This window comes from Benincasa hispida, chromosome 1 (genome assembly GCF_009727055.1).
Source record: "Benincasa hispida cultivar B227 chromosome 1, ASM972705v1, whole genome shotgun sequence".
NCBI lineage: Eukaryota > Viridiplantae > Streptophyta > Magnoliopsida > Cucurbitales > Cucurbitaceae > Benincasa > Benincasa hispida.
Genome location: NC_052349.1, coordinates 82,967,383 through 83,111,561, shown reverse-complemented (window position 1 = coordinate 83,111,561; position 144,179 = coordinate 82,967,383). Strand labels below are relative to the sequence as shown.

Below are 144,179 nucleotides of genomic sequence, written 5' to 3'. Positions count from 1 at the left end.
AAGTGTTGGAAGTAGAAGGTGCAAACTTAGTTCCTAAGATCGAACCCCGGTGGAACTTCTTAGATGATGAAGCAACATTTGCCTCATCAACCTTCTTCTCCTTGCTTTTCAGCAAGGTTTGGATTGTCTGCAACTCATGAGGAGAGTTGTAAGGGTGTAATAAACTTTTTTCAGAACAACGTTGTTGACAAAGTATAGGAAGCTTTCTGAAAATAAAGCTAACCTGGCTGCCCTCATCGATGCGAGCCTCATTCATCTTCACCACATTAAAGTGGACCATCATGTTCAAAACATGTTCTCAAACAGATGTACCCTCCTCCATTTTGGAGTTGAAGATGCACTTTAGAGCTTCATGCTTGAGTGCCAGGACGGTTGTCCAAACATTCCCCTCAGGGACTCAATGATCTCACAAGTAGAGACCATAGGCTCATGCTTCTTGGCCAAGACATCATTCAGGTTGGCCAAGATGTAAGCTTGGACCTTCTTGTTCGTCTGTGTCCATTTCTCGTATGCCTCTCGAACATTTCAAGCGGTGGTTTGAGTTGGAATAGGAGGACACTCCTTCGTAAGGACGAACCAGTGGTCATCAATGATTAGTATGGTATTAATCATGTTTTTCCAACTAGCATAGTTTTCACTAGCCAGTTTGTCGGCAGATAATAGAGCTAAAGTGACAGTTGCCATTTTTAAAGTTGCTGAAAAACATGAACAAACTTAATAAGTCTATTTACATTACCACTTTTAACACTAATTTTAAGTTTTAGCAAAATAGTTTTAATGTACCCTAAGTGAAATGACATCTATTTTGCAATGATACCCAGCGAGGCAGGACAAAAGTCACAGTTGGGGTGATCAAGTGCCCTTTCACTGAGATGAGAAATTCTCAACCATTAAAAGAAACAACTCTTGTAACCAACTCTAACAGTCACCATTTTTCGGTCCATAATTTGTTAACCTTTAACAATTCCGCGTAAGTGTATCCCCTCATTTTAGGCCCTAGAGTTCCGCCCTAATGCACCCACCGTAGGGAAAAAGCAGATTAGGATCAGAGACTAAAGCAAACCTATCCTTTTCAGGAGATCAGATAAAGAGTTTGTGCAAAACTGCCATCCTTTAGAGGGACACTCCTAGAGTGCCTCGAGGCGATGCATGAAAACGTAATCCAACCTAATGAGAGAGACCATGGGATATGTTGTCACACATCCCACTCCCACTTACTATGAACATTCTCTCCATTCACCTTAGTATTGACCTACTCAAACATCATCCTTTAGGGGGACACTCCCAGGGTGCCTCGAGGCCGAGGATAGATCTCATGGTGTGAACTTTAGGGAGAAATGTGTAGAGGTTTAAGTGAAGTATCATATACCCCAATTACCTCCCACTGAAAGTTCTACCTAGGGATTCATTAACTTAGACAATTCGGCTACTGATTTTATCTAAGTGAGAGTTTAATTTGTTAAAAAGAAACTCTTGCTTTTGATAATTAAACAAGTTCGAATCAAGTCCCATTAAACACTTTAACAGAATATCATCAAATTTGCATGCATGCAACAAATCTATCTAATTCACCTTTCCAGGTAGGTTCCAAGTAGGAGTGTTCCGTTTTCGTCAGCTTAAATACCCCAGCCTAGACAGAACCCACCTTAGACAAAAGGTCTCTTATAGATAGATTTGGTACATATTTAATCTTTTATTAGTCAATTTAATCCTATTAAACTGATTAAAAGATTAAACTTAGGTTTCTAATCTCATTAGAACCATGATCTTAGATCTATCTCAATCAAATTTTAAAACTCTTTTAAAACATGATTAAACCTAAGTTTGTATGCATATCTTTCTCATTGATTTTAGTTATCATTTCAATTATAACTCTTATAAAAAGGAAACAACTAAAACCATTCACATAGACTAGGTATTTATAACTCTTATAAATTAACCTATGTGTCATGCCTCATGCAATGTTCATTCATTACTATATATAACTCTTATATAAATTGTAATGAACCAAGTATACATGCTTTCATACATCCTTATACTATAACATTTATAATATAAAAATGATGGATGAATATGCATAATGCATGAATAAATATAACTCTTACATTATATGATGCATGAACATGCTTTAATGTAATTTAATCCTGCAATTTACTATATTTAACACTTATAATATAAAGATGATGCATAATCTATAGTGGGATTTAAAAATATATGGCATACTATATGACATATAATTTAAACATACATCACATATATATTCATAAAAAATTAATGGATCAGAATGATTAGCCTCAAAAATCGGAAATTAATCTATCTATTACACAAACCATCGAATCAACCGGTTTAAACAGGCGAACCAGGTCTTGAACGGCCCAGGCGAAGCCTCGCTCCCTAATACAGCTTTTCCTTGTGATCGTCGAGTAACCTTGGTCGAGTAACCACGATCGTGTAGCATGGATCGAGTACCTTTGACTATGCGATGAAGCATGAAGGCCACTCGATCGTGTAGTGCACCGAGTATGACACATGCCTAAATGATCGTGTAGACAACAACTATATGATGCAGCATGATCGTCTAAACGATCGAAGAGTGAGCATCAAGTATTACATACCGAGTGATCGAGTAACCAGTGACTATGCAATGAGCATGATGGCCTACTCGATCGTTTAGTGCGCACGCCTAACATGCAACGAGTATTCTATACTCAGCGATCGTTTACCCCTACCGTTTACACGATCGAGTAAACTCTTTATTCGATAGCATAGCATCAGCCATACGATCGTTTAGCAAATGTTACACGATCGAATAAAACTTTTCTACACGATCGTCTAGCCAACTCTAAATGATCGTTTAACCTGGGGTACACGATCCGACCAACCCTTGGTATCTTCTTCCTCGATATGAACTACATCTCCATGCCTTGAAGCTTCATCACGAACGACTCTTACAAACTCAAATACTTGGAATACATACTCGATAGCAAGTTAATAATGCCCAAAAACATAGGGGCCCTTACAAATTAACTTTAAAATGTAAAAGAAAGCAATAAACAGAGGAAATCATCCCGGAAACAACCATTAATTCACATCCACAACTACATCTAGCACTTAAACGCAATGTAGATATGCTTAAAACCCACCAAGAATGTAAATGCAATTCAATACATCAGTGGATTTGGAATATCAGAACAACCTGACTCTGCTATCAATTGAAGGAACTTTTAAACAAGAGAACCATTAAGCGAAAGCAAGATCGTTCCAAACCCATTGCGAAAGAACTAAAAATTTACAAACATACAAGAATACTTATGCATCATCGAGTAAATTACAGCATGCTATCAAGTTAAAACTAACTAGGATCAAGTGACATACCTTTGGAGAACTATTCTCCGCGCAATCCCTCGATCAACACCAGTCACTCATTAACACAAACTCGATCAAACGCATGAACACAACGAACAACCAGTGTAACTCACGAACTATCAGATCCTCGAACCCAATCGAGAAACATTTAATCCTCAACCTTCAAACAGCAAACTCAACCCCACCACTCAGTTACCTTGGCATTCTCGGTATGAGAATCGAGGAGGTGTGGGCTCTGTATGAATTTGGTAGAAGGAAGGAGGAATTGAACGATCGAGTAAGTAAGAGAATGGCTAAGTCTATCATATAGACTGGGTACTTGATCGTCTAGCAAACTCATTGTTTGATGCTTGATCATTCACTCTCTCAATGGCTATTGTATAGCTCTTTTTTTTCACACGATTGGAAATGCCTTCGATAATGAAAAATGAAAACATTTTTCATTTTTATCCATCAATTATCAAAAATGATAAAAACTTCCCACTTGCAACGGTTAAAAGAGAGAATAATAACTAACCAAATGATTATCTTTAACTGTTTTAATTATAAATAAATATAATAACTAATTTATCATATTATATTTATAACCTATCGTTTTAATATCACGTCATATGTAATATTTAAACCATAGTCCTTTTTCTTCTTTATTGTATTTAATATAAATCATATTTGTATTAATTCCTCCAATTAATGTATCTAATACATCAAATCAATTATATCATATATAATTGAAATAATTTAATTATATCATATATAATCAAATTCCCTCTTATTAATTTGAACATTTCAAACTAACCCAAAAAATGATTCTCAACTTGAATCTAAACTCTTTAATCACGATATCCACCATCCGTTAACTGTCAGACACCCTACTAAAGATTGACAGTTGTATTCTTCGTACTACAGATATATTTTTGTGTCCATTGGATATAACCAATCAACACTACGGATGACCCTTCACAAATCGCTTGTTAGTACAATTGGGCCACTTTACCTTTTTTCTCCTATAGATACGTCTAACTCCTTAAGTACCACCGATTACTCTAATGAATAATACATCATAGTCCTACTATGAGTGAACTCTTCTCGTGCCATGAGAAGTTGTGGCGCCACATTGTTCAAGCCTTGGAATCAGCCCCGAGGGAGCAATTTATAGACTTACCCCTGCTTCGAGGAAGGAATGAATTCCATCTTGTGTAGCTGAGTTCCCAGCTCCCCAATCAGACGAATCCTCAGAGTGGTAGGTTTGAGTCGGCGATCTAGCCACTCGCACCCATGCAAATCAAATGACCGCCTTCATAAGCAGGATTTCCCAACTCACTCAGGATTAAGGTCATGTTACCTATGGTCATCCTAATGAGATGAAAGTCTCTGTCATGAACGACATTATATAACGAGACTAAACATTTCGTGGTCCGATCTTATACAAACTCCTTTGTATAGGATACCCCTGCTCGCATGTCTCCACATGAATGACCAAGATCAGATCATTTGTAGCACTTTACAATGCTTGTAACATCTTCAAAGCGGGTCGTATCCGTAGTGTCACCAGGATAAGGTTTCCCTCATTTATCCATATACTACAAACCATTTAGGTTATCACTTAAAGCACGATCCACTTGTATGTCTCAACATACATGCTTAAGTTACAACAATAACCAGGAATCTTAGTTTATTGGTTTGTGGTTAATGAAACTAAAATATCTCATATTTCATAGAGTGTAGTGAATAAAATATCTCATATTATTACATCACAAATGTTTGTTCATACATGTGTTTACAAACTACAGGATTCTACGAGATTTAGGGCATCAACCCCAATAATTACAACATAATCAAAGAAGAATCTAATGTCAAAACTGGATGAACAACCATATCAGTCACCATAACATGCATCTCATGAAATCGACCCACCATACTCAAATTAACGTTAATTGAGCTCTTAAATCATGCTCTAATACCAATTGTTAGAGTAAACATGCAATAAACGGAAGCTAACATAATCATTAAGCACTCTAATTACATTAATTTAAGTAATAAGCATGCAAACTCGTAGTTACAAAGCAATAGGGTTTCAATTTACTACCTTTGTAGAATTCCTCTAAATCCTTGCAAGTTCCATGAAATTGGACTTCAATTTCTTCAATAGACCACCAAGAGTATCTTCTCTACTAATCTCAGCCTTGGATTGAGTGGTAGCTAAATTGAGAGGGAATTTTAGTGGTTTAGGGAGGGTTTTGAAAGAAGCTTAAAATTTCTGCAAATTTTGAGTGCCTCCCTTTCAATATGAATAAATTCATGTATTTATTCAACTTCAACATGCAAGCACTTCATCATTCAGCATTTTGACACTTCAAAATGCATTAGCAAAGTGGACTAGGTGTTTGAAGATGGATAAATCCACTCACAATTGCAAATTTGAGATAATTCCACTTTTAAAACCAATTTTCAATTTATTAAATTAATTTAATTTAATTTTAAACAAAATTAAATAGAATGTAAATTAAATTTCTGAAATTGAATTTAAAAATTGAAACTTGATTTTATTTTAAGTAATTAATTAAACAAATTTAATTAATATAATAATAATAATTTAATATAAAATATTAAATCAATAAAACACCTAATTCAAACATGAATCCTATTCATGTAATCAATATTTAAATCATTATTTAAATATATTAAACTATCCAAATATGTTTAATTTCAATAAACTTAAACGTTTAATTATATCAAATATAATTATCTAAACCCTAAATTGAATTTGAACATTTCAAATTCACTCAATATTCTACCCAAGGTTTAATTTTTTACGAGCTACTAGAAGAACCTTATGGACCTACAGATCATGAGTTCCAATGATTTGAGATGAATTAATTGGTTAAACACTTTAAATAGAATTAATCAATATTCATTAACTACCGAGACATATAACTATAGCTCAGGAGTTGCACTCTTCTCACTGTAGATATATTTCTGTCCACTTGATTTAACCATAATCAGTAAGTCGATCTTTCACAGGTCCTTTGTATTTACAACTAGGTCAAAATTACTATTTTACCCCTGGAAATACATCTTGCTCTTTAAGTCTCCACTGATCCTCTATTGAACAATTGGTTTATAGTCCAACTAATAAATCATATCCCTCTTTGTCATGAGAGGGTCGGGCCCCTTTGTTCAAGATCAGGAATCAATACTTTAGGGAACAACTTATCTGCTAACCCTAAGATAGGTATGAGTGAATTTCATCTTGCAGGACTATGTCCTCGTCTATCTATCTGGTTTTATCCTAAAGAGAGATGTTTATTGAGTGGTGATGTTGAACCACTCTCACCTATGCAGATCAAAGAATAATCCCGAATAAACAAGAGTTCATAGTTAGCTTAGGATTAAGATCAAGTTACCCTATGCCATTGATTTGAATTAGTTAATTTTAATGGTAAACGGTTGTTATAAAGAAAAGTGACTATTTTGTGGTCAAGTCTTATGCAAACGTCTTAACATAGAATGCTCTCCACTCGCATGTCTCCACATGAACGATTTATGGATCACATCATTTGTATCAATATATAAAGTGGTCGCATTCATAGTTTCCCCAGGATGAGGTATCCAATCTCATCCATGGAGAAGAATAATGAGGTTTCGCTTACGGTAGTGTCCATTATTTGTTGGAGAATCATTCCAGAGAATACGACGAAGAAATCGCTAAGAGTTAGGGAATCAACAAAGGTGTGTGATATTCTTCTTTCTCTTTTTACTCTTCAATTAGCATGTTGGTTTATTACATGTTTATCCCTTGTTTGGTTTTGTTTTCTATGCTGATTTTGTTTCATTTAAACCAAAAAATCGAAATGTGTTCACACACTTCCACTCAAGATTCGATTTCTTCATTTTTTTTTGTGGACAATAATTGATATTATTTAACTTACCCATTTTAATCGTGTCTTTTAATTAAAATAGAGAACATAGTTAATTTTGTAATGGATCATAAATTTATCAATGTATATTTTATCACACAATTTGAGAATAGCCTCGATTTATTATTGAAAGACCGAAGGTAGTTAAGGCCTTCAATCAACCAAATACATTTATAATACTGATCTATAAAACTACTAAAACTAGGTAGTGATAGCAGTAAGGCCGGATCGATTTGTAGGAAAGCACAGAATTAGTTTTGCACTAGCTAATTTCCTAATGAAAGTGATAAGTGAGGGAGAGGGACGGGGAGGAGAGAGAAAATAAAGTGCATAGAGCAAATGTATAAAAGTAAATTATACATGTGTAATCAAATCTAACGTTCTAGCTTAGAGGAACAAAGTCCAATTTGGATCACATTATTTATGTTTCAAACAATTGCAAGCATGCGATCTACATCATGTGAAAATGTAGAATTAAGCTTTTTAATTCATTAATCGAGTTTTGCATCCTAGTTAAACTAAGTTCCAATTAATTTGATAATGTTATGCATTATAAATTAATTAAACAATATTAAGGTTTAAGGAAGTATCGTGACAATTAACTAATGGGTAACTCATAATTAATTAATCGACTTTCTCTTCAATCCTAAATTGATTGAGCAAACTATGCGCCCTCAGTAATGTCGTGTAAGACACATACCAGTGACACTTTTTATTGCTACTTGGTAGCCAATCACACAACAATTACGGATTATGTAGAGACTTTTAGGGATTAGACATGCAATCTGATAGAATAAAAGTGCATAAAACGGAAGTAAACAAAATCATTAAGCACTCTAATTACATTTAATTTGAATCAAAAGCATGCTTAAAACAAATTTTAACAGAAAAAGGATTTCAATGTATATACCTTTATTGATTTCTTCTTGATCCTTTCTGAACTCTATGAATTTGACCTTAAAATTCTTAGTAGACCACCAAGAGTATCTTCTCTACTATCCTCAGTCTTGGATTGAGTGATGGAAACTTAAAAATAAAAGAAATTGGATAAGGGATTGGAGAGAGTTTCAGAATTTTCAATAAATTAGCATGCATCTCCCCTAAAGTTTATGAAATTGAAGTATTTAACAAGTTGCATGTAAGCACTTAGTCTTTGAGCACTTCAATTAGTACTAACTGAGTGGGCAAGGTGTTGATTTGTGAAAAAAATCCACTAAAAACCCCAAATTTAGGATAAATCCACTTAGATTTTCATTTTTTTTCAACTAAAATTAATTCATTTTAAGAATAGTTTAAATATTAATTCAATTTCTATAATTTGAATTTAAAAAATGAAAATTTGATTTAATTTTAATTAATTAATTCAACCAATTTAATTAATTAATTAATAATTTAATATTAAATATTAAATTAATAAAACACCTAATTTAAACATGAATCCCTATTCATGTAAACAATATTTAAATATTTTAAACTCTCCAATTTACATTTAATTTCGATAAATTTAAACATTAATTATATCGAATATAATTATCCAAATCCTAAAAATTGAAATTGAAAATTTCAAATTCAAACCCTAATTTCGAATTTGAACACTCCAAATTCACTCAATATTATTGTCCAAGATGTAATATTTTACGAGCTAGTAGAAGAATCTTATGGACCTACATATCATGAGCTCCAATGATTTGAGATTAATTGGCTAAACTCTTTAAACTAAATTAATTAATATTCGTTAACCACCGAGACACATAAACTCGATGGTTGCACTCTCCTCATTGTAGATATATTTCCGTCTACTTGAATTAATCATGATCAGTGAGTCGATCCTTCACAGGTTCTTCGTATTTACAACTAGGTCAAAATTATCGTTTTACCCCTGTAAATACATCCTACCACTATCCTTTATTGAACAATTGGTTTATAGGCCAATTAATAAACTATGTCCCTCTTGGCCATGAGAGGGTGGGGCCCCTTTATTCAAGACTACTTGGAACAACCTATCTACTAACCTTAATTTGGGTAGTAGTGAATTCCATCTTGCAAGATTATGTCCCCTGCTATCTATCTGATTTTATCTCAAAATGGGAGGCTGATCTCAAAATGGGAGGCTTGTTGAGCAGTGTCGTGGAACTACTCTCACTATGCAAACCAAAAGATAATCTCAAATAAAGAGGAGTTCATAATTAGCTTAGGATTAAGATTGAGTTACCCTAGGTCATCGAATTGAAATAGTCAGTTTTAACATGGTTGTTATTAAAAAAAAAAAAGAAAGTGACTATTTCATGGTCCGATCTTATGCAAAACTCTTTGCATAAGATGCCTCCACTCACATGTCTCCACATGAACGATTTCGGGATCACATCGTTTGTAACAGTATACAAAGTAAGTCGTATTCATAATCCCCGAGATGAGGTGCCCAATCTCATCCATATACTTATAGATCTTTTTGGCTATATACCATAACTTGATCCTTTTTTATGTCTCTACATTATGTTACAATATGCATACTATAGTCATGGATTAGTTTATTGGATTTTATAACATAATGCAATTTCAATTTCAATAACCCTTTTATTGAATAAATTCTTCAATAATACTTTTATTGATAAATAGAGTATGTTTCCATGAATACGAACGGTGAGTTTTAGGATAATTTTAATGTAATCACAATTAGGTTGTCAATGTAATCAATAAACACATGGTAAAGAATTCAAACATGGACTAAAGATACTTATAGTAAAAAAAGTGGAGCTAAGCACAAATTCTGCACAAATTTTTAGAAAACATGCTTATCTCCCGATGGTGACGAGGAAGCTAAAATCTGCTATCGTCCAACTCAATTGCAAGTAAAAATTGAAGACAAAACTTGAATACTAAGAAAATGGAAGAGGGAATCAAGGAGAAAGGTTGAAGGCCTAAGATAAATGACCCAGAAATGAAAAGGAACTATTGAAACTAGCTCGAGAGCGTCACGGCTCTATTCACAATGGCCCAACGACTTGCAGTTTTGAACCACGTTGTGGTGTCAAAATTACTGTTTTGTAGCATTTGCGACGTTGTTCTTCAACGGTATATTGGTTTTTTACACCTTTTTGAGCCCAATTGCTCCATTTGACTCCTAAATGTTCTGTGTTTGACCCGAATTGCATTTGGAACATCCATCAACCTCTTATGATCAATTTACTGTCTCAAAGCACGTTTAAACATTAAATTCACAAGAACTTGCTCAATTTAGATCAATGAAGATATCATTATCAATTATTCAACAAGATATTTGAACTTTGATTTTTGGTCTAATAGGTATCTAAATTTGAAAGATGTCTAATACATTTTTGTACTTCAAATTTTGTTTAAAGTTTAATAGATTAGTTATTGGAGATGAATTGAAACATAAGTGTATTAACATATAGTCGAGTTATATTCGTTTTGACATATAAAACGATTAAAAAAAGAGTTGGAAGAGAGTTTTATTAAAAAAAAAGGGGGTGTAGTAGACAAAGTATAATTTTAATATGTATTTTTTTATAGTATAATTGGTGGTTGGAGATCCGAACAACGGATTTGGTGATAATAAGTCTCTAATATGTGTTGTAATTTTATATGTAATTTAAATTAAAGGAAAAAAAAGTGAAAAATGGTAAAAAGAAAAGTTGGTAGTGGGTGATGAATGATATTTCCATTTATAATGGGGAAAAATAAAAAGGGATAAAGAGAGAGATATACATAATGAAATTAATGAGAGGGTCATATAGAGAAAAGATGAAAGAAGGAAATGCATGATGCATGGTGATTGTTCATTCATGCATGGGGTAATGGGAAGGAGATGGGTAATTTAGGAATTATGAAAAGTTTGGTTTGGATGACTGGGTTTGGTGTCCCTGAAATATGTTGAGAGGAAGGGGGAAGGGGTCGTACGAAAAGATTCATCTCATCGGTCATTTCTTCTGGGATGCTGTGAAAGGCAAAGCCAAACCCACTCCACCGCAATCCGACGATCTCAACGGCGGCCTAACCAACGTACACACTCCTAATCCTTCTCTCTCTATCTACACTAATTACCAATCCATCATCGCCCTTCACATATATATATTTTTTTCTTTTTTTGATAATAGAGGAAAGTGAGACTTTGCCTCGCTCTCTCTCTCTCTCTCTCTCTAACTTTTGTTAATTCGCACAGAGGGTTTCTCGTTTTCATTTCGATCCTCTTCAATTTCGTTTCTGCTCTCTTACTTCTGCCACTCCACGATCTCCTGCTGGGTTTCCTCGTTTACCAATGGAAATGTATTGATAAGCCCCCCCTCCCCCCTCAGGTAACGGGCAACCACTTCTTTGACCGCTTTTTCTTTTCTTTATTTCTTTCGACCCCGACGGATATCTCGATCATACGATTCATTTGATTTTTCAGAATAAGATTGCAAAAACAACGATCTTGTTGCATAAACCTATCTCTCATCATGGCGGTTGCTGAGAATGTTGGACCCAAAATCGGCTCTCCAAGTCAAAGTTTGGAAAACACTATGGTTTCCTCCGATTCTAATGACCCCAAGGATGTTGAAAATCAGAAGCCTAAGAACGATTCTACGCTTCCGATGAATGCAGAACCCGACTTTCATCCCAACGCCAATGATCAGAATATGCAAAAGAAGGTACATCTTCAGGAGAGAGCTGCTGCTGCGACTTCTTTTTCACTTCCTTCGCCCAATTTCAAGGCCCAAATGGGTCAGATGCAGAACGGGTTTGAAACTAATGGCCAGTCGTTGATGGTGAAGTCTGCTTCTGGTTATGGGATGAATCAGAGGCCTAATGGAGTCATAAATGGAGCCGATGGAGGGGACACCTTTAAGAGAGATATGAGGGATCTGGAGGAGTTACTGTCCAAATTGAATCCCATGGCTGAGGAATTTGTCCCTCCTTCACTAGCCAAGAACTTTTCTGGTTACTTCGGGGGTGCTGGCCTTGGGTATACTAGCGACTTTCTATTGCAAGCTAATTCTGTCAACAACGAAGGGAATAATAGTCGAAGGGTATGTGGGGATGTTTTTTCTGTTGAAAGATGTGGAAACCTTATTTACATTTGTTATTAATCTTTGAATGATGTGCACTTTGTTTGATTTCTGGAGAACCAATTCCCTCAGACTTAACATGCCTGATGGTTTTGTAGGGTGGAAGTATTGGAATTTATATATTTTTAGGTCTTCTTTTTTAAGTGCTGTGAACCTGCTATAAGAGTATTACTTGATTGCACATTTTAGTGCTAGTGGACATTTGAGAAATCTGTTCTATTTCTTTTGTTCACATTGCATAATTATCATATTGATTTGTATTCCTTTTCTCTCTTTATTCGTTTTGCTTAGAAGAAGAATGGTTTTAGTCAAGGGAGACGGAGGATGAATAATAAGATGAATGCAGTGAAGCGGGATGAGATGACCCGTAGGACAGTGTATGTATCAGACATCGATCAGCAGGTAAGAGGCCTCCACCCCAAACGCACCTGCTTATGTGCCTTGCCTTGTCCTTTTTTTACATATTCATTTTTGTATCATGGAAATGGATTGTAGGTGACTGAAGAGCTACTTGCTACTGTCTTTGCTAGCTGTGGAGAGGTGACTGATTATTCTCTCTTTGTTTTTTTGTTCTTTTTTTTCCCCATTTGATATGATTTTTGGCATCTTACTGCTAGCTTAATGCTGTCTTCTTCAATAGGTTGTTGACTGTCGTATCTGTGGTGATCCCAACTCCATTCTTCATTTTGCCTTCATCGAGTTCACTGATGAAGGTACAATCCCAAGTTCAGTATATTCATAGATGCATTTCTTACTTGCTATCATATTTAATTTACTTCATGCTAGCAGAGGGTGCAAGGGCTTCCTTGAATCTTTCAGGGACCGTGCTTGGTTTCTATCCAGTCAGAGTGCTGCCCTCAAAAACTGCAATAGCTCCGGTCAATCCTGACTTCTTACCCAGGGTAATTGACTGCCCTCAATGGCATTCATGTATTTTTACTACATTCTAATTTGTTGTTAGCTAAGAAGTACAGACACTTTAGTTTGGTTAGCGTGTCCGTATCCGACATGTATCGGACACTTGGACACTCCAACACTTATTAGATACGTATCATACACTTGTTAATAGAACAAATTCGTTAGACATGCATGGAACACTTGTTGAATAGACTAAAAAGACACATATATGGCAATATTAATAAATTTTGAGTGTGAAATACATAAAACTAAGTTTTTTAAACATATGAATGCATCAACCCATTTACTTTGGAATTTTCTTTTGGTATAAAAATGGTATATATTTTTTAAAATATATATTTAAATTTGAGTAAACGTGTCCTTGCCGTGTCGTATCCTAGATTCTTAAAAAATGACGTATCGTCGTGTCCATGTCATGTCGTATTTGTGTCTTGTATCTATATTTGTGCTTCTTAGGTTGTTAGCGATGCTATCAACTCATTTTAATTTATTCTACTTCTCTTGAAATTGACTTTCTTGTGTTTTGTTGTTTCTAGTCGGACGATGAACGTGAGATGTGCTCAAGAACTATCTATTGTACAAATATTGACAAGAAGGTAGGTTTGGAAGTGAGAAATCTCTGAATGTATTTGCGAACTGTGTTTTTGGAAGAGGAAAGATGAAAGAATTTCAATATTGTAGATTGCTATATTGATTGTTTCATGTCCTGCAGGTTACTCAAGCAGAGGTCAAGCTGTTCTTTGAATCACTATGTGGAGAGGTTTGCACTTTCTCCTATAACAGATATCGTATTTCTTCAGACTTTTATTAGATTCTCCTTACAGTGCTTTTATTTATATTCTCTAGTTGACTTAATCCATGTTATCTGTTAGGTTCAGCGCCTTAGGTTACTTGGAGATTATCATCATTCCACTCGTATAGCATTTGTTGAGTTTACAATGGTAATCTTATGTTCTCTTCCGTTGATTTTGTTGCTTTCTTTGTAACTTTTCTCGTGCCATGGGTATACCCCTCTCTCTCTCTCTCTCTTTTGTGTGTGTGTGTGTGTGGTTCTTCTACTCTTACCATTCTCCCTCACCAGTCCATCTTTGCGTTGGTGGGGTATGGAATGCATCTACAGTACCTACTGTACTTATCATATCTATTGGTAGACCTAATAATGGATGTGGTTTTCCTTATGAACCAGTCTGTTGTGGTTCTTCTATTTACCACTCACCAATACATCTTTGTTTTTGTCGTGTAAAGAATATGTTTAGAGTACCTGCTTCTCTTATTTTTTCTATCGGTAAACTTAAATGATGGACAACACTTGATTGATGTCTTTAAGGTTCACTTCACTGCTGTCGAGCAATGTAAAATATTGTTGCAACTTGCAATGCATGTTTCATCTGTTAAAATCATCTAAGATATGATCCTTTTCATTTGAGTGACTTCAGTGTTTCATGTTTGTGTGAATAACAAAGCATTAGCTATGCCCTAAAAGTCTATTTGGAGAACAGTGGTGTTTTACCCATGTAGGTGCACGAATCTTTATGGTTTACTCGTGCAGTCACGTGAACGTTATTGTATTTTTGGCTGTAAACCTCTCCACAGCTTGCATGAAAGTGTGCATTTGTTTTTAATTTGCAGGCTGAGAGTGCAATTGCTGCACTTAATTGCAGTGGAGTGGTGTTGGGTTCCCTGCCAATAAGGTTATTGTAGCTCATTCTCGTTTCCCTTTCTGGAATTGGATATTTTGAAACACGTGTTGTGTTTTTTGTTCTGAAAGGTATAACAATTCTGATTCTTATGGGTTCATTTTCAGGGTGAGCCCATCAAAGACCCCAGTTCGTCCTCGCTCTCCTCGTGCCCAGCTGAACTGAATGCGGCCCTGCATCCGTCCCATGTTGGTCTGGTGCTCGATAGATATATTTATATATATTGCATATATATATATTATGGTTATAGAGATATGTTCAGAAGGGGTTGTGGGCTTTGGTGATGCATGGATCCTCTGCAGTGGAGTCGGTACCTTTTTGTACCTTGAACTAGGTGTTGGTGAATGAGATATTTGTTTAGTTTTTTATAGAGTGGATGGCATTTTGAGGCTCTTAGTCGTTTATCTCTGATGATGTTATGGTGGATGCACCGGTGGATTCTGTAGGGTTGGTCCCTGGGTACACTTGGATCTTTCTTTCAATGTTTCTAACTGGAAACTCTTAATCAACTCTCCGCTCTTTAGTCTTTTTCTCGAGTCTATTGTCACCTGCAATCTGGATGCTCTGTTTATTTTGTTCATTCTTCTGCTGCTGCATAGATAGTATATAGAATGTGACCTTTACTCGAACTAGATTTCTGTACAACTGTCTTTGAGTTCCAAATAGCTAGAGGTAAAATAACCCACTCATGCGAATAGATTTTGATAGTCAGCCTGCCCGTTTTGAAAGTTTCCATTATTTTTTTCCCTTTCAAACGGCTGAAATCATTTGGTGTTTTGGAGTATGTGGAGATGTGTGTTGATATTAAAAACTTGATCTTTGTTTTTAGTTGAATGCTTGGTCAAAGGAATATATAGTTGAAATCGTTTTTATCTTCGTTGAAGTTAAGAAAATGAAGAGTTTGGTCAATGTCGGCAGGTTATGCATTATTTCAGGCAAGTCTCTTTGGCTCTACGGAACTCTACGTTACTACCACAAGACTAATCCTTTCATAATTTATTGAGGCTCTTTGGTTGGTTTCTTCTTATCCATTACTAATTATGCCTTAAATCCATCTTTTGTTTGTGAGACTATAGTTGTAATTATCAATGTTTTTGTTTTATTCTCAACTCAACCAAAACAATCCATTTAATAAGTTTGGGAAATCACAAAATAGAAGAAACTAAACTCTGATTCTCGAATATGTTTGGAAGACGAATAAACAGAGTCAGAATTTGAGTTTGATGAAGGTTTTTTGAGGGAGAAAAACAGGAACAATGAGTCTCTAGGAATAAAGAATAAAGAAGGAATAAAGAGAACCCATCAGAGAGGGGAGAAGACAAAAGCAAAAAAGACAAAAAGGGATGTGGGGCAAGTTTAGAAGCTCCTAGTGAGCAGGGAGGGTAACGAGGAAAAAGGTTGGGTTATATTATTAGAAGTCCTTATTTTCTGTTGTTGAGCGATTTGGCAATTTTCTCAAATTCTTTGTATTATTCACTTTTTTGAGGTCTTGGCTAGAAAGAAATACCACATTTCCCAATTCACACTCTTTCAGGATAAGAATGAAATATAATGTGTTCTATTCGTTTTACAATTTTTTCGCGTAATGAGTGATTGTCTTTTTATCGAAGTGAACTTCGCTCAATTGACATAAAATATGTTTTAACAACAAAGATGTTTGTGTTCTCTCATCTTTATATTGTACTTCAAAAAAACGTATTTGTCCTTTCCTTCCTTTCTCTTTTAATATGGCACATATCTATTTAATCTCAAATGTGACTTAGCCACCTTCTGTGAGGAACTTTTGGATAAGGAATAGTGGAGGCAAAATCATCCATCTTGTGATGTGGAAGTCAATTACTCAATCTCAAGTTGATGGTGGATAAAAAAACAAAGACAACTAAAAAACCAAATTCCAATATTAGGAACATTAAGGGAGTATTTGATAAATGGATATAAATTGTTAGGTTGGGTGGGTATTTAATATCCATGTTTGTTAAACTAATAAAGAAAAATTGTGAGTTATTAAAACCACATTTTTTACCCACTTAAAACTAACCCTAAAAACGAGTGATATTTTTCATTTTTTTTTCTCTCTTCTCTCATCTTTGTCGTTTGGATTCTCTCCCAGATCTGTTTTTTTTTTTTTTTTATCATCCCCAGGAATCTTCTGGTGTTTTTTTACGTCATTTTTCCTTCTCTCTTCTTCTGATGCCCCGCTGTTCGGTTTCTTCCATCATCTTCTCTCTTCTCTCACGGTTTGGTTTCTTCCCTCGTCTTATCTCTTCGCGTCCCTTTTCTTCTTCCATTTTCTTTCCACGGCTGTTTTTTCGGATTTTTGTTCTATTTTTTGATTTCTTTCCTCATGTTTTTATATTTATCTTGTACTTTGTTTACATCTATTTTTTCTTTATACATCCTAATATGATTTTCATTTCAAATTTGGTAGCTAATTTAATAGATTTTTTGTGTTATATTACATAAATATTTTTTTCCGATTCATTTAAATTTGTTTTCAGCTTACTTTTTAGTTTTACAAAAATTTGATATGATGATTTGGTTCATGAGGATGATCGGGTCACCCTTATTGACCTCCTTGTCACATATATTTAAAAGACAGATTGCTTCCTTACAGACCAAATATATATTGAACACGCACGGAAGAGGTACTGCCTCTGTCTACTAGGAAGAAACATGTAGACTGACCTCTGATATTTGAACCAGTACCCCTATATTTTGTTTATAGTTCTCTTGGATAACAGCAAATGGACAATGGACTATCATGTCGAAAAGAATGATAACTTGTGCATACGTCATGACATGTAATTTTTGTGTTTGTATTATGACACAGATATTATAAGTATCGAAAAGAATATATATTTTGTGAATTTTTTTTGGAAACGGCCACATGTTCGGTCGGTTCATATTATTTTTGTGATCTTATGAAAAATGTTACTGTACTACATCACATTCTCACCATCATAATCAAATGAAAGGTAATTATCCTATGTACAATTTCAATTCCAAATATACTATCCATATTATATAAAAATAAACTATATGATATGTGAAATAATAATGTTAGCAAGATTCAATATATATATATATACAATATACAATATACCAATTAATTGAGCAACAATATTAAATGTATTTTATTGGCATGTTTGAATTAGAATTATTACAGTTTTTTAAAATAATATATGAAAAATAATCTATTATGTTCTACAAATTGAGAAAAAAAATTTGAGATTGTCCCGTCTATGTCATAAATGATTTAAGAAAATACGTATATATTTGAAAATTGATCAACAATAGCAAAACATAAAACTAAAAAAAAAATGAAATAAAAAACAAACAGAAAAAAAAAAAAAAAAAAAAAAAAAAACTAATCTCATTCACAAAAAACTGCATCAGAACCCCCAACTCAACTCAACTCAATTCTGCACAACAAACACAGATAATAATTATTAACTCAACTCAACTCTGCAACAAACACAGACAATAATTACTAACTCAACTCAACTCTACAACAAACATAGATAATTTAACTCTCTAGATAATAATTACCAACTCAACTCAGCTCTTTACTTTTATCACACACCAAACACATCCTAAAAGCATTCCAACCACTATATATCCTAAATTGAGAACCCTCGAGATCAAAATGAGCATAAGGAGTTTGCACATAATTTTGAAAGACATTAGTTTCTTTCCAACCAAAGCTCCGAAAGAATGACCTTCACAATATTAACCCAAATTAAATATGGTTGTGAATTCCACTGAATGCTACAAAGAAGCTTAAATACATTTTCCTTAACTTTGCAAGTACACACGCTAAAATATATGTGGCTTCCTTGAAACATAAAGAGCACATTGATGGTAAAAGACACTCTAATGACGTCTTTTTCTTCAACATTTCAGCCAAATTGAGACTGCCATTGAGCATGATCCAAATAAGTATATTGGTTTTCCTTTAACTTTCCAAATTGATCCAAATTGAGACTTTTTGACTTCCAGATTGCTTTAAACGAGGCATTATCCATCATTGTTGAAGAAGAAATGTGGCAAGGTAATGATTTTACCTAAAACAATCCTAAAGGTTAAAGAGCCCAAAAACAAGCATCGTGACATAATCTTGGGAAGTTTAACCTTAAGAATAGAATCACAAAGCTAATGATCCCTCCAAAATAAAAGACTGAGTACCATTTCATTTCTAACTTTTAAAAGCGCAAGACTTTCTACCATTTTCCAAGCTTTGGAAATGCTAATCTATGGCCACCGGAGGCTACAAGCCCATTATTTTTTGTATGCCAAACAAATCCATTATAACCATGAATACCAATAATACCCTGTCTCCAAAGAGCATTAGGTTCTTTTATGAATCTCCAATCCCATTTGGCGAGAAGAGCTTGGCTCCTGAAATGAAAAGACCCAATACCGAGCCCACCATTAAATCTTTGCTTTCAACACCAAATCCCATCTAACCAAGTGATTTATCTTGCTGTCATCGTTTTCTTCCTAGAAAAAATTGTGCACCAACTATTCAATCTCCATACTAACGGAACAACGCATAAGAAGGAGTGGCATGTAATGGGTATAGATATTTGACTGAACCGAGCTGCACAAACCCAAACGACCTCCCCATGAAAGGGTAAATCTTTTCCACCGTTCAATTTTCTTATGAAATTTGTCACTTTATCTAGTGGGCCAGCGGTAAGCCACAATAAAGAAAAAGGCTTTAAGTTACCATGTAAAAAGTACGCAAGTAATGTTATATTTGATAGTTTTATGAGTGATTGTATGCAAAAATAAGTCAGGTATGTCTTACCCATGATTAGTGAAATAGTGTATGCTATCTATAAACAGAGTCCATTTTTTAGTTATTCTTGTGTTCATATTATTTGAAAATTTTGCAAAATGACCCAAATCTCAAAAGCTATCCTATGAATGACCTCTTCCTAAAAACTTATTTGTCCATGTGAAATATCAATTTTACCTCCAATTAAAAAAATTCTTCAGACCGCTTTACGAATGCATGTCGAAGGATCCATCACCCCACTTTTTCACTTACATCTCTCACAGTGCGATTTTGGCTCTCAAGTTTCTCTCGTTTTCTCTTGTCGTTTCTCATCTTCATCTAAGCGTTTGACCACCTTCTCGCCAGTCGTTTGTACATATTTTCCATCGTCATCGATCTCTGAAAGATATATGACTCTTCTCCTTGAATACATGTTGATATTCGTTTAGGGTTCTCACTGGTCATTTAGGGTTCACGTCTATCTTTTGTTAAACAATCTCTCAACTTTTGCTAAATGATTATGTATTCGTTCTTAATCGATCGTTTAGATAATCTTAGATGAGCATTTAGTATTCTTTAAACGATCGTTTAGATAAAGATGTGTGATCGTTTAGTTTTGTTTATGCAATCATTTAGTTCTTTATAATGTGACCATTTAGTTGTTTATAACGTGATCTTTTAGGTATTTGTAATGCGATCGTTTTGTTATTTGCCACACAATCGTCTAGTTGTTTGTTATTTGATTGTTTAGTTTTCTGTTACGCGATCGTTTAATTATTTGTTATGCGATCGTTTAGTTTTTATTATGTGGTTGTTTTGTTTTTTTATTCGATATTTAGTTTTTTTATGTGATTGTTTAGTTTTTGTACTAATGTATACGTTTGTTGTTACAAGTTGTTGAGATGGTCGTCCCTGTTGAGAAATATTTCGCTACTACAGTTTCTTGCCAAGTCCACAAAACTATGCCAATTATTAAGAATAAGTTGACTGAAGAACAAATGACAAATGGCAATGTTTAGGACAATGGCCTTTGATCCATTGTTGGACGTAGATCTTGTATTTTAATGGGTAACTTTTTTACCATTTTTTATTGAGGGATGTAACTGATGCGAACCCAGGCGTTATATCATTAACATACTGGGGAAGAAGGCAACAATCACCCAAGATGATTTTAATTTAATAACTGGATTTTGGTCGAAATAGTAGAAAAAGAAACAAGCAATGAGAGGCTGTTACAACTCATTCTTGGACCAAAGGACCCAAATGACAAGGATGTGAAGAATGTGTTCGAGAAATTTACATTTTCAGTCATAGATAAGTCTTGAGTAAGAGGTCATTCATTAAAAAAAAAAAAAAATATTGTGGATCATTTCGTGAAATTTTCCATGTTATTTGTAGAAAGCTGTTTGAAATGTGTCCGAGATGTGATAGCAAGCCTTTAGATAACAGAGTCCAAAGTAGCTGGGAAGAGTCAAAATTGCTTGCATTTGAGATGCAACCGCAACCTGTAAAAATAGAAAGTTCCAAATCTTTTGGGATTTGCAGATTCTTCACAAATTCAAAACAGCCTCTGGTGATTGCTTTTCCTTTTTCCTCTCCCCCACAATCAAAACAACCTTTCGATTTTTGTTTTTTGTTTTTTGTTTTTTTTTTTTTTGGTTTTTTGTCTAATAGAAGTTTGGTGAAGTAACCAGTGCAAACAAACAGATGGGGGGAAGAAAATCTATTTTTGGTTTTTGATTTGGGGTCAAACTCTCCCACTTTTAGTTGGAATTCTGAATGTTTTTTTGGCTTTGTACTTCCTCTGGCGATTGCCGTTCTCTTTTTTTTTCCCCCGTTTAAACTTGCAGAAAACTGAAATTGGAGGCTTTTTTTCCCCTTTTTTTTAACAATTGCATAAAATTGAAAATGAAGGTGGTTGTTTTTTTTTTTCTAATTTGATTGAGAGTTAGAACTTCGAAACTTATGGGTTTCTTCTGTTAGGCCTAGATTTAGGGCTCATAATGTTTTATGATTGCTTTGTGATTGTTTTTCGTAATATTTATTCATCTGATTCTGGCAATGGTCATCACATAAAACAGGTACAAGAAGTTTTTTATATGGAAGCGGCTGAATGATTTTAGTTATCTAGTTTCATTAATAGTTTCTTTGGAAGTGATTTTTTTTTTAACTTCATCAAGCAGGCTGGAATTGTTGAACCAAAGATTCAGATGAATTGATTTCTTTGACATATAGTTTTTATTTGCTTCATTTGTCTTATTTAAACGTTTGCATATTCTTATATACAAAATGGTAGATTGATTTCTTGTTTTCAAGAGAAAAATGGAGATTGTGGGGTTGGGAAAGAGGGGTTGATGGATAGTGGATTTCCTTTATTTCTTTGGATCAAAAGTGCACTCTTGAAGGCAAAAGAGAGGATGAATATCTCGATTTGTTAATGTTGGGTTGTATGTCCTAAAACTCGTGATTTGTAAATATTAAACATATTATGTTTTACAATAAAGTTGTTATTAAAGTTATTCAGTAAAGATGTTATTGAATATGTGAATTGCCCCTTTTTAACCTTAAATCTAATAAATTAAGAACCTCTGGCTATAGCATGAATATTTTAACTATATTTGGAGACATAAAAGTGGATCAAATTCGAATCGAATATATAGCTAAAACGATCTGGTCTATAGTATAGGGATAAGGTTGAGTACCTTAACTTGGGAGCACTATAGATGTAGTCCATTTTGTATTTGATACAAACGATGTGATCCTAAATCGTTCATGTGGAGACATGTGAGTGGGATATCATATGCAATGAATTTGCATAATACAAGACCATACTGGAACACGAAATAGTCACTTTTACTTTATAACGCCATTAATTGTCAAGACTAACTATTTCAATTCGGTGACCTAGACAACTTAACTTAATCCTAAGCTAACTATGAACTCTTTTTATTCGGGATTATCCCTTAATTTGCATGCGTGAGACATAGTCCTACAAGATAGAATTCGCTCCTACTAAATTCTAGGGATAGTAGATATGTTATTCTCTTACATGCTAATTCCAAGTCTTGAACAAGGGGCCCGTCCTCTCATTGACTCGAGAGGAACTTGGTTTGGTGGTTGGACCACAAACCAATTATTCAATAGAGGATCAGTGAGATTTAAGGAGCAAGATGTAATTACAAGAGTAAAACAGTAATTTTGACAACCTGTGAAAGATTGACTTACTAATAATGATTAAATCAAGTGGACAGAAATATATCAACAGCGAGGAGAGTACATCTACTGGGCTTTAGTAGAGTGTCCCGATAGTTAACAAATATTGGTTAATTAGGTTAAAGGGTTTGGCAGGTTAATCTCAAATCATTGGAGCTCATGATCTGTAAGTCCATTAGGTTCCCTGCTAACTCATATCGGACTAAAACTTAGAACGGTATAATGAGAATTTAAAACGTTCAAATTCGGTTTAGGGAATAAACTTTAAATTATATGCGATATAATTGATGTAATCGTTTATAGTTTAATTATCGAATCAAACAAATTGGAGAGTTAGAAATATTTAAATATGATTTAAATATTATATACATGAATAGGGATTTATGATTAGATTGGTGTTTTAATAATTTAATATTTGATATTAAATTATTTTTAATTAATTAAGTTGTTTAATTATTTATTTAATATTAATTATTAAAATTGATTTTATTTAAAAATTGATTTTAATAAATTTTATTTAAAATTAATTGTTTGAATTACTTTTATTTAAAATCAAAATTCATTTTGAATTGAATTTTTGAAATTCAAATTAAAAACAAAAATCAAGTTAGTGGAAAAATCCAAATTTTCCCACTAACTCTAAACACCTCAAAATCTCGCTTTGCATGCTTGATTTAGGTATCACTTGGTAATGTAATTTTGATTGCATGAAATCTTCTTTAAATAGAAAAAAGAGAGTATTGTTTTCTCAAAAGTTCAACACACATAAACTCTTCCAAGTTTTAAATTTCCTTCAATCTCACCAGAAATTGGAGCCTACAATTTATTCTACGGTCAGAGAATAGCAGTGAAGACATTAATGGTGATTCACGAAGTGTTCGTGATCAGATTCATGTAAGGGATTGCATCAATTTGGTATTTCTACAAATTTTGTATCTCAAACCCTAATTTTCTAAGTGAACTTGCATGGTTGATCCTAAAATTAATGAAATTAGAGTGTTTAAGATCCTGATTGCTTCTACACGTACGTTGTATACTCTTACAGTTAAACCATTCAAGATTTTGATTTGATTGACCATTTTATTTGTTCCAAGTTTGATTATTTGATGTAAAACCATACTTCAGGAAGGTGGATTTATTGAAATGAAATGAAATGTATATTGGCTTGTGTGAATGAATTTTACTGATTCTAACATGTGTATACACATTTGGGCTTCAATTTTGGAATCTACTATGTGTAGTAATAGCAACCACGTTGCAAAATAAGCAGCACAGAAGTGCTACAAATCAAAGGAGCATCGGAAAGATAGAAACATAAAACTAAGGCCTCAAAAGGAACTAATGAGATCCTGATTGTTTCAAAAGCTCTCAGGCCACTCAGTTCATAGAGACGTTATCTCATTGTTGAGAAATTGCCATAGGAATGGGAATGGTGCATTAGTGGTGCCACAAAGAACAAAGTTATATAATCACTTCCAAAAAAATAATAATAATAAAGTTAAAGTGAGTTGTTTATCATTTCTAACAAAAGGCCACAATGGTCAATAAAGTAAAGTCTATTACAATTAAATTAATGGCATACATCTTGGGCACCATCAAATTGTTCTATAAAAAAGGTTACACAAAGCTTTCATATGCACAAAAAACCTGCACATTTGCCCTATATCTAAAACTGCAAATAGAGTAAAAGCCATTGATCGGGTCCTATTCCGGTGTCGTTTAATTCTCGAAAAGAGTCACAAATCAAAAAAAAATTCATGATACCAAACTACTCCTATCACTACAAAGACGTAGCAATAGTGGTTAGGGAAGCGCAATTTGTTTCGTTAAGCCAATTTACTAACTAAAGCGGTAAATGGGTGGAGGTTTGGTGTGGATGAGAATAAACGTGCAAGAAAGTAAAATAAAGTGGGTAAATATATCAAGGATTAGATATTCTAGCTCTTGAGAGTAAATGATTCCTATGTAATTTCCCGTCATCGGATTGTTTTTATTAACTCATGTTGATTATGCTTAACACAACACTTGTTTGACTAACCTCTAACTAGCATCTACAAAGGCGGACAACTAATTAAGACTAAATCTTACAAGTGACATGAATTAAACTAAAACTTCTAATGAGGCCTTAATTAACTAAGTGCAATCAATTCAACCAAATTCGATAGCGATCGAGAAGAACCAATTAACACTTGCACTAAGTTCTAGGTTTCTATTGTGAAGTTAATTAATTGGATAGCCAATTTGATTAACTTAGTTCCTTGAATTAAATCAAATCAAACAATTTACGATCAAAGACTAGACTTAAAAATCATAGCATGTAAGACTCAATTTTTGCTACTCAATGACTTATGTTTGTTCATACTATTTAATGAAATCTGAAAATTGAGGGTCACACTTACAAGAGTTATTAAAAGCTAGTAAATTCTTGACCGAAAACGGTAACTAAATAACTAATAGAATAAAGAGTTATTCTGGAGTTAGTATTTAGTCAAGAATGTCTTACTTCAGTGAATGAGTATTTGACTGTCCCTCGGTAGCATCTATTCTTACTCACTCAAGTATCATTGCGAATAAATAAAGAAATCTGGGTACTTTATTACTTTTGCTAAAATTGAATTTAGATGTAATTTTCTCATAGAATTTGTTTATATTTCAGCATGTCGAACTCGATAATTCAATTTTTAGCTTCCAGTAAATTCAATGGCGAGTGTTACTCGAACTGGAAATCAAACATAAATATGATACTACTTGTTGATGACCTGGGGTTCGTATTAACGGAGGAATGTCCTCCTCTTCCCAGTTCAAATGCAAACCGAAATGTTCGGGATGCCTATGACAGATGGTAGGGGCGTTCAAAAAATCCGATGACCCGAAAAAATCGATTAACCCAACCCAACCCGTGCAGTTTGGGTTGGGTTATAAACTCATTTGGGTTGGGTTGGGTTCAAATAAATGAAAATTTTATGGATTTGGTTGGTTTATGGATTCACCTAATATAACCCAAACCAACCCGAATTTATTATTGACTTTAAAATATATTTTTTTTTTATGATTTATAACCTAATTATTTATACATATATTGATTTTAATTTTATTTAATTCCAATATTTTTTTAATAATTTATTTTTCAACAACTCTTAAAATAGTTTCTTTGCATTTTAGAAAGAAATTTTTTACCATATAAATTGAAATTGAGTTGTTAATCTTAATTCAATATATGAAAATAATTAAATTAGATTTTTACATATTTATCTTTTGCTTCTTTTAGAACAAAGTTTTAAGTAAATGACCCGATTAACCCGAACCAACCCAACCCAAATATTTCATGGTTGGGTTGGATTGGGTTCATTTTTTAATAAGGGTTATTTGGGTTGAAGAAATTTAAAACTCGAACAATTGGGTTGGGTCTAAAAAGTCTTTCAACTCAACCCATGAACACCTCTAACATATGGGTCAGGGCTAATGAAAAGGTCTGAGCCTACATTTTAGCAAGCATATTTGATGTGCTTACTAAAAAGCATGAAACCATGGTCACCGCTCGGGAGATCATGGATTCGTTACAAGGGATGTTTAGACAGTCGTCCTCATCAGTACGACATGATACTATAAAATACGTTTATAATTCCCGCATGAAAGAAGTGTTGGGGTTGATGCCCTAAAGTCTCGTGTCCTGTAGTTTGTAAACAGTTTGTACGAACGTGTGTGTTGTATAATATATGATATTTTACTTCACTTCTTGTTTTTGCTCAGTTGTTTGTTTTATTTGCTTTACCACAAACCAATAAACATAAAATCCCTGGTTATCAGTATGTAACTTAAGCATGTATGTGGTGACATACAAGTGGATCGTATCTTGAGTGATAACCAAAATGGTCTGTAGTATATGGATATAGGAGGGAAACCTTATCCTGGTAACGCTATGGATGCGGCCCGCTTTATGGAATGATCACAAGTGTTGTAACTTGTCATAGATGGTCTGATCCTGAGTTATGTTCAGTTACCTCAGTCCTTTTAAGGGTATGCAGTGCAGACTGCTATATATATTTTGAACATGGTTCCCTCAAAAAGTGTTTCAGAAACACCTTACGAGTTGTAAAGAGGACGTAAAGGTAATTTATGTCATTCAGAATCTGGGGATATCTGATACATGTGTTGATGCAAAATCCTAAGAAATTAGAACGATGTTAAAAAAAATATGCTTATTTGTAGGATACCATAAAGAAACAAAAGGTGGTCTATTTTATGATCATTAAGAAGACAAAATACTTGTATCAACAAATGCTACATTCTTAGAAGAATATCACATTAGAAAGCATCAACCTCGCAGTAAACTGGTATTAAATGAGATATCTAGAGAGTCTATAGATAAATCAACAAAAGTTGTTGATCAAACTAGTTCTTCAACAAAAGTTGTTAATGAAATTGGTCCATCACATTCTTCTCATGAATTGAGAATGCCTTGACGTAGTGGGATGGTTGTTCAACAGCCTGACCGATATATGGGTTTAACAGAAACTCAAGCCATCATACCTGATGATGGCTTAGAGGATCCATTGACTTTTATACAAGCAATGGAAAATATAGGTAGAGATCAATGGATAAAAGCTATGGACCTTAACATGAAGTCTATTGTTCGTGGTTTCGTGATGTGTGCTAAAAGTGTATAATGAGTAGAAATGGAAGATAAGATCTATGTGAATGAAGATGAATGGTGAATGGCTTCTCTAGGTGAGAAGAATGGATGATGCATGCGTACAAGCTTTACCTGAGATAGATCCAAGTATAAATCTCATTCAGATTCCTGGTAAGTCTAGGGATTTAGGTCAGACTAATGCAAGTCTTGCGTTGCATTGATGTAGAGGGGTTCTAAATAAATGTTGAAAAAGTTTCACTACTTTAACGACATGCGTACAAGAAGAAAACAAGTTCAAGTGAAATATAAAATTCAATGAAGGAACGGTGCTAAATGATAAGTGAATGCGTTGATCCAAGTAAGATGGACAAGAAAGAGGGGGTAAGAATGAAGATGAAGGATACGTGTTTACAATCAGGTGTATGTCAATGCGTTGGGTTTCTGTCTATCTAATCATTTAATATTTCTCAATGCAAATGCCACATGTTCCTATCTTTAGGGTGCATACGTTGGATACAGAAAACAGTGAACCACAAGTATCTTTTTCTCTAAAACTACTATGCATTATGACTTAATGCGTTTCTAGCTATCCTATTCTCTCGAATAGTTTAGCTGAGATAACTTCAACCAAATGATCTAAATGATTAACGCTTTTAGAATTTTAGCAGGCACAAAGTCACAAATGCATTTAACACGGTAGATTGTAAGTAGTGGCAAGTGAATGGATTAAATGCACGATTTTATAATGATTGAAATTATCTTTACAATAACACACTTAATTGCATGAATGATGAATGGAAATAAAGTAAAAAGAAAAAAGTCAAGCCGCAGAGTTCAATTTCTTGTTCTCTTTAGCTTGATCTTAATGTGTGTACATCCAATTTGTTAAATAAATGAAGAAAAGTTCTCTCTCGAGCTTGGTTCTTTTCAATTCTCCTTGATGAACAATAGTGATGGTTCTTTTCCTCCTGTGATCTTCTTGTAGCAGCAACACTACTCTATTCTAAGCTCTTTCTATGTTATACTTGAAGGAGTAATATAACATGCAACGAAAGAATTCAGAATCAATAAGCACTTAAACTAAACTTAATTTGAGTTTTAAACATGCTACTCATGAGTTTTTCATAAGAGGGTTTGAATAAGACATTACCTTTGTAGTTCTCTTCACGATTTCAGTAGAATCTTCACAAGTTTGAGCTGGATTCTTCAGATAAACCATCAACAAGATCTTCTCCATTATACTTAAGAAGAAATATATGGTGGAAACACTATAAAGAAGCTAAATTGAAGATGAACTTGAGAGAGGGTGTTAGGGTTTTTAGTTTTGTAGCAACTTGGATAAAAATCTCAGAGATCTCCCTAAATTTCATGCATAAAGCTTCATTATATAGACTCACTTCATGCATTAGAGCATGCTGCATGTAGGGTAACTCCTACTTGGTATTGATTGAAGAACTCATGGTGGAATGTGGTGATAAAGCACCAGAGTGATGTAGTGGATTTTTCCAATTTTGGGAAAAATCCACTAACTTAAATCAATTTCAATGAAATTGATTTTTCTTTTTAAATAAAACTATTTGATTTAAAATTTAGTTTTATAAAATTTAATTCAAAATTACTTTAAATAAACTAATTTAATTAATTTAATATCTTTAATATTAAATTAATAAAAAATAAATTTTACCAATATGATTCAAATTCATATAATCAATATTTAAATCATAATTTAAATATTAATTGATTCTCCATTCTCATTTTAATTTCATCTAAATTAAACATTTTTAATTGCATCATATACAATTAATTGCAAACCCTAAAACTAAATTTGAACATTTCAAATTCATAACCCTAAATTCAAAATTCATCCAATTAATACTCAATTTGTTGTTCCAATTTATGAACTAGTAGAGGGACCTATTGAACCTACAGATCATGAGCTCCAACGATTTGTAATCAATTGGTTAAACTCTTTAAACCGAATGAATTACTTTTCGTTAACCATCAAGACACACCACTATAGCTCGATAGTTGCACTCTCCTCACTGTAGATGTGTTTCTGTCCATGTTAACCATAATTAGTAAGTCGATCATTCACAGGTCATTCGTATTTACAACTGTCTCAAAATTATCGTTTTAACCCTGTAAATACATCTTCACTGACCTTCTAATGAACAAATGATTCATAACACCACTTATGAATCATGTCCCTCCCTACCATGAGAGGGCGGAGCCTTGATTGTTCAATACCAGGATTCAACACTTAAGAGAACAACCTATCTGCTAATCCTAAAACGGGTAAGAGTGAATTTCATCTCGCAAGACTACATCCCCAATTATTTATCCAGTCTTATCCCTAAAATGGAAGGCTTATTGAGCAGTGTTGTTGGACTACTCTCAGCCATGCAAATCAAAGGACAATCCTGAATAAACAAGAGTTCATCGCTAGCTCAGGATTAAGATCGAGTTATCCTAGGTTACTTTATTGTGAAATAGTCAGTTTTAACAATAAACGGTCGTTATAAAGAAAAGTGACTATTTCATGGTTCAGTCTTTATGAAAACTCATTGCATAAATGTCCCCGCTCATATGTCTCTACGTGAATGATCTGTGGATCACATCATTTATATTACCTATACAAAATTGGTCGCATCCAATAGTGTTACTGGGATGAGATATCCAATTTCATCCATATACTTATAGACCATTTAGGCTATATATTATTAACTTGATCCTGTTTGTGTCACTTCATAGAGTTAAAGTATTTATACTATAGCCATCGATATGTTTATTGGATTTTCATAATAGAATGCAATATCAACAACTTTATCGAATAAGATACTCGATAATATTTATTGATAAATAGAGTGTTTAACACGAAATTTACGAACTGCGAATTCTAGAACATTCCCAATAATACTATGCTCTCTATGGTATATGCTGAATTTTTCGGTTGCAAGTTTTCTATTTATAGGCGTTTTCCCTCAGCAACTTGTGATATGACTGAAGGATCTCAATACGAGAGTTCCATGAGTAGGCTTAGATCGCTCCGATTTCACAGTGACCGAAACATAAACGATATACATTCTATACTAATAATTATGCATATTAAACTCATCAACAACATGCTCAGAATACAATAAAACATAGTAAAAGGGGTTCATACCAGAGGAAGACATTCTTCGTTTGTGTGAACCCACAGTAGTGGAAAACTCCACCGATCTACCAGCACCCGACGAGTCTCTCGACTGTTACTGCACGATACGAACGTACATGAACAAGGCTTCAGGGACAACACAACCACCAGGGAAACCCAGGTATCCTTAGCGTCAAAAACCCAAAGTGTGGGCTCTGGTGAGTTTGGTAGAGGACGAAGGAAAGGGTATCGTGTAGACGACAAGCGCGCACAAGAAGAACTCTGTTATCGTATAATAGAACTACACGACCATTTAGGAAAAATTGGATGATCGTTTAGGAAAATGGTATACGATCGTTTAGGGAACGCGTGAACTAGACGATCGTTTAGACGAATGAGAATCTATCGTATAGGCTCTCGGCGATCGCTCTTTCACGGTTTTTTTTGGGGCACGTGATATCGATTGCACAAATGAATTAAAAAAACTCAAAATGAAAACTATTTTCATATTTCAACTCGCCGGTTATCTTAACCTTCGTGGCCCCCACGTTCCCACGTTCATACGTGAAATAATTGGTTAATCATTAAATAATTAATCAATTAATTTATTTAATAAATATAATCATATTATATTTATATCCTAGATTTTGATATCATATATCTACATATTTATTTTTCCTCTACTTGATATAAATCATATTTATATCTAATTTTCTCCAAAATAATGTATCTCATACATTTAGCCAATTATATCATATATAATTAATCATTCCAATTATATTCATATATTGTACTTCCTTTTGTCAATTTGGATATTTCAAATTAACCCAAACACTGGTTTCTCGAATTTATCCAAGCTACCCAGGGACCTAATAGACCTGTGGCTCGAAGTTCCAACGGTACGTAAATGGCTAACTAAACTCTTTAGCCACGAGATTCACCATCTGTTAATTGTCAGTGATTCCACTAAAGACCAACAGTTGAACTATTTTTACCACGAATATATTTCTGTGTCCATTGGATATAACCAATCATGAGTACGATGACCCTTCACAGATGCTTATAATACAAGCTGAACCAATTTACCGTTTTGCCCCTATAGTTACATCTCACTCCTTAAGTACCATTGATTCCTCTAACAAACAATACAACATAGTCCAACTATGTGTGAACACCTCTCGGGCAAGAGAAGGTGTGTGGTGTCACATCGTTCAAGCCCCGGAATCAGCCCTTAAAGGAGCCATCTATCTACTTACCCCTGCCTCAGGGAAGGAGTGAATCATCTTGTGTAGTTGAATTCCCACTCCCAAATTAGACGTATCCCCAAAAATGGTAGGTTTGAATCAAGAGACATGACCACTCGCACCCATACAAATCAAATGACCACCCTCAATGGTAGGAGTTCCCAACCCAACTATGGATTGAGGTCATGTTACCTATGGTCATCCTAGTGAAGTGAATCTCTGTCATGAACGGTGTTAATATAACAAGACATTAACACTTCGTGTGTTAGTCTTATATAAACTCTTTGTATAGGATGCCCCGCTCACATGTCCCCAGCACAAATGATCAGACTCAGATCATTTGCTTGGCAAGTCATAACACTTGTAACCATTCCACAAAGCGCGCCGCATCCGTAGTATTACCAAGATAAGGTTTCCCTCCTATATCCATATACTACAAACCATTTTGGTTATCACTCAATACATGATCCACTTGTATGTCACCACATACATACTTGAGTCACATACAGATAACCAGGGATTTTATGTTTATTTGTTTGTGGTAAAGCAAATAAAACAAATAAATGAGCAAAACAACAAGATGTGAAGTAAATATCATATATTAATAATCACAGGTATTCATATATACTGTTTACAAACTACAGGACACGAGACTTTAGGACATCAACCTCGAAAATGATATCATTAATTCCCATACCCTGGTCAGCCGCCTGCAATTTCAGTTGCTTTTCAGACACCGACATTCAGATACCCATACTTGCAAGTGGTGATTTGACAGGAATAGCTCGAACTAATGTATCTGCTCTGCGTTAGAATTCTTCAAATGCATGCCTTTGCGTTAGTTCCGCCTGCGACACTTAGTAAAATTTACTGAAATCCTATGATAAGATGTGTTAGTGACGCAATTTTATCAAAAAGAATGTTTTTGTAAAGGTTAATTATGTTTGAAGGATTCTATGTGTTTTCCTTTAAGAAAGAAGAGATTTTATCATTAAGAATTCTGATTGTTCGAACTTTCAAGAGACAATAACTTGTATTTCTACAAGTTATCATCTATGTACTTCAATTATGTTTGAGAACTTGTAGATCAATCAGATGGGGTAAAACCTATTGGTTGTAAGTGGATCTACAAGAGAAAACGAGACCAAACTAGTAAGGTACAAACCTACAAAGCTAGACTCGTGGCAAAAGGTTTTACCCAAAAAGAAAGGGTAGACTATGAAGAAACCTTCTCTCCTGGTGCCATGATTAAATATATTAGAATACTTTTAACTATCGCTGCTTTTTATGATTATGAAATATGACAAATGGATGTCAAGACAACCTTCTTGAAGGGTTATCTTGAAGAAAGTATTTATATGTTTCAACCATAAGGGTTCATTGAACGGGGTCAAAAGTAGAAGATTTGCAAGCTTAAAAGATCCATTTATGAGTTAAAATAAGCATCTCGGTCCTGGAATATAAGATTTGACACTGTGATCAAATCTTATGACTTTGAACAGAATGTTGAAGAACCTTGTGTTTACAAGAAAATAGTCAACAAGACTGTAGCTTTTCTGGTACTTTATGTTGATGATATCCTTCTCATTGGGAATGAAATTGGATTCCTTGCCGACGAAAGAGATGACCAACATCACAATTTCAAATGAAAGATTTAAGAGATGCACAATATGTTCTTGGGATCCAAATAGTTTGAAATCGCAAGAATAAAATGCTAGCACTATCTTAAGCATCTTATATTGACAAAACGTTGTCAAGATATAACATGCATGATTCCAAAAGAGGTTTAATACTTTTTAGACATGGAATTCATTTGTCTAAGGAACAATGTTCTAAAACATCTCAAGAGATTAAGAATATGAAAAGAATTCATATGCATCAGTAGGGGAGCTGAATGTACGTCACGTTGTGCACATGCCCCGACATATGCTTTGCAGTCGAAATAGTTAGTAGATTCCAGTCTAACCTAGATATAGTCATTGGATTGTTGTCGAGAACATCCTTAAGTATATTTTGAGAACGAGGGACTACATGCTCATGTATGACTCTAAGGATTTGTGTTGGGGTTGATGTCCTAAATCTCATAGGATCCTATAGATTGTAATTGTATTGTACAAACATTTTATTTATGTAATAAAATATATGATGTTTTCTATCAAATTTAGTTGCATTAACCACAAATCAATAAACTAACATCCAAGGTTATCTTATAGTTTAAATATATATGTAGAGACATATGGGTGGATCATGTTTAAGTAATAACCTAAATGAGCTGTAGTAAATGGACAAGGTTGGATACCTTATCCTGGTGACACTACGAGTATGACCTGCTCTATAGATGTTATAATTGTTGTAAAATCTACAAATGATCTGATCCTAATCATTCATATAGAGACATGTGAGCGGGATATTCTATACAAAGGAGTTTGTATAAGACTAGACCACGAAATGTTTAGTCTCATTATATAACGTTGTTCATAATAGAGACTTACATTTCACCAGGATGACCATAGTTAACATGACCTGAATCCTGAGTGAGTTGTGAACTCCTGCCTATGAAATCGGTCATTTTTTTTATATGAGTGAGAGTGCCTAGATTGTCGACTCAACAAGTCTACTATTTTGGGGATTTGTCTGATTGGGGAGCCGGGAACATAACTACATAAGAAGGAATTCACTCATTCCCCAATGTTGGGGCAAGTAGATAAATTACTCCCTTAAGGCTGATTCCGGGGCTTGAACATTGTGGCGTCACACCCTCTCCTGGCCTGGGAGGGGTTTGGTCATAGTTAGACTATGATTTATTGTTCATTAGAGGGATCAATGATACTTAAGGAGTTAGATGTAACTACAGACGCAAAACTGTAATTTTGGTTCAGTTGTACTTATGAGCAATTTGTGAAGGTTCGTTGTATTATTGATTGGTTATATCCAATGGACACAGAAATGTATCTGGTGTGCGAAGAGTGCAATTGTCGGTTTTTAGTAGAATTTCCGATAGTTAACGGACGATGAATAATTTAATTAAAGAGTTTAATTAATTATTCATGTACCTTTAGAGCTTCAAGCTATAGGTTCACGAGGTCCCCTCGGTAGCTCAACGAGATTTAATGAGAATAAGTTTTTAGATTAATTTGAATTGTTCAGGTTAATTGAGGGAATTAATTATATATGATATAATTAATTAAATTTTAATTATATATATGATATAATTACTATAATGTATTTGATACATTATACTATTAAGTATTTATTTGAGAGAAATTTAATATTTGAATATGATTCAAATATTAATTATGTGAATTGGATTCATATAATTAAATTTAATATAATGAGATTTATATTAAATATCGTTATTGAGAGAATTAAACCATAAGTTATATTGTATTGGATACAATATTGAACTATATGTTATATGTTATATTTGATATAATATATAGTTTAATATATATTATATGATAAAGTAGTTATGACACACACATACATACATACATATATTAATGTTTATTATTAAATTTAATTTTTAGTAATAATAATAATAAACCACTTTTAAAGAAGGAATTGTAACACTGAATCTTTCGGCATGCTTTGAAGTTCTTATGATTGAGCCAAGGTACATCTTGTTGGTATAGGTAGTAACTTTTAATTATTTTAAGCCTTTCTTATTCATACTTCCATGTTCTCAGGATTCCTCTCATTCGGATGTGATATCGGTTAATTCATATACCCTCATGAACTCGGGTCGTCACACTAAGTATTCTAATACTCATCGTTTTCTCTATATTTTTTTCAGGTAAAGGAACGAATGTACCGAGCGCATGATGAGAGGATCCGTGACAAGGTCTTGGGACTAGTGATCATGTTTCCGCTTAATGTCATGTTTTTAAGAAGTTTTTAATGTTTTAAATTCGAATGTATTTATTTATTTTCAATGTTTTAGGGATCTCGAACTAAACTTTGTTATAGAAAACTTTAGAATATTCTAATGAAATTTTATTTATTTAGAAAATCTTTATTTTTGAGTTTACACGATCGACTAGTTTTGGTTCAAAATTTTATGCATGGTAGTAATAATCCAACTAGAGATCTTGAAAAATCGTGTTGTTACATTGTGATCCTACTAAATTGTTCTAACAAATTTTTTTTTTGTTGTTTTTTTTTCCCTAAATATTTTAATATTTTTTCTGCACCAAGTCACCCTAATAAACCGACCGACCACCTCCCATGAAATTCAATCTGGGTTATCTCCCGGTTTTAGGTAGGGTAAAAATCTTACCATGTACGATCGAATAGTTTTGGAACATGCTCTAAGCGAGCGCAAAGGCAACTCTGGGCAGAGCAACTTAGCGACACCGAAGGTGTGGATACTGGTGAAAGGAGATCGTACGACTGATTCTTCCAAATGTTGAGAATCATCATCAAGCCTCTCGCCCATTACGTATCCACTGTTTGTTCCGCCTCAACAAGCTATCTACTGCCATCTAATTCTCCAACCAGGCTGTTGGCTCCTTGGATTTCGATTCTCTCTTCGCCATTCTCCCACTTATCCAAACAGAAGGAAGGTAGCTACGACGTTGTTTCCCTTTTCAATAGAGACCCAACAGCTCCGCCGAAACTCTTCGTGGTTCAACCTCGTCTTCGTCCTAATGCATTTCTGCAAGCAAAGCTAAACGAGGCTTTGTGTCTTGCAAATTCTCTAGAAGAACAACGAGATGGGTATTTTCATATTGATTTCTTCGACAAGGACATACCCCCTCACGTCGTAGTTCAAAATCCTTCTGCAAGAGGGGCCCGGGCTGGTGAGTCAAAGAGATGTGAATTCTGTTGCAGGAATCACCCTTTTCTTTCTGTTCGTTCTTTGCTTATAAATTGCACTATTTATCTAACTGCCAGTGAAATACTTGTAGAAATTGGAATTGGGTCCTTCCTCCCACATGTTTTATTAGTCACTTCAATATTTATAGCCTCAATCAGGTCTTGTTATTTTAGGATTCTTCCTAGCTATGTTAAATTTGATTTAAAAAGACACGGGGACTAATCGACAATGGTATGGCAAGCATTCCATTAGTTAGAAGATGCTAAAGTTGATGAAGAATTGATTCCTACCAGTATCAACATTACAACCAATGGACTAAGATTGTAGCTGATTATTCAGAAGAGTTCCATAGATTTGTGCCAAAAATAACCTAGTTGATGTCGAGAACCATTAGCTAGGTTTGTTGATGGGTTTCCGGAAGATATAAAAGAGAGTAATCATACAACCCTTATATTATGTAAGGTTTCTTCCTTACCATTTAATATTTAGATATGGTAATAAGCCAAACACAGGGGAAATGAGTTTGACTACACAACAAGATAAGAACACTACGCAACACAACCAACTAAGAGGGCTGTTCTCTCCACAGTGAACTAATGTTCCTACACAGAAAACAAGATAACTAACCCTAGCCAAAACAAAAATAGAAATACCAACATTCCTTTGCAACAAGTACAACGTGGGACCACAACCAACTACCCTCTATTTGGGGTGCAAATCCCTTTTTACCCGTTCTTCTATACATGTTCTTAATGGATGGCCTAGCATTACCCCTATTTAGAAGAGCCCCCTTGTTCTCAAGGTGGAAATCTGGGAATTGCTGTCGGAATAACGCATGGGACTCCTAAGTAGCTTCATGATCAACCTGCCCCTTCCACTCTACAAGGCATTCCCACTCCTGTTCAGCCTCATTCCAGTGCATCTGTGACACTTTGCTCGGCTCCAAGACCCATTCTAATTCATCATTCAAAAGGGAGAGATCATGCTGCATGATGTGGTGGTTGTCGATTGCCTTCTTCAACTGAGAGACATGGAAGACCGGATGGATTTGGGTCATGGACGAAAGATCCAATAAATAAGCAAGCTCTTCAACACGGCTCATGACACGGAAAGGACCAAAAAATTTGGGGGCCAGTTTCTCACCACATTTCTTAGCCAATGATTTCTGGTGGTAGGGCCGAATCTTCAGATAAACCCAATCTCCTATGTCAAAAACCACATCGCCGTGGTGGGCATTAGCAAATTTCTTCATTTGATTTTGTGCGTGAATCGGGTTGTCTTTTACGGCCGCTAGGTCTTGTCTCTGGTTTGTGACCATTGCTCAACTGAGTAATTCACTATTTTTCAAACTGCTCGTAGGATATAATTGGTGGTGGGGATTGGCCTTATAGTACTTGATAAGGAGTAAGTAGTCTTAAGCGAAGCATATGTTGTGTTGTACCAAAATTCTACCCACAACAAGCTATCACTCTAGGATTTTGGTTTCTCGCTGCACAAACAATGCAAATGGAGTTCCAAACTCTTATTGACTACCTCCGTTGTTTGTCCATTTGGGGGTGGTATGCCGTATTGCACTTCAAATGTTGCATTTGAAAAAGCTCCTTCCGAAAAATGATTGAGAAATACCCGATCCCAATCCGACACAATTGACCTGGGATAACCATGGTGTCGCACCACTTTTTTCACAAACAGAGTGGCCACGATTTTTGCAGAGTACGGATGGGACAAGGTGATGAAGTGGGCATATTTGCTCAACCGGTCCACCATGACAAAAACAACGTCGTACCCCTTCGAGCGAGGGAGGCCCTCCATGAAGTCCATGGAAATATCTTCCCACGTGTGACTGGGAATGGGTAGAGGCTGCAATAACCCGGGGGAGACAAGGACTGTGTTTTATTCCTTTGACAGATTGCGCACTTTGCCACATACTTCTTCACATCCGATTTCATTCCATCCCAATACAATTCAACAGATAGTTGTTTGTATGTTTGCAAGTACCCCGAGTGTCCCCCAATAACCGAGTCATGGAAGGTATGGAGTATCGTGGGCAATAAACAGAAATTCCAAGAAAGAACCAAATGTTCCTAGCAAAACAACTTTCCTTGGCGCGCTGTATATTGTGGCACACTATCACTATCCTCAGACACTCGATCGAAAATGGCCTTCAGTTTTGAATCCCCCGACACCTCTTTATTCACCACACTCAAGTCAATCAGGGAAGGAACAAAAATGATATTCAATTGGGCCTCGTCGGGTATTTGGAATAAGGCATTTGCAACCTTGTTTTCAGGCCCTGCCCGATGAAGGATCTCAAAGTCGTATCCCATCAATTTCGTGACCCACTTCTGAACTCCTGGTGGGATTTCCTGCTATTCTAATATATGTCTGAGCGCCTTTTGATCAATTTACACCGTAAAGTGATGACCCAACAAGTAATGATGCCATTTTTCCATTGCCAACACAATGGTCATCAATTCTCGGTACGTAGACTTTTCTCCGGCCGCCGACGATAAGCTTTGGCTAAAGAAGGCTATGGACCTTTTATTTTGGGACAAAATGGCCCCTAACTCGGTTCTGGAGGTGTCCATTTCAATCTCAAACGGTACACTGGAATCTGGGAGTGCTAACACCGGCAAGGTGATCATGGCTTTTTTCAACGATTCAAATGCCTGCGTGGTCTCGTCGGATCAGACAAACCCATTCTCTTTTGTCAACCTCGTCAACGGTGTGGCAATAGCTCCATAGTTCGTCACGAAATGCCTGTTATAACCGGTCAAGCCTAGAAATCCCTAACGTTCCTTCACATTACGCGGAATGGGCCATTGCACCATGGCACAAATTTTTTCCTTATCTGCTTTGACCCCTCTAGCCGACACCCAATGACCTTACTCAATCCGATCCTTCGCAAATTGGCACTTCTTTTTATTAGCATACAAATAATGCTCACAAAGGAACCGAAAAACCATCGTTAGGTGTTCCAAATGCGTGGCCATATCAATGCTGTATACAAGAATGTCATCAAAGAAAACGAGTAAAAATCTAGAAGGTAGGGGTGAAAAACCTGGTTCATTAGTGCTTAAAACGTTGCTGGTGTGTTGGTCAAACCAAGCGGCATGACGAGAAACTCATAGTGATCCTCGTGCGTTCGAAATGTTGTCTTTTTCACATCCTCTTGCCGCACTATTATCTGATGGTACCTCGATTTTAAGTCTATTTTCGAAAAATCTGTGCGTCATATAGCTCGTCCAGCAGCTCGCCAATCATAGGAATAGGGAACTTGTTCGACACCGTGGCACAATTCAACGCCCGGTAGTCCACACAGAAACGCCAACTCCCGTCTTTCTTCTTCACTAAGATCATTGGGCTGAAAAATGGACTAACGCTCGGTCGTATAATCCTCGACGCCATCATTTCATTAATCAATCTTTCGATTTCTGTCTTTTGCACATGCAACGTTAGGGTCTTACGTTGATTGAATCAGTATTCGTTTTTAGCTGAATGCGATGATCTATCTGTCGCACGGGAGGTAACCCATTTGGCATATTGAATACATCATCAAACTCTCGTTGTAACTGGTGGAGCTCTAGTTGGAGTTCTGCTATGGTCTTTGTAACCACTAACTCTCCGTCCTCTCGCGGAATCCTTAGGGCTTTGAAAGTCAACCTAAAACCCTTGGTCTTCTAGCTGCCACGTCTTGGCTAACATCTTAGGAGAGATTTCCATCCGGGCTAGTGTCGGGGCTCCTTTGATCACCACCGGTCGAGCTCTGGTAGAGGGTACCTTGCTTGTGGACCTATAGTAATTTGCTTTCCGAGTGGAAGGAGAACTGCTTTTTTACCAATCCAATTGAATTCATATGTTTTGTCTCGACCATTGTGGAATGCCTTGTTGTCATATTAGGCATCCCAAGAGAATTTTTTACACATCCATCTCGAGGACATCGCATACAATTTGATCTTGGTTTAGGTTGCCTATAGACAAAGGCTCTGTGCAAATTTCCTTGACAACAGTTTCTCCCTTCTTTGTAATCCAGTTTACTTTATACGGATTTGGATGTGGTTCAATTGTGAGATTTAGAGCAGAAACAAGCTTCTTGGAGACAATATTCTCGGTGCTCCCACTATCTATAATCACTTGACATACTCTCCCATTGATTGTGCACTGAGTGCAGAAGAGAGCATGCCGTTGAGGATGAAGAACACACGAAAGTTGGTCACCATCGACCAGTTGAATATAAGCAAGGTCATCCATGTTATCTTCATCAAAGTCGGTTTCATCAAAGGCATCTTCTTCTTGGATTGCCAATGTTCTTCGTTGGGGGCACTCATTAGAGAGGTGGCCTTGCTGTCCACATCGAAAACATTTGCCCAAAGTTGCTCGCTGATAAGTATTTGAATCTCTTGGGAGTGTTGTTTTCAGCTCCTGTGGCATTCGGTTGTTTAGGAGGAACATCATCCTTTTTATGTTGTTGGTTTGCCATTGTTCCTGAAGTACTCTGCTGTGGTTTGTTTGTTGGGACTCTTTTGAATGGTTGTTGGTTGCCTTCTTTGGTAGGTCTTTGTCGGTTTTGGCTCTGCACTCTCTTCAATTGTAGTAGCTAGGATAATTGCATCTGCCAAATATGCCACTGGGTTTAATTTGACAGCTTCTTTGATCGAAGGCCAAGAACAAATCTTGACACCAATTGCTATTCTGTTTCAGGTAGGTTATTTCGTGTGCCTAGGTGGTGGAATTCTTTCGTATAATCAAAGATAGATCGGTCCCCTTGCTTGGAAAGTTGGTATTGGTTGTATAGTCTTTGCTAGTAGTTTAATGGGAGGAACCTTTTCTTCATCATCTTCAAAAGCTTCGGCCAAGGTTTTATTGGAGGTTTTCCATAGTATCCCTGATTGGTTTCTAGTTGCTCCCACCAAGCCGGTGCACCTATTTGAAATTTGAAGGCCACTAATTTGACTTTCTTTTCATCTGGGATGTTGGAATATTCAAAGAAATTTTCAACCTTTGAAGCGCAATCCAAAAATTCTTCGACATCCATCTGACCATCAAAGCTAGGGAGGTCAATCTTCATCTTGTATTCGGTCTCGTCTTGATGAAATTGGTGTCTTCCTTGATGCATTCCCAATCTTTCTTGGATTCCACAGTAATAGTTTTCACCTTCGCTTGAAGAATCAAAGTCTTGCATCATATAGCCCCATCCACAGTTTTCTTGGGGTCGAAATCTTGCTTGATACATGTTTCTTGGAGCTGAAATCTTGCTCTGCCTAAGTTCTTGATAAGGCGGTTCACTAATCTTGGCTTTCCTGGGGTTTCTTGCTGGTTCTTGCCTTTCCAAAATGGCATGGTCTTCAAATTTTGCTGTGTTCACACCAGAATCTTGAGGTTCTTGGACTCTAATCCACCCTTGTTTTGTAGGTTAACATGTTCTTGACCATCTTCTCCGGATTAAATGTTCATATGGAGTAAGACTTGGGCTAACATGGAACAGATTTCTCCCATTTTCACCTTCATCTCGTGGACTGACTTCTCTATCGAGGACATTCGGGCTTCCATGGCTGTTGTTGATGAGGATGCTTCCACGTCCATGAAGTTTGAGATCCAAAAGGAATGCGTGTTGGATGGGTGCTCTGATACCACTTGATGTATGCTCTAAGAATTTAAAGAGTAATCTTGTATTAATGAATAAGATTGTAGGCATTATAGGCCTATTTATACACATAAGGTGATTGGACAGCTAGGTAGCAGGTCAACCCCCTGAAGTAACCGGGGATTACAACTTCTTTTCACAGCCGGTTTACAAAGGCATAAAAGCTACATTAATTCATCAACTAATATTAAAAACATTCAATAAAGGAAGAATGTTACATTCAAGATCTAAGTCTAAATTGGAAGGCTTTTATTTTTCCAGCATACTAGTTTCAGATTTTGTTTTTCACCCCCTTGTATTAGAGTTCATCATGTAATAGCTTGGTTGCCGTCCCTTGTAATAGCTAGGTATTTTTTTTACGTTTTGGTCCATTGTATTAGGAGTGAATTACTGTTGTGATGGGAAGGTTTTTCGGCCTTCTTTTGTTTTGTTTAATTCTATTAATGTTCCGGATATGATGAGAGTGCTAAGGAGGTGTTAACCTAGTTGAGATGTCCGGGTGCATTCACTGATCCTTAGGTTTTAGTGTTGTTGTATCTCTCTTTGTATCTTGAGCATTAGTCTCAATTCATTATTTCAATGAAGATACTTGTTTCCTTTCAAAAAAAAAAAAAAATCCTACATCAACTCCCAAGGTTGGAGCAAACTTAGGCCCACTGAGAAAAGTTAAAAGTCCCCCCAAAACACCGAGGTTCAAGACATTAGGATGAATTCCAGCCAAAGAAATCTTCTCTCAGTAGCTCCAAATACAGTACACACCCAACAAATTATCTTTAGAAGTCCAAAAGCTTACACGATCCTTGTTAGATTTAATTGACTGAAAAAGTGTAGCTGCCTTTAAGAAATCCAAGGGTCACCAAAATATCAACCCAGATATGAATACTACCCAATTATTCAAAAGCTTCCATAAAAATCCAACAAAGCGCCTTTGAACTCCATACTTAATACAATAAAAAATCATGTTTCAAGGCAACAAATTCAAACAGGCAGCTGTGCAGAAGAGGGGGATGAATTTCTTGTAATTGAAAACCACAAGCATCCACAAAATAGATGAGAATTTTGAAGGAATTTGAGAAGGAGATTAGTAAGAATCACTCACTTGCACGGAATTACTGTCTTTTTGTTGAAATAAAGCATAGTAAGCTTCCCCGAAATGTTCCTCCGAAATGGCTTCTCTAAAATTGAAGCCAAAAAAGGATGAATTTCCTCACTACTCACTCATATTAACATTGGAATTTGATAGGCCCCGTATCACTGAGGTTTATGCGAGGAAGCGTGTGAGGAAGGGAGGTCAGCATGTGTGAGGGAAAATGTTAGTTATTTGTATGTGGGCCCGGGAGAATATTGTTAGTTAGGGTGAGGTGAGGGCTCTTGTGTGAGGGGGTTTATATGTGAGGTAAGGTTGTAGGTGAGGGATATCTGGAAATTGATCTTTGTAATTGTTCTCTTTGAGAATAGGAGAAGCAGGGAGCTCTCGAAACTTCCATTGTTCTGTTGATAAATAAAATTGAAGGTTGAAACCTATCAATTTTTGGTACCAAAGTAGTTATCTTGGGTATGGTGGGGAAGATGGAAACAGAGTAATGATGTTGGAGGAGAAAGTCGGGGAGATCGGAGAGAAACAAACAACGTTAGAAAGTAGAGTGGAATCCGGTTTCAGTGAGTGTAACGAGAAGATTGATGGCTTGGCTGAAGAAGTGCAGGCTATGAAGGGACAAATTGGGTTGATGTTATCACGGTTTGACGTCATGATGTCAGAAAAAGGATTGGCGTCATCAGAGCGGACGGTGACAGAAAAAGGGAAAGAAGTAACAGAGACATCCTCCAAAGAATATAAAAAAGAGGAAGAGCATAAAGAAGGTATCCATGCACTTGGGAACAAAGAGGTCCCACAGTTTGACATGAGATTGAAGAAGCTGGAAGTGCCTATATTCAAACTCAAAGGCGAGGAAGATGAAAACCCAGAAGGATGGTTATCAGAGCGGACGGTGACGGAAAAAGGGAAAGAAGTAACAGAGACATCCTCCAAAGAATTAAAAAAAGAGGAAGAGCATAAAGAAGGTATCCATGAACTTGGGAACAAAGAGGTCCCACTGTTTGACATGAGATTGAAGAAGCTGGAAGTGCCTATATTTAGACTCAAAGGCGAGGAAAATGAAAACCCAGACGGATGGTTACACCGTGTTAAACGATATTTTGTCGTGAATTGTTTATCGGAGAAAGACAAGCTGGACATGGCTGTGCTCTGTCTTGAAGGTGAAGCATTGGACTGTATCAGTGGGAGGAGGATTGGAAACCGATTGGGAGTTGGGTTGATTTTGTGAACTTTTCTTAGACAGATTCCGATCAGTGAATAAAGCTGATCGATATGCTCGTCTAAGGCGGCTGCAATAGGAGAAGACGGTGAGGGAATATCGCCGTCAATTTGAGAAGTATTTGGCTGGCTGAAAGAACTAGGAGAAAAGGCTATAGTAAGTAAGTTTGTGTGTGGGCTGAAGGAAGAAATCCAAAGTGAGATGCGAAAGCTGAACCCATGGGCCTCAAGGCCAAGATGACAATGGCCCAGTTGATCGAAGAAGATCAAATAATCCAGCAATGAAGGTACAAGGGTGATGGGCCGTCCAACAATGTGATCCTTGCCTTGGATATGAAACATCAACTTGAACAATACTCTTCAGTTTAGAAATGAGCATAGGATGAGTACAATCTTCTAAATTGTCAGCAAGTATTTCAGCATGTTAGAAAATTCTGGAATAATTTTTTTTTTTGAAGCTTGCTGGATTGCTGAAAATTTGTATAGAATCAATCTGGGGAATGGTGGTAAAATTAGATTATGGCAGGATATTTGGGTTGGGAACCGGAATCTCAAGAGCTCCTTTCCAAGAATTTTTAACGTGGCTCATTCCAAAGATTGTTTCATAAATTGTTGCTGGTTGTCTTCTTCAAATTATTGGGTTATTGCCCTGAGAGGGATGACTGATGAGGAAACTGCAGATTGGATTGATTTGTTGATTTTGCTAGACTCCAAAAGGCCCTCAGATATTGAGGAGATACGAAATCCTAGACTCTGAGTTAAGGCAGTTTGGCGGATGAAGATTCCTAAAAAGATTGAAGTCTTCTTGTGGATTTTTCTTCAAGGGAAGTTGAATGCTTGTGACATGCTCTAAAGAAGGAGGCGATCTGTGCTTTGAACCTGTCATGGCGTGTTTTTTTTTTTAAACGGAAACGAGACTATTCATTGATATAATGAAAGAAAGAGACTAATGCTCAAAATACATGAGAGAAAACAAAGAAAAAACTTCTAGCATGCCAATACAAGGCTAGGACCAAATTACATCATAAAGACTAAAACTTTAGAGAAAAAGTAAAACAATCCAATTAACACATAACTCAAAAGAAACCTAAATTCCAGAAAACTTAAACTCGAACAAGCCTGAAACAAATAGAAGAGTAGCTTTCACCGCAATATCTTGCAGACGTTGAACTTGAGATTAATGATGAGCCCATAAACATGATGCAATCTTTGAGAACAATTAAGAACTCCAAATATAATCACCCAAACTGAATATTTACTCTTCTAGGACAGCTTGATTTCCACAAGGCTTTAAACAACTTTGTATCCATGGATAAGATACAGCCAATTTCTTGGAAAGTGATTTAACCAAAACTGCCCAGAATCTTCCAAACTCCAAACTCTTCTGTCTAGATGAGACCAGTGTTGTTGAGGCGCAGCTAGGCGCTCGCCTTAGGTGAGAGGCGAGGCGATGGGAGGCCATACCGCCTTGCAAGTACCTCGGGCGAGCACCTTCAATGGGGCCCTCACGATTTGCGCCTTTCTGTCGCCTTGAACATATGTTCAAGGCGACACAGGTGCTGGCCTTTTTTTTTTTTTTTTTAATGATTCTTGCTTTCTTCGAACTTCTTTAATATCAAGAATCAAGATTTAAACAAGAAGTCAAGAAAAACCAAAGAAAGGAAGAAGAAATGAAGAAAAAGAATAGCACAAGTAGTAGCAAAAAGTTAAAGAAGTCATCTTTTTGTTTACCCATTGGGCCATCCATCGGTTGCTTTTCAAAAATGAAGCAAAGGAAGAAAAAGAGGGGTCGAAAATCAGAAAGGAAGAAGAAATGTTCTTTTATTTTTTACATTTCCTTGAAGAGAAATGAAGGGTTGGCTGCCAGCATTAAAGTAATGTTGGCTGCATGCCAACCAAACTGCCAAACGGCAAAATTTCTACCCTATTACTCAGAATTAATTTTTACCTATTTAAAATCATTTCTATTTCTATTTCTTTTTCCAAATATGTATTTCTTTCTCATATTGTTTTAGTTAATTTTTATTTTAATTCTTCATAATTTTGTTAATATTTTAACATTTTAAAAATCTATGTATTTTCTTTTATCAATAATTGTAAAAATAATATTTATTTATTAATTTTTTTTAAGTGTGCCTTGCTTCAATCGGGCAACGCTTTTTGGTCGCCTCTTGCCTTGAGACGATTAAAGAGCTTGTCGCCTTAAAGTGCGCTTTGTGCTTTGAAAACACTGGATGAGACATAATCAGAGTCAGGTAAAACACATCCTCTCAACAAATCATGAACTGAAATAGTATAAAAAATATATTTTCCATGAGGTCATGGCAATTTCACCCATGTAATGAGTATAAATTAGCGTTAAGTCGCATTCCAGACTTGCATTATCTTCTATACGATCAGAATAAGATAGGATAGCAATGCTTCCCTTACGATCTGAAACAACCTCAGTGATGACATCCAAACGAGTACAATCAGCAGCTAGCCATTGTGAAAGGTCAGAATGAATTTGTTCTAGTTTTTTTTTTTTAATAATTTTTTTCTTTTTTTAGCATCTCCAAAGTGTAACTTGTACTGTGAAATCTTAGTGAACTTCAATCCAAAAATAATATTTTTTTTTGAAAAGGAAACCATACTTTTTATTAATGCATAAAAAGAAAGTACAAGAGATGTGTACTTAAATAGGAGCGATACAAGATACGGGATCAGGAGATGCACCCGGGCATCTCAACTAGGTTGACACCTCCTTAGTGTCCTCATCACGTCCATAGAACTCAAACAAAAATGGAAAATATGGAACTTACAAGAGAATTGAATATAAAGAAAAAGCGTCCTCTTCTGATAGACATAATACATAACAAGAGGGAAAACAAGAAAATAAGCCTAACTACTTAAGTCTTCAAGGTTGGACAGTAGTGCCCCTTCTCCTTAAAACACAATCAAACTGGGAGGATGAATGCTTGCCAATTCAAACATAAAGCTTGAAGGGAGTATGCTGCAAAATGCTTTGAAAGAGAACACCATTGAGAAGCATTAAGTTTAGCAGCCTCGTAGCGGGAGAACCAAGTGTGTTCTCTATCTTGAAAGATTCTTTGATTTCTTTCGAACCAAATTTCAACTAGTATTGCTTTTACTGTATTGCACCAAATTAGATTTGGGGCTTTTTTGAGAATAGGACCAGTGAGCAACTGCTGGACGTTATTTTTACAAGTAATGTGGAAAGCCCAATTGATGTTGAAGGATTTAAAAAGGACTAGCCAACAATTTCTTGCGAAGAAGCAGTCAAAGAACAAGTGTTGTAAATCTTCTCCAGCTGATTTACATAAAACACACTGATTAGGAGAAAGAAAATGAGAGGGCAGCTTGTGTTGCAGAACTGAGGCGCTGTTTAGGGTTCCAAAAAGCGAGATCCAAACTGTAATATTCACTCTTCGATCACTATTAGTCTGCCATAAAGCTTTTAAAAGGTGGGTGTCAAGAGGTGAGGCCAAGGTAAGATGGTTAGACAAAGATTTTACCGTGAATGAACCACTTGCTTCTAAGGACCAAGATCGAGAGTCAGGTATGAAAGAAGGCTTTATGTTGGAAATAAAGAAGAGCAAAGTCTGGTAGTCTGGTATTTCTTCATCTTTTAATAGTCTTCTGAAGGGTAGAGACCAAGAGAGAGTTTGAGAATCCAATGATCCAAAATAGATCCATTTTGGTTGGAAGCAACTTTAAATAAAGAGGGAAAACTAAGTTTAAGGGGTGTGTTACTAGTCCAAGAGTCATGCCAGAAGGCTATTCTGCTTCCATTTCCCAGTTTGAAGACTGCCAAGGCTTCTACTTTCAACCAGATTTTTGATATGTTGATCCAAAGACTACGAAGACTACAGAATGACTTTCCAGAAGTGTTCCATTCACCAAAATTTCTACCATGAATACTCTTTATAACTTGTGTCCATAGAGAAGAATTCTCATGGATAAATCGCCACCCCCATTTGGCAAGAAGTGCCAAATTTCTTCTTTTTAATCCTCTTAGAGCCAGTCCCCCATCCTCAACTTTTTTTGATACAATCTCCCATTTTACCAAATGATTTAGCTTCCCTCCTTTATGTCCTTCCCAAAAGAAATTTCTCATAATTCTTTCTATAGAGGAAATAACCTTTTCTGGCATTAAGAAGGAAGACATATAATAGGTTGGTAAATTTAAAAGAACTGAATTGCATAAAGTTGCCCTACCGCCTCTTGAGAGGTTATACCTTCTCCATTTGTCAAGTTTACTCTGAAGTTTGTCTATCACCGGTTGCCAAAAGTCTACTTTTTTTGGATATTCGCCCAAAGGAAGACCTAAATATAAAAAAGCAGCTGCAAAGATTTACAACCTAACCTTGAGGCCACGGCTTCTTGCTTGGAATCTTCAATATTAATTCCACATATGGTTGACTTTTCCCAATTTATTTTCTGACCGGAGCACCATTCAAATAATGCAAGAGTTTTTCGGAGAATCTCTAACATTCCATCATCATTTTTACAAAATAAGAGCGTGTCGTCTGCAAATTGGAGAATTGAAATATGGATATTATCCTTTCCTACCACAAATCCTTCAAACAAACATTTTTCATGAATTCTGTTGACCAAGGCTGTAAGAACTTCACTTACTAAAAGGAAAAGAAAAGGAGAAAGAGGGTCTCCTTATCTAATTCCTCTTGTTGCCATAATTCTTCCTCTAGGCCTTCCATTGATGAATATGGAGAATTTAGGATTGGATATACAACCCATAATCCATGAGATCCACTTTGGATGGAAGCCTTTTTCATGGAGAATTTTTTCAAGAAACTCCCAATCAACTCTATTAAAGGCTTTTTCCAAATCAAGTTTTAGTATCCAACCTTGCTTCTTTTTGACTCTATACTCCTCAACAGCCTCATTTGCTATAAGAATTGGGTCAAGAATTTGCCTTCCTTCTATGAAGGCACTTTGAGTTGAATTTATTAGGCTTGGCATGATCACTTTGAGCCTTTCTGCAAGCACCTTATCTATTATCTTATAAACAATAGTAGAAAGGCTTATAGGTCGAAAGTCTTTTATCCATACTGCTTCCTCCTTCTTTTGAATTAAACAAATGAAATTCTCCTTAATACATGAGTTGAGTTTACTGTTGTGAAAGAATTCCTCGAAGACATCTTTAAATCCATCCTTCAACAAGTTCCAGAAATGAAGAATAAACTCCACTGTGAAGCCATCTGGTCCAGGAGCCTTATTTTTACCTAAGGCTTGAATAGCAGTTTTAATTTCTGCTATATTGAATTTTGCAATCAAATGAGTATTATCTTCAGTTGAGACTCTTGACCAAGCCATATACAAAGGTATTGAACGAGTACCCGTGCATTTTGTGTATAAATTGGAAAAGAAATCCAATATGATTGTTTCTATCTCTCTACAAGATTTGGTTGGCAATCCTTGGTCGTTGAATAATTCAGCAATAAGATTCTTCCTTCTTTTAGCTGCAAGGAAACAATGAAAAAAAGAAGTATTCTCATCCCCCAGAAGTAGCCAATTCAGCTTACTTTTTTGAATTAGGTCTCTTTCTTCTGCTTGGTGAAGAGATAATAGGCCAGCCTTTAAAGACACTCTCACATCTTCTTCTGCTGAAAAGTTCTCAAGGCTGTCGGCTTGGAGGTCTTTTTCATTGATTTCTTTCAGCAGAGATTCTTCTCTGATTTTCTAGACTTTTTCGTGCTCTACCAGCCATCTTTTAACACTATGTTTTACCCTTCTTAGTCTGGAATATAAGGCAAAACCAGTCCAATCCTGCTGCCCTTTTATCAACAAAGAATTTTCAATTATCCGACAACATTCCTTATTTTTTAGCCAACTGTTACAAAATCTAAAAGGGGAGGGACCCCACTCAAAAGCACCAGCTTCAAAAAGAAGAGGAAATTGATCTGAAATAGTTCGAGCTTGTCTTGACACTCTTGAATCTTCAAAGAACTCATCCCAATTTTGAGAAACAAAGAATCTGTTGATGAGGGATCTTGATATCATCACTCCTTCTCTTGACCAAGAGAATTTTCCATTGGACATACGAATTTCAATTAGATTTGACTCTCGAATAAACTTATTGAAGTTTTTTATTTCTCTTGAATATCTTTCTATTGGGAATCTTTCTTGTCTTCTTCGGATGCGATTAAAGTCTCCTCCAAGGCACCATGGAACATCACAAGAATCTAATATGGAAGATAATTCAGACCATAGGTTGTCCCTTTCTCTGTAGCAATTCGGACCGTACACGTTTGTTATCCAGCAACTTTTTCTACAAATTGTTTGACATTTTAAGGTCAAAGAGTATGATGCTTTTGAAATCTCTGAAACTGAAATTTTGCCTTCATCCCACATTGATAAAATACCTCCTGCCCTACCCAAAGCTTCCACAAAAGCCCAGCCAACTTCTTTAGAGCTCCATAAGCTTTTAATAAAAGGTAGATCGACGTTGTATCTTTTTGTTTCTTGGAGAAGAACTGTCAGGGTTTATTTTTTTCAAGAGTCTTTTGATTGCCAACCTTTTATTTTTGTCACCAAGTCCTCTGATGTTCCATGAAATAATCTTCATTATTGCTTTTAAGGTTATTGAATTCCGGACAGTTGATTAACCCGGAGTAAGTTCACACTCTTCAATTAATGAATTGAACTCCTGAGGTATGCAGTCTTTGATAAATGGTGGTGAAAACAGGGAACTCTTCCTTTCAACCCCCTGATCTTCCTCTATTTGGAAAAGAAACTTTAAAGCATCCCCACTGCCTGCTAATTAAGTCTTCTGCTGAAGTTTGTTCAATTTCCTGGATGTCTTTTTCAAGTTCTTCACTGCTTACACTTGTTATTGATGCATCTTCGAAGTCATGAGAGATTCCATGGAATGGAGATCCTTGCAAAAGAGAGATATTTGGATCTGAATCCTTGAAAGATGGATGATTAAGGGGAGGCCAATTAGTAGAACAAAAAACTGACCTTTTTGATTTGATTTTTGGGAGTTGAAGGCTTATGCAATAGTCCTCAATTAAATCAGAATTAGAGATGGAGGACCACGAATTGGTAAATGATTTATGCCTTCGCACAAAATGATTGGGGAACGGTTTGAAAAGGTGTGAGCCTTTTTCGGAGATTGCAGGAGCCTCAATGTCATTAACTTCTCTTGGCTGGCTGATTTGTGAAGGGCTGGCTGCAGAACCAGCCTCAATGTCATTAATCTTTAATGATTTTTCCCCTGCTGTAACTGAAATGATGGAGCCTGACTTTTCAAATGGAAGAGAGAGAGTGTGACGGCTCATAATAATTGAGGGAGAGCCGTCTTTTTGGACTTTTCCGCTGAAAGAGGGGGGGAAACGTTAGGCATTAAATCCACTGGTTCTTTCTCTTTCCTCAATAAATGTGGCTGTTCAGATTCTTCATCTAAATGTTCACCAACCGGCTGATTTAAATGTTTCTTTTGCTGTAGAAAGAGAGGAAACTCTTCTACTTCCACTGACACACTCGAATTCTTCTGTAAAGGGAGATGATTCGTCTTCTTTACCCTTGGGATATCTCATAATTTCTTTTCGTGGAGCATCCTCCCAGAAGGGAGAAAAAAAGACACTTCCGGAGCATATCTATAGCTGGCTGGTAGTTTTCTTGTAAGCATTAATAGCCACAATAATTTCTGAAGTAATCCTTCAATCCCGAACTCTCTGGTTGAAAGCTTTTGTGTAATCTGTTTCCTACCTGTTGGTTAGGCCTTTGGCCCTAGTCCCTACTCTTTTCCAGTAATTCTAGTTCTTTTTTGATATTGAATGTTATAAGAGAAATAGACCTTTTTATTTTTAGATGTCAAGTTAATTGGATAGTCTATGATCCCGATGGTTAACCATTGCATTATGTCATTTTTTTTTTCTTTTTCTTCTCATGGTGTTTTATTTGTCAGATACATACTTTGGACCAGGGACTGTGGATACCATCAAATGCCATTTGAATGCGGCAGAGTCGAAGGTAGTGGTAATTTGGTTTTTTTGCGTGCAAATAGCTGTACAGTGTGATCATTAAACTAAATCTTATCAGTTTAAAATCTTATCAGAGTGAAGTTGATGCTATTTTTGTGAATGCCATTCTCTCTGGTATTCAGCAAAGGAATCTGGAGGTATGCTTGTGTATACTCATTTTCTTCCAGCCTGTTAGTTCTACCATGAACAATTACATACTCATGGTCTTGTGGAAAAAGTTTAGGTTGTGTTATATTGTGTTCTCAATAGGATATATATATATATGCGCGCGCGCGTTTGCAATAATCTTTGTTTTTGAATGCTTGCTACACTATTTTTGTCAGCGGGCATGGGATAAACCTGTATTGGATCGCGTGGGTCTCATAATAGAGATATTCAATGCTCATGCCTACACGAAGGAGGCCAAGTTACAGGTTTATTTTTTATTTTTTTTGTTTTCATGGTCCCAATTAAATGCATCATTGCCTTTTTCTTGCTAGAGTATACTTATAGTCATTAAGGGATAGAGTTCAATTTGCATTTTGTTGTTGCTGTTTCTACTTGGTTCTGAAATGAAGCACAGACATGCGACACGATCTTACACGACATGGCAACATGCCAATTTCTAAAAATATAGGACATGACACGTTTGAGGACACATTACTTTTTAATTATATATGTATAATTATGAAAAATAATATATATTTTTTTCTAATTATTTAAAATACTATTTTTTTTATAAGTACTGAAAATAATTAATACTAGTTTTTTTTAGTTATTAAAAATAACGGTTTTTTTTTTATTAATGAAGAAATAGAAAAGGTCATTTAAAATAGGAAAAAAAACCAAGAGCCCATATAAGAAAAAAACCTATGGCCACATAACATGGAATGGATGTAATAAGGCCCTAAGCCCAAAGCCCAAAGCCCAAAGCCCAAAACAAAAGCCCAAAGCCTAAATAATGTTTCCTTTTTCTTCTTGCATTACTCTCTTCTTCCACGCACGCACAGTTGCCCTCCTTCTTCCCCCCGATGTGGAAGTTGCATGCTGACCACGCCTCTCTAACGCTGCAGGTTGGTTTGGAAGTTAGTTAGTTCCTTTTTTTTTTTTGTTTTGGTCTATAGGTGTTCGATGAATAAATAAAAGGGGACATGGATTTTTGCGTCTGACATGTGTCTGGAGCATGTTCGGATGTATCCGTGTCCAACATTGACACTTCTCCAAAAGTGAGATGTCCGTGCTTCATGGGTTGCAATCATATGCAACTACAATAGATATATTTTTTTTAAATTAAAAAAAAAAGAAACAAGCAAACACTTTTCATTGATGAAATAAAAAGAGGCTAATGCTCAAAAGTACAAGAACCCCCCATGAGGGGAAACAAGAAAGAAAAACAAGTAATAAAATAAACGTAATTAAAAAATAATTTAATATGGTAGCATAAAGACATTCAAGTTAAGACAAATATCTTGAATAGTATATCTTGCAAAGTTTTTGGAGGGAGAGCACCATGAAGAGGCCTTCAGATGGGAAGAACCAAACCGATCATCCCATAATAAAGGGACAACTCTCTGATTGACTCAAACAAGAACGTTGATAATAAAGCTTTCACTGAATTACCCCATAAAACTTTTGACTTTGATGCTACGACTAGTCCCACCAATAAATGAGGACAAGTTGATCCCAACATGGCGTAGGATGAGGCCATAGGTAATGATGGGATAGGTGGTAGAGTGGGCTGTTAATGGTCAAGAAATTCTGACTGTCCATCAGTGTACAACGTGTCCGAAACAGCTTTTTCAGCAGTTGGGAAGGTGTGCTCATTGGTCACTGGAAGGCGTGTGTTGGAAGATGAGGATGTTTCACCAGCTCCACACGCAAGTTCACTGTTGTCTGCTGAAAGAAGTTTTGAGCATTGGGTAAAGATGAAGGAACCTCATTAACACACTCAAATCCAGTGGCTAAAGAAGTAGTTCTCTTAATTCTTCTTCTCTTTAAAAGCTATTCCTCACCTTTTGTGGGTATATGGAGTCAAAGCGATTCTCTCAAGAATTTGGTTTGAAAGGAACCAAAGAATTTTTCAAAGCAAGGCCCTATCTTGGATGGATCATGATGAGATTGCTCAAGTCAAAGTTTCCTCTTGGTGTTCTCTATCCAAATCATATGCAGATTACTCCATTCAAGATATTAGCTTAAATTGGAATGTATTCATTCATTCTTAATCAATCTATGTATTAATGTTATCATGATGCTTTGTACTTTGAATTGATCTTTAGGATGTATTTTGTATCGAGATATGATGAGAGTGCTAAGGTTGTGTCAACCTAATTGAAATATCCGGGTGCGTCTGCTGCCTCCTAAATTTCTAAGTGTTCTTTGCTTTCTTTGTCTCATTGTATCTTGAGCGATAGTCTCTTTTCATTTCATTAATGAAAAGTTTGTTTCCGTTTTTTTTTTTTTTAAAAAAATATCTTCTAGGAGCTTTGGATTGCGATAGAGCAATCAACTCCTCCTTACAAATAGGAGAAGAAGCTTCTGTCAAATGCTTTCTTAAAGATTTCACAGTAAATTTTCCAGATGAATCAAGAGACCAACATCGAGAATTTGACCTGTTAGAAACCTTTTTTTACTTGTTAACCAATTAAGCCAACTGCTGAAAATTAGTAATCTCATCATCTCTAAGAAGTCTTCTAAAGAAAGTATTCTAAGGGCATGTAGTACCATCCCAACGTTCAAAAATTGAATCATTAGGAAGAGAAGCAATATTGAACAACCGAGGAAATGAATCAGCAACCCAAGTATCTAACCTGAAACAAATTGATGAAAGTCTTGTACTATCTTGGGCTGCCTGTTGAGGATCTTGTAGCTGTCTATTGAGGATCTTGTAATGTTTCTTGAGTGGTTAGGGTGGTTAGTCATTATTTTAGGGTAATTAGTTTTTACCAAGAATCTTTGTTTGATTCTTTAAGATTGTTTGTATTTAGTATTAAGTCTTTCAACCAATCTTCGTGTTCTGATTTCCGTTCAGAGGACAGTTAGGTTGTGGTTCGGTTGACGTACTGGACTCAAGCTATAAATATCTTGCTGTATTCATTTGTAAAGTTCAGTTTTTGAATAAAAGTCACTTCCAGATTTCATTTTCCATCAAATTTGGTATCAAACCACCTCGAGAAAAGGACTCGAATCACGTGGAATACAAGAGGCCTCAATGACTCATCTAAACAATTAGTGCTTAAATGTCAATTAAGAAAAATAAACCCAGATATGGTGCTTATTCAGGAGACAAAAAGAGAACATTTTGATACCAAATTCATTAAGGCCTTATGGTGCTCAAAAGATGTGGGTTGGGCATGTGTTGAAGCATATGGCAGATCCTGAGGCATATTAACTATGTGGGATGAAAGTAAGCCGACTGTGACAGAAGTACTTAAAGGAGGATATTCACTATTGGTGAAATGTACAACTTTTAGTAAGAGAGTTTGTTGGATCACTAATGTTTATGGACCAACTAATTATAAAGAGAGAGTATGTTTGGCCCGAGCTATCTTCCCTCTCCTCATATTGTGAAGAACCTTGGTGCCTTGGTGCTGATTTTAACATAACTCGAGTTCAAGAACGATTCCCTGTGGGAAGGTAACAAAAGGGATGAGGAAATTCAATAATTTCATAGCTACTAGAAATCCCTTTATCTAATGGTCGTTACTCATGGTCCAGAGATGGGAGGGTGGTCTCTCGTTCACTTATTGATCGGTTTTTAGTATTAAATGGCTGGGATGAGGCCTTCGAAAATTTTAGAGTTACTAAAAAGGTACGTTGTACGCACTGTTTCAGATCCTTTTCCCCTATTACTTGAAGCTGGGTCTTTTGAATGGGGGCCCCTCACCCTTTCGATTTTGTAACAGTTGACTGCTAAATAATGATTGTTGTTGGGTAATAGAAAGACATCTGAGCTGTAATACTCACCAAGGTTGGGCTGGTTTGTCATATCCTCAACATTGAGAAGTTTAAAATCTGTCCTAAAGAAATGTCATTCAGATTTTGAAAGCAATGAAAAAAGGGGGAAAAAAAAAAAGGAAGAAAGACTCCTAGAAGAGATTAACAAAAGATATAACCAGGCAGAAAACCATGACTCCTTCCCTATGAAGCTTGACATGAGGATAGTTCTATTTTTTTTTGAAAAGGAAACGGCCTTTATTAATCATTAAGATTTAGTACAAGAGATGTGTACTTGGAAATAAAGGCGAACATATAACAAAAAATGAAACCAAAGGATCAGTAGGCGCACTCGAGCATCTCAACTAGGTTGACACTCCTATAGCGCCCTCATCATATCCAACAAAACTGATGAACCCTTATAAGCTAGCGAAAAGGTTAACAATAATTAGAAGAAGACAAGTAAAAGCTTCACATACTGCCAATTTGAGCTTATGTCTTGTAAGGAGTAAGCTTCAAAACATTTAGATAGGGAGCACCAAAGAGAAGCATTGAGCTTTGCCGCCTCAAATCGAGCAAACCAAGGAGTTTCCTTACTGTTGAACACTCTTTGGTTTCTTTCAAACCAAATTTCAACCAGCACTGCTTTTGTCCCATTAATCCAAAGTAAATTTGAGTTTTTCTTGAGAGTTGGACCAAAAAGTAGTTGTTGCACATTGCTTCTAAAGGAATTATCGAAGACCCAAGAGGTGTTGAAGCAATTGAGAAATTCTCTCCTGCAATTAATGGCAAAAATACAATCGAAGAATAGGTGTTGGAGATCTTCTTCAGCTGATTTGCAAAGGATACACCAATTGGGGGAAATATAAAAGTAGTGCAGCTTTCGTTGTAGCACAGAGGAGCAGTTAAGGGCTCCAAAAAGCATTATCCATATTGTTATATTAACTTGCCTAGGTCTGTTGGTCTTCCAAAGACCCTTTTGAAGGCTGGCTGAAATTGGAGGGGCCATAGAAAGGTGGTTTACCAGTGATTTAACTGAGAAGGAGCCATTATTTTCAAGGGACGAAAGGCAAGTATCTTGCCTACTGTTTAAATCTTGCTTAACCAACAAGGCTAGTAAGGTTTGGAATTCTAGAATCTCATCTTCCTTTAAGGCTCTTCTGAAGTTGATTGTCCATGAGGAGGTGTGAAAATCCCAATAGTTTGAGATTGAACCATTGGGATGGGTGGTTAAGCCAAATAAGGAAGGGAATCTGTCTTTTAGATGAGAAGAATCCAGCCAAGGGTCTTGCCAAAATGCAATTCTGGTTCCATTTCCCAATTTAAAAGCTGCCAAATTCTCAACATTCAACCAAGATCTTGAAATACTTATCCAAGGACTTCGAAGACTACAATGAACCTTGCCGGATGTGTGCCAACCAAAGTGGCTGCTGCCATGGATACTTGTGATAACTTGATTCCACAGGGAGGGTTGTGCTTTCATATACCGCCAGCCCCATTTGGCTAGTAGAGCCAAGTTTTTAGCTTTCAAACCTCCTAGCCCGAGACCCCCATCTGCCTGTTTTTTAGAAGCTAGCTCCCACTTTGATAAATGGTTTATCTTTCCACCTTTATGGCCTTCCCAAAAGAAGTTTCTGATGGTCCTTTCTATGGCTGATATCACTTTTTCAGGCATAAAAAAAGAGGACATGTAGTAGGTTGGAAGGTTGTAAAGGACTGATTTACACAAAGTAGCTCTTCCACCTCTTGATAAGTTGTATCTTCTCCACTTGTCAAGTTTTTTGTGTACTTTATCGATAACCGGCTGCCAAAAATCCAATTTCTTTGGATGCCCCCCAAGAGGAAGGCCCAAATATAAGAATGGAAGGTGTGCTAATTGACAATTCAGCCTTGAAGCTATTGCCCTCAACTTGGAATCTTCAATATTTATCCCACAAATGACAGATTTTTCCCAATTAACTTTCTGACCGGAGCACCATTCAAACAAAGTAATGGTTTTTCTAAGATTGTCTAGCATGTCATCGTCATACTTACAAAAAAGCAGAGTATCATCAGCAAATTGAAGAATGGAGAGCTGTACCTTATTTTTCCCAACTACAAAGCCTTCAAACAGATTTTTTTCTCGGATTCTGTCAACCAATACACTAAGCAAATCACTAACCAAAAGGAAAAGGAAGGGAGAGAGGGGGTCACTTTGTCTAATTCCCCTTGTAGCTTTAATTCTTCCTCTTGGTCTTCCATTTATGAAGATGGAGAACATTTGATTAGAGATACAACCCAAAATCCAAGCAATCCACTTGGGGTGGAAGTTCCTCTCATGAAGGGTTTTTTCAAGACTTCTAAAAGCTGATTTAATGGCTGTCTATCGTAAGGAAGAAAGAAACTTATTGCAAAAGAGCAAGCTGAATTGGTTGAATTTGGGAGATAAGAATACTAGTTTTTTCCATCGGTTTTTAGCAGCAAAATAAAGAATCTGATTGCAGAACTGATAAATGATCAAGGTATCTCAACCATTTCTTTTCGAGAAATTGAATCTCAAATATTGCACTTCTATAAGACACTTTACTAGTCTATGGGTGCAAGGTCTATCCCCCTAAATCTGGAATGGGTTGTAGCATCAGAGGATCAAAATGAGCATTTAGTATCTTGCTTTACACATGTAGAAATAAGAAGAGGGTTGAAATCTTTGGGTAGAACTAAAGCCCTTGGCCCAGATGGCTTCACAATGGAGTTCTTCATTAAGTTTTGGGAGCAGTTCAGGGATAATTTTTTGAGTTTATTTGAGGATTTTTATGGAAACGGAAAGCTGAATTCTTGTGTAAAAGAAAACTTCATTTGCTTGATTCAGAAAAAGGAAGATGCGGTAACGGTCAAGGATTTTAGGCCCATTAGCCTAACCACCCTATCTTATAAAATTATAGCAGAAGTGCTTGCAGAACGATTAAAAGGAGTAGTGCCTAATATCATAGCTCCTACACAAAGTGCATTTATTGAGGGGAGGCAAATTTTGGATTCGGTTCTAATAGCAAATGAAGCAGTGGAGGACTATCGATCCAAAAAAAAGAAAAGGGTAGATTTTGAAATTAGACGTCGAAAAGGCTTTTGGTTGGGTGGAATGGGCCTTCTTTGAGAACGTACTAAATGGAAAAGGCTTTTATCCACTATGGATTTCATGGATAATGGGTTATGTTAAGAATCGAAAATTCTCAGTTTCATAAATGGGAGGCCAAGAAGTAGAATTCATGCCACTAGGGGAATCCGACAAGAGGACCTCCTATTTCTACTCGATAGTGAAATGTTAAACATTCTTATTGTTAGACCCCATGAAAAAGGAAAATTTGAAGGATTCCTTGTGGGAAATGATAAAATCCATATTTCACTTCTCCAATTTGCTGATGATACATTGATTTTTTGTAAATATGATGATAAGATGCTAGATAATCTAAGAAAGATGATTGAATTGTTTGAGTGGTGCTCGGGTCAAAAAGTGAATTGGGAAAAATCAGCCCTTTGTGGAGTTACTATAGAAGACAGCAAGGTGCAATTTACTGCCTCTCTTCTTAATTGCAAAGCTATTTTTTTGCCTTTCATGTACTTGTTAAGCATGCAACGGAAGCAAACAGAATCAATAAGCACTCTAATTACATTTAAGAAGAGAGGCAGTAGGTGCACCAAGACATTTTAACTGGGTTGACAACCCCCTAACATCCTCATCATCTCCGAAGACATATAATAGGACAAAACAAAGAGAAACCTTCAGTACAATACATAGGGAACCTGAAAAATCTATACTCTCCCCTCCCCCTTAAACAACTTGAAACAAAAAGCACTTCACCGACAAACAAATGGAATAGTTCACAGCTAAAAATAAAAACAAGACAGGCTAAGATTAATAAAAAAACACAGTTTGCCGAATTTCCTTCGAGAAGATGACTTCAAGGCTCTGGAAAAAGGAAGATGTGCCAATTCAAACTGATTTCTTGGCAAGAGTAAGCCGCAAAGGCGCTTGAGAGAGAGCTCCACAAAGAGGCATTAAGCTTGGCTGCTTCATATCTTGTGAACCGAGGAGTTTCCTTATTTTGGAAAACTCTTTGGTTCCGTTCAAACCACAAGCCTGCTAGCACTGCTTTAACTGCATTGACCCACAAAATTTGTTGTTTTTTCTCAAGTCCTGGACCTACTAGCAATTGTTGGACGTTATCTCTGAATGCTTCCCCAAAAACCCAGCTTAAGTTGAATGTCTTGAGTAGTGAAAACCAGCAGAATTGAGCATAAACGCAATAAAAAAAAGGTGTTTGAGGTCTTCCCAATTCCCTTTGCACAAAGCACATCTATTAGGAGATAGGTAATGGGAGGACAACTTCTTTTGCAGCACATTTAAACAGTTTAGAGTACCAAATAGCATTATCCATAAGACAATATTTACTCACCTCGGGCTTTTAGACTTCCAAAGTTCTTGTCTTAAGATTTATCGATTGGGAGGGCTTTGCGAAGATGAATGACTAGTGATTTAACAGTGAACAAGCCATTAGAATCCAGTGACCATGAGCGTTTGTCGAAGCAGTCCTTCACATCTTTTGTTGCAACTAAGCTTAACAAAACTTGAAAATCTGAGATTTCTTCCTCTTTCAGTAGTATTCTAAATGAGATGAACCAAGAAGATGTAATTTTATCCCAATGATCCGACACCGAGCCATTAGGATGGAGATCTTTCACAACTTCGAATGCTGTTAAAATCTTGTTGCTCTTCCTATTGGGAATCTTTCACAACTTCTTCGAATGCTGTTAAAATCTTGTTGCTCTTCCTATTGGGAATCTTTCACAACTTCGAATGTTGTTAAAATCTCCATCAATGCATCAAGGTTCTGCATGCTCTACAGCAAGGGAAGATAATTCTGCCCACAATCTTCCTCTTTCTCTATAATCTGTGGGGCCATATACGTTCGTAATCCAACACTTTTCTTATTTATTGTCTGACACTCGACTGTTAAGGAGAATTCAGCTTTGATTGTGTCAACAACTGAAATTTTACTTTCATCCCACATTGTCAGCAAACCTCCTGATCTTCCTTTAGCTTCCACAAAGGTCCATCCTACATCTTTCGAACTCCATAGGCTTTTGATAAATACTCCTTCGAAACTCTCTTTTTTTCTCTTGAATCAAAACTAGATTCGGATTGATCTTTTTCAGAAATCTTTTAAGGGTCAATCTCTTAGAAAAATCCTCGAGCCCTCTTGTATTCCATAACAATATCTTCATTATAAAACACCCTACGGATGGAGCATTTCCTTGACACTTCTTGCCCCTTTGATCAGGCCAGGGCAATATCGCAATCATTCAGGATGGAGTGCATAATTTGTGGGATATCCATCAGGTTTAGAGGAGGAAATGGAAAGACTTCACTGCTGACTTGTGTAGGAGCTTTTGTTGGTTGAAATAATTGATTCAAAGAGTAGTCCATGCCCTCTAGATTGTCTTCAAAAGCGTTGGATTCTTCGACTTCCTCTTGATCAGGCTCTTCACTGCTTACACTAACCAACAATTCGTCTTCAAAGTCTTCAGTGTCTTAATTGGATGAGAGAGTAGACTTGCAATGAGAACCTCGTGCAATCGGGTTGAAATGCTCATTAGATTTGCTTAAAGAATGAGAAAAGAAACTGTTGGAAGAAGGTAAGGATACTGACCTAACTTTTTCTAAGCCCGGGCTTGAAGTTTTGCACAACATAACTCGAGTAGGTTTGGGTTTGTGTGATTGCAGTCCATGGATTGTGAAAAGAAGTTTGCTTCCTGGCGAAGTGTCCAGGGAATGGTCTGATCCCAAATGATTTTTTTTATAACTGCTTTGAGAGCCTTGTGAAATTTGTTGACTTTCTGGTCTTGGGGTCGAAGGGATGCAAGATCCTACTGCTTTGCAATTTCCTCCTGATTGGTAACAGGAAGGGAGAGATTATTGAGGCCTGGTTCCATGCTTTCTTTAATGAGAGAGTTTGGAATCATTTCTTCATTGTTTGGGTTGGATGGAGACTTCAAAAATCGAGATTGATGCTTGCTTGGAATAACCACTTTGATTGCGTGAGTCATCCAATTCTTTAATGAATGGTGCTGTTTTGTCTTCCTAGTGAGAATACGAAGAGTCATTTGACAAGTTCTTTTGAATTGATTCTTTAGCGCCTTTTAGGGGGGATGTTGGACGGTTGCAACTTTTGGACTTCCTTTTAGTAACGTTCTCTCTCTTCTTTAATAGCACTTCTGATAAAGTATAAAAATGGGTCTCATTTTTCGGGAACTCGAGAGGTTTTCTAGGAGGTGGTTCGGATTTCGAACGGATCCCTGTTCGTATTTTTTGTCTCTTTCTTCTTCTCCTCATTAGTATTCACTTTGGCTATTTCTTGAGTGAATGAACTTTGTAAGTGAACTTCCATGACTGGACCAACAACTTTTTTGATTAGACATTGGATCGAATTGAGAGTTGTGCTTAAACTTTTCCTCCATTTTGATGCCTGGACTTCTGGAGTATTTTGTTTTACACCTTGAAGGGAAGAGAAATTCAAACTTGGAATCTAAAGGATTACTTAATATTTCCCCATCTTTCACAACTTGGCTTAAACGGACAATGTCAATTGGATTTGTAAAATCGAACATGAATAGATCTCCTCTAACCTTGCTTGGTGGGTTGATCGACAAAATATCACCAAAGTTCAAGAAGATCTTGCCCCTCTTTTCATCTGTAATTTCTATTGTTGTAGGAATGAAAGCACATAAATTTTTCTTAACTTGGATTTTGACCTCTGAGACATTAAGCAGATTTAAAGTTTCAATTGCAATGCTCTCCAAGCCTCTGAAATAGGCACCAATTGCTTTGAATGTTTGTTCGTTCCAGTAGTCCAGAGGAAGATTTTTGATTGAGAGCTAGCCTTTTGAATACAATGGTCTACTATGAATTTGTCCCATTTTTTGAATTTGAGGTGGAAGGAACCAAACTTCTGCCATTTGTCTGGATTCTCGATTGATTCATCCATTGCGCCTCTGTCCAAAGCCACCTGTGCATTTTCTGCAAATAATGGGTTGATAATGACATTAGATTGAAAGTATAATTTGAGCGTATTACTGATATCTAACCAGCTATCAAACTCAAAGAGGCGTGAGACAACCCATAAGTTATTAAAATCTGCTTCGAACACTTCTGAATTCTTGATAACCCAATGATGTTGCATACTCTGTTTTTCGAGCAGGAGAATCGAGACCTTGGAACTCTGTTTTTCTAGTGCTGAAACAGAGGTTCTGGAGTCCTTTTAACTTCTCATTTTCTGACTTAGAGGTGGTCTATCTGAAGGATGTTTACCAATCTTCTCCGCAGAGATATACTTTTCATCCTTTGTTGAAGGTTGGATAGACTCTGAACGAACCAGAGGGCCAAGGATTCCTTGATACAAACGCTAACCATGTCACTGAAGTCTTGCCAACCAGGCTTTCCATCCCCGTAAGGAATGTGAATGTTCTTTCTTCCTCCTATTGAGGGCCAGACCGCACACTCCACAAACCATCCTTTGTTAGCACGATATTTTGAAAGGCGGATGACACTTTGATCGACTCTTTCCTTTAGTAGGAAGAATTCAAACGTTGGACCGTTTAGTAGCTTTTTCAAGCTTTCATCTAACCATTGCGCCATAGACACTGAGAATTGTATTTTCTGCCCTTTTTTCATATATTCTATGTAGAATCCTTTGCTCGCTCTCCACATACAGAAGAAATGTTCTTCGATGCTACAACTTTTCACCTCCATGAGTTTAGGATCGAGGAATGGTCGAAGAGGTCGCCGGAGTTATGGAAAAGGCGGGGGAAAGGTGGGCATGGGTTGGTTTAGCCTGGATTAGGTTGTATCTGGGCCCATGAATCACAAAACCCCCCATTTACCGCTCTAGTTAGAAAATTAACTTAACGAAACAAATCGCGCTTCCCTGCAGATCGACTCGGACTTACCACTGTTGTTACATCTTTGTAGTGATAGGAGTAGTTCGGTATTTATAAATTTTCTTTTGATCAAGTTTGGAGTTTGGGAATAAACGACGCCCGAATCTCCGACTTGTCAAAAATGGCGCCGTTGCCATGGATTCAGAGCTATCAAACTCTGAAGATCAGCTCCAACCTCAGTCTGAAGACTCAAGCTCTCGTGGAGGTTGCGAATCTCTTGCTAAAAAGCAATATAGTTAATAGCAAGTTGTCTTAATCACATCTGCTAATGAGATACTTGAGTCGGTGGTGTGAGCATGCATCGTCATGTCGGATGTCATAGGGTGTGAATCATAGTGGAACTGGCCCCATCCTAGGTTTCCATAGCCATAAGACTCCTCCTTTTTAGGCCAATGAAAATCATCATCCATATAACTAGGATACCCTCCCATGGAGTAGTCTCGTGGCATAGGGCTTCACTGCAGACTTGGGCATGCTTGCTTAGGGTGATCAATCCTACATGTTTGCACCTGCTGCGGGTTACCTGCAACCAATTGACTAACCAAAGAAGTTAACTCAGCAAGTTGACCTCGAAGGTCATGAACCTCGTCACTAAGCCGAGATGCTTCACTCGATTGTCCCCATCCTTGTTGATGATATTTGTCCATGCTTGACACAAAAAGGGAAAACAAATCAAAAGCAAAAGAAGACTCTAACTAGAAATTTAACTAACGAAACATCAATGGCTTCCCCGCCAATGTCATTTTTGATAGAGTCTGAAACTTACGTCGTTAAGAAGCTTCAAACTTGATCAAAAGAAAATTTGTATATACCGAACTACTCCTTTCACTACAAAGATGTAGCAAAAATGGTAAGTCCGAGTCGATCCGCAAGGAAGCGCGATTTGTTTCGTTAAGTTAATTTTCTAACTAGAGCGGTAAATGGGGGGTTTTGTGTGGAAGAGATGTATGCGTGAAATTGAAAATCAAAAGGTAAATGTAATCTAGAATAGGTGTCTATCTAATTTCTAGAGCAAGAGATAGTTTCCTATGCAATTTCTTTCATTAGGCATCAATTAATTACACTGAATTTGTCAATCCCTCAACCTATTAGAAAATCTAATAGCCCAATTAGCCATATTCGATATTAAACCAAATTAGCCCTAATTCAATTTACAACTCTTCCTTCTTAGCGACATACAAGTTAAAATTGAACTGCATTACGAAAGGGTTCAATTGTTGAGACATACTACAAGCCGGAAAAGCCATATCTTATAGCATGATTTATTTGGAAAAGATTATATAAGGGTATACATGAGTTTGGCCAAAGTCTAGACCATAAACATGCGATCCTAATACATGCAACTTAATCAATCAAAAATGCATAGGTTAGAATGATTTTGCAAACAAGAATTTCAACAAATTAATTTGTCAAAAAAATTCATCGAAACTCTATTATTAATATTAAAACGAATCCACCCAAAGAGTTCACAACAATTCAGTTAAATTAATTAGAAAACCTTCAAGAAAATAAACATAGGACTCTTGCTCAAAAGAAATTAGATAGGAGTTACCTCCTAATTCATAGACAAATCTGAGATACACATCCAATTCGTCGATTACAACCAAAAACAAAAAGAAAAACTAACCTAAAGACACTAAATTTTGAAGGGAAAGGAAGAAGAATGAAGTTTAACTTCGGCCTCCAAAATTCAGCACTCTTTGACCTAAAGACGAAGGGAGATATTTATAGAAATCATCGCAGCGTTGCAACGCTGTCGACAGAAAAGGGCCACGGGCATCGGGGAAAACGTTGCAACGTTGAGCATTCTGTCAAAAACTTAATACTCGATGCACGATGATCCTTTACTCGATACTCGACGCTCAATTGAAGCATTTTATTCTATGACAATTTACTTGATTATACTCGATGCCATTAATAAATATATAGAATACTTGATGGTACTCGATGACAATTTGGTAATTTCAACTCCTTTGAAGCCTGGATGCTCAAATAAACTCCAAATTGCTTCAAATTAACCCCAATCGGCTCCAAATCGCCCATTCTACTTCTTGGTTGCTCGATACCTACAAAATAGAGAAAATAAACACATAAAATCCAATAACGAGCCCAAATTAAGCTAGGAATAATAGCTCTTTTTGAGAGCTATCACCCCTTTAACTTGAGAGGCCATAAGTCAACACTACTACCTAAACCAAAAATCAATTGAACCTATTAGGCTTAAATCCATCCAAAAAAAATTATCTTAACCCGTCTCGAATCATTTACCCAAATCGTAGTGACTCTCAATTACATCCAAATGATAGCCAAAAACCCAATCCTTAAGCATGACACAAATTCCAAGGTTAAAGCCCAAACAGAACCACCTAAGAATTACTGTCTTACCCACAAAGTGTGCCGAAACAGCCCCAAATTCACCGTTGAAGCTGCTGGACAAAGCGGAAAAACGCCTTGAAACCCCGACCTGAGCAACAACACATCATGGGTATAACTTGAGTCCGACCAAATTAATGGGCATTCAAACCCATTAAATAAAACAAAAAAAAACCTTAAATCTCACCCAAACTCCAAGTTTCTGGCAGAGCGGAAAAGGCCGACGCGGTTGAAAATGTCAGGTGGCTAGGTCTGACGCAAGAACAGCTAGTAGGAAGCGTCGGCGTGAGCAGCGGCGCATCAAACCAAATCACAACAACTCCAATCAATTTCATTATCTCCAAAATTCAAATAAAATTCCAAAGGAAATAAAATCTCAACCATTAATCCAATTAAACCAAAGTTTAAATTCAATTCTCAATAATTGAATTAAATCCATATCTCTCACCAAGATTAATTTGTATTGATTCATCCATCCATCATAAACAAATTCCAAATCCCTAAAATCCTAAATATAATCCGAATAATGCAAGATAAATAAATACAGTTTATTGAAATTTTGCACTGTTACACCCACCCTTTTGAGTGGCTGTCTAAAGGGGTTAAAAGGCTCTCACCGGAACTTATGGAAGATTATTTCTAAGGAGGTCCCTTTTTTTGTTCAATTTGTTCATTGCTTGGTGGGGGATGGGGGAGAGACTTATTTTTGGGATGACTACTGGGTGGGGGAGAGACCTTTCTGTTTCTTGTTTCCCCATTTGTATCATTTGTTGGATCTTAAAAACCATTTTTTTGTGATTTGCTTGAGTGGTTAGGGAGCTCTTATTCCTTCTCTTTTGGGTTCTGTCGCGCTCTTTCCATTAGGGAAACGATGGAGATGACTTATCTTCTTTCCTTACTTGAGGGTCACCCTTTTAGGTGTGGGAGAAGTGATGTGAGGTTTTGGATTCTTGATCCCTTACAGTTGATTGATCCTTCTCCCTTAGGTTTGTCCGTGTTTTCGGTGTTGTGGAGGATTAAAATCCCTAGGAAAGTGAGGTTCTTTAACTGGCAAGTCTTACACGACCGTGCTAACACTATGGATCATCTTAAGAGGAAGATTCCCTTGCTTATGGGTCCTTTCTGTTGCATTCTCTGTTGGAAGGTGTTAGGAACCAAGGTAGTATGAACCTTAGTTAGAAATATATTGGGATAATTAGTATGAGTAGTAAGGGGCATTCTAGTAATTAGACATTAAGTTTGTTGGGTTTTTTTTTAGTTATAAATAGTATGAGAAAGTATGGTTGGGGTGTGAAGCATTTTGTGGGTTTTTCTAATGTAGGAATTTGGGAGAGTCTAGCCCTTTCGAAAGGTTAGTGGTTATCTTGCTACTTTTCTATGATATTATAGCATATTGTAATATATTTCTAAGTGAATTATGGAGGATTGAAAAATAATGAAAGTTGTTTTAATTTTGGAGAAGAGTTTAAAAAGAGATGGGGTAGGTGAAAACCAAGTTCAATTTGGGCCATTGGATGTTGGTAAAAGAAAATTGAATGGTGGAGAAAAATTCAATTTTTAATATAATATTATAATAATATAATAATATACATCTTTTAAAATCAATTTTTTTAAACTCAACAATAAGCAAATGTCCACCATGTGTCCAAAATTAATCGTTAAACACAAACAGAAAATAATATTAACATTTTCTTGTTCAATTCATTTTCTTTTTAAAATCAATCCAAAAATAAAAATTCCACCATGTGTCATTCCTCCATTGCTCCAAGTGACACCTTTCAATTGACCCACTTTGACTAGAAAAATTTTGCCACGTCATCAGGTCGAGATTTTTCCGATAAGCTTGTTTTGACCATATATTCTTCGTTTAAATTCCGATTTGAGTAATTCAAATTGTGTTGGAATCGTTGTTCCGAGTTCTACGCAATAAACACTTTAAAGCACTCAAAATTTTAATGAATAAAAGTAGGTTTGTTATCATCAAAATATTAATTAATTAATTAATTTAAGATTAAGGGCTAAAAAATCAACATTAGTTTGACATAAACTCTATCTTCTGTTGCAAAACTTTGGTAGGAAACATAATTCCTGCCCTCAATTGATCTACTTGGATTTCTAGTTTCAACCTATTTAACAAGCACCGTCGGAGATATGGTGCTTGAAATTTTAAATTATGTTTTCCAGAGATCAAGAGATTTTTAGAATTTATCTTTAAATTCCTGGACAATACTAACATTTTCACCGTTTCTTATGCTTCACCAGGAAGAAAAAAGACCACGAATATCTGCACATTGATAAATCATCTCACCTATTTAATTGCTGTGTTCCTTTTTATTATGTATAGGCTGAACTGGCTGCTTTAATGTATAAAAAATCGAGACTGGTTCGTGTGCGTGGCCTTGATGGACGTTATACATTTGGTGCTACGGGAGAAGCCGAAGTTGTTAGTGCCAGAGGGTATAGTGTGCTGCATTTACAGCTTTGCAATAAGAAAAACAGTAACAATCCAAGTTGTCATTTCTGTGTGGTTTTTCATCAATTGATGTAGTGAGTATTTTATTTGTGAAGTTATCTAATTGCAGGAGAGGGAGTGGGGGGCGTGGCTTTATAAGTGGTGCAGGAGAGACTGAACTTCAACTCCAGCGGCGAAGGTTGAATCTGTGATGCTAAATACTCGTAACTTATTTGGAACTCATTTCTTACAAACAATATAATTAAAAATGAAATAATAATTAGAGGATAAAGAGTCCTCAAGCCCAAGAAAGGCAAAACAATGGGACAACGGGGAACTCCAACCTCATTGTCCAAACAAACGTGCAAAAATATAAATTTAATACCTGGAGACTCGAGCTTGTTTGGTACTAAACTTTGGAAGCTTATTCGTGAAAGAATAAAAACCTGGCAAGTGTTATAGTTTATTTTATTTTATATAGAAAATAAAATAGACTCCCAATATGTGCTTTATCCTCTAGGACGTCGTTCCCTTGGGGAAGAAGAATCTGTGAGACTGAGTGGCCATCTGTCCTTATATTGCTTCTTGCTGGAATCTTGGAATTATAATCTCTCCATTCTTAGTTGGTATGTTGCCCTCCACATGGACACAAATATCCCTATATTATTGACAATGGTGGACACCTTTTCAAGAGAGAAAATGTGTTTTGGCTTCAATTCACCCGGGCATTTTCTTGTGAGCTTGTGGCTTGAATTGAATGTAACTATAGAATCTTCCACAAGGAGAATTCTTTTGATGGTTTCTTAGATTTTTTTAAGCTCTATCTTGGTGTAAACTTATCTCACCTACCAACAATTATAGTTTAAATAAGGGAAAGATCCATTTTTTTTCCAACGTGACACGTTGTATCAATTTCTGCCATAAACTTTCAATTCCATCAAATTGGGCCCTAGACTTAATTATGTTGCAATTTTTACCTTCGATTCAATTGCTACTAATTCACCCACTTATTTTATCAAAAAGCAAGATAAAAATCTATGTTAAGTCACCCATTTCAATAATATCAAGTTTTACACACATTCAAGTTTGAATAATCCACAACTTAACCATTGAACAACATTGCCAAAACTCATAAATTTTATTTTAGTTTCAAATTTTCCCATATATATGTCTTATACTTTCTTTTTGTTCCTGTTTTGCCCCATTTTCTTTGTTGTATTTTCTCTTTTCATTATTTGTTTTATTTCGAGCATTAGACTAATTTCATTAATTCAATGAAAAAGTCTTATTTCCGTTTCATCTGATTGTAAAAATGGCAACATCTTTTCAAGTTTAAAGTTAAGATTGCAACACTGTTTTAAGTTTAGGGTGCAGTGTGATGAAATTGAAAGTTCAGGGTAAAAATTGTTACAACTTGACTAGTTTAAAGGTGAAAATTGAATTTTTCCCTTTAAATAAAAGCAAGTATGCCTTTGGCCAATTGAAAAAGTATTTTTTTTGTAATCTCTTTTTGACTTGAGGCTTTGTTTTCCTCCCCACTTTTGAAATTGCATATCATGTATGAAATTCTTCCTTTTGTTAAAAATTGTTTCAAAAGAATCTGGAAACGGAGAAGCTGTATTGTACCCCTTGTTTTCTCCTTGTATTTGATTTTCACTTCTTTCTGTAGTTTAAGTGCCATAACTATTCTTCCAGAATTTTGGAACGAAGAAATCATCTTTATTCCCAAATTGAAGAGGTTCGTCGTACACGTTCTTTGCAACGTGCTTCTCGAAAGAGGCATGGAGGTTCAAATGGCCAACATTTAGCTACTGTTGCGGTTGTTGGGTACACTAATGCTGTAGGTGCTCAGTTCCAATTATGTATGATGGTTTCCTGTGTTCCATGGTGGGAAGAAAATCTAAACAGCTTTTGTACCATCCATTTAACAGGGGAAGTCAACATTAGTCAGTGCACTCTCAGACAACTATCTCTATAGTGATTCTAGGTATCTTAAAGTGCTTTCCAGTTGTTACTGACTAATGGTTCGGATACCTTTCGGTCAATATTTTCCATCTGATTTCATCACTGGAATCTGGATTTATGCAGATTGTTTGCAACTGTCGATCCCAGATTAAGAAGTGTTTTTCTTCCTTCTGGGTAATAGGATCTCTAATGTATTGGAAGTGATACTCTGTGTTGATTTCTATCGTTTAATTTTCATAGGTTTTTTCTATCATCTTTTGCTGTCTATATAATTTTCAGGAGAAAAGTACTACTAAGTGATACGGTGGGATTTATTTCAGATTTGCCTGTGCAGGTATTGAAAGCATGATCTATCACTTTTCTCCTTTACAATTTATTCTTTTCAATCTTTCTAGCTAAGACAGAGAAATTTTCTGTAGTTGGTCGAAGCATTTCATGCAACTTTAGAAGAAGTTGTTGAAGCAGACTTGTTAGTGGTATGATCAGCTTGCTCTGACTCTTTTTTTATGCGCAGAAAGTTCACATATCTTTGTAGTTTGTATCTTCAGTACCGTTGAATTGTGATCTCATGTGAATGATAGACTCTGGGCCAAATTTAAATTTCACTTTTGGTAGATTTCAGAAAGAGTTTTAAATAGATTTAAGAGGAAGTTACCCACGGTTTTGGGCCCCTTCTGTTGTATTCTCTGTCGGAAGGCAGAAGAAGACCTTCACCATTTTCTCGGTTGGTGTGAGTTTTCCAGTTCAGTTTGGGACTATCTCTTTCAAACGTTTGGTGTTTCGGGGGCTCGTCACAGAGATGTCGGGATCGTGCTCGAGGAGTCCCTTCTCAACCCGCTTAGGGTTTTTAGGGGTGTGGAGACGTTGGTGTTTTCTCTGGCTTGCTGGGGTGCGTTCTATCTTGTGTGTGGTGTGGGGTGAGCGGAACAATAGGGTTTTTAGGGGTGTGGAGAGGGACCCTTGTGAGATTTGGTCCCTTGTGCATTATCATGTTTCTTTGTGGGCTTCATTTTGAAGGCCTTTTGGAATTATTCTTTAGGTGCATAGTTGGAGTCCCTTTTTATAGAGGGGTCTCCTCTTTTTGTGGGCTGGTTTTTTGTTGCCCGTATATTCTTTTATTCTATTCTCAATGAATGTGGCTTTTTCATTAAGGAAAGAAAAAAGGAAAGAGTTTTAAATAGACTTTGGGCTTAGTTGATCTAATTATAAGATAACGCTTGGCTGTGTTGGCATGAGGTTTTAACATAAGTTTGGCAAAAAATTAACTTTATATTATATTTTTATTTCTTTTCATATGCCACCTTCAACCAAACACAAACTTTTCTCCTGTTGTTCGGCTTTTTGGGGGCCCATCACAGAGACGTGGTTGTGTTGCTTGAGGGTCCCTTCTCAACCCGCCTCGGGGGAGAAGGCTCGCTTTCTATGGCTTGCGAGGGTGTGCACTATTTTGTGGGTGTTGTGGGCCAGCGAAACAATAGAATTTTAGAGGAGTGGAGAGGGATCCCTGTGAGTTTTGGTCCCTTGTGCGTTATCATGTTTCTCTTTGGGCTTTGAATTCGAAGGTCTTTTGTAATTATTCCATAGGTGTTATTTTGCTTAGTTGGACCCCTCTCGTATAGAGGGTTCTTTTTGTGGACGAGTTTTTGTTGCCCTTATATTATTTCATTTTTTCTCAATGAAAGTGGTATTCTTATAAAAAGCTTGACCCAAAATTTGAATCATTCTTTTCAAGAAACCTTTATTGACTATCAGGAACTATAAAACCCGTGTGAAGTAGACCAATCGATCAACGACCACACAAATTTTCTCATAGCCATTAACTTAAAATTTGAATCATTCTTTTCAAGATACTTGGATCAGATTTCGTTAAAATGGCAAGAATTCAACACAAACAGAAGACACATTTGAAGATTCAGGGTTGAAATTGTGGTGCGAACAGGATGGGGGAAAAATTGAAAAAGAAGTGATCAACCTAGAGTGCACAAAGAAAAAGAATCCACACAACGAAGAAATAGCAGTGATGAAGGTGAAGACTCAAACTACAAAACTTGTGTGAAGTAGACCAATCAATCAATGACCACAAGAATTTTCTAATAGCCATTAAATTTAACCATATATGACAAATTTGCTTTGAAATGGGTTGTGTCTGTAAAAAAATCCCCTGGAGGAAGCAAAAGATACTTAGCTTGCTGACACGCCATACATTTAACCATATACACCATTGAGCTCTTTGTCTTCACTAATCTGCGCCATAGATATTTGGGAGTTTATGTCATCAATCACAAATATTCGTGGACCAATGTAGCTAAGGGTTTTTTATCCAAGTTATAGAACGGAAGACATCAGCACATATTTAAGGATTCTTCTCGGTCATGTGATGAATGCTTTGATTTATTGCACTTAAAGTCTTCTTCTTGGTGCTCATTATCTGAATGCTTTAAGGGTTGCTCTATTCAAGATCTGAACATATATTTGGAGAGTTTCATTGTCTCCTTTTAGTTGCTATTTCGTTTTTGTACTTTTGTTCATTTTCAGTTTTCAACTTCTTCTTTTGATTGACCTCTTTGTAGTTTGGAGCATTAGTCTCATTTTCTTAATGAGAAGTTTGATATCCTTTTAAAAAAAATCACACTCGCACACCCAATTAATTTGATACACAATAAAAAGATACGATAAATCTCTTTTATTTATTTTCGGTAGTGAACGAAGTTCTTCCATTCATTCTATCCGAAGCTATGTATAAGAAAGTGATATTTCTTATTCTTGAGTGGTGAGAAAACCCTCACATATATACAAAAGATTTCTTAATCAAAGACCTATAATTAAACAATTAATCTAAATCTATATGGAAATAGAATATACAAGGCAACCATCCTAACAATTCCTAATTTACGACAGAGACAATTAAGCTTGATTTTCTATACTATCCATACCCTAATGGTTTGGCTATCCATTTCAGCTCATTTCCAGCAATCACCCTTGGTTCAAGCAAAAGTTTCAAGCTTTCTTGGTCACTTCGTACTATAAACTTTCTTACCAAAGGTTTAGGCTGTCATTTTTGTATCGCAAAGACGATATCCATTATTTCCCTTATAAACAACCTTGTTTTGGTGTAACCGTTAAAGGATGACGGTAGAACACTATTGGTCATTTCTCCACCTTACACCGGAAGCATCAAATTCAATCTCAAATGGCCGGGTAAAATTCAAAAGGCCGAACTCGGGAACGGTCAACATGGCCTTCTTTAGTTGATAAAATGTTGCTGGGCATCCTCTAGAGGTGTGCACGGTTCAGTTCGGTTCGGTTTTGGGCAAAATCAAGGGTTGAACCAAAGTGCTCGGTGTACAAGGAGGAATTGTTGAAAATCGGCTTATATCTATTTTGGTTTTTGAACTGAACCAACCTGATTCGGTTCAGATCGGTTCGGTTCGTCTATAACCCTTTTTTTAAATCATGGAGAATCGAATGTCTATTACGACAGTGTGCGTGGAGAATGGAAAATCAGAGGTCTTGAACTAGTTGTGGAGGTCTGATGGTGCCATCTATTTTGGTTTTTGAACTGAACCAACCTGATTCGGTTCGTCTATAACCCTTTTTTCAAATCATAGAGAATCGAATGTCTATTGCGACAGTGTGTGTGGAGGAGAATGGAGAATGGGAGTTCTTGAACTAGTTGTGGAGGTCTAGATGGTGCTAGCAGCTGCTGTGACTGTGGTGCGTGGAGGTTTGGGGTTGGGCAGAGTCGACGGTCGGCGTGCATGCTGCTGCTAGTGTGCGAGAGGAGAAGGTGAGTGCAGGCATGCTTCAAGATCATGGGTTGAAGGCTTTTTACTTTTTAGGGTTGTCAAGTTTTTTTTATTTGCTATTTATTTTATTTTTATTTATTTTTTTTATAAATTTGGAATTAAATTGGTTGAGGGTTGGGACAGGGGTATTATAAGGGGTGGGCTGGCAGTGGGCACATCTAATAACAACATATAAATATATAATTGAATAGTCTTATGTAGAGCTCGATTCAGTTCGGTTTCTGCAATTTTTTCACTTGTGAGCTGAGGTCCAAACCGGACACACCTGGTTCTATACATGAGTAAATTGAGTTTTTCTTTTAAAAAGAAATCGGACCAAACCACCCCGGGTTGGTTTGCCGGTTTTGTCCCAATTTTTGCCACCACTCTAGTATTCTCATTTCCAAATATAAACAAAACCTAATCATGTTGTACATAAGTTAAGTGAATTGGAGGTCTTGAACTAGTTGTGGAGGTCTGGGCGATGTCATCTATTTTTGGTTTTTGAACTGAAACCCACCTGATTCGGTTCGTCTATAACCCTTTTTTTTAAATCATGGAGAATCGAATGTCTATTGCGACCGTGTTGCGTGGAGGAGAATGGAGAGTGGGAGTTCTTGAACTAGTTGTGGAGGTCTAGATGGTGCTAGCAGCTGCTGTGACTGTGTGCGTGGAGGTTTGGGGTTGGGCAGAGTCGACGGTCGGCGTGCATGCTGCTGCTAGTGTGCGAGAGGAGAAGGTGAGTGCAGGCATGCTTCAAGATCATGGGTGGAGGCTTTTTACTTTTTAGGGTTTTCAAGTTTTTTATTTGCTAATTTTTTATTTTATTTTATTTTATATAAATTTTGGAATTAAATTGGGTTGAGGGCTGGGATTGGGGTTACTATAGGGGGTGGGTTGGCAGTGGGCACATCTAATAACAACATATAAATATATAATCGAATAGTCTTATGTAGAGCTAGATTCAGTTCAGTTTCTGCAATTTTTTCACTTGGTGAGCCGAGGTCCAAACCGAACCACCTGGGTCTATACATGAGTAAATCGAGAGTCTTGCTTTTTAAAAAGAAATTGGACTAAACCACCTGGGTCGGTTTGCGGGTTTTGTCCAATTTTTGCCACACCTCTAGCATCCTCATCCAAAATATAAACAAAATCCTAATCATGTCGTATATAGGTTAAGTGAAGGACAAAACATAATGAACTTTGTCTCACCATATGTCATCTATCACTACCTCCTTTATGTGGCTCGCCTTTCCCATGTCGTCTTCTCTATAATAATTTGCCCCCTTTTATCTCTAATGATCATAGATTATAAATTGCTTTTGATAAGTCTAAACCTCTTAAGATAATAGATGCAAAATGTGTTTCTGCTGCAAAAAGCAACTTAAGAGACAATAATTCATTAAACATTGTGAGCTTCATGTAATGCTTTATAATAAAAATTTTCACTACCATGATGTTGCCAGTAATATTAGAAATCCAACTGCATTCCTCATATGCAAGTTGATTATTTTCAACATTCTTAGCAGCGCATATGTTCAAGGCAAGATTCAATGAATGAAATACACATGGTGTGCATACAGTCGTTTAAAATTGTGCTTTTTGATAATTTTTCCTACACCTATGCAAGTAGAAGCATTATCTGTTATCACTTGAACAACATTCTCATGACCAACTTCATTGATCACTTCATCAAATTTGCAATGAAGTACTTATCTTTGATATCGCCAGAGTAATCCATTGATTTTAGAAACATTGATGGCATCTATGCTATCCAGAGCAATATATTTATCACTTAAACAACATTCTTATGATTGGCTTCATTGATCACTTCATCAAATTTGCAATGAATTACTTATCTTTGACCTTGCTAGAGCAATCTACTGTTTTTAGAAACATTTGTTTGCCATTACAAATAGTCATTAAGATCAATGACCTCCTTTGTTTCTCATTTTATGCTATTCACCTTTGTACCAATCCATTGATGTTATATCTAGGAGGACATATCCCTTGCGAGTAACTTCAATATTTTCTCTAGAGAGGATTTTTTTTTTTTTTAATGGAAATAACCACTTGCATTAAGAAAAAAAATGAAAGAATATAAGGACGTACAAGATAGCCCCAAAAGAACGGACCATCTTCTACCAGAAGGGACTCCAACTATGCAAAATAACTCTTGTAGAGTAGTTACAAAAAGTTTTCGAAATCGAAGCCGATAAAGAAGCATGAAATTGGATGAGAGACCAAACCTCACTAGGGTCCTTCTCCACCCCTTTAAAGACCCTACTATTATGCTCATCCCACAACACCCATAAAATAGCGCACACCTCAGTACACTAGAGGAAGTGACCCTTCTCCCTACATGGAGGGTTGAGAAGAGACTCCTCGATCAAGGCACAAACATCTCTTTGTCGAGCAACCACCATACCAAATGACTGAAAGAAAGAATTCCATACAGAACTAACAAAATCACAATGCCATAGGATATGGTGCAAGTCTTTCTTCACCTTTCGATAGAGAATTCAACAAAAAAGACCTAGACAACTTCCTCTTAAGCCTCTCCATCATGTTAGCACGGCCGTGTGTTACTTTCCAAGTAAAGAAAACCTCGTTGTCCTTGGGGTCTTGATCCTCCAAAGCACTGAAAAAACTGGAATACTAAAGGGAGAAGGATCAACCAAGATACGAAAGAAGGAATTACACTAGAACCCCCCCCTAAAGGGTTACGGCTTCAGATCTTCACATCCCTTCTCCAATTTTAAAAGGAAAGCCCTCAAGAAGAGAAAGAAGAGCAACCACCTCGTTGCTTCCATACTGGAAAGAGCACGATGGAACCCAAAAGAAAAGGAACAAGAGTAAGACAACCTGAGACGAACGAAGTACAACCTACACAAATTCAGCAAAGCCAAGATGTCACACCCTTCCTAGATTACCTTTTTAATCTAGAAGAAAATATGATGACAACAGTTAACCACCTCTTTAGTGACACTTACTACCTAACTGACATTTTTAACTTGCTCAAAAAACCCTGGAATCAACATTCAATAACTAATAAAACCTAAAGGCAACCTCAGAAACATCCGGATTCAACACACAACATAATTACATCATACAAATAGATTCAGAGTTTAGTGGGTCCCAACACTCCTAGTCCCTAACATGAGCAACATATATGTACAGACAATAACAAAGTAGACATCTAAAACTTCTCTTCACATCTGAGCTTTGGCTGGAGTCCTTGAGTGGCAAAGCAACAGGACAACTAACTTTTGGGGAGATGACCACTACTTGGGAAAAAGGAAATCATTTGAAACGAATGAGCTACTAGCCTAGTGATTGACTAATAAAACATAAACATCATACTTTATACTGAAAAACCAAGCAAACTCATATTTAAACTCTTCTAGAACATAAAACAACTGAAAACATAATTCATCATAATCTTTAGTTGAGAGAGAACCCATGCTCAATCCCTCAACGTCAAATCTTAGTTGAAGTGGAGTACTCTCAACACAACCAATAAAAACTCTACCTACATGCACGTGATAATAATTAAGTACTGTCATACCTTAGGTACTACTGTCGGATACCTTCTCAAAGTCCTTTAGTATCGGGTTTATTATGATCAACATAAATACTTATTCATGGAAACATGTATAGTTGAAAGAATGGATAACATAAAATATATGCTTTTAACTTCTTAATCATATAATTATGAACTTCTAATACATGCTTTGTAAACATAAAGTATATGAATACTTAGAACATGCTTTCATAAACTTCTTTAAACTAAGCATGCCTTAATAAGCTCTTTGGAAATTAGTTTGCTTGGAAACTATCTTAAACATATTATAAAATGAAGCAAACATGAATCTAAACTTTTAAGTAAAACATGTATTTGCTAAAATATTTGGAAAACTCTTAGTTTTGTCACTCACGACCTTGGACGTTCCTCCTAGGGTTGATAAGCCTTTCCTATTGATGTTAACCCTATGAATATGACAAACATATTTGGTCAATGCTATTAGTCCCTTATGAGACTAACTCACTTAAATAAGCTTAATATTCAACTTAAAACATCATGGTCCATGTCAACGCACTATGCGTTCAAGATTTAGAAAATTCTTGGGTGAGGTTACTAGACTATGGTGACCAACAATGCCACACTAAGTGTCAACACATGCCTATGCGTGCACCACTCTTCCTCAACACCATCGCATCACCTTAACATCAGCGTGCCTCCTGGCGCTCACAGCGCAACCCTTGCGCCCACACCTCGTGCGCACATTGGCGCAACGTCTCGCGTCAACCTACCCTCATGCGCGCCCGCAACTTACCGGTTGAGCTGCCTGTTTATTCAACCAAAATTTCCATATTCAACGTTGAACTCGAATAACTTTTATTCCATACCTTATCTTGTAAAATTTTCTTCTATAAACTTGTTTAAAAATGTCTTAACTTATTTACCTTAAAATTTGAGCTCTAAGTTCCTTGTGGTCTGGCCGAAACCCTTCGATCTCTACCCCTGGCCCAGATTCACCTGAAGGCCTAACCTTCTTGAGGAATTCTTCAGATTTCAACTTGATTCCTTAGGAGATTTCTTTCGGCAGCCCTAGAGCTTCAACAAAACTCATCACTCGTTAATTTGGCTTTGGAATCACTCCGTTAGCACGAGTAGTTTGGCCAAACCGAGTTCATGAAGTAAGGCTTTCCTCTTATACTGAGCACTGCATGCCTTAATTCATCCTTAAGCTGCCAACTCACCCACTAAGTGGGTTTAATTCTCCTAATCTTGACAGCTGGCCCACTTAAGTCGAAGATTAAGCTGAGAACTCCCTTTAATCACCAACACATGGTTCCTCAATCCCTCATCATCGCAAGGCACCCTCGGTGCTTACACTTACTTGGTCAGTGCATCCTTCAATGCTTCTTGCGTCCATCGCCTTGCCTAAGGTCACTGCATGGCTTTCTTGCACGTAGCTCTCGCCTAGCTAGCACATGCTCACAGCTGCAACGTCTAAGGCCTTCTTGCCCCTTGCCGCATGCGTTCTTGTCCATCTACCCTCAACATGAGATTTGGCCAACGCATAGCTCATGCCCAACGAATGGCATCACCTTCGGCCAACACTTAGCCGCCTACTTCTTGCCTCAATGGCCATCATGCGCTCATTCTAACCTCAATGGTACATGGCTGCCGCACACTCTTGGCAACATCCTTCAACACATGAGGCTAACACTTAGCTTTCACACTTAGTCAAATATTTCTTACTAAGTACCTATACATCTTGCTACCCGAGAGCTTCCATCTTAATACTTAGAACATTTTCTCTTCAATCATTCTCAAGCTTCTTCCCTACAAACATAATATTAACTTAATCCTAATTAACATACTTAAGTAGGGAAACTAGGGTTTGGGGCTTACAAAAGATCTAAACCAAAATCCCAATGTTCTTGAAATAGTACATGATACGACACAAGATGATTTGGATAGGCCCATTGCTGTAAGGAAAGGTGTTCGCTCATGTACTTAACATCCCATGCAGTATCACTTATCTTACACTAATTTGTCACGTAATTTTAAGGTATTTCTGACGTCACTAGACAATTACAAATTTCCAACACAGTCTAGGAAGCTTTACAGAGATCTGAATGGAAAGCAACTATACTAGAAGAGATACAAACTCTTGAGAAAAATGGGACATGGATCCTTACAGACTTGCCTCCAGGCAAGCGCACAGTTGGATGTAAATGGATTTTCTCGATGAAACACAAACTGGATGGCAATATAGAATGATTCAAAGCTCGTCTCGTGGCTAAAGGATTCGCCCAAGCTTATGGTATTGACTACCAGGAAACTTTTGTTCGAGTTGCCAAGTTAAATACAATTCGGATACTTTTCTTTATTGTAGCAAATCTTGACCGGCCATTATTTCAACTTGATGTGAAGAATGTGTTCTTAAATGGTGATTTGTTGGAAGAAGTGTACATGGACATACCGCCTAGATTTGAGGACAGATATACTAGAGGAAAAGTATGTAAACTCAAGAAGTCTCTCTATGGTCTAAAACAGTCAGCTCGAGCCTAGTTTGGAAAATTTTCGAATGTGCTTGAACAAGATGGCTATACTTAGTGTCAATCCAATCACACCATGTTCATCAAATATTTCTCACCAAGTAAGATTACTGTGCTAATAGTATATGTGGATGATATTGTTCTCACAAGAAATGTTTCTGACGAAATTTTTCGATTAAAACAACTTATTTCAAAACAATTTGAGATGAAAGACTTGGGAAATTTGAGATACTTCTTGGGGATGGAAGTAGCAAGATCTAGCAAAGAGATTTCTATCAGTTAACGAAAACACTTTGGATCTCTTAAAAGAAACTGAGATGATTGGTTGCAAACTTGTTGACACACCTATGGATGCAAACTCAAAACTTGGAGTTAATCCTGAAGATGAATCAGTTGATCGAGGTAGGTGTCAACGACTAGTCGAAAAGCTAATATACTTAACTCACACTCGACCAGACATCAGCTTTGCTGTTAGCGTGGTAAGTCAATTTCTGAACAAACTCTCTAAGAAACATATGGAAGCTGTGTATAAAATAATGAGATATCTCAAGCATGATTTTGGAAAGGGCCTCATGTTCATAAAGACTACAAATCGTTCCTTAGAAGTTTACACTGATGCAGATTTGGTTGGATCTCCTGTTGACGGCAAGTCAACATCAGGATATTGTTCTTATGTACGGGGAAAAAATTAGTAACCCGACGTAGTAAGAAACAAGTTGTAGCCTGAAACAGTGTTGAAGCTAAGTTTCAATAATTAGCCCAAGGGATTGTGAAGGAATTTGGCTAAACGCTTCCTCATTGAACACAAGGTCAAAATGGAAAGCACCATTGAAGTGTTATGTGATAATTAATCTGCCATAGCCATTACAAGAAATCCGATGCATCATGACCAAGTGAAACATATCGAGATAGATTGTCATTTCATCAATGAAAAAATTGAGACAAATACAATTGGTTTAAGATTTATGCCTTCCCAACAAGTTGCTGACATATTAACGAATGAAAAGATTGAGACAAATACAATTGGTTTAAGATCTATGCCTTCCCAACAAGTTGCTGACATATTAACCAAGGCACTGCATCAAACTGGCCTTGGTGGATTAATTTCCAAGCTTGGAATGCCTAGTGTCACAATCGCTCTTTCGGAAGCTTCTCTTAGCGATTGTGCGGCACTTGTTCCCGCTTACGAACAAGCCAGCCAACTCGATTACGGACTGCCGATGGCACACCGAGTGCCTCTTGCAACCTCCACCCCCGTTTTAGGGAAAACGGTTTTAGAAAACGGGTTTGGAGAAAAGGTTTTCGTAAGAAGATTTGTGAGTGTGAATAAAGAAAGAAAGATGTAGCTAGGCACTAGAAAGCAATAAGCAACAACAACGGCTTTATAGAGTACTACTCCGGGTATGAGGAAATGATGGTTAGTCTTATCCCCATATAGTGCATTCTGAACAAAAAGCCAACTGGCGCCCTTGCATATGCAAAAGGGCGAGTGGTCACTTACAATGAAAATGTAAAGAAAGCAAGCTAACTAAACTAATACAATACAGGACATGAAAATATGCTAGAAGGGGGTTGGATTGGGCATGCGGCCATGGGCAACAGGCCCTGGACAAGCATGACCGTTACATTCTCCCCCACTTAATTGGGTGACGTCCCCGTCAACTGACCTTGTTCAAAACCTGCGATGGCCGGAGCCGCATTCTTCAAGTCTTCGGCCCGCTCCCAACTGATCTCTTCATCGGGGAGATCCTTCCATTTCACCAAGAACTCTGTCAGTTCTCGTCTGGGTCTTCCACTGCGGCGCGTACGTTTACCCAAGATTTGTGCAACTTCTTTCTCAGCAAAACTTCATCGTGACTGATGGGCGCCTTAGCATGTTCCGCTGTCCATCCTCGGGTTCGGGATGATAGGGCTTCAGGAGGTTCACACCGATGACCGAATGAATCTTCATCCATGAGGGTAACTGAACCCATATGAGTCTCCCGACCTTCTCAATTACCTCCACTGGACCTTCGTATTTCCTTACTAGCCGTTGGTCTCTCTGGCCTCGGAACTGAAACTGTCCCGGTCGTAGCTTGATCAGGACCTTGTCCCCAGCTTGAAACTCAAAGGCCCTCTGCTTCTTACCAGCCCATTTCTTCACTCTCCTTGATGCTCTTTCTAGGTAGGCGCGAGCTATCTCAGGGGTTTTGCTCCACTCTTTAGTGAAGTTATGTGTCTGAGGACTTTTGCCTGCATAAGGGTGGTCCACCAAGTGTGCCTGAGTGCGTGCTGTCGCACACTTCGAGGGCCGCCTTTCCGACCGCGGAACTCTGCTGGATATTGAAGCTAAGCTGAGCCATACCTAACAACTCGTCTGACTGTTTTCGACGCCCAGCCAATTCGGGCGGGCCATCTGATATGCCTTCCTGGCAGGCGGCTTTGCCCCTGCAACAACTCGACCTCATGGTCAATCCCCCTTCGTGGGGTAGGGACTTGGCAAGCTTCCGGCCTGACGTCTCGATACCTTCCAAGACAAATAGATCGTCTTGGGGGATCTCTCCTCTCAGTGGACTCAACCGATTCTACTGGGAGTGTCATGAACGTGGGTTCGTCGTGGGCCGGCGCCCTCTTCAATTGGAGGGCTGAGATCATTCTCACTCCATTTGGCCGCTTGATACTTGCTTGGACTACGGTCGGTGTAGATCCGGTAATGACTAAGCATTTGGCGAGGGGCACTGGTATGACTTTATGTTCAAGTAGGAATTCCATCCCCAGTACCACATCAAAATCATCATCTTGACAATCACGAAGTCGACGAGGCCCTTCCAGTCTCCTAACTTTACCGGAGTTCTCTTCGCTATCCTCGAAATCGTAGGGCTGCGGAATTCACAGCTTTCATCTTTCCTGCATCTCTTTCCCAATTCAAGTTCAGGCGGCGAGCTTCCGTTTCCGCCATGAAGTTATGGGTAGCCCCAGAGTCAACCATAGTGTGTGGCCGATCTTTGGTTGACCCAAGCGCCACATACATGAGACCTTTCTCTAGTGGCTCCGTCGCCTTTCCCATATTCTTCTGGAGTGCAGACAGAAATTTCAATGCCCCCATCCTGGGATTCTCAATTTCTGCCGCTGGCTGCGTTACCGTCTCCTCTAGTTCGGCCTCGTCTCCGGAGGTAGAGGCTAATGTGGCTTGAAAAGCACTGAACGCGGTTTGATTTGGACATTCACGCGCCCTGTGTGGCCCTCTACATATGAAACAAGACAGGGGGCGATTGTAATTGTTATGCTGTTGTGACGGCCCCCGCCAGTTGTTTCCTGACCTCGGTTGGGATGATTTACGGTCCCCCCTGTGTTCTTGTCTCCTCCCCCAGGCCTGGGAGGGCTGGAACCTGTTTCTGTTTTCCTCATTTGAGGAAGTTGATTGCTTCCTCACATCTTGTGAGTTAGTGCTAAGGTCGTATAGTCGTTCAGCTGCCGCATAGGCAGAGGGGAGATTCTGTACTCTCTGTTCATATAGTTTTGCTTTTGCCCACGGTTTCAGCCCCTCCACAAAGCAAAAGACCTTGTCTTTTTCGGACATATTCTCGTATGTCCAACATGAGTCCTGCAAACTGTTTTACGTAGTCCCTGATGTTACTTGTTTGCTTTAGCTCTCTGAGTTTTCGTCGAGCCAAGATCTCAACATTTTCAGGGAAAGAACTGCGAACGAAGTTCTTGTTTCAGTCTATCCCAGATATCAATAGTGCAACGTCCTCTCTGTATGTCTGTAAATCGTGATCTCCACCACAGTTTTGCATCTTCAATTAGATGCATCGTTGCTATTGTGACTTTCGACTCTTCAGTCACTGTGTTCGTCGCCTTGAAGTATTGCTCAAGGTCGAAGATAAAATTTTCCAGGGCTTTCGCTTCTCGCACCCCACAGAAGGGTTTTGGTTCTGGGATTTTTATTCGGCTTACTGCCACTGCGCCCCCAGGTGGGGCTTTTGGCCCTACCGCTCGGATGGTGAGATTCACTCTAGCACTCACATCCGCTATCTCGGCTCTGACGACATCCAGGGTCGATCGAAAGTCTTCAGATAAGTCAGTTACCATCTGAAGTATTGCTTTTTGGGAGCTGTCCAGCTCTTCGACACGCTCCTCTAGTGGGCAACAGAGCCGAGGAGCTATCGCCTCGTTCAAAGCTGCCGACCGTACTGTCTTTGTCTCGAGGGTCTTTACCCCATCATCAATTCTCTGACGGGTAATCCGTCTAGGCGGCCTACCACCGCATCAATTCCATCGGCTTTCTCGGCAACTTCTTGTAGCCGAGTCTCAAGGAAACGAACATTATCTGGGACCTCTTCTCAGGTAGAGCATTTGTTCTTCCACCTCTACCAATCTGTCCACATGGGACTTGTTCAGGTTCTTCGTCGCCGACATGATCACTGATCTCTCTCTATAAGCCAACCTTGGCTCTGATACCAACTGTCACAATCGCTCTTTCGGAAGCTTCTCTTAGCGATTGTGCGGCACTTGTTCCCGCTCACGAACAAGCCAGCCAACTCGATTACGGACTGCCGATGGCACACCGAGTGCCTCTTGCAACCTCCACCCCCTTTAGGGAAAACGTTTTTAAAAACGGGTTGGTGGAAAAGGTTTCTGTAAGAAGATTTGTGAGTGTGAATAAAGAAAGAAAGATTGTAGTAGACTAGAAAGCAATAAGCAACAACAACGGCTTTATAGAGTACTACTCCGGGTATGAGGAAATGATGGTTAGTCTTATCCCCATATAGTGCATTCTGAACAAAAAGCCAACTGGCGCCCTTGCATATGCAAAAGGGCGAGTGGTCACTTAACAATGAAAATGTAAAGAAAGCAAGCTAACTAAACTAATACAATACAGGACATGAAAATATGCTAGAAGGGGGTTGGATTGGGCATGCGGCCATGGGCAACAGGCCCTGGACAAGCATGACCGTTACACCTAGCATACACCATCCAGCCTGAGGGAGAGTGTAAGAAATCAAGCTTCACTGATTACCTTAGATTGATTGCTTGAGTCCAACTATTTGATTGAGATTTTTTTTGTATTGTAAAACTCTTAAGTTTGAGAGAATCATAATACTTTATTCCATTCACTAAATAAATATATATATACAAGTGTACAAGAGTGACCAAAGAAGGAAAGTGTAGAAAAAGCTATAAATGAAAAATATAACAAAGATATTTATAATAATAAAATATGCCTAATATTAGAACTATAACACCTCTTCAAGTTGGAGCATATATGTTAATCATTCCCAACTTGATACATATATAATCTATACGTGTTTCATTCAATGCTTTCGTGAAGATATCTCCCAATTGTTTTCCAGTCTTCACATATCCTGTAGATATCAAACCTTGTTGAATTTTCTCGGGTACAAAATGACAATAAATTTCATTATGTTTAGTCCTCTCATGGAAAATTGGATTAGACGCAATATGAAGTGCTGCTTGATTATCACACCACAATTCTGTTGATGTGGTGATTTCAAGACCCAATTCAACAAGGAGTTGATATATCCAAATAAATTCACACACAAATTGTGCCATTGCTCTATGTTTTGATTCCACACTTGAACATGACATCATATTTTGCTTCTTACTCTTCTAAGAAATCAAATTACCACCATAAAAAACACAATATCTTGAAGTTGATATTCTGTCTTCTTTAGATCCTGTCCAATCTATGTTTGAGAAACATTCAATATTAGTATGACCATAATCCTTATATGATAAACCACGCCTGGGAGCAGCCTTCAGATAACACATAATTTGTTCCAATGCAGCTCAAGGGCATGACATATACTGACTCATAATACTCACTAAATAGGCTATGTTGGGTCGAGTCATTGTAAGATAATTAAGTTTTTCCACTAACCTTCTATATCTTTCAGAATCTTTTAGTAATTTTTCATCTTTTGTGAGCTGTAAGTTGGGCATCATTGGGGTCTAGCTTCCCTGTTTCAGTCAACAAGTCAAGTACATATTTTCTCTGTGATATTATTATTCCTTTCTTATTTCTTATTACCTCAATTCCTAAAAACATGTCCAAATCTTTTGTATGGAATTGACTCTGGAGAAAGGTCTGTAGAGACTAGATACCTAAAGCACCATTGCCAATAATCACAATGTTATCAATATATACAACTAACATGATGACACCACTCTCAGATCTTTTAAAATAAATTGAATGATCTGATGTGCTCCTCTGTATCCAAAATTTTTCAGTCACCTGACTAAATTTGCCAAACCAAACCCGTGGATTCGGCTTTAATGGATGCAAAGATTTACGAAGGCGACATACCTTCCTTTGAGCAACAAACCCTGGCGGTTGTTCCATATACACCTCTTTTTGAAGATCACCATGAAATGCATTTTTAATATTAAGTTGATGTAAAGACTAGTGATTGATTAAAGCTAATGAAATAAACAACGTGAAAGAAGCCATTTTTGCTACTAGAGAAAAAGTATCAGCATAGTCAACACCATAAGTTTGTGCGTAGCCTTTCGCTACAAGGCGTGTATTTAACCGAGCGACAGAACCATCAGGATTGACTTTAATTACAAACATCCATTTGTAACTGATAGGCTTCTTTCCTGCCAGGAGAGAAACTAAATCTCAAGTACTGTTGTGATCTAAGGTAGTCATCTCCTCCACCATTGCAGCACACCAACTAGGATGAGATAAAGCTTCATGAACAGTTTTAGGGATGGATATAAACTCTAAAGATGCAATGAATGAACATGTAAAAACGACGAATAGTTATATGAAATGTACAAAGATTAAATAAAATTGATTGAATCTCCTTAAAAAATATAGAGAAAAGCTCTCTAATTTTGTGGGAATCGAATTTTCCCTAAAAAAGTATGTTCTCCTTGAGTTGAAGTCTGAAACTGAAGCTTTTGTACTCAAGAGGGTCGTAGCGTTGTGACCCTACGAAATTGGAGGCTGACGTTGGCTTGCACAGACTCGTGCACGCTTTTTATTTTTCCATCATTCTCTGGAGCATTGCAACGCTGCGTAAAGCGTTGCGACACTGCCCTATTTTGCAGTAAAATGGTGCTTTCTGTCTTGTAACGTCGAGGCAATGTTGGCCTATGTTGTTTTGGGAGCGTTGCGATGCTTCGAGTATTGCTGAAATGTGTTGATTTGCTTTGGCTGGGGGGTAGAATGATAATTTGGCTTTGATCTTCTTAAGTGATTCTTTTGGCCTACTTTGGCTTGATTTAGCTCCAAATTCTTCATGATGACTCCATTGATGTCGAGATTGGATTTTATTTATAAAATATACATTTTAAGCAAAGAATTGAAGTAGAATTGAGGAAATTAACATATAAATCATGGTTCTTTATAAGACCTAACACTTGGGAATTAGTTAAACGGCCCAAGGAGAGAAAAATTGTCACTTGTAAATGGGTCTTCAAGAAAAAGGAGGAAATATCACCTTCAGAGGGCATTAAACATAAGGCTCGATTTGTTGCTAGAGGGTTCAAAGAGAAGAAAGGAGTTGCTTATAATGAGATCTTCTCATCAGTAGTCAGACATACTTCTATTAGGGTGTTACTAGCTATGGTAGCATATTAGAACTTGGAACTTGAGCAACTAGATGTGAAGACAACTTTCTTACATGGAGAATTGGAGGAAGAGATTTATATGACCCAGTCAAAGATTTATGTTTGCAAGTTGAAATCTTTGTATGGGCAAAAACAGTCTCCAAGGCAGTGGTACAAACGATTTGACAGTTATATGGTTAGACTTGGCTATAACAGGAGTCCGTATGATTGTTGTGTATATCACAATAAAGTTAATGATGGTTCAATGATTTGTTTACTTTTATATGTAAATGATATGCTCATAGCTGCAAAGTCCAAGTCCGGCGTTAAAAAATTGAAGAAACGTCTCAGTGCTGAGTTTGATATGAAGGATTTGGGTGTTGCTTAGAAAATTTTGGGTATGGAGATCTATGGGAACAGAGATAAAAAAACACTCTTGTCATAGAAAGGCTATATTAAGAAAATATTGTCCAGGTTTGGTATGTCATTAGCTAAGCCTATAGATAGTCTCAATGCTGCAAATGCTCATTTGTCATCTGTGCTTTCACCAAAGTTTGAAGTTGAGAAGAAGTATATGTCTCGAGTTTCTTATGCTAGTGCATTGGAAAGTTTGATGTATTCTATGGTCTGTACTAGGCTTGATCTTACCCATGTTGTTAGTGTTGTCAACAGTTTCATGGGTCAACCTGGGAAGGAGCATTGGCAAGTTGTGAAGAGGATTTTTCATTACCTTAGAGATACCTCTGATGTAGGTCTTGTTTATGGGAATGACACAAAGTGTTTGGTGACCGGTTATTCTGATTCTGACCATGCTGGAGATGTTGACAGTAGGACGTCTATGGCTGGCTATGTGTTCACTCTGAGTGGTTTTGTTGTTAGTTGGAAGACAACTTTGCAGCTTGCAGTTACTTTGTCTACTACTGAAGCAGAGTACATGACCTTGACAGAAGCTGCTAAAGAAGGAATATGGCTGAGGGGGTTAGTTAGTGATCTTGGTTTACATCATGACCAAGCTATTGTATATTGTGATAGTTTGAGTGCAATATGCCTAGCCAAGGATCAAGTTCATCATGAGAGAACTAAGCACATTGATATAAGATATCACTTCTTAAGAGGTGAGTAGAGAGTTAAACTGATGAAAATTGGTACTGTTGATAACCCTATTGATATGTTCACCAAATTGGTTCCACAAGGCAAGTTCCAACATTGTTTGGACTTGCTGAATGTTTTGAATTGTTAGTGGTTCCTTTTATGGGACACTTTGAGGCATGAGGGAGAAGTCTGGGTACGTCTGGTAATGTTGTTTTATGTTGCATTTGGTACATCTGTTATCTGGGAGAGAATTCAAGTCAAAGGTGGAGATTTGTTGGAATGCCTTGAATTTTTTAGTTGGCGCTTCGAACAGCCAAGTACGAGGTATTCAAAATTCGTATTTAGCATATTTACTTATTTGTAGTTATTTACGATTATGACCCTAGGGTTTAGAGTAGTGCGCTATATAAACTTTCTAACTCTAGAGATGCAATTGGTGTATTCAGAAAACATTGTCTTTAATAATATTGTTCCCTTTCTGCCCCATGGACGTAGCTAACACACCGTTAGTGAACCACATATGTATGTCGATTCTTTTATGCTCTTTTATATTCTTTAATTGCTGATTTTATAACACTCCTGATACTGTTGAAATTTAGCAAATTCATTTGTAGACATCGTAATTGACTTGTCAAGATTATTAGGAGTAGAAGCGACATGTGCATATGACACCATTCGACCCTTATTCAACAATTTTCTGTAGTCACGTTTCGTATGTCCAAGTTTACGACAGTAATAACAAATATCATCTCCTAAATTTGATCATTGGTTGTTGGGATAACCTATGGAGCTGTGTCTGACCCCTGTATTACCTTTATAGTTACTTGTGTGCCCAATAAAAGCACGGCTAGAATCAGATGACATAGCTTCTTGTGGCTTCTCTGTATGAAGCATTTGAGTAATAAGCTTTTTCCAACGATGAGATGTTTGAGCTTGACAAAACTTTATCTTTGGCCATCACATATTTAGGTGCAAGACCAACTAAGAAACTCATGATAAACAACTTTTCACATTTAGTATTAGAATTTTTGGAGCAGTACTATTTGGCATCAAGGCATTGAATTCCACACGTATTTTTGACTTCCATAAAGTCACTTGTAAGGGATTTCTCTCATTGATCAGGTTGATATCGAGTCTTACAAACATCAAGTACTCTATTAATGTTCTTTGTCCTAGAATAAAGAAAATCCAAATGTTCCAGTAGTTCCTTGATTGATTTGCAATAGTTTACAAACTCAACGATTTCACGGTCAATAGAATTATTGATTTGTAGTAGCATTCTTGAATCGTCCCGCCACCAAATTTTTTTAGTAGCATCAGTTAGTGGCTCTTTTGTGATATGATCATTCATCTCTTGACTGCATTAGTGTGTATGACAGACACTTCATTTTATGCTTCATAGTAATGAGGTAAATAAGCAAGTCAATTTGAACATGGTCCTACTAGTTAAATAATTGTATCCTTGACCAAAAATAAGTACAGGTGTGTGCAAACCAACCCGAAAAACTGAAAAACCACCCAAAAATCGGCCGAACCGTTGTTATACGGCTAGTTTGATAGGTTTTCCGGTCAGCAACGATTCTTTCTCATTTGAAAATCGAAGATCGGCCGGTCAAATGGTCTGAAAGACCCATTTCCGACTGAACCGACCGGCTATGTTGAAATTCTTCACGAACTTTCCTAGATTAACGTGTCCAATAAAGAAAAACCTATCATTTACCTGATCAAGGCATAGATTGGCATGAAATCATATTATCAACCAATAAAATAAATTCTGAACAATTCATTCTCTCTCTTTTCCATCATTACATCTTGATTCACATGAAACCATTTATTACTAATAAAAGTTAAATACAAAAAATCATTCTCTTCCTATCTTCCAACATTTATGCCATTTCTCATTCCATCATTTTATTCTCTTCATCATTTATGTGTCTTTTCTCATTCTCTTTCCATCATGATTTGTCATTTCTTCCCTCTTCATTAACTTTCCTTCTCACAACCCATTTTTTTTCTATGCTCTTTCATTTCTCAATTTTTGTTCTCCTCTTTCCCCATCTCTCTTTTTCCAAACTACCTCTCTCGTTTGCACCGTTCTTCATTTTCCTCTCTTCTTTTCTATTCCATTTCGATTCAATCTTCCCTCCTCGTCCTCCTTTCTTCTTTCTCATCTCTTCTCCCTTTTTTATAACGTTTGATGGTGTTACTAAAACTGATATTTTCGACTGATCCGACTACGTGCTTGAATGGCCGGCGTCTGCATTATCTCCACAACCACTAGTAACCGACCGACGAACACCGATTCAACAGTGAGTAGTGGTGGTTTTGTCCATAAATCCAAAACCAACTCTGCTTGCCCGATGATCACCCCTAAAAGTAAGATGCTCCAATCCAACGCGTGGATGAACTCAAAATGAGATAAACAAAGACTTTAGGATGAATATGGAGGCTATCAAGAAATGAATTGATATGGGTTATCTTACCTCTACCTCCTTTAGAGAATTTATGATGTAATTAGATCCCTTTTTGGTTAAATATCCTATTGGGAAGGATTAAGTTGTAATGCTCTGTTTTGTTTTCCTCTGTTTTCTGTTAGTTACTCTATTTATTACAGCAAGTTACTTTTAAAGTTTTTAGTTACTTGAGTTGTTTTAGTTAGTTGGTGTTAGAATACCACCTAACAAGGAAATTCTCAAGAACAAAAAAACAAATAAGAACTATAAAACATAGATTTATATTGCAATATCAATAATGAAACTACAATATAGCATAGCCTTTTGAGAGGGCTGATCTCTCCTTCAATTCCCCAAAGGAAATTCCCACAAAATTCTTCCTACCTTCCCTCAACCCATTCCCTCTATTTATAACTAAAAAGCCCTAACAAACCTATTAGCTACTACTAATATGCCCTCCTAATAACGACATTAATATTCTACTAAAAATCCTACTATTTTCCTTACTAGGGGCCTTACATTACTCTGCCCTTTGAAGACAGCTTGTCTTCAAGGTGTGCTTACAAAACACAAAACAAAAATTCAAATCTAAGATCAATTTTTTTGTTCTTTTAACATAGTGAAAACAAAGAACCCAAATCAGGAACCTTCTCTTCAACCTTGACTAGAATTGGGCTTTAATTTCTTCCTTTGGACTCAACCCAAGCCCAGTCAGCAACCCATGAATCTATATTCTTCTTTCTCCATTTCCACTGGCGTTCTCCTCTAATGGGCTAGTCCATTATCAATTCGCTGCCCAAAATAATACAGTAGCCTTTTCTTAAGTGATCCACACTTCCCAAATAGAATATGACCACCCCTTATTGCCCCAAATGCAGTATTCTTCAAACGTCGGGCCCGTACATCATTATCCTTCTTAAATGTAGCAGTGGGCTTCCAGCCATCCCAACCCATAATCAAGCTCAGAACAATGCAGTCCCCTTTTTTCATTCCATGTCCCTGCCTTTAGATACATTTTTCTTCCAACCTCAAACAAAATGGGCTTCTATTAATTTCCTTGACTTCAGCCCATAAAACAGTCCAAAGAACACAAAATTTTCCATAATCATCTTTCTTCTCATTATACACGTGAACGGGCCCATCTTCACACCATCTGCATTTTTGTTTAAAATAGAAGTTTCTCTTCTCTAATGGGCTAGGCCCACAACCAATTTGCTGTCCAAAATCACCCATCAGCTCACTTTTAATTAGCAACCAGTTTCATTTATGAGGAAATAGCATAATGGGCCCACTTTCCACTTTCCTTCCTCAGATTTTTACACGTGTTTGGTCTATTGCTCCACTTTAACATGGAAAAAGTTTGAAAAATCATATGCCGACTTGCACAGAACCAATTGGGCTTCTTGATGCAATTTAGGCCTATCATCCCCACGAAAATTAAATCTGCTTTTTTCCCAACAACGCCCCACTTTTTTATTCTTCATGTGAGCAGCAACGTGTTTTTCCTCATCTTCATGCAATTCACCCTTGCCCCAAACCACCTTCTCCAACCACCATAGGTTGGATTCTTTTGATATGTCCAGAGCCTCCGACTATCGTAGCTCGCCCGTGTTTGACATGTCTACCTCTTCCCATCTCATCGTCCTCCCATCAACTCCACCTTGCGTCGTCAACAACGATTTAGTTTGCCGAGCTTGTCGCCATTCCATCCCATGAACCACCAGTGCCTTCTTTCTCCCTCGCGGCCAGCCATTCTCTACCTCTTTAAGCGACAACCTCTTCTTCACCCGAGTCTTCATCTCCAGCCACATAAGCAACTGCTGATATCCTTTCTCGATGATTTCTTTATAGACGTCGATCCCCGACTTCCCCATTCCCTCTTCCCAAAACTTGCAACAACCTTTTTCCAGAAGATTCAAATTTGGCCACCCATGTTGTTCCTGTCGATAATGACCTCTCCTGATTCAGTTTCTTCTTCAGTTCGCTCGTAGGTTCTTCTCTCTTTTCTTCTTTCGACTACCATCTCGCGTTCTCATTGTTATTGTCCCCTGCTCTCTGATGCTTCTACCTCCTTTGATATGTGTTTCCATTCCCACGAATGCCTTGTCTCCAACCATCTCACCCTTCCCCACCGACGATGGACATGAACATTCAGGTTTCCCTTCTTCTTTCCATTATCTTCATGAATATTCTCTGATTTCTCCATCTTCGATTCAACTTTTTTTTTCTCCTTTTGCTTTTATTTCCGTCCCTTGTATCTCTTTAGTAATGGTCTGCAAAAATCTTACCCTCATGTTGTTTAACTTTCCAACCTTCTTCTCCTTCTCTTCGACACCGATGGCCCCAATAAGTACTCTATTCGCTTTCTTCCCTACCTTCCAGCCAGTTGTTTCCTTTTTCCCTTCCTCGTTTGGTTTCCTCAATCTCCTCTTGGAATTTCCATGTCTGTGAAGGTCCATCCACAATTAAGGTTGAGCCCTTGATCTCACCCCTGGGCGTTCTACTTGAGCACCAATACCTATTGACTACCCCTGACAACTGCTCGATTTTCTCGGGCATTTCTTGCGTTAAGGCTTTCAGCTTAGCAATCTCCCTTCTAGCAGCATCTACCCTCTCTTCCAATGTTTTTTGAATAATTTTCTTTTCTTCTCCTTGAGTTTCTTGCAACTTTTTTCGGATTTCTCTTTCAATTCTTTCACGCTTGCAATCTGCTATCCATTTTTTCATTTGCTCCCATGTCCATGGAGTTTCTCCCCTCTCTGTTGCCTCATGGTTATGATCAGCAGTCTATTTATGCAGCCACTCCCATGTCGATGGTTCTTCCCTCATTGCCAACAAAATAAAACAGTATCCAAGAAAGAACAGCTCTGATACCAAAAACAAATAAGAACCGTAAAAGATAGATTTATATTGCAATATCAATAATGAAACTACAATATACCATAGCCTTTCGAGAGGGCTACTCTCTCCTTCAATGCCCCAAAAGAAATTCCCACAAAATTCTTCTTGCCTTCCTCTCAACCCATTCCCTCTATTTATAACTAAAAAGCCCTAACAAATCTTCTAGCTAATTACTAATATGCCCTCCTAATATCTACATTAATATTCCATTAATAATCTTACTATTTCCCTAATTAGGGGCCTTACAGTTGGTTTCAATCTTTCAAAGGCTGGTTTGTAGCCTTTTAAGTAAGGTTCCCTAGGTTGTAAGAGACATTAATTATCGGAGTAATAAAAGAGTTCTTCAAGATTGTGTTCAAAAAATTAGTTTTATTTTTTATACTAATTTAATTTAATGGTGTATGCCTTACTAATATTGAACCGAAATTCTTATTTTGTAGAAAATGTTTATTCCTAGCAGTTTCCTCGTTTGTTGTGCCATAATGTCTTAAAATGGTTCCTGGAAACCATGATTGCCTCGTCACAATTGAATTATATTTAAAAAATCATACGATCCCACTATATGATAGTACGATACCGAATGGATAGTAAAATGTAATTTCAAAATAGACGTTCAGGATCTTCGATGGATATAGGGTACTAATATGAGACGTCAATGTTTTTATCCTGATTATTGCAGCATGTGGTGGATTGTACCGCCCCCAACCTTGATGAGCACCGATTGACTGTTTTTCAAGTACTTCAGCAGATAGGAGTTTCTAAAATGAAGCTTGAAGATATGATTGAGGTTTGGAACAAGGTAATTCTATTTTACTTATTTCTTCTCCAGAAGAAGGGAAATATTGCAATTTGCTGTGTAGTGCATGATGCGTGAAATAATTTGGACAGATTGATTATCATGAAGAAGGCAAAAGTATAGATGAGTCTTGTGATGATGATAATGGGAAGGCTGGCAATTCGTCAGGAGAAGATAGTATAGGGGGAAAGCTATCATCTGTGCTAGATGATGCTGGAACTAACAATTTTATTGAACTGGAAAAGGGTGATATTACGAAAAAGCAAGCAACTGAAGTCATTTCTCAAGAAAATTTTGGAAACAGAATGGAGGGACAAGAGAGCGATTGTTGTGAAGACTGGTTGGCAGATGATGATGATCAAAATCAAAACCCTTGGATTGATGAAGGGCAGCGGATGGGAGAAGATGTACAGGCTTCAGGTGATCAATCTGGTCCACATGTCAGAATATCAGCTACGTTAGGAGTTGGTTTGCGAGAGTTGCTACAACTCATAGATAACAAGCTGAAGGTTCAGGATGAGAAGCTGAAAGCTCAAAATGTTTTAGAGAGGAATGTTTTTGAACGTAAATGGAGGCCATCTCAGATAGAGGCAGATTAATTTTGAAAAGATTATGCTTCCTTGCATCTGCAATAAGCATGTATGTGTGTGGCAATCATCTCGATGAAGCACTAAATATTAGTTAAAAATTATGCAGGTCTTGCTCTGTTGCTTACATTTCCAGCCAATGTTGATTTTTCTTTTTTCTTTTCTTTTTTCTTTTTTAAAAAAATTCTTTTTGCAAAACGTTATACTGGGATGATCTAGCTTGCAACTTCAGGTCTTGTACAGATAAATTGTCTTGGAATAATAATAATAATAAAGCCTTTTGGCTCCTTTAAGTTCTCACTTATGACGTTGATGGAAATGTTGCTGGAATGTCGGAAAAATTTGTGAAAATTATGAAAATCGCTAAAAATTGTTTCAGTTAATCAATGAAACGAAGAATATTAATGTTCATTTTTAATCATGATATCCAACAATTTAGAAAATTATTTACAACTGATGAAAATTTGTGAATTAATAAAGTAAAGTTCAATCTAAAGTAAATAATTAAGTTGTATACATAAATTAAAATTTCGGTCAAAATCTCCTATTAGCGTTATAGTCTATCATTGATATACTTTGAGAGTTGGATCTAAATTTTGTTATATTTACAAAAGAATTTGTTGTTTATACTTTGAGTTTGCTATGTCTTTTCACCCAAAAAATGGTCACTTTTTTTCAAATTGAATTAAAAGTGGCATTCTGCATGTATGAGTACCATGTGAATTGACCAATTCCCCCTTGAGATCCACTTACGTGCCTGCATATTGAGAAGGTCACACGATGCATGATACTTATTGACTTCTTAAATGATTAAGTACATACCCGTCTCGATAGAATATGCTAAGTGCTCATTCCTCAATGCGTACCTGTCAAATACTTGCTCCTCGATGCTTGTCTGCACTTGCCTCGCACCTCCTAGGTTGTGAAGATAGCCAATTCTAATTCTTTTGTGATATCTACTGTCTACCTGTCTCTATTAACTTGATAATTTACATAGGCATAAGTTAAAACAAGGCCATATTTCACAACCCCAACATCAGATCTATAACAATCATAAACTATCCATCTCCCTCATCCATATGCTTCTTTTACTTGTCCAGCCATAAAGCTATACACATACAAAAGTCTAAAATGACTTGAACTAGATAAAATGAACTAGATAAAATACCGATGTAGTGGTAGAGAGACTGATTTGGGGGATGAGTTGGGAACCTAATGAGTGGTATTTATAGAATTCATTTAAATTGATCTCAAACCAATAGCAAGGTATTAAAACATTCAATATAGTTTCAAAGCATAATTATCATTAGAGAAACCTTAAAGAACATATCAAATCAGCCAATAATCTTGAGACATAAAACTTATAAATGGCATGATCATAGTTCCCTTAAATATATCCAGAACTGAAACCTACATAAGTTGCTAGAAAACCACACATAGTAACTATTAAGAAACCACACTAAACATGTACCCATTACCCTGTTGGTACAGATATATTCAACATCAAAATATCCCATCTTATGTACACATTTAAACATTTTCCGTCATATGTGCACAGGGTGTTATGACATTTCCTGGGTATATAATCTAGTGGTTTGAAATCTATTTCCTATAAACCACATTATTAAGAACATAATTCACCTCAAATCCTTTACCTTTCATCAAGTTCATTACGAGTACATTTGCTCATAAACTCCAGCTAAAATAGTTTTTATTCAAACGGATCAACATTGTTGAAATCACGTATAAAATAGTGAAGAAAATCGACAATGAAACACTGACCAATAAAACAGATCATGCCAAAGTTTCGATCACAAATCATACATATATAGTACCTTAGGTACATATATTACAAATCAAAATACTAAAAAATAAACCACTCAAAGTTCAGACCAGCTCCTCTTGGATTACTAACTTTTCGAATTCAACTTTGACCTGAAACATAGTCTATAATCATTCGGCCATAGCCCCCTAATTGATCCATAACAACACCCATACTAACCCTAACTTCCCTTTAACCCTTAATTAGTTCCAATTTAAGGTTTTTGTATATTATTCTCTAGATTATTCCAAAACATCCTAAAACTACTTTAGTATCCAATTTTATTCGATTTAGTGCTAAAATATCCTAAAAACACCCATTTAGGCGCGTTGGGTGGTAGATGCGCATGAATGCAGGACAAGCGTGCGGCAGCAGGCGAATAGATGGCTGGTACTCGCGGCGTGCGAGCAGCAAGTGCATGAGGCGCGCACAGATGGTAGCAGCACGCCCATGCTCGACGTACGGTCGTCTTCAACCCTGTCTCTTATACACATCTAGATGTGTATAAGAGACAGACGTAAGGTCGTCTTCAACCTCTCGAAAGCCACCTACTCCGCCTTTCCCCTGTTTTGCGGAGAGCATATCAACACTGATCTCTTCTATTCCGGCCAATTCCTATTCAAATAACTTATATAAAACTCTTAATCAACCTTAAAACTTACCCTTTTCCAAATTTGAAGCTTCGAAATCCTCTGAACAGCTCCCAATCAGCTCCAAAAGTCCAACAACCTTTGTTTTTCTGAATTTTCCAACCAGCCTTCTATTTTCTGTCAGTTTAGCAACCTTCCGATACTCCAAACTCACCAGCAGCCTATGATCATCTTCCTCCCTCGTCTCTCTCTCAAATGTCAGCAGAATTTTCCGTTTTGCATGTAAAATTCCTCACACTAAGTCTTCCTCAACTTTTATATTTGGCTGACCGGCTCAATTCTTCAATAAATCTCCCACTACCAGCTCCTCCATCCTCACGTGAGTTCAGCCCACTTTCATCCGTTTTCTTTTAGTTTAAAAGAAATCTGTGAATATTAGTTCAATTTCCCTTTTTAATTTTTCCATTTGTCACTTAAATAATTTTCCTCTCACTTACACCAAACAATTTTCCTTTACTTAATAGTTTCATCCCTAAATTAACTTAAGTTTCTAACAAACTTTGAATGGGTAGGTATGTGGGGTCCTATTTTGACCATTACCCAATTCACAACATCAAATCTTAAACAAGAATTCCATATTCATATTAATTTTAGCCCTAACTTCCAACTTTCCCCATTTATCCACTTTTTCTCTTATTAAAATTAGGTCATTTAATCCCAAATTTCAAACTTTGCCTTTAACTAAGGTTACCTTAATTTACTGAAGTCCAAAGTGAGTCATTCACATAATTTTTAAACTTAGGAAATGAAAAAAGTTCGAGACTTACACCATGTTCCTTTTGCTTTGTAATGCTCTTGTACAAACATACATAATTAGGAAAAATTCTTGATAATTTCCACGGTCCTTTTAAATCAATTTAATAAAAAAAAGTGAAATAATTATTCTATTAACAAAGAACAAACACAACACACTATTTGAAAATTACTCTCAAAACAATTAAACTCACGCACGTTCCCTCCAAAAAGCCCATTATCACATACTTGCAATATTTTGAAAAAATCAATAGATTCGAAGGTATTTGGATCATCGTAGACTATTTATTACATGACTCAAGTGTTGGGGTAGATGTCCTAAATCTTGTAAGGTCCTGTAGTTTGTAAACACCTGTATGAACAAATGATGTAATAATATGAGATATTTTCTTCACTGTTGTCTATGAAATATGAGATATTTTAGTTGCATTTACCACAAACCAATAAACTAAGATCCCTGGTTGTTGTTATAATTTAAGCATGTATGTGGAGACATACAAGTGGATCATGCCTTAAGTGATAAACTAAATGGTCTGTAGTATATGGATAAAGGAGGAAAACCTTATCCTGGTGACACTACGGATACGACCCACTTTGTAGATGTTACAAGTGTTGTAAAGTGCTACAGATGGTCTGATCCTGATCATTCAGGTGGAGACATGCCAGTGGGGGTGTCCTATACAAAAGAGTTTATATAAGATCAGACCACAAAGTTTTTAGTCTCATTATATAATGTTGTTAATGACAGAGACTTTCATTTCACTAGGATGACCATAGGTAACATGACCTTAATCCTGAGTGAGTTGGGAACTCCTGCCTATGAGGGTGGTCCTTTGATTTACATGGGTGTGAGTGGTCAAATTGCCGACTCAAACCTACTACTTTGGGGATTCGTTTGATTGGGGAGCTGGGAACTCAGCTACACAAGATGAAATTCACTCCTTTCCTGAAGTAGAGGTAAGTAGATAGATTGCTCCCTTAAAGGCTGATTCCGGGGCTTGAACGATGTGGCGCCACACACTTTTTCATGTTCCGAGAGGTGTTCACTCATAGTAGGATTATGATGTATTGTTCATTAGAGAAATAAGTGGTACTTAAGGAGTTAATGTAATTACAGGGGCAAAATGGTAAATTGACCCAATTGTACTTATGAGCGATCTGTGAAGGGTTATCGTACTGTTGACTGGTTATATCCAATTGACACAGAAATATATCTGTAGTGAGAAGAGTGCAACTGTCGGTCTTTAGTGGAGTGCCCGATAATTAACGGATGGTGGATCTCGTGATTAAAGAGTTTAATCAGTTATTCATGTATCGTTGGAGCTTCAAGCTACATGTCCATAAGGTTCCCTTGGTAGGTCAATGGATTCAAGTTGAGAATCAATTTTGGGTTAGTTTGAAGTGTTCAATTAACAAGAGGGAGTTTGATTATATATGATATAACTAAACCGGTTTAATTATATGTGTTATAATTGATATGATGTATGAGATACATTAATTAGAGGATTTTGATATAAATATGATTTATATTAAATAAAGAAGAAAGAAACTATGGTTTAAATATTACATATGATGTGATATTAAAACTATAGATTATAAATATNCTATGGTTTAAATATTACATATGATGTGATATTAAAACTATAGATTATAAATATAATATGATGAGTTAGTTATTATATTTATTTATAATTAAACAATTATGAGATAATTGTGGTTGGTTATTTTCTCTATTAACCGTGAAAGTGGGAGGTTATGTTCAGTTTTAATAACTGAAGAATAAAATGAAAAGAGTTTTCATTTTTGTCATGATATCGCTTCATTGTGTGCATTACTAATCGTTTAGCTCACGAGAGACTATATAATAGCCTTCAAATGAGTTTTTTAAATGACGGTGTACTAACAATTTACTAAACGATCGCGCAAAGCGATTTACTGAACGATCACGTGCTCAACGCCTTTTACTAAACAATTGTGTAAACGATCAAGAGTGTTTTACTAAATGATCCTGTACCAACCGAGATTTACTAAACAATCAAGCATACACAGTCTATGCGATAAACAGTATATTCTCCCACTTGCTTGATCATATAGTTTGATCGTTTCCTTCCTCCATCCCTCTATCAAATCCAACAGAGCCCACACCTCCTAGATTCTCACTCCAAGAATACTAAGGTTGTCGAGTGGTGGTGTCGAAGGGTGTTTGTTCATAGAGAAGACTGTTCGTGATCACTAGGCGATTGGGTTGGCAATCTGAATGAGAGCAAGGGGTTGCTGTCCAAGTCTTCATGAGAGCGAGAGTTTCACAGAAGAAGAGTTCTTCAAAAGTATGTCTCCCGTTCTTTTTGTTATTAGTTACCAAAGCATGCTGTAATTTATTTTAAGATGCATAATTGTTCTGTATGTTCGTGAATGTCTTTAATTTTGTCACAATGCATTTGGATCGATCTTGTTTCCGCTCACTGGTTGTATTGAATAAGAGTTCCTTCATCACGTACGTAAATGTACACTTACAAACTTCTTTTTTATTTTTTCGACCCAATGTGAGACGTTTGAACGATAAATGGATGAGTGTGTGTGAGGATGTGAGTGTGAGTGTGCATTTTGATCACTAGCGGTGAACCAATAACTGTTAGTGACATGTCTCAAAGAGGAAAGAAAAAGGGTAATGACTCAGTAAAAATTGAGCAGCGTGCAGAGGATCAAGTAATGGGTAGTGAGGTAGTGAGCAACGACGTTTTTATAGAAACTGTATATTTTCTAACTCGTATGATTTTTTCAAAGGATGGACAAGAAGTATCTATTCATGTAATATGGTGGTATATGGGAAGACAGAAAGCATTGCTATAATGAGGATGAAATACAAATTATGGTTTAGGGTTTAGGGCTTAGAGTTTTAGGGTTTTAGGGTTACGTTTTTAGGGTTCAGGGTTTAGAATTTAGGGTTTAGGGTCGAAGGTTGGAAAATGATGCCCATACTCATTTTTTCCCTAATGTGGTTTCCCAGGCCGTTTTGGGTTCTATGATCGTTTTTTAGCGATAAGGGCCTATTTACATGGGGAATGCAAGTCTAGAAATTCCTGATTTTATACCCTGGACAAGGCTAGAGCAATATACCATAAACAAAAGGCGAGTAGAGGACCTTAAGAAGGGGTTAACTTTACCCTCCAAAAATGGATGAAAATGGGCTAGTACTAAATCCTTCCAAAATGACCAAATTTTAGCCATCTAGATTTTTTTAAAAGAATTATTTGTAACGAAAGAATGGCCTATGCATTATCAAACTTTAACATCCCAAAAGGTAAAATTAAAAAATAAAGCCCTAGACTTAGTTTTTCTCCAACATGATTTCCTCTAGCCATTTTGGGGTTCCACTTTTGTTTTTGGACGATAGGGCCTTTTTACCTAGGGAACCGATTTAGAATTTCATAGTTTTATTCCAGAAAAAGGCCAGGCCAATGTACCCTAATTTAAGGGCGAGGATGGGGCACTTTAGAAGTGGCCAACTTAACCCCCCTCCCAAAAATTAAAAAAAAAAAAGCGAACGAAAATGGGCCTAGATTAATGCCAAGAAAAAATGACCAATTTCGGCCATCGAGAAAGTTCTTGTCACAAAAGGTTGGGCTAACTATCATCAAAATTTAACATCCCTAGTGGTAAAGTTGAAAAATGAGGCCATAGACACAGTTTTTCCTTAAGTGGTTTCCCTTGGCTGTTTTGGGGTTCCACCTTTGCTTTTAGACGATAGGGCCTTTTTACCTTGGAAATGTGGGTCTAGAAATTCATGGTTATATAACTTGAGAAAGGCTAGGCCAATATACCCTAAATTAAGGGAGAGGAGGGGGCACTTTAGAAGGGGTCAACTTAACCCCCGCCAAAAAAAAAAAAAAAAGATGAAAGTGACCCTAGTAATATGCCTAGAAAAATGACCAATTTCGGCAATCAAGAAAGTATTTTAATTTTTTTTTAACAAAAGGTTGAACTAACTATCATCAAAATTTGACATCCCTAGTGGTAAAGTTGAAAAATGAGGCCTAAGACTCAGTTATTTCCACACGTGGTTTCCCTTGGCTATTTCAGGGTTCCATGTTTGTTTTTGGACGATAGGGCCTTTTTACCTGGGGAACTGATGACATGGAGAAATGCATGTCATCTTAGGCGTTTTACTTAGAATTATGAAGGTTGTTAGGCAGAATATGCGGCAATCATAATAGGAATTCATGAGAAAAAGAGTTTGCGTCGATCAGCATGTCGAATCTCAGCTAACCCATTATTTTGTGTTAATTATGCGTTCAATGTTCTATTTTTGTAGCTAATGCAGGAAATGAATGCAAATGCAGAAACTCGGACCACCGCAATAGACGACCGCATGCGGAGAAACTCTCCATCGCAAGGCAAACACATTAGATCAACGCATGGGTGTTGGGTGATCAGCCACATGTGTCCATCGCATGGGGATTGCGCTCGTCAGGCGATTGCGGTCATCAGTAGAGTTGCGGTATTAAGCGAATGCGGCCATTGAATGATTGCGGCTATGCGACAACGCAAACTAATGGGATCAATGCAAGGTAGGTGTAATGAACGCATCAACACATCTACCTCGAGAAATCCAAAAAGATGATGTTGACATTTCATCTACCACGCCGTTGGTGGCAGAGGTTCAGAAAAGGACTAACGCGCCAAACGTCAGACTTAGAGCAGTCCAATTAATGCTGTCGGCGACCCAAGCTTTATAAATAGAAGCCAATGAGCTGAAATTCAAGTTATCCGTGGGAGGATCTTTGTGAACCGAGGACTTTCCCCGCGATCTAGACAAAATGCATGAGGAGACGCTTGAGAGTTCTTCACCTCCTTCATCCATTCCGAGTGACGACCGGAGCCTTCGATCGGAGCTAGATCTCGAGAGAGTCAGCTCCTCCACCCATCCATGGCACCACCGGCAGCCTTGATGCACATCCACTGGAAGCAAAGTTTTGCTTCCAGCTGGTCATTTTTTCCTTTCTTTTCCTATATTGTATTGTATGACATTTTGAATTAAGGAATTAATACAATCTGTTTTCAATGCCTTTCTCTATTCCTTCGACTCCATCTCCATCTTCTGGCTTAACATCTTTACTTGAAGTGCTTGGGTATTGCATACTTAATCATGTGGATTAGGAATATGAAGCATGTAGCAATCCACCGAGAGGTGTGCGTTGCGCGAGTGTGGAGTAACCTTATTTTCTTAGTGTGAAGCTGCTGCAATGCCTGTCTATAGGCTAACGCATTGCTTGTCTATAAGTAAAGTCAACAACAATCAACTACCCGGGAGGGTAAGTGGTTGGATGCATTAAGCAATGTATGCGTTGTTCACTAGGGATAGTAACAATCTTGCGTCAACCAAGTTCATGCGATTTTCTTGTAGTATGTATGCTTCATTCATCCATTAGGGATACTCGGGAGGGTAGTCTAAGGACAGGATCTAGGCTTGGGAAGGTCAGGTCAGAATCTAGGCTCGGGAGAGTCAGATTAGAACACATAATACAAGAGATAAGAGCTTAGGAATAAGCATTGTTTGCTATTAACCCATCGCATGCATCCTAGAGATAGGACACGATTGTATGCGGTCACCTTGCTTTTATGCATTTTGCATCATCGCATAGGACAAGAGTAGAGACTTAGGAATAAGCTCTATAGACACCTTTGCATTCAACACATGCGTCCTAGACTTAGGAGCACCGTATTTGCATTGGAAAATGATTTGCTGTGCATGAGTGTAGCATGATCGCATTGGCTTGCGTTGACTAGGGTTGCCCTCGCAATCACTCTTAAGGGTTGCAATGAAAATATCTCCGCATTTTATCTATTTTCCCATACATTTATTTCATGTCAAGGTTTGTCGTATCTTTACCTTTCATGCATATTCTCATTGCGTTGTCTGTTAGATAGGAGTAGGAGTAGGATTAACTTAGCAACGTCCCCTCTATTCTTTTATTTAAACCGCCGCATGCATATCACCACAAACATATAGCTACAAGTCCCTGTGTTCGACCTCGGATTACCCGAGAAACTTGTGTTTGTGTTATACTTGGCGTGAGCGCAAGAAAACTTGCGGCAGGACGCATGGTCATCGCATACATTCATTAATGCATTATCAGTCCAACGCATGACCATCGATGCATGACTATCAGCGCATATCTTAGGAATATACATTGCATACCGCATCCACGGGATTTTAGTTGTCGAGTAAAATTGACCTTCTAATTTCCCGCCATCAAGTTTTTGGCGTCGTTGCCGGGGACTTTGCAGCTAAATGTTTGTTAAATTTTGTGTCTCTGCAAGAAATTTTTTTATCTTGGGTGTATTGCAGCTTGTGCGACCAGGTTGCAAACAATATTGAAGTATAAACGATGCGCTGAAAACCAATGTTGACCCCAAGGTAGAAGGGCAATCAGTCGCAAAAGAGCTGAAGGTGATTCTAAGCTCAGGACGGCCGTATGCACCCAACAATTGCTGGAAGTTCCAATGGTCAGGACAACTTGACCCAAACAGTTGAGAGCCATCTCCTATATGGAAGACTCCTTGCGGTGACAACACTCCTATTTTTCGAGGGATGTCTTCCACTCTATCTTTACTTTACTTTCTTAGTATAGGTTATTTATTTTATTTTTATTGTTATTTTGGATATATGGTTGCTTCCTTGGTTGTGGTACGTTTGCTCTTGTAGGTGCAACAATAAGTCTCCTCAGTTCATAGTTTAACTGAAGAATTTCTTTCACTCTTCAACGCATGGCTTCAATCACATGGATTCCAACACATGAGTGCATGCATTGTTCCACCTAAGGTCTTTTCTTGTTATCTTGTATGCCTTATCCTTTTGAAATTCTCTTTTTTCCGATTGCACTGTTTTGCGATGTTTCTATGATGGTGTGTAGTTCACTGCATTTTCTAACTAATCAGGAACGTGGATCTAGAAATTCATGGTTTTATATCATAAGGAGTTTTGTGTGATCTTGGAGCTTCAACTAATTTAGTGCCTTTATCTATTTGTAGGAAACTCGTCATTGAAGAGATGAAATCAATATCGATTTCCTTGCAATTAGATGATCGATCTTATGCTCATCCTCATGGAATTGTAGAGGATGTGTTGATTAAGGTAGACAAGTTTATATTTTTGGGAGATTTTGTGGTACTTGATATGGAAAAAGATGTTGACATTCTAATAATTCTTGGAAGACCATTCTTGGCTACCGGTAGGGCTCTCATTGATGTGCAAGATGGTAAGCTAACATTTAGACTCAATGAGGAAGAGGTAAAATTCGATCTTTACAAAACTTTTAAGCAAGTGGATATTGAGCCTCAAGAGACTTGTAAGTTTGTTCATACTTTCCCTTCTCCTAATAAATACCCTTTGAATGATGATTCTTTGAATGGTGAGCCTTCTAAGGTGAGTGGTAATGATAGAGTGGGTGGTGAATGTAAGGCTAAATTGAATGAGGTCTCTATTATTGTCAATACTCGTAATGATTGTACGCCATTGTATGTTATTGATTATGTGCATATTGGAAATGTCGAGATTAAGGATAAAAAATGGTGCATGATATTTTTACTGGCAATGTTAAATTAAATGATGATTGTTTTTTTTTAATGTCAGTGTGGGTGAAAATTTTTTATTCCAAAATTTTCTAGGTTTGACATGAAAAAACTCCATTGTGATCCGACATGATAAATAAGCCCCATCTAGCTATAAGACGTTAAACCAAGCGCTTGTATGGAAGTAACCCAATTTTTGTTGCTTTTCTTATTTTCTTGTTGTTGTTGTTGTTGTTGTTGTTGTTATTATTATTATTATTTTGCGTTAGTTGTTTTCTTTTAAAATCTTAGAGTCACTCATAGATTTCATATTTTTCAGGTTCTTTGTTCAACACAAAAAGTACTCAGTCCTCAAGCCTATTTGATGGATTCCCATACACTCCTAGGCTTGTATTTCTATATTTCTCATGCATTAAGGATAATGCTTATTCTTAAGTTTGGGGTGGGGGAGGACGTTCGTACTTTTGTGTGTTTTCTTATCCTCCTCTACATGCTAATTTGATTTTAATTGATTGATAATATGCATGTTAATTTTATTGAAAATTTGGAAAAAATTTAAAATTTTGATTGTGAATTGAGGAGATCTGATTAGTTTTTTGTTGTATGTTGTTGATGTTGATTGTCCATGCTAAGACTTGAATATGCATGTTGATTGACTTGTAGTGGAAATGAAATAACAATATCTTGAGGTATGATCTATTTATGTCCTTCTTTGAGTCTCCCATATCATGAGCACAAAGTCATTTTAATTTATAAACGTTAACTAAAAGTAGAATCATGTTGAGTGTATTTGGTTGTCACGTCGAAAAGCCCCATCGGTTGGTGAGTTGATGTGCATGATAGTTCATAATGTTAGACTAAGAGGAAAGAAAATAATATTTTGATAGCCTTTGAAGAAAAGTGATCACATATTATCATGTGCTTAAAAGTATTTTTTTTTTTTTTGTTAAACTTGTAATGTGTATGCATAGATGGGGTTAGAAAGAGCTACCTTCCTGTGATCAATTAGGACACCTGAGAATTAACTAGGTATGACCCTTTGCAGTGAGTGTGTGAAGTTAGTACCCCTAGGTAAAATGATGCAAGCTTTTAAACTCGAGATTGTAATTAAGACACTTTAGTGGACATATTACTTTCTTGCAATGTGTATATATTTGATGATTGGTGTATGAGCCAGAGTAGGGAGAAAACTGGAGAAGCTTTCTTGAACCTAACTTTAGTTTTTGAATTTTGAATTGAATGTAACTTGTACACACACATTTGAGATGATTGGATTTGGCCATGGGGGATCATAATGATATCCTTGCGTGAATGTTTCTACTTGAGTTTTCAACTAGTTATTCTCTTAGGCATGAATCACTAGCACACTTATCTAGAACTTTTCTAATTTCTTGTTTCTTCTTTGCTCAAGACTAGAAAAGTCTTAAGTTTGGGGTGGTGAAATGCACACAAAATATACATTATTTGCCTTAGATTTAGGATTGTTTTTTTTATATGTATTCATAAAATTTGATGTGTTTGCTAGTGATGTTTAGGTTTTATGTTTGAGAATTGATTTATACTAAAAATGAATCAAAAAGAGACTAAAAATATCCAAAGAAGTCAAACCTGAGCTATATGTCGAAAGGAGAAAAGAAAAGAAGGAAGAAACATGAAGATGTGCAGACCTTTGTCGTCCGACATCTTATGTAAGTCATTAAAAGCAGATTTTTGCCATTCGTCATTGTTTATCTGTCATTAAAGCAGAACGGTGTAGAGAGCGCAGCTGCCTCTCCTGGGCGCTCTAGACTCGAGAGCTACTTTTTTAAAGCGTAGCCCTACGCTGCGGTAAACAGGCCAGAGTGCCACGGTGCCCAGACAAATTTGGAAAGCTTTTCTGCACTTTTGGAAATTTTTGCCCATTTAATCTAGGGGTTTTGGCTGACCACCACATTGAATTTTGGTGTGTTTGAGGCCTATATCAAGGACACGAGAAACATATTGACACACGGAATTTGTGTCCTAAAAGAGAGTTTATGCTTGAAAGTTAGAAGATTTTAATGATATTTTGAAGGCCGTTCGAGTTCCCGAGGTGACAATCAAGGCGGGCTTGGAGGATTCTTCTTTGGTTCCTTTTTCTTTCTCTAATCTTATGCTTAAATTGATGTATGAAAATTTGTGCAAGCTATGAGTGGCTAAACTTGTTTATTTTAGGGTATTAATGAAGTTATTATGAATTTAGATCGAGTTAGTTCTTCTCATGGATAATTGTTGAACTCTTTGCTTTTTAATGATATCATATTTTATTCTTATTGATTGGCCATCGATAATTGCTAGGTAGAATGTTTAATTGAAGTTTTAGAATCTATCAAATTCTAAACCTTAATTTCAAATCTCATCAAGATTACTCAGTTTACTAATCTAAATTACAAGCTAGTAGAGGGGCCTTATGGACCTACAGATCATGAGCCCCAACGATTTGTAATTAATTGGTTAAACTCTTTAAACTGAATTAATCACTATTCATTAACTACCAAGACATTCCACTATAGCTCGATAGTTGCACTCTTCTCACTGTAGATATATTTCTATCCATTTTAACCATAATCGGTAAATCAATCATTCACAAGTCATTCGTATCTACAGCTGGGTCAAAGATTATTGTTTTACCCCTATAAATACATATTGCTCCTTAAGCTCCCACTAATTCTCCATTGAATAATTGATTTATAGTCCAACTTATCAATCATGACCCTCTCTTGAACGATTGATTTATAGTTCAACTTATAAATCATGACCCTTTCTTTTATGAGAGGGTGGGGCCCATTGTTCAAGACGAGGAATCAGTGCTTAAGAGAACAACCTATCTGCTAACCCTAAATCGGGTAGGAACAAATTCCATATTGCAAAGCTATGTCTGATCTTATCTCCAAAATGAGAGGCTTATTGGGCAGTGCTGTTGGACCACTCTCATCCATGCAGATCAAAGGATAATCCTGAATAAACAGGGATTCATAGTTAGCTCAGGATTAAGATTGAGTTACCCTAGGTCATTAAGTTTGAGATAATTAGTTTAAACAATAAACGATTGTTATAAAGAAAAATGACTATTTCGAGGTCCGGTCTTATGCAAACTCATTGCATAGGATGCCCCCATTCACATCTCTCTATATGAATGATTTTCGGATCACATCATTTGTATCAGTATACAAAATGGGCCGCATCCAACAGTGTCACCAGGATGAGGTACCCAATCTCATCCGTATACTTATAGACCATTTTGGCTACATACTAAAACTTGATCCACTTTTATGTCGCCACATAAAGTTAAAGTATTCATGTTATAGCCATGGATTCATTTATTGGATTTTCATAAAAGGATGCAATATCAATAGTAATTTATTGAATAAAAAACTCAATAACATTTTTATTGATAAATAGAATATGTTAACACCATTTACGAACTACTAGTTTAGGACATTCCCAACAATCTCCCACTTGGACTAACACTCAGTGAGACAAACATATAAATATATAATGTTTACAATGTTGAGAAATAAAGAGAGAAAAATATAATAAACTAGGGCATCCAAAATACCCTTTGATATTCTCCCACTTGCCTTAGATTATGTTGCTCGTAGTTCTTGTCCAACCAGGTGGCCCTCGAACCTTTAGCCGAGAGGGTCTTCGTAAAAGGATCAACAAGGTTGTCTTCTGAGGCTATCTGCGTGACTATCATGTCTCCGTGGTGTACAATCTCTCTGATGAGATAGTACTTTCTTTCGATATGTTTTCCACATTGACTTCTAGGTTCATTGGAATTAGCAACTGTACCACCATTGTCACAATACAAAGTAATGGGCAGATGCATATTTGGAACCACTTCCAAATCTGTCAGGAACTTGCGTAACCACACTGCTTCTTTAGCTGCTTCGCATGCTGCATTCTGCTTCCATCGTGGAGTCAGCTATACAACTTTGTTTAATGCTTCTCCATACTATAACTCATCTGTTAAGAGTGAAAACTGATCCTGAGGTAGATTTCCTAGAGTCTACGTCAAATGACTATGTCCTGGGTTAGATTGGAACCTGTTGACGATTCCAACTACAAAGCATATGTCAAGACGTGTACACAACATAGCGTACATCAGACTCCCAACTACTGATGCATATGGAATTCTTTTCATTTCCTCAATTTCTTGAGGTGTCTTAGGACAATGTTCCTTTGACAAATGAATTCCATGTCTAAAAGGTAACATGCCCTTTTTGGAATTTTGCATGTTATATCTCGACAACATTTTGTCAATATAAGATGCCTGAGATAGTGTTAAGGTTCTGTTCTTACAACTTCGAAAAATCTGAATCTCAAAAACATCCTGAGCATTTCCTAAATATTTCATTTAGAACTGTGATGCTAACCATCTCTTTACGTCAGCAAGGAAACTTGTCTCATTCCCAATGAACAAGATATCATCAACATAAAGTACCAAGAATGCTATAGTTTTGTTGAAAATTTTCTTATATACACAAGGTTCGTCAACATTCTATTCAAAGCCATAAGATTTGATCGCAGTGTCAAATCTTATATTCTAGGATATAGAAGTTTTCTTCAACCCATAAATGGATCTTTTAAGCTTACAAACTTTTTGTTCTCAACCCTATTTAATGAACCCTTTTGGTTGAGATATAAAAATACTTTCATCAAGATGGCCATTCAGAAAAGCTGTCTTGACATCCATTTGCTATATTTCATAGTCATAATATACGGCAATGGATAAAAGTATTCTTATTGATTTTATCATGGAACCAGGAGAGAAGGTTTCTTCATAGTCAATCCTCTCCGTCTGGGTAAAACCTTTTGCCTTAAGTTTGGCTTTTTAGGGTTGCACCTTACCAGTTTGGTCTCTTTTTCTCTTATAGATCCATTTACAACCTATAAGTTTAATCTCATGTGGTTGATCTACAAGATCCTAGAAAGAATTGAAGTACATGGACTCCAATTTTACGTCCATGCCTTTTATCCATTGTTCCCTATCAACATCTTCCATTTCCTGTTTAAAGGTCAATGGATCCTCTAAACCATCATCAAGTATGACGTCTTGAGTTTCTTTTAAACCCATGTAGAATTCAGATTGATGAACAATCATCCCACTATGTCGAGGAATTCTCAACTTTTGAGAAGAATGTGATGGGCCAACAACCGTTGTTGATGGACCAACTTCATCAACAACTTTTGTTGATTTATCTGTAGTGTCTATGGTCATTTCTTTCAATATTAGTTTACTGCGACGTTGATGACTTCTAATATGATCTTCTTCCAAGAATGTAGATTTTTCAAAACAAATACTTTATCTTCTTGGAGATCATAAAACAATCCACCTTTTGTTTCTTTTGGGTATCCGACAAAAAAACATAATTTTGAATGATGTTTCAATTTCTTAGGATTTTATACCAACACGTGTGCCGGATATCTCCAGACCCAAAAGTAATGTAAACTACCTTTACGCCATTTTCACAACTCATACGGTGTTTCAGAAACACTTTTTGAAGGAACCATGTTCAGAATATATACCACAGTATGTACTGCATACTCCTAAAAGGATTGAGGTAACTGAGCAAATCTCATCATTAATCAAATCATGTCTAACAAGGTTCGGTTTCTCCTTTTGCAACACCGTTTTCTTGTGGTGTTCCAAGTGCTGTGAGTTAGGATTGAATTCCATGATCTACCAAATAGTTCTGGAATTGTAAATCCATATACTCACCACCTCGATCTGATCGAAGTGTTTTAATTATTTTACCTAATAAGTTTTTTGTTTTGGTCTTGAATTCCCTGAACTTTTTGAAAGTTTCAGGCTTGTGACTTATTAAGTAAATATAGCCATATCTAGAATAGTCATTAATAAAACTAATAAAATATTCATATTCACTTCGTGCTCTTACATTCATCGAACCATAAAGGTCTAAATGTATAAGTTCGAGGGTTCTTTGGCACGAAGACCTTTTCCAGTAAAAGATCGTTTAGTCATTTTTCCCTCAAGACATGACTCACAAGGAGGTAAAGAACTGTCTTCTAACTGATTTAGATGACTGTTTTTAACTAATCTCTCAATCCTAGTGAGATTTATATGACTAAGTCTGAGATGCCAAAGATAGGTATTAGGAGGAATTTTCCATTCTTTATTTTGAGTTTCTGCTATTTTAAACATCTCTATATTTAAAATGTCTTTTGCTTCAGTTGGTTTTAACACATACAAGTTATTTTCAAATCTAGCAGAACAAATATGAACATCTCTTGAAAAAATGAACACTTTATTAACTTCAAAAGATACTTTATACATATTTTCCAGTAGACATGATATGGAGATTAATTTTCTTTTCATCTTTGGTACATAATACACATTTCTTAACAAGACAAAAGAATCTCCAAAACACAACTTAACATCTTTCACTGCTTCTGCCGAAATGACTTCTCCTGTTCCAACCTTCAAAGTCATTTCATACTCTGAGAGTTGTTTCTAAGAACTAGTTTCCTGTAGAAAAGTGCAAACATGATTAGCGGCTCCTCAATCTAATATCCAGGTCTGAAGGAACTCTTATCAAAGAGTACCTCTAAGCAAAAGCAAGATCGTTCCAAACTTATTGTGACAGAAATACCGCATTCACAATCAAACATACTAGTTATGCATTTAACAACAAATTACGGCACGCTTTGGACTTTAAACAACAAAGGAACGAGATACATACTGGTAGAAGAACTCTTCTTCGCTTTAAATCTCACTCTCGTCAATCCAGCCAATCTCGCTGTCGCTTGAGCGATCGTCAGGCCTATTGTCCACCAAATCTCGCTGTTGCTACCAACGAATGTACATCTTACGAACAAGGTAATCAAGGAGGACACAACCACTCAGAAACCTCGATATTCTCAGAGTAAGAATCCAGGAGGTGTAGGCTCTGTTAGATTTGGTAGAGGGAATGAGGAAGGAACGATTGTTTACCACGACTAAGCAAGTAAGATATCTTGAAGTCTATCGTATAGACGATTGCTTGATCGTTTAGTAAAAGGTACACGATCATGTAGTAAACTGGGGCCGATTGTTTAGTAAACGCTCGGGCGCGCGATCGCTTTCGAAAAAGCTAGATGATTGTTTAGGTAGGACTATGCGATCGTTTAGGAAAAGTGTGTGTGTACACGATCGTTTAGTAAACTTTGAGCTATCATGTATGCTTCTCGTTTGCTAGACGATGGGCAGTGTACTAATCAGGGAGCGATGTTCTGATTCACTTTGCAAAATGAAAACCATTTTCATTTTATCCTTCAGTTATGAAAACTGATTGCAACCTTCCACTATCTCATTCGGTTTATGGAGAAAAAATCGACAATATTATCTCATAATCGTTTAATTAAAAAAAAAATATAATCATATTATATTTATACCTATGGTTTAATATTACATCATATGCAACATATGAACCATAGTCCTTTTCTCCTCCACTAGATATAAATCATATTTATATCATTTTCCTCCAATTAATGTATCTCATACAATCATGTCAACTCTATCATATATAATTGACTAGTTCAATCAATCATATATAATCAAAACTTCCTCTTGTCAATTTGAAACACTTCCAACTGACGCAAAAAACTGTTTCTCAACTTGAATCCATTGCGCGACCAAGGGATATTGTGGACCTATGGCTCGAATTTCCAACGGTACGTGATAGCTGACTAAACTCTTTAGCCACGAGATCCACCATTTGTTAACTGCCAGGCATTCCACTAAAGACCGAAAGTTGCACTCTTCTCACTATAGATATATTTCTGTGTCCATCAGATATAACCAATCAATAGTACGATAACCCTTCATAGATGCTCGTAAGTATAGTTGGGCCAATTTACCGTTTTGTCTCTGTAGTTACATCTAATTCCTTAAGTACCACTGATCCCTCTAATGAACAATACAACATAGTTCTACTATGTGTGGACACCTCTCGGACCATGAAAAGGTATGTGGTGCCACATCGTTCAAGCTTCAGTATCAGCCCTTAAGGGAGCAATCTAATTACTTACTTCTACTTTGGGGAAGGAGTGAATTCCATCTTGTGTAGTTGAGTTCCCAGCTCCCAAATTAGACGAATCCCCAAAGTGGTAGGTTTGAGTCGACGATCTGGCCACTTGCACCCATGCAAATCAAAGAATCGTCCTCAAAGGAAGAAGTTCCCAACTCACTCAAGATTAAGGTCATGTTACCTATGGTCAATCCTAGTGAAGTGAAGTCTCTGTCATGAATTGCATTATATAATGAGACTATAACACTTCATGTTCCCGTCTTATACAAACTCCTTTGTATAGGATGCCCCACTCGCATGTCTCCACATGAATGATCAGGATCAGACCATCTGTAGCAAGTCACAACACTTGTAACTATTCTACAAAGCAGGCCACAGATAAGGTTTCCCTTCTATATCCATATACTACAGACCATTTTGGTTATCACTTAAGACATGATCCACTTGTATGTCTCCACATACATGCTTAAGTTACAACGACAACCAGGGATCTTAGTTTATTAGTTTGTGGTAAAGCAATTAAAACATCCAATGTTTCATAGACAACGGTGAAGAAAATATCATATATTATTATATCACAAGCGTTTATTCAATACAGTATTTACAAACTACAGAACCCAACGAGAGTTTAGGGCATCATTCCCAACAAGGTCAAGTGAGAATTTTCCACTAAACATGTTTCAATTATAAGTAAATCTGATTTACCTTGATTTTCCTTTTCCGCTTTTTTCTCAGCCAAATACTTCAGGCAGTTTCTTTCCAGTGCTCGTATTCTCCACAATGAAAATATTTTCCTTTAGAAGCCTTGTTTTTCTTTGCAGTGGGTTGTTTATTCCCTTTTTCTTCATCTATACACTTTTGTCTTTAGATGATGAAGGGACAGACTTCTTTTTGTCAGCGGGTTTCGTTCTTAACGATGAACCCTTCAAAAATTTCTTTTTTCGTGAAACAACATTTGGTTCACTCTCTTTTAATTTCATCATTGACTGATAAGTCTGTAGTTTGTTTAATAAAGTAGTCAAATTGTAATTTATTTTATTCATTACAACATTAGTACGAAAGGTTGGGTAGTTCTTCGGAAAAGACTCTAATATCATACTAACTTGACTAGTTTTGTCTATGGTAGCCCTGTGAGCTTCTGTGACATTAAAATGAACCATCATGTTTAGAACATGTTCCCTGACATTGGTTCCATCTTTCATTCGCGAGTTATAAACATACTTTATAGCCTCTTGATAAACAGAAGATGATGGTTTCCCGAACATATCATGTAATAATGCCATAATTTCACGGGCTGTGGCCATGGTTTCATGTTTCTTGTTGAGCACATCGGATATGCTCGCTAAGATATAGACCTTTGCCTTTTTATTCGCCCTTACCCACCTATCATAAGCATCTCGAACGCTTCAGTTTGTTGTCGAATTGGGAATAAGACATTTCTCCGTCAACACAAACCTCAGATCATTAACTACTAATATTGTGTTTAAATTTGATTTCCAGTTGGAATAACCCTCACCATTAAAATTTTCAGAAGCTAGAAGTTGTATTACTGAGTTTGATATGCTAAAAAGTTAAACAAATTCTATTAATAAAGTGCATTTAAAACCAATTTTAGCAAAAACTAATAAAGTACCCATAGATCTTTATTTATTTGCAATGGTATTATAATGAGTTAGAATAAGTACTACCTGAGGTAGTCAAATATTCCTTCACTAAAGCAAGACATTCTTGACTAAATATTGTCTCCAGAATAACTCATATTCCGACAGTCATTTAGCTACTGTTTTTCGATCAAGAACTTACTAACACGTAGTAATTCTGTAAGTGTGACCCGCATTTTCAGATCTTATAAAACAGTATGACCATGCCCCCGAATTGGAAGACAATATGCAATATAGAACTATAAGACCCTATTCATTTATGAACCTTGGGTTGTTCTAAATCCTATATTACAACCCTCCGAAGGGATCGCTGCTATTAACTACTAGCTAGTGCCGCCTAAAACCGACAGCAGGCGCAACCTAGGAATCTCACGGTTCAAACTAATGGAGGAGACTGTAGGATACGTTGACATATTTCTTTCACCCACTTACTATGAACTACTTCCCTCATTTACCTTGTTATTGACCCATGCAAACACTTTTTGAATGGAGTAGTTGAGGTAAAATCGACACGAAGCCGAGCATGGATCTCACGATGTGAACTCTTGAGGACGTGAGAGCTAAAAACAATATATCGTATATATTGTTAATCTCCCATTGAAGAGTTATAAATGTTTGGGTATTATATAACTTAGGTTTATTACGGCTAGTTTTAAACAATCTAAGTCTATATGTTTATTATCCAAGTATAACATTTATATTTGGATTTAACCTACGACGTCTAGGTTAAAATTGATTTTAAACCTCACACCGCTCATGCAAGCTCATAAAACTGGTTATCAATTCTTATTATTTCAGTCATAATCCCCAGGTAGGAGGTGTTATGTAAACCGTTAACTTGAATACCCCCAGCCTTAGACAGGATAGTGAATTGATTGAGTTTGTAACCAAATTTTATAAGATAACGACCTATTTTAAATATTACAACAAGTTGTTAACCTAAGTGAGCATGCTTTTTATCTTTACTATGGATTTTAATGTTTAATTTAATTTTATAACAACTTAAAAAAATAGACATGCTAAACATCCATAACATACATCAAAGACATTCAATATTTAACATAACCTTTATATTAAAACAATGAAACCCTTTACATGCATACTATACATTATAAAAATTTTATAACATACTTCAATGCATGTAACGTCCTTCCTATGGTGGGATTTTAATTCTACATGGCATACTTTATGCACATACAAGATTTATTTAATTATAATATACATCAAATGCATAAATAATTAAACACAAAACTGATATCGTTTTGGTTTTGGTATTTTCAAGCAAACAAAAGCCTAGCTATTACATAAATCAGCAAAACTGGCTTCAAAAACCTTATGGACCGCTCGGACCACCTTGAACCGGGCAAAACCCATCGAGTATCAGCAAGCAATGAATACCATCAAGCATACCACCCAACATCGAGTATGCTAGTGTGCATTGAGTATGACATCAAACATCATCAAACATCAAATATTTTACAAAATATCATCGGGTAGACGCCATTGACCATCGAGTAAAGTATCATGCATCGAGCAACGAGTATTTCATGAAATATCATCGAGTGAATGCATCGAGTACCATTGAATATGGCATCGTGCATCGAGTATTTCATGAAATATCATTGAGTAAACACAACGAGTACCATTGAGTATGGCATCGTGCATCGAGTATTTCATGAAATACTATCAAGTATGCCATCGAGTATTCCATCGAGCATCGAGTATCTACCAGTGATTTGAATTTCCAGTTCTTGCTGCTCGACCTTCTTCACTTCTTTCTTCAATTACAACCTAATTTCTACTCTAACGACTCCAAACGAATTACATACACTTAAACACACATTAGACCCATCAAACAAGAGCCAATTATAAGAGTTGCAACATAATTGAAAAGATTCAAATGCCAAAACACTAAAAAAACATATCAGTTCACCATTTTCATATAGTTTATGAAAAACACCCATCAAACTCAAATTAACGACAATTGAGTACTTAAATCATGCTCTGATACCAATTGATAGAGTATAATAACATGCCGCGGAAAAAATTAGATCTATAAGCACTCTAATTATACTTAATTTGAGTTTAAAACATGCTTCAAAATAACTATTATAGAAGAGGGTTTGTTGAACACAATACCTTTGATGAAACCTCTTCAACACTAGCTGAGCTCCACGTAAATATGCTTCAATCTACAAGTAAACCACCATGAAGATCTCTACTATTCTCTTGCAACAATTGTGTGGTGGAAACACTAAATTGAGCTGGATTTGATGAAGATACGAAGAGGGTTTGGAGGGTTTCGAATTTTGCAGAGTTCTTAAAGAAGTTCTTAATGCTTAATCTCATTATTCAGCCCCACATTTTAATTTATAAAGCTTTCATCAAGCAAATTTAAAACTTTCATGAAGGTCAGCTTCTTCTTCATGGATTAAGTGGAATAGGATGAATACGGTGTTTTGCACCATAGTGGAGATTTCCAACTTTTGGAAAAATCCACTTTGAATTTTCAAATATATTTTTTATTTCAAATTTTGTTTTAAAAAATGATTTCTAAAAATAATTTCCAAATAAACCAATTTATTTGTTTTTATTAGTTTTATAAAAAGTTGATTCGAGTAATTAATTTTTAAATAAAACTAATTAATTACACCTTTTAATTAATTTTGATAATAAAACACCAATTTCACTATAATGAATTTAATTTCATATTACTAATATTTAAATCATAATTTAAACATTAATTGATTCTCCAATTTCGTTTATTTTCAATAAAATTAAATATTTCAATTGTATCGAATACAATTAATAGAAACCCTAATTGAATTTGAGCATTTCAAATTCTAAACCCTAATTTAAAATCTCATCAAGATTACTTAATTTACTAATCCAAATTACGAGCTAGTAGAGAGACTTTATGGACCTACAAATCATTAGCTCCAACGACTTGTAATTAATTACCGAATTAATCACTATTTGTTAACTACCAAGACATTCCACTATAACTTAATAGTTGCATTCTCCTCACTGTAGATATATTTCTGTCCATTTTAACCATAATTGATAAGTCAATCCTTCACAGGTCGTTCATATTTTCAATTGGGTCAAAGATTACCGTTTTACCCCTGTAAATACATCTTGCTCCTTAAGCTCCCATTGATCCTCCATTGAACAATTGATTTATAGTCCAACTTATAAATCATGACCTTCTCTTTCATGAGAGGGTAGGGTCCCGTTGTTCAAGACAAGACATCAGTGCTTAAGAAAACAACCTATTTGCTAACCCTAAATCGGGTAGGAGTGAATTCCATATTACAAAGCTATGTCCCTAGCTATCTATCCAGTCTTATCCCTAAAATGGGAGGCTTATTGAGCAGTGTTGTTGGACTACTCTCCCCTATGCATATCAAAGGATAATCCCGAATAAACAAGAGTTCATAGTTAACTCAGGATTGAGATTGAGTCATCCTAGGTCGTTGAGTTTGAGATAGTCAGTTTAAACAATAAGCGATTATTATAAAGAAAAGTGACTATTTCGAGGTTCGGTCTTCTGCAAACTCATTGTATATAGGATGTCTCCACTCACATGTCTCTACATGAATGATTTTTGGATCACATCATTTGTATCAGTATACAAATTGGGCCGCATCCAATAGTGTCATCAGGATGAGGTACCCAATCTCATCCGTATACTTATAGACCATTTTGGTTACATATTAAAACTTATCCATTTTTATGTCGTCACATAAAGTTAAAGTATTCATGTTATAGCCATGGATTCATTTATTGAATTTTCATAAAAGGATGCAATATCAATAGTAATTTATTGAATAAAAGACTTAATAACATTTTTATTGATAAATACAATATATTAACAACATTTACGAACTGCGAGTTTAGGACATTCCCAATAGAATTACAATTTAAAACATTGAAGGTAAACCACTCACTGTATATCCTGCTTCTCTTTGGTAATTCCTGACTTTTCCAACATTGATTTAACCTATAATTAGGGTTACGAGGTCTTAATTATTTCCTAAATCAAACATAAACTCAAATGATTCTTAATTATCTCTTAGGAATAACTAAATCCACTTAATTTTTCCTTAAACCCTAATTCTTTCATATTTTAGGGATTTTGCACTTTATCCCCTAAAGTAATTCAAATTTACCCTAAGGTCCCTCTTAATTCACTTTTAGTGTCATAACCTCTGTAAGATACTAATTGGATCTCAATCTTGGCATGGTAGCACTTAAATAGCTCAAAAATTAAAGAATTTGTCGATGGGGACAACTTAAGGCCTTTGTATAACTACTCTGTTTTCGGCCAACTTTTACTATGATTTTAAACTCTGATTTCTTTCAATCCAACCCTGAAACCACCCAAATTTCTTCCATAAAACTCTTTAGCTATCCCTAGATTAAATTTCCCGTAGGTTTAAAGTCCACAAATTACCTCGGATGGCTTCGAATTTCCATAGTTTCCCTGATTACTCTGTTTTTTTTTTAAAAAAAAAAAAAAACTGACGCAACCTACTGTTTCCTTCCAAATTGATGGCATTTCTGATCACGTTTTCCTTAAGTTGAGAAAAGTTCGAGGAAGCTTTCTGTGAAGAGTTTTATCCAAAGTCATTATGTAGTGAAAAATGAAATGAATTTTGAGGGTGGTATAGGGTTCATAACAATATAGAGAAAAGTTTAAGGAACTATTTAGGTGTGCCACTGTTCTATTTGAAAACGAAGCTGATAAGTGTAGAAAGTTCGAGGATGGATTATAAGATGAAATTCGAACCTCTGTCATAGTAAGTGCAGAGTGGAGAGATTTTCCAAACCTGATAGAGATAGCTAAAAGAGTGAAGAAAAGTTTGTTGGGAAGAAGAGATAAAGTAAACGAAAAAAAAGGATGTTCGTGTGGGCAATTCCTCAAATAGACCACATGAATAGTTAAATAGGAAATTTACACCTAGAGTCATGAGTGGAGGAATTTTCAAGTTAAGGCCTGATTCAAGAATAAAATCAGGAAGAGAAAACCAAGGGTGAGGAGACCCTATCTTTCCTATAGTTTTGTCTGGGAAGCCATGTAAGACACAACTCAAAGAATAAGTGGCAAGTGTAGATGTGCAACCTTATTGTTCATCTTGTGGCAAGCATCACTAGGGCCAGTGCCTGAAGGGAACAAATGTATGTTATAAAATTAAACAACTTGGTCACTTTAAAAAAAAAAGTTTGCAGTTCATGCAAAAAGATAAGGATGTATATGCAAGGCTCGCAAACACCGGTAGTGAAGGGTAGTAGTCAAGCTTTAGGTGTAGAAGTTATAAATAGGTTTAAGGTATGTTAATAATTGTGGAATGGTCTGTATGTAATGTATGCTGTATATAAATAAGTTTTGTAGTGAAAGGTAGGGCTAACTATCATCCAAATTTAACTTCCCTAGTGGTAAATTTAAAAATGAATCCCCAGACTCGTGCTTTTATTGTTATGAGTTGAAAGAGACTCATTAAGCTGTTACCACTCATTGGACTTCTTGAAGTTCATTCTTTTCTTTTATGTTTTCCTTTTCAGTTAGCGAATGATGAAGAGTTCCAAAATGCTGTTAAGGTCAAGGTATACCACGCCATAGCCACACTTTCAGATTTAAGCTATTGTTGTAAATATTTATAGTTAAGAGTCTAGAATTGTTGAGCTAAGTTTGGGAATTATATAAATGTTATACTGTTTGTAATAAAATAAGTGAAGTCAAACGACTGTTATTTATTTACTTGGCTTTAAGTTTAGTGAGCGAATAGGTTTAGATGGGCAGTAAGTATCACAAAAGGGTAGTATTTATTGTCTTCACGCCTCATTTCAAGTTCGCGAGGTGAGCTCGAGAGGGGGTGTGACAATCTTAAAACTCTATTACTAACCTTGAAATTCTCATCCATCAATCTCACTAAACTATCCTCCTATATAGAAGGCACCACTCTAAATTAACCCACTAACATATATTAAAAATTAAAACCAAATTTAATTAACTTGGAAACTAAGTTTGCACTTAGTTCTTAACACAGCGTTTAATCAATAAAATACATGACAATCAAATGCATAATAAAGTGGGAAGTTGCCAATAATCGTCTTAACTTAATATAAATTGTGGGATGCATGATATAGTGTTAAGCAGATTAAAATGCTAATTTTAGTTTACGAAAATTTTATGCCCGTGACTATTTGTTCTCTACCATTTAAGATATTTTAATTATTTCTCAATTTTTTATTTCAATTTTAATAAGATGCCATTAACAGCCATGTTGATGATGTAAGTAGGTAATGAGAGATGATTTGACACAACATCACCCCAAAGGAGACGGCAGAGCAAAGCCAAATGGGGGCTGACTGGGCCAAAAAGTTTAGTTTAAAAAAGGGGGTGTGTGGAATCATCCTTTGTAGATCAAATTAGCGTTAACATGTGGAATTATGGATGGAAAGGGTTCAATAAAATTAAGGAGGGTGGTTTTTAAATAGTTCCAAGCAATGCTGTTGATCCAAGTTTCTGCTCCAAAATGTATTGTAGTACTCGGCGTAGGTGAAGGGTCTGTAGATGGGGGCAGGTCCATGAGCATTTTGGGTGAGGGGCGGTGCAGGAGTAATGAGGGCATCATCACAAGGGCAGAGAAAAGAAGCGACGGACAGCCTGGGGTTGTCCACATTGACGACCGCTCGGTGCCACACGCTCTTGTACACGCCATTGCTCAATGCCTGCAGGGGTCCAATCCAGATATATATGAAATATTGAAATTGATTGTGGAAATGACTTAAAATGAAAAGCTTTAAGGTACCTGCAATTGGTCGCCTATGTTGATTACAAAGGCATTGGGGTGCGGATTGACCGCGAGCCAGTTGCCGTCTTTGAGGACTTGGAGGCCGGCGACGTGGAGGTCTTGAAGGAGAATGGTAAGGGCGTTGGGATCCGTATGGCCAGGGAGTCCGTAGGTGAGTTCCGGCTGGGGACAGGGCGGATAACAATTTATAGCCATGTGCTGACCTTGTTCACCCAACGCCTCCCTTATGTATTCCTTCTCCAGCCCCAAACTCTCCGATATCAGCTCCTCTATTCTGTACCCAAGTTTCCGTACTTCCATGCAATATTCACTCACTATTTCCCTATCATAATCATCATTACATTTTTACGAGACGTTCGTGACAAAAATTATCATCAAAATATAATAATTATCTCTTGTTACAGTAAATATTATTTCAAAATCTCCAATTAGTTACGGTCAATTATTTCAAAAATTCATTTTGCTACAATATTTATTATTTACTCTTTACTATTTTACATTCATCACTTTTTTATTATTTTCTATAGTGTTTACTATTTTCTTCTCAAATTAAAATAGTTTATACCTTAAACGAATACTATTATAATCCAAACTAAAATGATCTACATCCAAACACAAACTATCATAACCTAGAAATATAATAATTAACTCATTATTCCAAACGTCCCTTTACAGTTTTTCTTTTCATTCAGTATTTCTTCTTCCTACATTTGATTTATTCAAATACTAAGCTCAACCCAACTTTACTTCTTGGTCCCTCTCTTCTGATACATCAATAAAAACTATACCTACATTTCACAATCACTCTTTTCTTTTCTAGGAATTCATATTCACAATTAATTCATTGCAAAAGTCCTTATTCTTATTTATAACCACTGAAACCCCAACTCTCATCCCACCCTTTCTCTTTTTAAATTCAATTATACAAAATACTCCAAAAACTTTCTATTTTATGTTAAAAATATTTTTAAAAGTTTAAAGATATTTTTTAAATTAATATTAAAATTTTGTATTCATATATTAACAATATTATTGATTTTTTTAGTTTAAGAGTATTTTTTTTAAAAAAAAATAAAAATTAAAGGGTATTTTTTAAACAAAACACTAACGATTCTATCCACAACTATCAATAAAGGTGTATTTGAACTTTTTTTAAATGTTGAAGAGTATTTTTGAAAATTTAAGGATAATTTTGACACAAAATATAAATTTAAAAGTGTTTTTTTTTATAGTTTAGCCTTTTTTTATATGTGAAGAAATTCCATCAAGTAGATCTCACACATAAAGAAAGTTCGATTGAGACTATTTTGAAACATTAAAATATTTGGTGAATTATTGCGATCTATGTTTGCAATTTTTTTATTAAGAGAGAGAGAAATTTAAGAAGTAATTAAAAAAGAGGTGTTTAATGACTTGTAATGAAAGTTAGGTATTAAATAATTACTATTAAATAATAATAGTTTAGTTATCCATTCTTGCATTGTTATATGGCTAAAGTTATTCAAAATGCCTCTCAACCTTGTAATTTGCGTAAAAAATACTATTAAATTTAAGTTCAAAAATACCATTATCGTTGGTTTTTTATGGAAATTCTTAGAATTATGTTTCAAAAATATTCTTTAACTTTCAAAACAATTTTAAATACTCTTAACTAAAAAAAAGCCCTTATTGTTGGTATATGAACACAAACAATTGATACTCGGTTCAATAAATAACCTTGAACATTCAAAATCTTACGAAATCTCACAAAATTTCAAAGTCAAAATCTCTCCTTAAAACTTACTAAAACAATCAATGATCAAATACAAAAATGATATATTTAACTATTAGCACACTCAACTAATAACATATAACTTTTTTAAAACATATAAGTCCTAAGGGTTCGGGTACTTCCATAATTCTTTTCCTTTTGATTATAATAGTTGTACTTTAACTGAAGGGGCATTTTCTTATGAGATAAACAAAAGTTAAACGTTTAATCAAATGAGAGAGAGAATTGTGAAGATAGAAAAGTGTTAGGCTATATAACAGAGTAGGGAAGAAAGATAAAATAGAATAGGGAGGTGACCAGGTGTAACTTGTAAGTAAATAGTAAGACCATTTTTATTTTATTGTTTTTAAGGTTAAGGGTGGTATTAATTTCACTTTTAAAAGTTTAGAGGTATTTTTGCATTTTTTTGTTCATATATTAACAGTAAGAGTATTTTTTAATATATATATTTTTTTAAATTTAATGGTATTTTTGAAATACTTAAAAGTTTAAAGGTATTTTTTAAACAAAATATTAACGGTTTCCATCTAAATTTAACAGTACAATTTTTTTGAACTATTTTTAAAAACTTAAAGGTATTTTTTAAACTTTTGATAGTTGTGCAAAGTTGAAGGAAATTTTTATAATTTAGCCTTGATATATTATTTTGGTAAAAGAATGAATATTTCATAGGAACAACAAAAGAAGGTGAAAAGTTTAAAATAAAATAAAGGTTTAAATCCTATTTTAATCCCTCCACTTTGAATCTTGTTTTATTTTGATCTATAAACTTTAAAACATGTTTGTTTTAATCCCTAAACTTTTTATTTTAGTTCATAATATTAAAAATATGTTAACTCTTTACGAGAAGTGTGAGGGAGCTTGTATTTTTGGATGAGTTGGCTTTAGATATATTAAGTAAGATGAAAGTGAAGTAAAATGATAACTAATAGACGTCAAAATACTGAACGATCAAAATTTTAAACTAAACCCGTCTTTTAAATTCTCTAGTTTTGTTATCTTATTTAAAATTGAAATACTAGATTTTTTAGTCTAACTAATTTTGATAGTTTAATTATCCAAAAATATAAGTCATTTTGTCATTTTATAAAAAATTTAACAAAATCTTAATATATCAAAGGCCAAAATAAAAATTTTTAAAAATTCAAAGATTAAAATAATTATTTTAAAAATTTCAAGATTAAAATAAAATAATATTTAAAATTTAAGAACTAAAAAGAATATATTTAAAAGTTTGTCCTAAAATAAAACATTTGTCCCATTTAAACTTAAAATAACATAAAAGATAAGTACGAAATAGTGGGAGTACGAGCATCCGTGAAAGATGGCGTGTTGCATTGTTGGGCGTTGGATGATTGGGATGGTTACGTCAACGCGGTTAGAGCGATGACGTCATAGGTGAGGTATTAAAAAACTAAACCGAAAATGGGATGGGGCCCACTGAAACGAGAGTGGGGTTGTGTGAATTGGGGGGGTTTTGCAGATGGGTGCCGTCACAGCCGTCCATTTTAATAGACATAGACCAAATTTATGAGAGAGAGAATATAATAATACCCTTAGTACCAATTTCTTTCCTTTATATTTAAAATGTTATTAAATAATTTATTAATTTATTACTTTTACTTATTTTATAGACTCTACAATCAATGAATGGAGGTGCGGTACTGTAGAATAATTTCTCAAGTTTGTGTTTGTCTACGGTGAGAGAAAGAAGATCCCTAAAGTTCGTAATCTTGAAGTGGGTGCACACTTCTAATTTCCACTACGTGGACCCTACTTGTCCTGTCGGAGTCAATGGTCGTTGTCCACTTCCCCCCAATTCACAATTCTCTTCTACAATTTCATGACACAAGCAAACAAGATTGAAAACACACATATACTAAAATAAAATAAAGATGTTTTTCCATCTCCTAATTTCTCGTCTTCATTTTAACAAAATATCTGCCATTTTCTTCTCTCATTTTACAAGATAATAATAATAATAACAACAAAATATATAGGATTCCACAATTTGCTTTTTCCTTTTTTTCCCCCTATAATTTCGTTATTGAATTCAAGTGTGTGGCTTAACATTTTTCACTAGTTTAAAACTGAGTCCCATTTGGTTTATTGAATCCTTTCTAAACCCAATTCTTCAAATGTGTAGTTCTTGTGGATTACTCCATCTCCTATTGCTGTTCATGAAGAGAAATTAAAAACGACTGCCTCCTATACCTATGCTACTTAGCCCCATTCATTGGTTTATTTAATTCTATGTAATGTCTTTTCTATAGACTTAATATTGTTCACTCACCTTTTCTTATTTAACAAAATATATATATATATATATATAGAGGGTAGTTTTTTCAGTTAGAAATCTATTCTGTACGGATTCTAATTTAATAAAGATAAAACAGTCTATCTGATAATTAAATTTGTATTATAATAGAAAAGATGACAGAGAGATGATAGAAGGAAAGATAAAATAAGTATAAACATAAACATGCAGTAAGTAATAGAAATTGAATTGAATTTTTGTAGAGTAGTGTATGTGTTGTAATAGAGAATTATAGATGTATGGGATGAAAAAGGAGAGAGAGAGAAAAGAGAGGAACCTGAAGGAAGGTGGGTTAGAGGGCCAATGAGGGGAGTAGTTGGAGAGAGGATAGCAATGGAGTCTGAGATAATCCCTCCAGTTGTGAAATTGCTCCTTCCGGACATTGAAACTTGTGGAGAGTCTGACGGTCTTGGAAGGGTCGTCGGAATAAAATTTCAACTTCTCCTCCAGCGGCAGCTCAAAGAAGTGCTTCCCAACTCCTATCATTTTCTCCACCAACTCCTTGCTCACACCATGGTTGATAACCTATAATAAATTATAAGTACATACAAAACAAAACACAACACAACAATATTCCCTAATTATTACTACTAATCTCTAAAACCTGGAAAAAACCGTAGGACTTGCAGGCCTCCCCCACTTCCTTCACAATCCTCCCTCTCTCCTCGCATCCCATGTCGATGATTGGAACGTTGTCCCAATCACACACCTCCCACAGCCGCGGCCTATCCGATTCAGGCCGTTCATACTTCTCCGGCAACTTCTCGTGGCGTTCCCATGAACACAATAGTTGGATATCCATTTCTTAACAATCCCCTCCACCTTACTCCTTATTCTTCCACTTCCAATCCAATTCTACCCTATTTATATATAAATTCCTCTCAGATTTTGCATATCCAATTCTTTCCCATTTTCCAATTTTACCCTTCATCTACCCGTTTTTTTTCCTCCATTAACCTCTGCAAATCTCTTTTTCTATTTTTTATTCTCCCTATACTAATTTAATTTAATTTGTTGCTATGACTAGTAGATATTTGTAATGTAGTAAAAGAAATTAAAACATTCTTAAACATCAAAATATAAAGTATTCAATTTAATTATATAGATTAATTTCATTGTTAAAATGGTTCAACTAGATTGAATCTATCAAATTAGATGATATATCATGTACAAATTTAATACATTGTTAGGTGATATAATATTAAATTTGTCTTCACCCATTATTTCATATATAAACTTAACACACTATCGGGTGATATAATATTAAATTTTTCTTCATCTACTATCTTAACTTTTTAGGCCAATAGATTATGTGGTCCAAGAAGGTCATGTATTCAATTTCTTCCTCAATTAATATTAATTTTCATTTGTTGAGTGATAGCTCTAAAAAAAAGTTATTATTCCTAGCTTAATTCGGGCTCGTTATTGGATTTTACGTGTTTATTTCCCTATTTTGTAGGCATCGAGCAACCAAGAGGTAGAATTGGTAATTTGGAGCCAATCGGGGTTAATTTGAAGCAATTTGGAGTTGATTTGAGCGTCGGGGCTTCAAAGGAGTTGAAATTACCAAAATGCCATCGAGTTCTATGGAGTATAATCAACCATCGAGTAATCGAGTAAAAGGCCATCGAGTATCATCCAGTACCATCGAGTAAAAGATTGTCGAGTATAATCGAGTAAAATGCTATCGAGTAATCAAGCGTCGAGCATCGAGTAAAGGAGCATCGTACATCGAGTATCGAGTTTTTGATAGAATGCTCAGCGTTGCAATGCTTTCCCTGACACTCGTGGCCCTCTTCTGTCGAGCATTGCAACGTTGTTTCTAGCGTTGCAACGCTGCGAAGAATTTTATAAACACCTCTCTTCGGTTTTAGGTCGAAACATGCTAAATCTTGAGGCTGAACCAATGGAGGCTGAAGTTAAATTTCATTCTTCTTCATTTCCCTTTAGATTTTAATATCTTTAGGTTAGTTTTTCTTTTTATTTTGGGTTGTAATTGATGGATCAGACGTGTATCTTAGGTTTATCTATGAATTAAAAAGTAACTCCTATCTAATTTCTGTTGAGCAAGAGACGTATGTTTATTTTCTTGAAGGTTTTCTAATTAATTTAACTTAATTGTTGTGAACTCTTTGGGATGATTTGATTTAATCTTAATGAAATTTTTATAAATTGATCTGACAAATTAATTTATCGAAGTTCTTGTTTGCAAAATTGTCATAGCCTATACAATATTGATTGATTAAGTTGTACGTATTAGGATCGCATGTATGAAGTCTAGACTTTTTTTGACCAAATGCATGTATGTCCTAATATAATCTTTTCCAAACAAACATGCTATAAGATATGGTTTTTCCAGCTTGTAGTATGTCTCAACAATTGAACTCTTTCGTAATGCAATTCAATTTTAACTTGTATGCCACTAAGAAGGAAGAATTGTAAATTGAATTAGGGTTAATTTGGTTTAATATCGAATTTGGCTAATTAGGCTTAGATTTTCTAATAGGTTGAGTGGTTGACAAATTCAGTATAATTAATTGATGCCTAATGAAAGAAATTACATAGGAAACTCTCTCTTGCTCTAGAAATTAGATAGACTCATATTTCATATTACATTTACCTTTATATTTTTAATTTCACGCATATATCTCTTCCACACAAACCCCATTTACCACTCTAGTTAGAAAATTAACTTAACGAAACAAATCGCACTTCCTTATGGATCGACTCGAACTTACCACTGTTGCTACATCTTTGTAGTGATAGGAGTAGTTTGGGATATACAAATTTTCCTTTGATCAAGTTTGAAGCTTATTAACGACGTAAGTTTCGGGCCTGTCAAAAAATGGCACCGTTGCCGGGGAAGCCATTGATGTTTCTTTAGTTAAATTTCTAGTTAGAGCGTTCTTTTGCTTTTGATTTGTTTTCCTTTTTGTGTCAGTATTTTAAGCATGGACATATATCTTCAACAAGGATGGGGACAATCGAGTAGAGCATCTCGACTTAGTGACGAGGTTCATGACCCTTTGAGGTCAACTTGTTGAGTTAACTATTGAGAATGGTGTCCTAAATCTCCTTGTAATCTTGTAGTTTGTAAACTCTGCATAAACATATTGTTGTTAATAAAATAAGTGTTATTTTATAAGCATATACTCAATTCAATAAACTAAGATCTGAGGTTATTTCATGTAATTTAAATAAGTATGTAGAGTTATACAAGTGGATATTATTTAAATAATAACCTAAATGGTCTGTAGTAGATGGATAAGGTTGGGTACCTTATCCTGGTGACACTACGGATACGACCTGCTTTGTAGGTGTTACAAGTATTGTAAAGTGCTACAAATGATCTGATCCTGATCATTCATGTGGAGACATGCGAGCGGGGGTATCCTATACAAAGAGTTTGTATAAGACCAAACCACAAAATGATTAGTCTCTTTATATAACATCGTTAATAATAGAGACTTACAATTCACTAGGATGACTATAGGTGACATGACCTGAATCATGAGTGAGTTGTGAACTCCTGCTCATGAAGGTGGTCCTTTGATTTATATGGGTGAGAGTGGCCAGATTACCAACTCAACAAGCCTACCATTTTGGGGATTCGTTTGATTGGAAAGCTAGGAGCTCAGCTACACAAAACAGAATTCACTCCTTCCCCGATGCAGGGGCAAGTAGATAAATTGCTCCCTTAACGGCCTGTCTCTTATACACATCTAGATGTGTATAAGAGACAGATGGAAAGTAGATAGATTGCTCCCTTAAAGGCTGATTCCGGGTCTTGAACACAGTGGCCACATCCTCTCTTTGGAAGAGAGGACCCAGGCATAGTAAGTCTATGACCTGTCTCTTATACACATCTAGATGTGTATAAGAGACAGTACTTAAGGAGTTAGATGTAATTACAAGGGCAAAACGGTATTTTGGCCCAGCTGTACTTACGAGCAATTTGTGAAGGGTCATCACACTGTTGATTGGTTATATCCAATGGACACTGAAATTTATCTATAGTACGAAAAGTGCAACTGTCGATCTTTAGTGGAGTGACTAACAGTTAACGGATGGGTAATTTAATTAATTATTCGAGTACCGTTGGAGCTTTAATTTACAGGTCCACAAGGTCCCAACTATAGCTCAACTAGGATTTAATCTTTGGATTAATTTGAAGTATTCAAATTAATTGAGGGAATTAATTATATACGATATAATTAATTATAATGTATTTGATACATTATGAGAAAAATTTGAATATGATTCAGATACCAATTATATGAATGAGATTCAATAATTAAATATAAATATGATTTATATTGAGAAGAATAAAATATTTGGATATGATCCAAATATCATTTATATGGATGAGATTCATATAAATGGATTTAATATAAATGTGATTTATATTAAATGTCACATATAGTTAAGAGAGAATAAAATCTATAGTTTATGTTGTATTTGATGCAATATAAAACTATAGGCTATATGTTATATTTGATTATAACATATAGTATATATATAATAAAATAGTTATTATATATTTTATTTTATTAATTTATTTGAAATTAATAAAAGGGAAGGAGTTATAACTCCCTCCCCATTATTCTCTCAATAACTAACGTGAGTTTTTTTCAAGTGGGAAGATGATAGGATCCCAATTATGTGGCAATATCAAGAAAGAAAGAATAGATGAGAGGCGTTTGAATTGGTTAAGAATAACTTCCAATTCTGTTGGGAGAAGTGGAGATTTAAAAAGAAGGAAACGGAAAGAAAGGATAGTGAAGTCTGAATATTAGAAGTGAGGAAGGAAAGCTCTCGAGAGTGGGAGTTCAAAAGACACTGTAGTAGAGAAGCCATCACAGTGTGCCACTCATCGTCTACTTCCATTAGGCGATCGTGTAGTAAAGTTCAGTGATCATGTAGCATTTAGTAGGTGATCGTATAGCAAAAGGTAGATGATCGTATAGAAACTGGTAAGCGATCGTGTAATAATAATTGATAAGCGATCGTATAGGAGTTTATGAGTGATCGCGGAGGATTTAGTAAGCGATCGTCTAGCAAAACTGAGCAATCCTATAATAGATTATAAACGATCGTTTAGCGTTGGGTAAAGGATCGAGCATCATTTGTAAGCGACCGATTAGTATCGTTTGACTCTTATCGTTTAATAAAGAAGTTGTACATTGTTTAGTCCTTTTCTCAAAAGATTGTATCAATACGTTACGAAATAAAGATTTTCAAGAATCAGTATCCTAATAAATTGGTATCAGAGCAAACATCTGGGCAAGCATGATTTAGAAATATTTCGAAGAGAAACTAGAATTACTAAAACAAGAGATATTGGGACTCAAAATTGAAATATAGAAGGTGTCAACCATAGAGAAAAAATTGGCATCAATAGCAAAGAGTATTGAGAGATTAGAATGGCAAACAGAGAAACATCAAGAAATGTTTGTTTCTTATGTTACGGAAATGGCCAAAGGAAAGACAAAGGTGACGGAGGAGGTAGCAAGATCGCATACCCATAATGTGTGCGAAGCAAATAGTACGGTGAAAGCCACCGGTGAAGAAGCGATGTGTGACCGAAATGAATTCAAGAAAGTCGAAATGTTGGTGTTTGGCGGAAGCAATCCAGACACGTGGTTATACATAATAGACCGCTATTTTCAAGTTCACAATTGACTGAATTTGAGAAGATGACGGTGGCAGTTGTTAATTTCGACGGCATCGTATTAGACTGTACCGTTTAGAAAGAAACAGAGGGTTGTTCAAAGATTGGGAAGACTTGAAGAAAAGGATGTTAACTCGATTTCGATCTTCAAGAAAGGGATCGATCTATGGGAGATTCGTGACTACTAAACAAGAAACAACTGTGGAAGTGTATCGATCTGTGGAAGTGCTGAAGTCCATTTTCTCGGACCAAGACAAGGAGTTTGTGAATCACTTTTGGCAAGAGTCGTTCCAACTGTCAGGTACCAAACTCCATCACAACTCAGTTTCTCAACCTTAGTCGGATGGTCAAACAGAGGTGGTGAACCACAACATGGAAATGAATGGGAGGTGCTGTTGTGGTGAGTGACCGAAAGAATGGATGAACTGGTGGCATTGGGTGAACTATTGGATTAACACTACATATAGTGCTCCTACTAGCTTGGCCCCTTTTCAGATTGTGTATGGTTGACAACCTCCAGTGTTGATTTACTATGGGAAGGAGTGTACGGCCGAAGTGATTTTGAGCCAACAAATGCGAGACAGAGATGCTGCATTACGCGAGTTGAAGGAGTATTTGAGGCTAGCTCAAGAGAAAATGAAGGAGTTTGTTGACAAGGAGCAACATGATGTTGGAGTTCCGCAAAAGCAGAATGTGAAGTTATCTCCCAAGTATTATGGAGCACATCAGGCAGTGGATAGAGTTGGATTAGTAGCTTACAAGTTAATCCTTCAGACAACAATGTCGATACATCCAGTGTTTCATGTGACGCAGCTAAAGAAATGGGGTGGACAACCAGAGCTTTACCTTGAGAACAAGGTAAAAGTGGAGGGCAGAGGTAATGATAGGACCCTAATTATGTGGCAATATCAAGAAAAAAAGAATAGAGGAGAGGTTGTTGAATTGGTTAAGAACAAATTCCAATTCCGTTGGGAGAAGTGGAGATTTAAAAGAAAAAGAAAACGGAAAGAAAGGATAGCGAAGTCTGAATATCAGAAGTGAGGAAAAAGAGCTCTCGATAGTGGGAGTTCGGAAGATGCTGTCGTGGATAAGCCATCGCATGTGCTGCTCTCATCGTCTACTTCCACTAGGCGATCGTGTAGTAAAGCTCAGCGATCGTGTAGCATTTTGTAGGCGATCGTATAGAAAAAGGTAGACGATCGTATAAAACTGATAAGCGATTGTGTAATAATTGGTAAACGATCGTGTAGGAGTTTGTGAGCGATCACGGAGGATTTAGTAAGAGATCGTTTAGCAAGACTGAGCGATCGTGTAATAGATCGTAAACGATCATTTAACGTTGGGTAAATGATCGAGCATCATTTATAAGCGACCGATTAGTATTGTTGGACTCTTATCGTTTAATAAAGAAGTTGTTCATCGTTTAATTCCTTTCCTAAAAGATTGTATCAACACGTTACGGAATAAATATGCCCAAGAATCAGTATTCTAACAGAAGAGTGAGAATCATTCTCTAGAAGAATCAATGTTTTTACAGAGAAGAGTTCTCTGGGAAAAACTCCCATTTCATACTCTCCATCTCCTTCCCTCTTCCTAGGACTCAAGCAAAGCCCACAACTCCTACTTTAGCTTTTGAATCCCAAAAGAGAATACAGAGGGTTCTCGATTGGTAGTGTCCGTACGAGAAGGAGATTCGCGAAGAAGGAGTTCCATTCGTGATTGTTCGAGGGATTCGTGAAGAAAGATTCTTCAAAGGTGATTTCTCTTGAACTTGTTTCTTGTTTAAAGCATGTTGTAATTTGGTGTTAAATGCATATATCTTTTGTGTGTTTACTGTAAATTTTATATTCGATAATTAATGGAATTTGGATGATCCACTTCCTCTCAAGGATCTCCTCATGTCGAGTTTCCTTCAATTGGTATCAGAGCTAGGTTGTAGTTCCAATTCCAAATTTCATTTATGTATTGAAGTTATTTACAATTCTTGTGGGTTTTAATTTTTGCATTGAGTTTATGTGATAGATCTTTGTGGATGTTTGTTGATTGATGTTTACAGGATAGACGTCTCTGTTTTATGGCTTTCTGTTTAATTTACAAAGTTAATTTCTAAGGGTCCCTATGTTTTTGGGCATTAAATTTACAAAGTTTGGGACAATGTATGATTTTAAGTTGAGGGTGAGGTACCCATCGGGTAGTTTTTATTTTGGTTGGGGGTCTTGAGCACTGTGCTCGAACAATGCTATGTGCCTTGATTGCCTTGCTTGCTATTTGCTCTGTTGTTATTATGATAGTTTATGACGCACTATTCTTGTAATGAAATTTGCATGAAGGAACGTTAGGTTATTGTTTTGCAAAATTAAAGCCTTGCATGATTAGAATTGGGTTATCTAGTTTGTATTTCTATTGTCACCTTAAAAGGCCCACATTTGACTTAGGAGTAACTATACTCGTTTTAGAGAAAAACTAGATAAAGTGGGTAAAATAGAGCCTATCGTGAGTAAAAAAAAAAGAGAGAAAGAAAAAGAAAGAAAAGCAAACGAGTTGCATTTATGGAAAAAAATAGAAAAGAGTGATAGGTTTTCGGCGATGAAGTGTGAAAGCTAGTCCTCTAGGTAAAATAAATGCCCTTTATGTTTTATGTGTGTGTGTTTAGGCACCCTTGTCTTAGTTTTGTCATCTTTTGTTGCAAGTGTGATATGTCCAAGGTTGATAATCGAGCCAGTGTAAGGGGAAAATGGGATGAGGATCTTTTAAAACTTTTTCGGGTTGTGCAAGCTTAACTAGAAAATCTCGAGGCTTACTCATGTATGAATATATTAAGAACCATTCTTAAACTTGTGCTTCATTAATTGATCATAATTGATTTTCGTTCTTGATTACAAATTTCATTCTAATTGGATGTTGAGACTGGAGTAATAACATTGCGAATTAAGCTAACATATCTTTAATCATTTTATATTCTATTTTGTATGTTCCTACCTTGCTCGAGACAAGCAAGAATTAAGTCGAGGGTATTTGATAGCTCTAAAAAAGAACTATTATTCCTAGCTTAATTTGGGTTTGTTATCGGATTTTACGTGTTTATTTCCCTATTTTGTAGGTATCGAACAACCAAGATCCATTGAGTATCATCGAGTATCATCGAGTGCCATCGAGTAAAAGGTTGTTGAGTATAATCGAGTAAAATGCTATCGAGTAATCGAGCGTCAGCATCGAGTATCGAGTTTTTAATAGAATGCTCAACCTTGCAATGTTTTCCCTGACGCTCGTGGCCCTCTTTTTTTGAGCGTTGCAACACTGCAAAGATTTCTATAAATATCTCTCTTCAGCTTTAGGTCAAAACATGCTAAATCTTGAGGCCAAATCGATGGAGGCCGCAGTTAAACTTTATTCTTCTTCCTTTCCCTTCAGATTTTAGTATCTTTATGTTAGTTTTTCTTTTTATTTTACTTTGTAATCGATGGATCGGACGTGTATCTCGGATTTGTCTATGAATTAAGAGGTAACTCCTATCTAATTTCTTTTGAGCAAGAGCCCTATGTTTATTTTCTTGAAGTTTTCTAATTAATTTAACTGAATTGTTGTGAACTCTTTGGGATGATTTGATTTAATCTTAATAGAATTTTTATAATATGAAAAATTAATTTATCGAAATTCTTGTTTACCAAATCATCATGGCCTATGCAATATTGATCGATTAAGTTGCACGTATTAGGATTGCATGTGTGAAGTCTATACTTTTTCTGACCAAATGCATGTATGCTCTATTATAATCTTTTCCAAATAAATCATGCTATAAGATGTGGCTTTTCCGGCTTGTAGTATGTCTGAACAATAAACCCTTTCATAATGCAATTCAATTTTAACTTGTATGTTGCTAAGAAGTAAGAGTTGTAAATTGAATTTGGGTTAATTTGGTTTAATATCGAATTTGGCTAATTGGGTTAATAGATTTTCTAGTAGGTTGAGGGGTTGATAGATTCAGTATGATTAATTGATGCCTAATGAAATAAATTGCATAGTAAACTCTATTTTGCTCTAGAAATTCGATTGACTCCTATTCCAGATTACATTTACTTTTTTACTTTTAATTTTACACATATATCTTTTCCACACCAAACCCCCCATTTATCGCTCTAGCTAGAAATTAACTTAACGAAACAAATTGCGCTTTCCTATGGATCGACTCGGACGTACCACTGTTGTTATGTCTCTGCAGTGATAGGAGTAGTTCAGTATATACAAATTTTCTTTTGATCAAGTTCGAAGCTTATTAACGCGTAAGTTTCGGGCCTGTCATTGGGTCTTTATTGCATTAATTAAGAGGAAATAGGATTTTCATCTTATTCCAATAACGAGAATTACCTACCTCTTAAATACTGTTGAATGTCGCATGCTTAGCACAGTAAATAAATGGTCAGTTAAAATAACATAAATATAACCAAACTCCCATCATTGACTAAAAATTGATGAAGAATAGAGGAATATAAAGCCTTTATAAACCTGTCTTCTAGTTGAGACTTGGACTGAATAGTTAAGAGCTTCAAAGTTCCTTTTCAAGTTTCTCCAAGACAATGTGACATTCGATTTCTATGTGTTTGGTACGATCATAAAAAATTGGATTAGAAGCAATTATCATGGTTGCTTGGTTGTCACAGAAAACTACAACTGAAGGAGGGGACTAAATTTGTAAATCATGAAGAATGTGATAAATCCAGGCAATTTCATTGGAAATCATTGCTAAAGCTCTATAGCAAAAGAGCAAGACACTATTGCTTGTTCCTTTAATTTCCAAGGGACTAGTGAATCACCTAAGAATATACAAAATCTTGTCACTCAATGTCGAATTTTTATGCATGAGCCCTAATTTGAATAAAAAAATGCTTTTAATTGGAAATAGTTGGTACGTCGAAGTAATATTCCTTGACTAGTAGTCTCCTTAAGATATCTTAGCACATAATTACCAGTTTCAATATCACACCTCTTCTTGAGTTCACCTCAACCCGAAAGGAGACGTGAAGACAGCAGACACCACCTTTGTGACATCTACTGTCCATCCTTATATCGACGCATCGAATAACAAATATGTACATTACAATTAACTTTTAATGTTGATTTTAAGAGTTCATACTTAAACATTCCTTGTTCCTAGCTAGTTCTAGTGACTTCTAGTAATGACTAGACTTAGGTTTTTGCTTTGGGAGAGTGGAAATTCCAGACCTTGAGTGGCACTTCCAGAATGTCCTTTTTCAACTACTTAGGGAAAAAATAAAACACTAAAAATGTGAGCTTAAAGGCCCAGTGAGTGGTATAATTTATAAGAAAATAAGTTTGCTTTGAAAATTCATTTTTGAAATAAAAATTCCACAATCAAGCATCACAACACACAACATATAACCTTCCTAGTATGGAGTTGGCTTCTCCTAGCATGACCATATGTTTCCCAAGTAATCTCATTTATTTCCAATATGCAAGTTGAGAAAACAATTCACAAGCTCGATGAAACAATTCCAGTACCCACTTAGCCCATCAAATGTGCACCTGTCGACAATATCCTATTAGTCGTGCTTTGAGACACGGTAACAATTTTCTAGGGCACAATCCCAATTTCCCATCAATTCATGTTATCAAGGTAAAACAATCAAAACAATAGAATCGAATCAACAAGAAAATTAATGCACAAAAACCAGGAAGACACATTCCCTTATCATGCCCATTCCCAAACCTTATATATATGTATAATAGCATATATACACAAAATTCACAAATCATATAAAAGTAGGAACCACTCAATCTTTGGTGTGATTTTTCCTACAGTTTTTCCGAACATCTTTTGATCCTATTTTCTTGAATTCTACTTAAATCAAGGAAATCTTAAATTAGTCCAATTCTCAAATAAATTAATTTTGGTTTTAAAAATTATCATTAAACTAAATATTTTGATTTACCCACTTCAACTTACTCCAAAATAGGTTTAACTTCCAAAAATACAGCTTTTTAGGTGAATTGTGCAGACTGGTGGGCGGTGTGAGCAGTCAATGTGTAGGACAGATGCAAGGTTGCCCACAGGTGGGCCGCACTCCTCACACAGGCGCGGTGTGACACGGGCGTGGCGTGGGCAAATGCTTGCACAAGGGCTGGGTAGCGTAGAGTGCATGATCTTGTGCTCAACCGTGCACTGCACGAGCGTCCGTGTCATCCTGAATGTACGCCTTGCGATGGGGCGCACATGCTGTGTGCTGTGCACCAGGCGATGGCGTTGGCGATGGACGATGGGCGCCTGCCTATGTGACCAATTGACCTTTCTGCTTTCCAATGTGAATTCCTCCTCCTCACTTCTCCAAATCAAATGGCATTTTAGGATCACCTAAGACACTCCTCTCTCAACACTTTCACACAAATTTCACTTTATTTGCACAAGTGAATTCGTCCCCTAGCTATCTTATTTATAGTGGTCCCAAAATCACCAATGCTTGAAACTTCACCATCCTTGCATGTCCAGTTGCCCTCAGCATGTATGTGCTAATGCATCTCCTTTGAAACCTCCTTGCATGTTGGCTGAAGTGTCTTCATTTTGCATAGGCCAACGCATAGCCTCCTTTTTGAGGTGTCCTTCCCAACCTTGCATGTCCTACATGCGCCCACTTCATCCTAGGTTTAGTCCAACCTTCACTTGGTTCAGCCACATGTCCCAATTTGCTGTGAACCCCAACTTGTTCCCCAAGCTTATCTACTCAATGCATCCACACTCCTTTGGCTGCATACCTTTCCCAACGCCTAACTCACACTTGGATGCATACTTCACTTGGCCACATACGGTCACCATGAGGCTTGGCCAACACAAAGACCCCTCTCCCTCGGTCAATCCTTAGCCATGCCTTCATCTACCTCAACGCCTAACTTGTGTTTACTAACCTTCAAATGCTTAGTCCACCACACACCTCACTAAGTCTTCAATGCATGGCTTCCTTACTTAGTGATGACATGCAGAAATGAATGTCATCTTAGGCCTTTTACTTAGAATTATGAAGGTTGTTAGGCAGAATATGCGGCAATCATGTTAGGAATTCACGAGAAAAAGAGTTTACGTCGATCAACACGACGAATCTCAGCTAACCTGTTATCTTGCGTTAATTATGCGTTCAATGTTCTACTTTTGTAGCTAATGCAGGAAATGAATGCAAACGCAGAAACCGGACCACCGCATAGACGACTGCATGCGGAGAAACATTCCATCGCAAAGGCAAACGTATCGATCAATGCATGGATGTTGCGGTAGTCAGCCGTATGCGTCCATCGTATGGAAGTTGCGCTCGTCAAGCGATTGCGGTCATCATGTAGAGTTGCGGTATTAAGCGAATGCGGCCATTGAATGATTACGACTATGCGACAATGCATTCTAATGGGATCAATGCAAGGTAGGTGGAATGAACGGATCAACGCATTTACCTCGAGAAAAACCAAAAGATGATGTTGACATTTCACCTACCACGCCGTTGGTGGCAGAGGTTCAGAAAGGACTAACACGCCGAACGTCAGACTCAGAGCAGTCCAATTAATACTGTCGGTGGCCCAAGCTTTATAAATAGAAGCCAATGAGCAGAAATTCAAGTTATCCAAGGTTTTCGCTTGAGGTTTGCCTAGGGCGGATCCTTGCGATCCAGACAACTGTGTGAGAAGATGGCTGAAAGTTCTTTATCTTCTTCCTCCCTGTCTCTTATACACATCTAGATGTGTATAAGAGACAGCCTTAGGGCGGATCCAGGGTTTATCCCTACGATCCAGACAACTGTGTGAGAAGATGGCTGAAAGTTCTTTATCTTCTTCCTCCATCCCGAGTGACGACCGAAGCCTTCGACTGGAGCTAGATCTTGAGAGAGTCAGCTCCTTCGCCCATCCATGGCACCACCGGCAGCCTTGACGCACATCCGCTAGGAGCAAATCTTTACTTCTAACTGGTCATTTACTTTTCTTTTCTTTTCTCATATTGTATTGTATGACATTTTGGAACTAAAGAATTAATACAATCTGTTTTTCAATGCATTTCTCTGTTCCTTCGACTCCATCTCCATATTCTTTGCTTAGTATCTTTACTTTCATTACAACACTTAGTGGGAGTGCTTGGGTATTGCATACTCAGTCATGTGGATTAGGAATATGAAGCTTGTAGTAACCCACTGAGAGGTGTGCGTTGCGTGAGCATGTCAGTAATCTTATTTGCTTAGTGTGAAGCTGCTGCAACGCCTATCTATAGGTTAACGAATTTTGTGTATGCATTGTTCACTAGGGATAGTAAAAATCTTGCGTCAACCAAGTTCATGCGTTTGTCTTATTTTATGTTGTGCCCAACACTCCTTTAGAGCTACTAGAGAGAGAGTTTAAAGAAAGAACCTAATGACTCGAGAAAGCTAGGTTAGAATCTAAACTCGAGAGAGCAAGATTAGATATCCGATATGCATTGCAATGATGGGTGCATCTTGCGCTGATAAGGTACACTTTGCGTCCATCTTACACAAATGTATTGTGCTGAGGGGTGTTTTGCGCGCGTATGTATTCTGCGTCTGTCCTTAGCGAAAATGCACTATGTCGAGGTAGTGTTGCGCCAGTAGAAATACCATGCACCCGTCTACCAAAAATGCACTGAGTTGAGGGGTATGTTGCGTTAATGCATGCTTGTTGCCCGCCCTCCGCAAATATGCATTTGTATTAATGAATGCATTGCGTTAATCTTTAACCTTGCGCCTGTCCGAATAAAATACAAAAAATAAAATCTTTTTGTGAAGAGAGTAGTCGAATCGTTTAAGCTTCCAAGGAAATGATGACTTAGTAGACGAAAGGACGTCATTTTCTGCTAATTCATAAATGCGAGGAGCACGGCGAACAGGCTTTTTGAGAATCTCGAAGCCTGCCACGAAAGGATTGCGTTGGGCCCATCAAGGCCCAACCTATAAATCCCCCCCTCTTTCATCCGAGGAAGTTTATTTGAATCTCTAGCTAAAAGAAACCCTAAGAATTCTCTACATACCAGACCTTTGAAAATTCTTCCTAAATCCCAAAGAAATTTTCCAACTCTTCCACTTAATCGAAACCATGGCCGAGCAATCCTCACATTCATCTTCTCTACCTTCATCACCTTCCCTAGCCCCAGTCACCGCAAGGGAGGCGACATTCCTTGCTGCCAGTTGCCGCCTCGCCGCCAAACCCAAGCCCATGCAAAGAATCATAAAAAAACTGCGGCGAAAACTTGCTGTAGCCAAACCACTCCCAATCTGAAAGGGGCCGAGCATGGAGAATTGCCCAATCCCAGTACCGTCATTGAAAAGTGAGAAGAAAAAAAGAGAGGACAAAGAAGTATTTGGGAGAATTCTGACCAATATGGAGAAAGAGGGAGGGCTACCCGAAGCCGGAGTTGTTAATCAGCCCTTGCCTTCGGAGGAGGAGATGGAAGAAGCTTCGCGGAGAAGCGCCCTGGCTGTTGCAGATCCTAAGGAAACTGTTCAAACAGAATCCTATGAGGGACGCATCAGGGTCGCTTTGGAGGAGGTGGAAGCGAAGAAGCTGCCGGAAACAAATGAAGGGAAGAAGAAAAGAAAAAAGCAAGGAGAAGCGGGTAGAAGGAGATGAAGAGGCTCGGCCAAAGAAAGAGAAGAAAGAAAAGAATTCGAGTGAGAAGAGGCAGCGCAGGCGAGAAAAGAAGCGCTTGAAGAAAGAAGAGAAGAAGAAGAAGGCGAAAAGCCTGGATGTCGACGGAGAATCCACCACCACAAGGGTGGAAGAGGAGGTGTCATCGCAAGAAAAAGAATCAGTGCAACCTCAAGTGTCATCAACGCATATCTGGACGGTTGCGACTGAAGACAGAGAAGATCCAAATATTACCCCTCTATTGCGGCGTCACAAGGAGAATGCGCCGCAAGGGTCAACAAATGACCCATAATTTTTACGTGTAGTAGAAGAGAAGGAAAGGAGAAAAAGAGGAAAAGAGGAAAAACAAGAAAATATGTTACATGCGCACCAAATCATCACAGTAGGCGATTTGAAAAGAAAACTCCAGGATGAGGAAGTGCGCCGTAACAATGCAATTTCAGCAGAAGAAGAAAGAATAAGGCTCGAGGATGAGCAGCGCATATTGCTGGCCTCGGAGCAGTTTGAAAAATAAATGAGAAAAGAAGAAGAGGAAGAAAAGAAGAAGAAGGAAGAGAAGGAGAAACAGTGCAAGGCCAACATGCAACGCATAAGAGAGAAAAAAAGAAAAGAAGTTGCAGAGTGGAAAAGGGAAGAAGAAGATCAGCGCAAGGAATGAGAAAACAAACAAAGACAATGGTCCCGCCTTGCGTTGGCTCAAGAAAAGGGCAAAGTAAAAGTTGGAAGCAGTGAGCTTGCATCGACCAGGAGCTGTCTCTTATACACATCTAGATGTGTATAAGAGA

General features: G+C 36.6%; 3 protein-coding genes across 4 annotated transcripts; 2 read left to right on the top strand and 1 right to left on the bottom strand.

Annotated features, from left to right (window-relative positions):
* The first annotated feature begins 11,143 nt into the window (after positions 1-11,143).
* LOC120087985 (polyadenylate-binding protein-interacting protein 12) lies at positions 11,144-15,500 on the top strand. Its single transcript, XM_039045010.1, has 12 exons — positions 11,144-11,303; positions 11,464-11,596; positions 11,692-12,310; positions 12,641-12,751; positions 12,845-12,889; positions 12,990-13,062; positions 13,139-13,251; positions 13,804-13,863; positions 13,980-14,027; positions 14,140-14,208; positions 14,897-14,958; positions 15,072-15,500. Exons 3-12 carry the CDS (start codon positions 11,741-11,743, stop codon positions 15,127-15,129), a joined length of 1,209 nt encoding a protein of 402 aa, XP_038900938.1. The 5' UTR covers positions 11,144-11,303; positions 11,464-11,596; positions 11,692-11,740; the 3' UTR covers positions 15,130-15,500.
* Positions 15,501-36,205: 20,705 nt separating this feature from the next.
* LOC120081770 (GTP-binding protein At3g49725, chloroplastic) lies at positions 36,206-96,966 on the top strand. Of its 2 annotated transcripts, none has more exons than XM_039036933.1 (13): positions 36,206-36,766; positions 52,675-52,742; positions 52,825-52,887; positions 53,074-53,163; positions 69,351-69,463; positions 69,589-69,657; positions 71,154-71,298; positions 71,390-71,445; positions 71,547-71,597; positions 71,703-71,757; positions 71,843-71,899; positions 95,963-96,082; positions 96,172-96,966. In XM_039036933.1, the coding sequence occupies exons 1-13, from the start codon at positions 36,370-36,372 to the stop codon at positions 96,676-96,678; spliced, it is 1,791 nt and encodes a 596-aa protein (XP_038892861.1). In that variant the 5' UTR covers positions 36,206-36,369; the 3' UTR covers positions 96,679-96,966. The 2 variants fall into 2 exon arrangements, with proteins under 2 accessions (XP_038892861.1, XP_038892869.1); XM_039036941.1 differs by having other exon boundaries at positions 36,207-36,766; positions 52,675-52,739.
* A 26,436-nt stretch (positions 96,967-123,402) lies between these two features.
* On the bottom strand, positions 123,403-129,007 carry LOC120084163 (protein DOWNY MILDEW RESISTANCE 6). Its single transcript, XM_039040061.1, has 4 exons — positions 128,686-129,007; positions 128,359-128,606; positions 123,991-124,315; positions 123,403-123,910 (listed from the first exon to the last, which is right to left on the bottom strand). Exons 1-4 carry the CDS (start codon positions 128,881-128,883, stop codon positions 123,653-123,655), a joined length of 1,029 nt encoding a protein of 342 aa, XP_038895989.1. The 5' UTR covers positions 128,884-129,007; the 3' UTR covers positions 123,403-123,652.
* Between the last annotated feature and the right edge of the window lie 15,172 nt (positions 129,008-144,179).

Coding starts and splice junctions, on each gene's coding strand:
- LOC120087985 (XM_039045010.1), top strand. CDS start 11,741: ATGGCGGTTGCTGAGAATGTTGGACCCAAAATCGGCTCTCCAAGTCAA. Junction 12,752..12,844: donor TATCAGACATCGATCAGCAG/GTAAGAGGCCTC, acceptor AATGGATTGTAG/GTGACTGAAGAGCTACTTGC. Junction 13,864..13,979: donor GTACAAATATTGACAAGAAG/GTAGGTTTGGAA, acceptor CATGTCCTGCAG/GTTACTCAAGCAGAGGTCAA.
- LOC120081770 (XM_039036933.1), top strand. CDS start 36,370: ATGTTGAGAATCATCATCAAGCCTCTCGCCCATTACGTATCCACTGTT. Junction 69,464..69,588: donor GAAGTTGTTAGTGCCAGAGG/GTATAGTGTGCT, acceptor ATCTAATTGCAG/GAGAGGGAGTGGGGGGCGTG. Junction 71,598..71,702: donor AGTGTTTTTCTTCCTTCTGG/GTAATAGGATCT, acceptor TATAATTTTCAG/GAGAAAAGTACTACTAAGTG.
- LOC120084163 (XM_039040061.1), bottom strand. CDS start 128,883: ATGGATATCCAACTATTGTGTTCATGGGAACGCCACGAGAAGTTGCCG. Junction 124,316..128,358: donor TCTAACCCACCTTCCTTCAG/GTTCCTCTCTTT, acceptor TGATTATGATAG/GGAAATAGTGAGTGAATATT. Junction 123,911..123,990: donor ACATAGGCGACCAATTGCAG/GTACCTTAAAGC, acceptor GGACCCCTGCAG/GCATTGAGCAATGGCGTGTA.